The sequence below is a fragment of the Beta vulgaris genome, chromosome 4 (genome assembly GCF_026745355.1).
Source record: "Beta vulgaris subsp. vulgaris cultivar EL10 chromosome 4, EL10.2, whole genome shotgun sequence".
NCBI lineage: Eukaryota > Viridiplantae > Streptophyta > Magnoliopsida > Caryophyllales > Amaranthaceae > Beta > Beta vulgaris.
The window spans coordinates 50,454,154-50,598,332 of record NC_079205.1 but is presented as its reverse complement, the minus strand read 5'-3'; the positions used below and the strand labels follow the sequence as shown (position 1 = coordinate 50,598,332).

Below are 144,179 nucleotides of genomic sequence, written 5' to 3'. Positions count from 1 at the left end.
TGACTTTGTTTTTTTGTGCCAAAAATATTTACAGTAGTTGCTAGTTTTTTTGGGCAAATGAGAATGAGAAATTGCATTTTAATTTATAGAGGAAACTAATGAAACTATTGACAAAATGTGTTACAATTACGGCAAAATAACGATGACCAATAATGTTAAACATTGTTACAAAAAACTTTAATGCAATCCCGTCTAAAAATGTTAAGCAATTACGTGATATATATTACACTTTTTCATTCACGCATCAAGCCATGAATAACGAATTGATATTCCCATTTGATGTTGCGACGAATTCACTTTCTACAGAAAATTGGATGTTGTTGCAAACTGTGAATGATGCTTGACATGATTTTTTTTTCTCAAATGATGTATGAAAAGGTGTTTAGAGTTTATGAATTTTGATGTTGAATGCAAATGTGATTAGGGTATTTATAGTGCAAAATTAAAGGTTGTTTTTTACTCGGTTTTTTGAATTTTATTTTAATAATATATCATTAAATCACGAATTTCCATATTAAAGCTTGATTGAATCAATCCCAAAAATCACGTCATTCAAATTAGGAATGATTTTGATTTAGGTGATCAACTTGCACATGATTGAAGATTGTAATTGCTTGTTTCCATAATGATATTGACACGTAGGATTTAGGTCTAATCAATATGATTGATATCTTAATTTTATTACCACGTTAATATTTTTTTATTAATTTCGGATACTAATATAAATTAAGTGATTGATTGACAATTACCATTAACGAAGGCAATAATTAAGATTGATTGATAATTTAAATTACTTGCCATGTTTAGTTGCTGAGTAAAATTTTCGAACATACCAATATGACAACTAAAAATTTCGGCCAAAAACATATCAATTTAAGATTTTAATTACGTAATTGTAACCATAATTAACGTCAATCACATTAATATACTAATAATTGTTTCCTTAATTATATCGATTACGTATCAACTTGATTCTGAATCTTATTACTGATTTCCAAATTTAATTCAATATCAAATCAATTATATGCGTGATTAAGGGAAGGAATTATGCTTTGATTCGAGTGACACGTGGACACTCTCATTGAGCTTCGAGGAATACTGATCAAAGGAGCATGCCACGTCATGCCACGTGGGATTGAAATCGCTAACTGAACGACACGTGGCCTCAAGGATTTTACTTTAGATATATATATAGATAGAAGTTCGAGTTCTTAACAATTAAAACTGTAAGAATCCACGTCCTTATATTTATCTTTTAACTCCTTGAACCATGTTACAGGTCACTCTGCCGGAACAAACTGCTTTGAGATAAATACGTCCAAAGTTAATGGTCCCATGTATACGACTGTTTGCTTAAATGATATGTACCTTTGTGGGTTCTTTGATTTCTTCTCCTTCTACCCGACTATTATCATAGTGGAATACTCCAAAGAAGCTCCTTCCTTGCAGGAGACAAAGTCCGCAAATTGCAGTGCAGCTCACAGCCGACAGCATAAATCGCTTAGTTATTACCACCTTTGTCAGTTGGGCCATTGCAAATGAATGGCAATTGGCAACCACGTTAATACCAACAACTAGTAGAGCCTACCAGGTAGACTATTCTCACTGAGAAATTTCTCAATCCTAACTCATCTACTGATCTACACTTAGGACTCGAACCCTGTCCTTCTGGATTTAGTTTCAATTAAGTTTCATTTAATTAGCTTCCTTTTACAGTTTTCATTCAGTTCAGTTTAGTTCAGTGCACAAACATTATTTCCACACTAATGAAATACCACATGAGCTAAGGAATTAACAAAAGTAAAGACGGGCAAAAAGAAATACAAGAGTAAGTGATAGCTTAGTCGTTAGAGCATTTTTGATGGCTCCAAGAGGTTTTCGAATCAATTATCACCATTAACAAGTTGGGATCCTCTTTATTCCCCAACTTATTAAAGTTTTCACCTTACCAAAATAAAGGCAAAGAGAACTGCAACTTGGATGCCAAGTGGAATGGTTCAGTATTATACTCCCTCCGGTCTTTATTAGTTTACCCGTTTCTTTTACCTAAAGTTTTAGAAGAAACAATGTTGTGGGATATAGAAGGAAAGAGAAATTATTATTTTATGTAAAGTTGAATGTATGTGTGATGGAAAGTTAGTGGTCCTATTCCAAAAATAGAAACAAGGTTGTGACTCTAAGTCAATGTTATTTTGATGATGATAAACACTTTGTCCTATAACATGTATGTATGAAAAAGTATTCTAAGAAAGCTATCAAGATTGGATGCTCATAAAAGCTCAAGAACTTGAGGATATGGAAGCTTAGGTCTGGTTATATTCTTAGTCATGTTTATGCAATGTAATTAACTTATTGGAATTTTGTGTTAAACTAGAAATATGAAATTAGGATGATTAACTATTTTCTTGAGTTAAGAAAATAGGTAATTATTTTAATTTCATGTTTCTATATAAAATGGGAGTTTCTAATTTCGAAAATAAGTTTTGAAAGGAAAATATTTTTATGAAGATTTTTGGATAAAGAGTTTTGTAAAAACTGATTTTAAAGAAAACGTTTCTTTCAAAAAAAATCGGAAAAAAAAAGAGTTTTAAAAAATCTAATTTTTACGAAAAAAAGATTTTGATAAAGATTTTCGGAAAAAAGAAAAGAAGAGTTTTAAGAAAAAAATATTTTTAAAGAAAAAGATTTTGATAAAGATATTTGGATAAAAATTGATCTAAAATCTAATTAATAGTTGGCATAAGATATGGAGGAATCCTTCTCTTATAAGGAAAGGAAAAAACCAGTTTTTATAAAAGATAAAATTTGATTTTGGAAAAGAAAATATTTTATCCCTTAATTTTAGGAATAAAAATTATTCAAGAAGATAATCATACCTTGGAGAATATTTTTTATTCAATTGATAAGCTATATAAGGAATAAAAATCGGAAGAATAACTCACGTTTTCAGATTTACTTTCGAAAAATTTTGAGAGTTAAAAACGGATTCCCATAGGGCAGTGTACAACACAGAGTTCTAGTAAGTTAAGGTTTCTAAACAGCGATTGTAACGATCTTCTATTTGCTTGAATAAGAAGCACGATTTTGAGGAATCATTCTTTCTGTAATTCACACATTATAGAGAGTAGCAACACTTAGGGTTAAGTGTTGGGGAGCACTACTAGAATTAGTAGTGGGTGAATCATATTGTATCAAGAATTTGATATCTTAAGATTCAAATAATAAAAGAGTAGTTGGAGTAGACGTGGATCTTAAAGGTGACATTGAACCACGTTAAATTCCTGTATCGTATTACTCCCTCCGTCCCAAAATATAGCTCCCGTTTCCATTTTGGGTGTCCCAAAATATAGTTCCCATTTCCATATTTAGTTCCATATTTTTCCGAAATTTGTCTAGAAAAACCGTATCCCATCATTTATTTTCTTCTTGAAATTTGTTTTTTCCTTTGTTTATTCAACCAAAATGTTACAATTAATGCTCTTTCACCAATTATTCTTCATTCCCTCTCTTAAAATCATCTTTTCCCATACAACATTTATTTAAATAAATAATTAATTAATCTTTACTATCCCTCTTAGATTCTACTTGCATAAATTACCGTGAAAAAAGGGAAATGGGAACTATATTTTGGGACGGAGGGAGTATTTGATTTCATTGTTTTCTTGTTTTGATACAATTTAGTTTAAGAAAAAAATTAATCGGAGAGTTTACGAGTGAATAACACAGTGTAAGGCACTGTGCCATACGAGTGTTTTTGCGAAAACCGACACTAGTGGAAAAAACCTTACATGTACTTAGTATCAGATGCGGTTTTTGTAACACCGCATCTGAAAAACAACCAAAAAATAGGAGGCAAATTTGGGCAAAAAAAATCTAATGAGGTCCTAAAAAAACCGCATCAGATTAAAAAAACTGTTGCGGTTTTTGTGTTAATCTGATGCGTTACTAATCACCCCCCCCCCCAAAGAAAACCCGCGTCCCATTTTTCTTTCCCTCAATTCTCTTTACTTCAGCTACTCCTCCACACCTTCGCTGAAAATCTTCGACCACCCACCACCACACCTCACCGCCACCACCAGCGACCGGCATTGAAACGTTGTCCACCACACCACCTTTGGCCACAACGACTTCCGCAGTCCAACACACCTTCAACCAGCTGCACCACTGATTTCTTCCTATTAGGGTTCGCTAACGCACCACCACACCACACTGCCAGCCATATGAGACCGCCATCGACATTGCGCACCTGAAGCTAGGAGCCCACCACTAAATCGCTGCCCTAGCTTGCGTGCCATCTCTACACACCTCACCTCCACCTTCCTCCTCCTAAACAACTACTCCTCCACTTCAAGGTTGTTGTTGTTGTACTTATTTAGTAACTAGTTTAGTTTAGTTTAGTTTAGTTTAGTTTAGTTTAGTATAGTGTTGTTTGATTTGGTAATTTATACTAATTTTAACTTAAATTTGTTATTGATTATTGAAGCTAGCTAATGACGGAGTGTTGAGTTAGATTTCCTTATTTAGAACCTTGATATTGGTATGTTATCGCTCATATTTAACTTTCTTTAATTTCATAGTTAATTGGTTTATATGTGTAAATTGGTTTATATGTGTAAATTGGTTTGTATGTGCAAATATGTATATATGTATCGTTGAATTAATATTAGATGTAAAATGCTTTGTTGTTTAAAAACCTATGTGTGCATCATCATATCATATGTCTAGATACCCGTTCGAGACTTACTCGTTAGGAGTAAGTCCTGAATAGTCCCCGGTTTGGGACTGTTCTAAGATGTTTAATCTCACTTAGGTGGTGAATGTATGTCTTTATTTCGATTCTATAGAGGAAAATATTAGCTCGTCGTTTCCCTACTTTTGCTCTATGGGTACATATGTAGATATAAGTAACTATATATCCCGTAGAATCGAAAAGAAGACATACATTCAGTAGTGAGATTAGACATTTAAGGATGGGTTGGGTTGGAGTGATAAGGACCCTTGGAAAGCATGCCTAATTTCATTAAATATATATCGTTCATAAACTCTAATCATGTAATGAAGTTCGCTATTGACATGAGGTACTTGTTACTTGTGTATAATTAGAGGTCTGATTTAAATGAATCGTGCAATGATGTATGATAGTCGTGACACATGTGAATTCGTGGATGATGTCTTTGAATTTTGTGATGCTGCATTAAGTCATTAGGCTGCATCTGGAGCTGAGGGCATTTATTGTCCTTGTGTTGATTGTGGTAATGTTGGCATGGTTAGTAACATTGGGTCGCTGAGGGAGCATATCTTTCGTCGCGGGTTTAGGCAAGACTACCATGTATGGGTTTGGCACGGTGTGGAGGGTATATATATGATGGTGGGAATGCCGCTGTTAAGGATGTGCATGAAAGAGGTGAGTTTTATGTCATTGAGAATGACAAGAACCTCGAGGACGCATATGAGAATATTGAAAAAGAGGATGATGATGATGATGATGATGGGGACCATATCAAGGAGTTGATGGTAGGGGTGAATGATCATGCAGGGAAATGGCCTCATATTTTTGAGTTCATGGCCGAGGCATCTCGGAAACCGTTGCATCCCGATTGGACGAGGTACACCAAGATCACGGCCATGATAACACTCTTTAATATCAAGAAGAAAGCCGGTATAAGTGACTCTGCTTTCACTTCCTTGTTGCAAGCATTTGGTGATATGTTGCCGGACGACCATGAACTACCCAAGTCGAACTACTATGCTAAGAAACTGATGTGTCCCTTTGGTTTGGAGTACCATAGGATGCATGCTTGTCCAAACAATTATATGCTATATCGAAATGAATATGCGAATATGGATGTGTGTCCTCAATGTGGGAAGTCGTGTTACAGGCGCGCAGGGGTTGGTGATAAGAAAGGGCCTCCAGCAAAGGTGATGTGGTATCTGCCAATTATACCACGATTCAAGCGCATGTTTTCAATCAAAAAAGATGCTAAGAACTTTGAGGTGGCATGCAAAATGAAGGAAAAATGACGGTCTTCTTAAACATCCGGCTGATGCTCTTGAGTGAAAAGGTATCAATCGTCTACATGAGACCTTTGGTGCCGAGGATAGAAATTTGAGGCTTTGCTTGTGTACGGATGGGATGAACCCATTTGGCACTCTTAGTTCTCAACATGATACATGGCCGGTTCTTCTAGTTATATAAAACTTGCCTCCTTTGTTGTGCATGAAACGCAAGAACATCGTGTAGACCATTCTTATTTCAGGGCCGAAATAGCCTGGAAATGACATAGATGTCTACCTCCAACCACTTGTTCATGATTTGAGAAAAATGTGGGATGAAGGAGTTTCTGTGTATGATGCACATGCTAATGAGGTATTCACATTGCGTGCCATGCTTTTATACACTCTTAATGATTTTCCTACTTACGGAAACTTATTAGGGTACCAGAACAAAAGGAAGAAAGCATGCCAAATTTGCATCGACGACACAGAATCTAAATACATTTTTACTTGTCACAAAGAAGTTTCTATGGACCCGAAGGTTCCTTCAACGCAACCATCTTTATCGTAATAATAAGAAGGCATTCGATGGAACAGTTGAGGAAGGGGTTGCTCGTAGGCCATTGATTGGTACTGAGGTTTTTGATCAGGTATAGGATATTCAAACGATATTCGACAAAGGAGCGGGTGATGGTGGTAAGGGACTTTGGAAAAAGGAGTCTATTATGTGGAAATTTCCATATTGGAGGGATCCTGAGGTTAGACATTGTCTCGACGTCATACACATAGAGAAAAATATATTTGACGCCATTCTGGGGACACTTATGAATATTCCACATAGGATAAAGGATAGCAAAGGAGTGTAATTGTACATGGAAAGTGAGGGGCTTCGACCAGAGCTATAGGCTGAAAAGAGGGACACAAGAAAAGAAAGCAAAACGAGACAGTGTCTGGCAAAGGAAAAGGAAAGGGAAAGGGAAAAAAAAAAGAGGAAATTGAAGAAGGGTCGGCTGCAAGAATTGAAGGAAAAGGAAACAAAAAGCTAATTGATGATGATAGGAACTATTTGCCTCCGGCTTGCTACACGTTATCTAGACCTGAGAAACGGCTTTTTTGCAAGTCTTTGTACAGCATTAAGGCTCCATCAGGGCACTGATCGAACATGAAAAGATATGTTACTTTAGACGGTGAGTTGAAGCTATCGAGTATGAAGTCTCACGATTGTCATGTAATGATGCAAGTATCTTACCGATTGCAATTCGAGGGATATTGCCGAAACACGGGCGACATACCATAACAGAGTTGTGTTCTTTTTTCAATACTATATGTAGCAAAACGTTACAACCGTCGAAGCTTGATGCTTTCCAGGCTGGCGTGATAGAGACTTTGTGCAAGTTTGAGATATAATTCCCACCTTCTTTCTTCGACATCATGGTCCATTTCGGTTGTACATCTAGTTCAAGAGATTAAGCTATGTGGTCCGATGTTTTTTAGGTGGTGATATCCCTTTGAGAGACATATGGGCTCTTTGAAAGATAAAGTAAGGAATCCAGTGCAACGAGAAGGAAGTATAATTCAGGGGATTGTGAGTGAAGAGGTCGGTAATTTTTGTGGCCGAGTTATTAACTAATGTTGATCCTATTGGACTTCTTACATTTCGACACGAGGGAAGACTCGAGGGTAAACTACACTTGGCTCCAAAATGATTGTACCTCATGTTGAAATGCGCATACAAGCACACTTATTTGTATTGCGGCATATGGTACAGGTCCATCCCTACTTGGATGAGCATATGGAGGAGTTGCGTGATCAGAATCCAGGTAAAGGGACTAGAGCATTGATGCAGTTGCATAAAAGTTATTTATTGATTGGTTCCACAACCGATTAATGCGCAAAATAGATTCCACTTTTTCAGAAACTCTTAAGTGGGTAGCATTTAGCCACATTTTAGGACTTATTTATCTCTAATAACAACATATACAACCATTATATTCAGCTAAAATCCATTCATATACTTAAAAACCCAATTTTGGATAAGTAAAGGTCATTTTGGGCCGATTTTTGCTTTTCATATTCAATGTAGTTCGTTTTTTTATATTTAGCCACATGTTAGGACATATATAACTATAACTAAAACATATATAACCATTAGAGGCAAGAAAAGTCACTTCACATGCTCTGAAACGCATTTTTGGTAAATGAAAGCCAATCGGGCCGATTTTTGCTTTTCATGTTCCATGTACATAGTTTCATGCATTTAGCCACATGTTAGGATATATTTAGATCTAATAATAGCATATAAAACCATTAGAGTCAACTAAAATCCATATATATACTTAGAAACCTATTTTGGAAGATGAAACCCATTTTGGGTAAGTAAATGTCATTTCGGGCCGATTTTTGCTTTTCATGTTGAATGTAGTTTGTTTTTTGTATTTAACCACATGTTATGACATATATAACTATAAATACAACATATATAACCATTAGAGTCAAGAAAAGTCACTTCACATGCTTTGAAACCCATTTTGGGTAAATGAGAGCCAATTCGGGCCGATTTTTGCTTTTCATGTTCCATGCACTTAATTTCACGCATTTAGCCACATGTTAGGACATATTTAGCTCTAATAACAACATATAATTAAAGTAAACTAAAATTTATTCATATACTTAGAAACCCATTTTGGAAAGATGAAACCCAATTTGGGTAAGTAAAGCTCATTTCAGCTCGATTTTTGCTTTTCATGTTCAATGTACTTTTTTTTTGTATTTAGCCACATGTTTTCATTGATGTATATGTAAATGGAAATTAAATACTTGTTTGTTTCTTCTTTCTATAGAATTTGTTCCATATTACTCCTAATGAAGCTAAAAAGGCGTTGTTCTTATCCACTGTGGCCGAAAGATTTAGAGCTTTCAAAAGCAATCTATTTAGTGGATGGATCACAAAACGGAAAAAGAGGAATGAAAAGAGGAGGAAAATTGAAAAATCAAAGAAAAATGAGACATAAGAAACAGAAAAGGACGGGGGAGATAAAGATTCACGACAACCGGATAGCATGCCTTTTGAGATTTGGTCACATATAAAACGAGAAGATTAGGAGGCATTTGTTTCCCAAAAAACTACACCGGATATGGTGGTAAGTATTGTGCTTTAAGCTATATTAGAATTTGCATTTTTGTTTTTTAGTACAATTATATGTGTTTTCAAACTAACCATGTTATCTTATAGGCTAAGCGTGAGAAACATGTAGAGAGTGTAAGACAGAGGAACCACTACCATCATATGGGTTCCTACACTTATGCGAGGGCGAGACAGATGTGGATTGACGACAAATTTTACCCTTTTACGACGACATCTTCTACCTCCAACGCCGCATCTATCAAAGTTGACCATGTCGCTGATTGGTGGTGCTCAATGCATAGGCGTGATTCAAAAAATAAAATGATCATTTCAGATCCGGGGACCTTGAAAGTAGCCAATGCCGTTGTAAGTACCCTCGCTCCTTTTAAATTGGTCCCCCCCACCCCGCGTCGGGTTTTTTTGGCTCCCCATGTTGTTTTTCTCCCCCGCTTTTTTTTTTGCTCCCATGCTTTTTTTGCTCCACCAGTTTATTTTTAGCTCCCCCGGTTCTTTTTTGCTCTCCCGTTATTTTTGTTGCTCCCCCGTTTTTTTTCCTCCCCCAGTTTTTTTCGCTCCTCCCCTAGCTTGCTATCCCACCCCTGCTACCCCCTCCCTAGCCAGCCCCACCCCCTTCCCTAGCTTCCCCCACTCCTGCCAACCCCCTCCCCACCCTGCCCACCCCTGCCAACCCCCTCCCCAGCCTGCCACCCTCCCCTAGCTTCCCTCCCCACCTTGCAGCGCTGCTGCCCCCTTCCCCAGCCTGCTAACCCTTTCCTTACTGCCTCCACCTACCAACCCTCACACCCATCCTGCCCCCCTCACTAGCCTGCCACCCTGCAGCACCGCCACCCCTCCCTAGCCTTCCCCACCCCTGCAGACCCCCCTCCCCAGCCTGCCACCCCCCCAACCTGCCTCTCCCCTGTCACTCCCCTCCCTAGCCTTCCCCACCCATGCAGACCCCCTCCACAGCCTGCCAACCCTTTCCCAACCTACCCACCACTTCCACCCCTCCCTAGCCTTCCCCACCCTCCAGAGCCTCCTCCCTAACCTGTCATCCCCTCCCCAACCTTCCCCACCCCTATAAACCCCCTCCCCAACCTACTCCACCCCTGCCACCCCCTCCCCAACCTACCCCCCCTGCCACCCTCTTCCTTAGCCTTACCCACCCTGCCACTCCCTCCCTAGCCTTCCCCACCTTTGCAGACCCCTTCCCAAGCCTGCCACCCCTCCCTAACCTTTCCACCCCCTGCAAACCCACCTTCCCAACCTTCCCACCCCTGCCACCCCCTTTTCTAGCCTTCCCCCCCTAGAGACCCCCCCCCTCTCCCTATCCTGCCACCTCTCCCCAACCTTCCCCACCCTTGCACACCCCCCCACCTGCCTGCCACCTCCCCCTGCTGCACTCCCCCCTTGTTGCCACCTGCAGACGCCTCCCCCCTCCCCTTGCTGCCCCACCCCCACACTCACTCTCATTCAGTTGCACAATCCCCCCTTCCTTGCACAACCCACCTTAATTTATTATTTTTAAAAACTAACACTTGTTTTTATATAATCTATGTAGCTGGAGCTTAACCAAAGAGAGGTTAGCGGCGAGTTCACTCCCAAAGCGAACAAAGATGCTCTTTAAAAGACTTTGGGAAAGGACCACAGTGGACGTTTAAGGGGTTTTGATGGTATTCGTCTTGGTGTGACAAAAGCCTACTGTAAAGATTCTTCCCCCTGCACCGAGTCACGCTCTAATGTTTCTGCACCACATAATATGAAAGCTATGGCACAAGCTCTTCGGGAGAATCGTATGGAGGAAATTACAGAGAAGGTAACGGAGAAACTCACGAAAAGTTTTAATGTTGTCCTTTCTGAGTATGGTTTACCGGCATTACGTCAACCTAAACTGAATCGTCTTTTAGAGGACAAAGCTAGCCATCCTAACAAACAAAAATCAGCACCATCTATATTTGAGTTAGAGTTAACTACTATTCTCCTTATAACTTCAAAAACTAAATAATTATATAAACTAACCTCAATTCATATGCTTTTCAAGGAAGAAACGTCTTGCCCGCTTTTACTATATGTAAAAGATGAGGTTTTGATTGTGATGGCTGAAGGAAATGGCAACCACAAAGTGAACGAGCAATAGTCCATCATCAGTTTGTGGACAATGAGCAGTTGGCAGTTAGTGTAGTCTCCATCACTCCTGGTTACGAAGACTTTGTTCTCCCATTTTCTAACCCGTCGACGGATACAAATGTCTTGACCGACGCTCGTGGTGCTTATGTGTTGTGGCCATCGGCATGGGTGAGGTTTTCATACGAGGTAAAATGAAGCAACTAAAGTCTTTATTCATATTGATCTATTTAATTCATATCTACTAAGTATTAACTAAGTAAGTTTAATATTTTTCCGTTTCAATAAATTGGTTTTGGAGAGAATAAAGAAGCCCAAGGAAAGAAAGGCGGACTCATCTCCTCTAAAAAAGTGAAGGAAAAGGAGGTTCAAGCAAGCCAAAGAAGGCGATTTAGGGGAAAGTAACGCAAGTCTCCAAAGGTTCAAGTCGCCAACAAAACCCTCCTAAAGATACTTGGATTGAGTCATCAATGCTTAAATGTCTCACTAAGACATGCTCATGGCTAGATGCATGTATGTGTGATATGCCGGATGATACACCTATGGAGGTTAAGTTGGGTACCACGGAATTCAACTACCACGAGGAAGCATCAACATGGGTGTCCAAGGATGATGTGAAGGAGTTCCTTTGCGGGGAGATGTTGAATGTTTCATTAATTCAAGCATTCATGAGGTATAGCATTTGTACTTATGAAATATATGAACTTCATTGCAATATCTAATAATATATCTATGTTATGTATATGGTTGTGCTTTGAATTGAAGATTACTCCAAGAGTCTGCTTGTAGACGCGATCAGTTTGGGTGGTTATGTCCAAATTTTGTCCGAGCTAACAATTTTTGTAAAACACAGCTGAGGTTAAGGAGTATATTGGCTATGTCTCCAAACAGCTAAACATGCAAACATAAGTTCATATTTCCCCTTGTTTTGAATCGTATAGTTCTTAACCTTTGTATCATCTATTTTTACACTTAATAATTATTATAACAATACAAGTACTCACATGATTGCTTCCTAACTTTTTTTGTGTTTTAGTCCCATTGGTCGCTTCTTGTGATTTTCCTTCAAACAACAATAGTATCAGTTTGATTCTGCAGCTCAAGATCCACCACGATCCTTACTCCTCAAATCATGCATAAATAGGTATGTTTGTTATTATTAAAAGCTTATATTATTAGCAACACTTTCACTAATTTCTTCTTTGTCCACTTCTCACATGAAATTAACATAACTACACTGTTTGAAGAAGGTTGAGAACAGGAAAAGTTCCTCAGTGGAAACAATGAAGGTAATTCATATTATTTTTCTACTTCTTTCTTTTACAAAAAACAAACATGTATGTTTCTTATATGATTTTTTAATGTAATTCAATAATTAGTGTGCTCAACAACCCGGGGGAACCAAGTGTGGCTACTATGTGTTGAGGTTCATGTTCAATATAGCCTCAAGTTGCAAGGGAGTCGGGATATTGAGAAGGTATTATACATAACAACCCATTTTCGCCTTTTCGGACCTATTTTGGCCTTTCAAATTCAATTTACATAGTTTTCCACATTTAGCTACATGTTAGGACATATATAGTACTAATAGCAACTATATAACTATTAGAGTCAAGAAAAACTATTTCTCATGCTTTGAAACCCAATTTGGGTGAATTAATGTTATTTAGGGCCGATATTAGATTTTCATGTTCATTCTCCTTAATTCCCGCATTTAGTCACATGTTAGGACATAATAGATAATATAGCAACATATATAACATTAGAGTCAAGAAAACCATTTCTCATGTTTTGAAACCCAATTTGGGTAAATGAACGTCATTTTGGGCCGATATTAGATTTTCATGTTCATTTTCCTTAATTCCCGCATTTAGTCACATGTTAGAGCATGTATAGCTATAATAACAACAAATTTAACCATTAGAGTCTAGTAAAGTCTACTCATGTGGTCTCAATCCATTTTGGGTAGATAAATGTCATTTTGGGTAAATGAAGGTCTTTTCGGGCCTATTTTGGCCTTTCAAGTTCAATTTAAATAGTTCTCTACATTTAGCCACATGGTAGGGCATTAATAGTACTAATAGAAACATATATAACCCTTAGAGTCAAGAGAAAACATTTCTCATTCTTTGAAACCCAATTTAGGTAAATGAAGGTCATTTAGGGCCGATATTAGATTTTCATGTCCATTCTCCTTAATTCCCACATTTAGTCACATGTTAGGAAATATATAGTACTAATAGTAACATATATAACCATTAGAGTTAAGAAAACCCATTTTCTCATGCTTTAAAACCCAATTTGGGTAAATGAAGGTCATTTAGGGCTGATATTATATTTTCATGTTTATTTTCCTTAATTCCCGCATTTGGTCACATGTTAGAACATGTATAGCTATAATAACAACATATTTAACCATTAGATTAAGTAAAGTCCACTCATGCGCTCTCAATCCATTTTGAGTAGATAAATGTCATTTTGGGTAAATAAAGGTCTTTTCGGGCCTATTTTGGCCTTTCAAGTTCAATTTACATAGTTATCCACATTTATTCACATGTGAAGGCATATATAGTACTAACAGCATCATATATAACCAATAGAGTCAAGAAAACCCATTTCTCATGCTTTTAAACCCATTTTGGGTAAATGAAGGTCATTTAGGGCCGATATTAGATTTTCATGTTCATTCTCCTTAATTCCCGTATTTAGTCACATGTTAGAACATGTATAGCTATAATAACAACATATTTAACCATTAGAGTCAAGTTAAATCATTTTTCATGCTTTGAAACATAATTTGTGTAAGTGAAGGCCATTTTAGGCCGATTTTTGACTTCCTAGCTCAACTTTCATTAACCTCCCGCAGTTAGTCTCATTTTGACTTCTTATTTGTGTTTCCTTATGTTTGTTTTATAAGGTATTCATCAAAGGCAAGCCATGGGAGGATTCTTTCACCACCTCTGAGATAAAGGAGGTTCGGGATTTGCTAGCACGCTACCTTATCAATATTTGCATGTGAAGATGATGTCGCGGCTTTGAGCTTCTTTATTAGGATTATATATTACTAGCTACTTACCCTACATATGTTTATTTTTTATTTTAGTAATTTTTTGAAACTTCATTTGTAGTACATTCTCAAAATATTATATATATATATGTAATAAAATCATTTTGAGTACTTTATACGACACGTGCATGAGACATTTTCCAATTATGTCAGGTTTAGGTAGTATATATATATATATATATATATATATATATATATATATATATATATATATATATATATTATATATATATATATATATATATATATATATATATACTACCTCCGTATTTTTTTAGTTGCAACATTTGGTTTGTGGCACTATTCATCAACCAACTTTGATGAACTATCTCACATTATTATATAAAAAAAAAACATAGTCAAGTGGGGTCTTGTTAGATTCGTCTCAATGCGACAACTCCAAATATCAAATTTTTATAATTTTTACTTACACCCAATAAGAGATATTAATGTTCAAAGAATCGTCTCGGCAAATGTGAAAAAGCAAATGATGCAAATAAAAAAAAACAGAGGTAGTATATATTCACTAATAAACTAATGCGGATCTTAGGGAAAACCGCATCGGTTTGTTCCCAAAGGATGAAGCTATCTTGGCGCCAAGATACTATACTGATGCAGTTCCTAGAGAAAACCGCATTAGTTTATCACCTAAACTGATGTGGTTTTCCCTAGGAACCGCATCAGTAAATCGTTTTCAGATGCAGTTTTGGACCGCATCTGAAAATGTAAGTGAGCTGCATCAAGTGGGGTTTTTTTCCACTAGTGCGATTAGATTTTGTCACTTAATTCAACTCCACTTTGCTTGAGTGTCACTTAATTCTTCCATAGAGAATAGAAGTCATGAACATGCAAGATGACTCTCGAGATAGACACACAAAATGTCCAATTTTTAACAGAAAGACTACGGATGGTGGAAGGCGAGGATGAGGATCTACATCCAAGGATCGGACTATGAATGCTGGAAAACCATAACGAAAGGACCGATCCTTATTCAAACCAAAGATGTTGCAGGAGAAATGATTGACAAAGAAGAAGATGACTATAATTCACTTAACTATGCTAAGGTCGAGAAAAACTACAAAGCAATGAGTATTCTCAAATATGGAGTTGGACTTGAGGAATACTCAAGGATCTCGACTTGCACTACAGCGAAAGAAATATGGGACACGTTGGAGTTGGCCCACAAAGGTACGAATGAGGTAAAACAATCTAGAATAGATTTGCTTGTCCAACAATATGAATTATTTACTGTGAATAAGGACGAATCTATTACAGAGATGTTCACTAGATTTACACTTATCACTAATGAATTACGTTCTCTAGGCAAAACTTATACTAATGAAGATTTAGTGAGAAAGGTATTGAAAAGTTTAATAAATCGTTAGCTCCCTAAAATAAATGTTATTTAAGAAGCTAAAAATTTGTTAGAACAACTAATTGGCTCATTAATGAATAATGACTCACGAACTTATTTTAGATTCTAAAACTAATGAACCAAAAAACAAAGGTCTAGCCTTGAGAACTGAATTGAAAATTTAAAATAGTGATAGCGATGATGATATTGCTTTTCTTACAAGAAGATTTTAAAAATTCTCAAAAAAAACAAAAACAACAATCCTAGAAAAGATGAAAATTTCAAAGGTAAGAGCACTACCTCTAACTTTAACAAAAATGCTACTAATTCCGATTGTTTCAAGTGTGATGAGTATGATCACATGATAAAGTAATGTTCCTTATGGGATGATGAGAAGCCTAAAGAAAGAAGGGAGCCATCCAAGAAAGAATTAAAAAGGCTATGATAGTTGTCGTTTGGGGAAATTCATATTCTAATGAAGAATAATCAAAGGCACAGTGTCATGAACCAAAATTATGTCTGAATGTTGTACAGACATCATCGAGAAGGGCACAGTGCCAAGACGACTCTCACTTATGTCTAATGGTGAAAAGTTCGAACTCCCAAGATGAAATTGAAGATAGTGAGGTAAGTGTTTTTCTCTAAAACCTTTAATACATATCCTATCAAAAAACCAACTTGTTACTTTGCTTGAAAATGTCATTGATGATTGTGAAGATATGAATGATGATTTTTCAATCATGAAAAAAGAAGTGAAAATTTTAACTAAACAAAAGATTGGATTGGAACCTGAATATAAATATATGTTCAAAGACCATAAGATACTAACGAAAAAGAATGATGAACTTGAAAAAATTGTTGAGGAGAAAGATGTTAAGTTAAACGCACTAAGATACGAAAAGTCTCTCACTAAAGAAATTGTCAACCACACATTGCCTTACATTGTGCTTGAAGCTGAAAATTCGAGTCTTGAAAAACAAATTGAATCGCGACAAAGATCCAGAAGTGTTCCCCTCATGCTACCTCATGATGCTAAGTTAAGTGACGAACTTGAGAAAGGGAAAAGAGAATTAGAAATTTCGAGAAAAAGAAATAGTGATCTAAATACTTCTATCGAATTCTTGGAATTACAATTGACTATTGCTCGAAAAATGTATGAAAAATGGTCTAAAAGCTCTTGATTATTTGTCTAGTACAACTAACAATCAAAACAAAACTGGTTTAGGATATACAGTTTAGCAACATAGTGTACGACACAATGCCAAAAATTTGAATGAGACTTTCATAAAAGAAAATATATATGTTAATATACCAAAATATTTGATTTGCAACTTCTTTGGAAAAAATGGACACCTTATGGATAACTATAATATCAAGAAAAAGAGTGTTGCAAAAAATGTAAAGAACATAAATCAAATATGGGTTAGAAAAGACTTGTTAGAAGCTCAACGAAAGACGACAAAGGGACTCAAGCAGATCTGGGTTCCTAATACTAACAAGTGATTTTTTTGCAGGCAAACATGAGAGGAAGCAGCCTATAGTATATCGACAACGGCTGCTCAAGACATATGACTAGTGATAAATCTCAATTCCTCTCACTAGTAGCGTAACATGGAGAATGTGTTACATTTGTCGATAACAAAAAGGGATAATAATTGGTATTTGAAACGTCGGTAAATCCCTAACACACTCCATAGAGAATGTGATGTTCATAAGTTGTTTGAAAACAATTTGTTAAGCATATCGCAATTATGTAATCAAGGTAATTATGTTGAATTTCATGCATGAATGTTTTAGAATATAATTCGTTGCTTTGGGATTAATTTCTGGAAATTAGTTGAGTATTATGCTTGTTATCCTCCTTTAAATATGTTAATTAGAATGTTGATGCGTGTCTTTGTGAAGCTTTCTGAGAAAAGGTCTACTTGATATAAAGAAGGACTCATAATGGTCTAATGATGTTCTAATGTCATGATCCTAACTTGTCGAACTAATGAGCTATATGATCCTAAGTTGCCAAATTTTTGAGCTATGAAATGCAAATTCTTTCTCCTATAACAAGCTTGATCTTTAGCCCAATATTCAGATTTTCTATTTATGAGTTTGACATTAGTGCCTCATTATTTCTTTCTTTCATATGTCCCACCTTATCTTCATTTTCCTATTATAATCCTTCTTTCCTCACACGTTGATCCAAAGTTCAGCAAGTGCTTTTAATCTTGATTCATGGTATATGAAGCAAAGACATATTGATAAGATAGTGAAAGAAGAAGACGCATCAGTTAAGGGGGAACATGAAAAGGTTGGAAGAAACACTAATGCGTGAAAGAATGAAAGCACTGATTCACGCTGTACAAGGCACAGTGCCAAGAGAATCTAAAAGATAATGAGGTTCGAATTAACTTATTTCGCCTTTGATCTCTTATTGATTAACTATAGTAATATTGTATGGTTTGACTCTCTTTTCTTTTAAAAAAAATAAATAACTAAAAGAGAAAGAAAGAAAATGAAAAGAAAAGAAAGGAAGAAGAAAAGGAGAGTAAGACACTTATGTTAGATAAATCTTAGAGTTCAATTCACAAACAAAAAAAACATTATCAAAGTTTTGAAGATCATCATTTTGAATTCCAGTATGTCCGAAGATTAATTATATTTGAAAAGGAATAAATTGTTTAGTGGCACAGTAACACATACAGTACCACAGTGAAGAAAGTCTTATGGTGTTTATTTGCGGAAGTTGAAAATCTGGAAAAAAAATAGTTTAAGCACTTGTTGAGCCAATTGCCATTTCAAATCCTCAAGCTTGTATTACCTATCTTTATCTTGCATTCTTAGCTATCAACCATGATCCTTTATGATTATTTCTTGCTTCATACCTTCGAATTGTGAGTTGGATTATTTTTTTGCTTAATGACTTCGGATTGTAAGTTGGATTATGACATAGCACCCAAATCCTTAGTATTTATTGCTTGAGCTTCTTGCATTATTTTGCTGACTATATCTTACTTTGACTCGCTATACATATTGATGCTCTCCTTTTTTATAATGTCAAAATGGAAAAGAAGGATATAATACGTAGACTAATGAATGAAATTATCTTGGTTACCATGTTACTTGTGAATGTATATGAATGATGTTATGTTACTTTAGCTAATGTGATTAATCATCAAAAAAGGGAGAATTTGTTGTGATCTAAGAAAACTATCAAGATTGGACATGTTCAGAAAAAAAGATTTTGATAATGATTTTCGAAAAAAAGAAAAAGAAGAGTTTTAAGAAAAAACTGATTTTTGAAGAAAAAGATTTTGATAAAGATTTTTGTATAAAAATTAATTTAAAATCTGATTAGTAGTGGCATAAGATATGGAGGAATCCTTATCTTATAAGGAAAGGAAAAAAATCAATTTTTATAAAAGATAAAATTTGATTTTGGAAAGAAAAATATTTTATCCCTTAATTTTAAGAATAAAAATTATTCAAGAAGATAATCATATCTTGGAGAATATTTTTTTTTCAGTTGATAAGCTATATAAGGGATAGAAATTGGAAGAACAACTCACGTTTTCAGATTTAGTTTCGGAGAATTTTGAGAGGTGAAAACAGGTTCTCATAGCACAGTGTATGTCACACAGTTCTAGTAAGTTAAGGTTTCAATCCTCTATTTGCTTTAAAAAGAAGCATACTTTTGAGGAATCATTCTTTATGTAATTCTCACATTATAGAGAGTAGCAACACTTAGGGTTAAGTGTTGGGGAGCACTACTAGAGTTAGTAGTGGGGGAATCATATTGTATCAAGAGTTTGGTATTTTAAGATTCAAATAATAAAAGAGTAGTTTATGTGGACGTAGATATTAGAGGTGAGATTGAACCACGTTAATTTCCTGTGTCTTATTATGTGATTTCATTGTTTTCATGTTTTGATACAATAAAGTTCAAGCAAAAACATCAATCGGAGAGTTTACGAGTGAATAACACAGTGTAAGGCACTGTGCCATACGAGTGTTTTTGCGAAAACCGATTAGATTTTATCACTTAATTCAACTCCGCCTTTCTTGAGTGTCACCTTGTAATCCAAAAAAAAACAGGGTAAACTAATAAGGAAAATTTCAAAAAAGAATATGGGTAAACTAATAAAGACTGGATGTAGTATATGGTTGCAAAAGGAATTTGAGAGTTAAGTGCACATATGGGACCTCTCTTTTTAGCTTTTTTACTTTTTGAACCTCACCCTTTTTTCATTTACTTTTAGACTTATGTTTTGGATAAATTTCAACTAAGATGGATCAATCTATCAAGAATAGTTAGACAATCAATCTAAGTGTTCAACGATTGTTGAATAAGAGTATTCGATTATCGTATTATTGCAAGTTTAGCTATTAGAGTACATGAGTATTGAGAAGAAAAAGAAAAGATAATTGTATATCTTAAGTTGATGCCTTATAAATGGCTATATATGTCTCTATTTAGAATAAAATAACCCCATCTAAGTTACCGTTATTGGTTGTTGGTGCAATACCCCATCCTTCTAACACTAAGATACTTAACAATTTCTACTTTAAATTGACTAAAAGACGTTAGCGGAAATAACGTCAAGACGATTCTGCTACTCTAAAACATTAAATAAAGGTAAATTACTCTGAAGTTTCCATAACTTCCAAAGTAATATCTTAAAACATGATATATGATATATGTTGATTATAACATATGTATTATATTCAATATATCAAAATAGATTATCAGAGGTCAGACCCCTACATACCAGCTCCAATTAAAATACTCCCATAAAACCATATATTTAACACTATTAGGTTATGGATTCTAAAATATTAGAAATAGAAGTTCGAGTCCTTAACCGTTAAAACTGTAAGAATCCACGTCCTTATATTTATCTTTTAAGTCCTTGAACCATGTTACAGGTCACTCTGCCGAAACAAACTGCTTTGAGATAAATACGTCCAAAGTTAATGGTCCCATGTATACGACTGTTTGCCTAAATGATATGTACCTTTGTGGGTTCTTTGATTTCTTCTCCTTCTAGGCTCTAGCCGACTATTATCATACTGGAATACTCCAATGAAGCTCCTTCCTTGCAGGATATAAAGTCCGCAAATTGCAGTGGAGTTCATAGAATACAGCATAAATGGCTCAGTTATTACCAACTTTGTCAGTTGGGACATTACAAATGAATGGCAATTGGCAACCACGTTAATACCAACAACTAGTAGAGCCTACCAGGTAGACTATTCTCACTGAGAAATTTCTCAATCGTTACTCATTTACACTTGGGACTCGAGCCCTGTATTTTTAGACTTAGTTTCGGTTTAATTCAATTCAGTTCAATTTGATTAGTTTCCTCTTACAGTATTCATTCAGTTCAATTTAGTTCAGTGTACAAATAATATTTGCACACTAGTGAAAAACCACATGAGCTAAGGAATTTACAAAAGTAAAAACGGGCAAAAAGAAATACAAGAGTGAGTGAAAGCTTAATTGTTAGAGCATTTTTGGTGGTTCCAAGAGGTTTAAAAATCAATTCTCATCATTGACAAGTTGGGATCTCCTTTATTCCCAACTTAACAAAGTTTTCATCTTACTAATATAAAGGTAAAGAGAACTGCACCTTAGATGCCAAGTGGAATGGTTTTGCATTATATATGATTGCAAAAGGAATTCGAGAGTTAACAGTACATATGGCACCTCTCTTTTTGGCTTTTTTACCCTTTGAACCTCACCTTTTGTTTTCTTTTAGCTTTTAGACTCATGTTTTGGATAAATTTCACCAAGATGGATCAATCTATCAAGAATGATTAAGCAATCAATCTAAATGTTATACGATGGATGAATAAGAGTATTTGATTATCGTATTATTGTAAGTGTAGCTATTAGAGTACAATAGTATTGAGAAGAAAAAGAAAAGAATTGTATCTCGTAAGTTGATGCCTTTTAAATGGCTATATATGTCTCTATTTAGAATAAAATAACCCTATATAAGTTACTGTTAATGGTTGTTGGTGTAACACCCCATCCTTCTACTACTAAAATACTTAACAATATTTACTTTTAATTGACTAAAAGACGTTAGCGGAAATAACGTCAGGACGGTTATGCTACTTTAAAACATTGAATAAAGGTAAAATCAATTGAAGTTTTCATAGTTTCCAAAGTAAGATCTTAAAACATTATAATTCTAATCATAAAGGAACAACCCAAAACCATGGTCAAAACATAATCATCTAAAAGCTACGAGACATGCAAATCTCCCACAAAAACTCAGATTAGTCTAAGTGTCATTGAGACCTAGCATAACATAAGACTCTCTTCATTGTCTTCATACATCTACTAAAAAGACTATAAGCAGCTTCCTCTCATTCTTGACCTGTCTGCTAGCATAAGCAATCACAAGTCTAGAGGTCATTTTCATGTACAAAGATATATTAAATAATTTCACGGTCAGTGGGGAGTAACTAGTAGTTCTCCCAGAACAAAAGAAATCAAAGTGTAATTCAGACATAGACTAATAAGAAAGGAAAAAATAACGTCAAGACAACTATAACATGCATCCAAAATCATAAAGTTCACAAGTGATATAATGGAAAGTAAATATTAAGTAAATAAAATAAAAATGAATGAATTGCCTAAAGAGTACTTAAAAAATAATAAAAGCTAAGGTACAACAAGTTATTGAGTCAGAAACTGAACGCTAGTGAATCGCAATTCACTTCCTAATATTTGTAAGATCGCAATCTCCAGGTCAGTTTGTGGGCTTATGTTCCCCACTGCCTATATCAAAGAATGGCCAAACTCCCGATGCAGGGTAGAACATGCCAAACTCACTGACCTCTCGGACGACAACAATTAATCCAGGTTTACCTCTAGTTCACAAACCAGGTGGTTGACATGTTCTTGATCGAGGACTACATCTATCCCACTGGATGTACTTATCTCAAAATTAAAAGGAAAAATTGACGATAGAGGTCTGAACTTTGGGTAATAATTTTTAAAAAGTCTAAACTAATGATTAATTTGTGTAGGTCCGAACTTTAGGGGGTCTTAACTTTTACCGGGCTCGACGACTTAAAACTGAAGATTTTTTTTAAAATCTCACCTAGTTCCTACATCCCTCCCTCAATTAACCCTTCTGATGTGACCCAAGTTTTACAAGTGATGACCTATTAAGCCAGTTTTAAGTCACTAAGGCCCGCTAAAAGTTAAGATCCCCTAAAGTTGGGACCTACACAGATTAATCAATAGTTCATATCTTTTAAAAATTATCACCCAAAATTCAGACCTCTATTGTCAATTTTTCCAAATTAAAATCATTAAAAGTATCATTCATCTCAAACTATTCGTCAAAAGGGATGCCACGCGATCTTATACTCATAATTCACCAAAAGATAACTCATCAAAATTCCTCAAAGTACTAACTTACAAACTTACAACAAATATCTCCAACAAAAATACTTTGAACATCACTAAGCACAAACAATGACAATATAAAGAGTTTTTACAGCACTAACAGTATCAACCAGTAATGAATCACATCGTATAAGATCACCAACTCCATGTAAAACGTACGTACAAGAACATATCAAAAATCACAAAATACAAAATTGTGCGCTCGGTGCATGAGCTTGCGCTCAGCGCCATCATGTGCTTCGGTGCTTCCAATAATGTAAAAGGTAACCTGCAACACGTACACGATTAATCATTTTTACAAAAACTAAATATAATGAAACACAAGTATAACCATCAGTAACCTACAAATCATCAGCTTCCAATAATGTAAAAGGTCTCAATTTATTTCTGATTGTTAAGCCGATAGATAATTAAAAAGCATATCCTCAAGCTCTTAACAAATTACAATAAAAATTATTAAACTAATAAAACCAAACCATAAAATCTCACAAAAATTATCATATGACCATTGTGACTCTACTGACATAGTAAGAATTTTATTTCTACTTTCGGACTCTAAAAGTAATTTTAAACATTAATTTACAGATAACTCAAATAAGCCAATAAAATACTTAAAGTTAGAAATAGATACCCAAGAATTACCAAAAAATTACATAACATGCATAAAGCCACGATAATACATATTATGTAAAGAAACAGATTTTTCGACCTCAAATTATAATATTCATAATTTAAATACAAACAAACATGAAAATACAAAAATAGAGAATTCAATTGATTAAACTCGTAAACAGTAGACAAAAATTATTCTAAGGCATGAAAAAAAAATCTACACATAAAATGCTTCATGAAAAATAATTTCAGCTATTATAAAATTCGTTCACTGATTATTTTATAAATAAGCCATAAACACACGAATTTCCAATTAAATTAATAAAATAGGAAAAACCCAAATAGAAATTATTTTCAGCACATAACAAACTCACAACATGCATAAAGAACACTCACGTAAATTTTCATCAACAAATTCATATAGAATGTATTTAAAACAATTCCTAACGTAATAATCTGATACCAAAAAATACCCTAATCTCTATCGTTCTAAGATAACTAGTAGTTATCTGGATCGTCAGAGGCGAGCTGAAAAATACTGAACAATCCCGAAACACGAGAATTAATTGCTACACGTCTTTTCTTTCGAAAAGTAACCATCTCCCATAATTACATCTCTCCCCAACCACTCATTTTCCATAGTATTAATTAACTTGCACACACCAACTTTTCTAGACGCATCTTTTCCCCTTCCAACCTCCAAGTTCTCTAGGTAAGAATTCTCTTTGTAATTTTTTTGTTTCACCATCATTACTTTTTACAGTTCTACTTTAATTGAGTTTTCTTTTTCATACTTTTCAAATGAGGAAGAAAAGTACTGCTTTTAGAAAGAGGGCCCAGGAGGTTTACGTCTCATCCACTTCTTCTTCTGAGAAAAGCGAACACAACTTCCTTTTCTCTGACAAATTCCTTTTACAAGTACACATTCTTGAATGGCGCTTCGATTCCTTTCTCTCCTTGAATCAAAGCCATTCTTACCCACTTAGAGGTCATTCCTTGCCAATAATGCCCATGGTTTGGATAGTCTTAAGTTCTACTGATATATCAGCTGAGAGATTAGGATTTGAGTTCAATTTAGGGGATTTGGCCTATAAATATGCTGTAAAAATCTGGGGAAAAGGCAGGGTTAGACTATCAACTAAGATAAAGCGTCATCCTCTCATCTTGAAAACAAAAAAGCAGGATCAAGGGTGGATGACTGGATACTTTTTTGTGGAGATAGATTCATTGGGTGAAGAAGGTGATTGGCTTCTTTCTAACTGGAAAGTTAAGGATAAGAATTGGGAATTTTTGTTTTGAATTCTGATATTTGATTAACTTTTCCCTACTTGTTTTTCTACAGGAATTTCCCTACTTGTCATGTGAAAATCTGACGAAGAATTAACCAAAAAGAGGACCAAATTAAAGCTATGTTAAACCTTGGTGAGGAGGCAAAAGGGTATCCTATAACACCTGTCACCCCAATCGAAATAGGGGACACCCTGAACAACGATCCATCCACTACCAACATATACTTTTCACTAGTCCTAAAAACAAAAGATTAACATGACATACACAAAGCCTGACTTCTTGCTTTTTTTGAACAGACACCTCCAAAAGTGCTAAAGGCCTCAAAGAACCGTCCACACGGGACATAATCAAGCTCCGAGCTACTTAGAAAGCCAAGACGATGCACGAAGCTCCTGCTGCCAAGGACGCCAAGCCTGATCACTCTGGATTAACTCCAAAGAGCATGCCTCTGAGTCGAGTTCTACGACTCCTTCTCCTCAGACTTCCACTACTGCTACTAGTTAGAGGTAACTAATGCTCAACATGGGATTCCCTAAGGAATTAGGTAGCGAGTTCAATCATGTCACTACCTTGTGGCCTTACATTGACCAACAAGTGGGGAACGCCACAACAAAGCTAAACCAGAGAACACTGCTCGGGGAGCTGTCCAATGCGCCTTCCAAGTACTACTTCCCTATACAGTCATGTCATACACTTAGTCAAGTAGCATTGTTCTTAATTTTTCTTACCTGTTGTTTACCCCTTTGACAGACTCTCCGTTCCACCTTGGGCAATGTCAAGAACATCCTTACATACCACAAGGAACTAGAGAGGATGACTGGGGAGTTACCCAATGCCAAGAACAAACTGAAGGACTAGGAGAAGTACTAGAAGGACGACAAGGGGTGCTTGGAGGCTGACATTGCTGCACTAAAGAAAGAGAAGCAGGACAAGGCAGAGGAACTAGAGAAGGTCAACAACACCTTGGCTGCCAAAGAGGAGGACCCGCAGAAGGAGGAGGAGTTGGTTGATAGCGCCATCTACTACGCCATGAAGACCACTGCTGAGCTAATGAAGGATGTAACACCCTGACAATTCTCTCTTTTCTAAAATACTTTTAATATAAAACTTAGAGAATTATCAATGTATTATCGCCCGTGTGATAACGTATCGGTTTATTTAGAATTTTGCAACGGAAAACATAATAAATAATCTTTTAGAAATAAGACTTAGTCAACCAAAAAGTCAATTCAAAAAGCCAAACTAACAAAAGTCAAAGCTAACCTCAAAGAGTCAAATTTAACTACAATAATCAAAGTTAAGTACAAAAAGTGTAAAGTCAAAATATGATAAATAATCTATACAAGCTCTCCAATCTCGAACCCATGATGCACTATCTTCGAACCTGTAAATGAAGATGCACTATTGATCCCTATAGACTACTCACCAAAAGGGTCATCACAGGATCAATAAGGCATAGTGTTGAGTCATGTAGTATTTTGATGATTGTAAACAAATGATGATTATCTAACTAACATGTGTGTTTGAGATGTGCATATTACATTAACATGAAACAAGTCATCAAAGGTTGAATATATCACATCATGAATGTCTTCCCACAAGTGAAGTTCCTAAAAGAGTTCCTATAAGAAACACAAATAGAGCGGTTCCTAGGTGCATCCTATGAGGAACATTGAATATGAAGTTCTGGAGCAGTTCCTGAGTGGGAGCAGCAATATAGCGTTTCAGAGTTGAAACAAGAAGTTCCTGGGCAGGAACTATGAGTGCGAAGTTTCTTAAAGGAACTAGCACACTAAAGTTCCAAAGGTGGAGCTATCAACATGCGGTTCTTGAGTTGGAGCAGCATGGAGCATGAAGGCAGAAAATATGAGTTTATTTTCTAGGATTCATGTAAGTATATGGAAACATGAAAGGTAATGGAACAAAGGTCTAAAGGAACTCATTATTATCTTAATCGATAAGAATTTATTTAGAGTTTATTTCTTAATAAATCTCTACGTGGTTAAATATTTATAAATAATGTGCATTAGTTGTTTTAAGATAAGTTTTAGTTTTAAAATAAAAGATAAGTTTTAGTTTTAAAATAAAAGATAAGTTTTAAATAAATAGGTTTAATAAAATCGAATTCTTTAGGAATCTGATTTTAATTAATTTAATTTTATCTTTTTAGTTTTTAGAAAATAAAAAGGCTAGATTTATAATACGTATAATGAGTATTGTTAAAGAAATTGTCTGTCTGTTCCTCTCTAAAGGAACAGACGTGGTAGTCTACTAATCTAAGTCAAAGGAACTAACTATTAAAAGGAACTAGACTAAGGATGAAGCGTTACAACGGTACATTGATGGCAGTTGAGAAAATTCTGCCTAGAATATAGGTAATCGTTTTATTTAAGGAAATATATGATTTTATGGAAAATCTTTTTAAGGAAAAGATTTTATTTTTCAAAAGATAATAAAAATATTATTCGGTTTTTACGAAAGAAATTTAAAGATATTATTTTTATTAAAATGATTTAATTTTGGATTTAATAATTAATATATTTTTAATTAAATCAGATTTTCAAATTAATGGTTAAAGCGGTTGCTAAAATTAAGGAGCAGTAATTTATTCTTTCCCACGTTTAACAGTGATCATGGAGATCATGGGATGATTGAGGAACGTGTTCCTCCGTGTAAGGAACATCATGGGATAATGGTTTAACCACTAACACATGATTAATCCCACGTTCATTCTAAAAGACTTCTATTAATATACAAGTTCAATTGAGTTTCAAAGTGTCTGACTAGTGTCTTTCCATAGTGTTAGACTTATGTCATTCCATAAGTTTGGCTTAAGGAATAACGTTACAAAAAAATTATATTTTCTATTCCTTGTTTGAGTTAGTTCCTTTGAGTTTCAAGTTCCTACGAGCGCCATGTTCCTTTACAGTTCTTCAGTTTCTATATACTAGAGTTCAACCAAATTATCAAGCGTCTGTATTTGAGTTTGGGGTTAAAGGGTTTGAGTGAACTCTTGTAATGGGAACTTGGTAAAGGGTTTGAGTGAATTCTTGTATCGAGTTTGTGTTAGGAACTTGAGTAATCGAGTTAGGAACTTGAATAAGTTTTTGTTGTGTATGCGTAGAGTTAGGGTGAAGTCTATTTAGGGGTGAAGGGTTTGAGTAAACCTTTTGTAAAGAGTTGTGGAAACTCTTGAAAGACTTAGAGTTAAGTCTAGAGTATAAAGTGGAGATTGTGAGAGAGTTGGAGTTCCGAGTGGAACTTGAGTATGTAATAGGTTGAATCATAGGAGATTTCTTATTATAGTGAAGAGTTTAAATCCTGAGTAGGTCGTGGTTTTTCTTCTTGTATTGAGACAAGAAGTTTCCACGTAAAAATCTCTCTTGCAATGTCAGTTCCTTATTGCTTAAGTTTTAAATTCTGCATTATTGATTGGGCAATAAGTTCCACACTACAATTCACCCCCCTCTTGTAGTGTTCCGAGTGAAATAACAATTGGTATCAGAGGCGGAACTCATTGATAAGCAGGAAACCCTGCTGAGTTAAGTTCCTGCAAGAAGAAAGAACACGTACGAGAAAGGAACTCCACCCGATGTCATTCAAAGGAACAAGTAAGAAAAAGCAATCGATATCACTTGCTAAATCATCAACAAAGGATGATTATAAGTTGATCAACAAGACATCCTATGACATCTTCAAAGGAGAAAACATTGTAAACAGGTTAAAGATGATTATTATTTATTATGTTGAACTCACAAGTTCCTGTGGAGCTAGAGTTCTTAATATGAAATAATAATCATCTTTAACTTGTTTACAATGTTTTCTCCTTTGAAGATGTCATAGGATGTCTTGTTGATCAACTTATAATCATCCTTTGTTGATGATTTAGCAAGTGATATCGATTGCTTTTTCTTACTTATTCCTTTGAATGACATCGGGTGGAGTTCCTTTCTCGTACGTGTTCTTTTTTCTTGCAGGAACTTGACTCAGGAGGGTTTCCTGCTTATCAATGAGTTCCGCCTCTGATACCAATTGTCATTTCACTTGGAACACTACAAGAGGGGGGTGAATTGTAGTGTGGAACTTATTGCCCAAATAACACATAGCCATGATCAACATACACACACAAAGCATGTAATCAGCAAAGCTGAGTATTACATAACAAAAAGTAAACAATTCTAACATGATACTAATAATTAATTGGATTTTTTAACAAGAATAATACAAATTTTTGCCGGTTCTCTCGCAATAATACAAACTTTTGATTATCTTTTAATAATATAAACTTTTGATCAAAATTACTACAATAGGACACTAACGGTTCTTAACTTGTTGTAGGAGGTAACAAGGTGAGGTGGTTCAGGTGGGTGGGGGGGTGGGGGGTTGGGGGAGGAGGGAGAAAGAAGATTGATCATTTTGTAATTTTTTTTACCTGTTTTATTGGTACAAGTCAACTTGACCTACTGGAGGAATTTTGATGTAAAATTTGTATTATTAGAAAATAATCAAAAGTTTGTATTATTGCGAGAGAACGGGAAAAAATTTGTATTATTGTAGTTAAAAAATCCTAATTAATAAATCAGAATAAATAATAATATAATAACACTGTAGACTACTTTGACTAAGTACTTAACTAACTTCTTTTTTCTTTTCTTTTTTTTTTTTTTCTAAGCAAGTAATTATATTAATTGGAGCAAACATTACAACCTACAACCAACAAGGAGGAAGCGAACCAACTAGGTTGGACCCCTTCAACTCCAAGTTAGTTCACAAACTAACCATTAGTTCATACAACTCTAACACTTTACAGCAACTCAATGCAAGTTATTAAACCAGGATTGATCTCTTTTAGACACATTTTTTTGGCATCACAGCTAGAAACCTAGCTCTAACAATTCCTTTAATATTTGTACATGTTCTCTGAATGCTACGCACACAGGCTTCCCAGTATACTTTATTCCGAGCTTGCCATATAAAGTAAACTAGAGCAGTAAGGCTGGCATGAATAAGAACTTTATGAAACTTTGATCTGCCACTATTCTTCACCAATCTCAATAGTTGCTTTAAGTCCAGTGTTGTTGCTTGAATGTTCAACTGACTGAACTAACTTCACAGCTAAATAAATTAACTAATTTTGATGAAATAGTCAATGGAATGAATTGTCTAACAAAAACCGGTCTTCAATTTATAAAACGAAATATGGGCGCAACTCTGTATTCCCATGACCTACGATATCGAGGAACCTTTTAAATAAAAATAGGACACGGTGATCAATCTGGTCTCAAGAAAAGCCATGGGATAACACCATGTACTCCAACTCATATTAGTCCAACACTTCAGACGTGCACAAGTCTAAAGCTATTGCTATCCATGTTTCACTTTACACGATTAATAATTTATTCACTTGTTAAGACTCACAAGCAATACAAATAACATAATTAGCAAACAATCACACACTTCCATTTTTATCTTGGATTAGATAAATGATCAATAACTTAACCATCCAAGAACAATTTCAATATTAAACCCATAACTTTTAATTAAGTGTTGAACCAAGTCAACAACCAACGAACCTTTCATAGATATAAAAACTTTCACATGCCTTTCATCGAGGCCTTTCCATAAGTGAGGAACCCAAATATGCCCAAGTACCCAAGCATTAAATATTATTGAAAGCCCAAACCTCTAGAACTTTTATATGACCATATTTTATTAAACTAACCCATCACGTCCAATTTTCTTTTGAACCTTAGTGAGAACCTATAAATACTCCTTCATTAAACAATTTTGCCACATTGAAAACATAATCTATTTTCTCTTCCTCTCTCTCTATCCCCTCATGGCACTTTTTTTTCTTTCTCTCCCGCACCCGACGTTTTCCTCTCTTCCCCAACCGCCGCCGCCACAACACCGTGCCGCCGACGTCTCCTTCTCCTTCTCAGCAGTCGTGTCCTCCTTCCTCTGCTCTTTGGTTATTTTCTCCTTTGTCTAGTTTTATTTAATGTTAAAGTTTATTTTTTTAAGGATTTTTTTAATGTGTTTATGATTAAAGTTATAGTTTGATGATTTAAATATAACTTTCAGATTATATAATTTATATAATAAAGGAGTTCACTCATGGTACACTCGGGTGTACCATGAGCATGGTACACCCAGGTATTTTTGTGATAAATTAGAATTTCAGGTGCTCATTTGACATCAAATTTGCTCATATGGACATTTTGCTCATTTTCTTAAATAAGTAGAAATGTTTTCTCATTTGCTCATTTGTTCATTTTGCTCATTTGCTCATTTACTCATTTTGCTCATTTGGAGAAAATAACCTTGGGTGTACCATGAACATGGTACACACCAGGTATGTAAATAAATTTCAGATGTATTTATTATTTTTAAAATAAAGGTAATATATTAAGGTTTTATGAGTTGAAAAATCATACTTGTATATTATAGTTTATAAAATTGAGTACTTTTATAATTATGGTTATGTTTAAGTATGTTTTAAAGGGATTTTAGTACATCAGAAGTTGTTGGAATTTTTATTACTATGATTATAATGGAGTTTTAATTATCATAATATGATTTTTTTTTAAGGTTTTTAATGACTAGTATAGAAGTACTAGACTAGAAAGTATTAATAATTGAAGTTTTAATGATGGGAAAGGCTTTTAAATACTTTCAAAAAGGGTTTAAAATATTTTAAAGTTGTTGGAAATTATTTTAAACATGCTAAATAAATCTGAAATTTAATTAATTTATTATATAAATTACATAATCTAAAATTTATATTTAAAATCACCAAACTATTACTTTAATCATGATAAACACATTAAAACAACCAATAAAAATATAAACTTTAACATTAAATAAAACTAGAGGAGGAAGAAGCGACTGCCACAAAGGAGAGGGTGACGCCGATGGCACGTTGTTGTGGCGACGGCAACACGGTTGGGGAAGAGAGGAAAATGCCGGGTGAGGCAGAGAAAGAAAAAGAAGTGTCGTGAGGGGAGAGAGAGAGAGGAAGAGAAAATAGATTGTGTTTTCAATGTGGCAAAATTGTTTAATGAAGGAGTATTTATAGGTTCCACTAGGGTTAAAAAGAAAATTGGGCTTGATAGATTAGTTTAGTAAAAGATGGTTACATAAAAGTTATAAAGGTTTGGGCTTTCAATAATATTTAATGCTTGGGTACTTGGGCATATTTGGGTTCCTCTAACCCATTTTAAAATCCTTTTTACTAAACTCAAAGATGTTTAAGCTATTTAAATAATTTTCAAAGTATGACTAAATAAAATATCTGATTACTTAAAATCATTAAATAATTTCTTTGACTTTTAAATAGTCAACCTTTTCAATAGTAAATCATTTAAATACTAGAATATATTAAAATATATATAAATATACATTAAAATATATTTATAAAATTCATAAATTACGGGGAATTAAAAAAGAGTAGAAGGATGGCATGGCCGCGACTTGAGAGGACCAAGCCGTAGAGGACTTCGCGCAGTTCTACCCTTAAGATGGAGAATTCACCTCCAAGAAGCCTGATGAGGAGCAGGTCAACCAGGGTGGTCAGCCTACTGGTGAAGGTGACCAAGGGGACCCAATGGTGGACCAGGTGATGGTTAGCTGAGGAGAAAACATAGAAGGTAATTATTATTTAGATAACTGCAAAAACAATATTTACCTTTTATGTTTTTGTGATGTGTTGAACAATGGAAACATACAATTTTGAATGAAGCTGTGAATATTTCTTCCCATGCCCTATTGCTTTGAGGGGGCTTTAAAATCAACGTGCGTTGTGTGTTAGATCAACTTTGTAATAATTGCTGAATTTGTGATTTGTCTTGTAGACTTGCAATTTCTCATTTGCGTAGCTTTGTTGATTTGTCAAGGTACAAAGGTGTGGCGTTGTCAAATTGTAGATTTGTAAAGTTGTAGAATTGTAGAGCTGTAGAATTGTCAAGTTGCAGATTTGTCAAGTTGCAGATTTGTCAAGTTGTAGGATTGTATAGTTATCACTCAGGCCTTGTCCTATGCGAGTATTGGTCATAGATGGTCATGTACTCATGTTCTGAGTACCTGATATAGCGATGTTGTTTTTATCTTGTGATGATTTGATCATTGCTCTATTACTTCACTTGTTGTCCATATAATAATCCTGGAAAACAAAGGGTTAGAAACGTTGGCCATTGGCGCAACCAACGACCCTCCGATGCCTAAATCAGTAATGGTTTTTAGAAGAAATAATTGAAATGGACAAAGTTTAGGGTTGAGAAAACATACCTACCTGACGCGTCATCTTTGGTGGTCAAGTGATAAATAGAGTACAGAGTTAGAAGTAATACCTTTTTCGATGCGTGGCATTTTTTTGGGGATAGGTGTCCGATTCTGCTTGACAATGGAGTATGCCTCTTGTTCGACGACCTTGCTTATCTAGTAAGGTCCTTCCAGGTAAGGTCTAACTTACCGTCATTGGGGTCCTTCGTGTTTTGGAAGACTTTCCTAAGGACCCAGTCACCTACCTGAAATACCTTGATGCTTACATTTTAGTTGTAGCTAGCTGCATGCCACGCCTTGTTGATAAGTTGTCATTCTAATCCTGACGCTTTCCCTTACTTCATCAACGATATCTATATGGTACCCAATTTCTTTACTATTTTAATTAATGGTCTGAATCCCACAAAATCTCTCATTGGACTATGAGTTTTAAAAAACTTTGAAGTCGCCACCCTATTAACATCTAAATAAGGACAGATTTATTTAATAAATCGTTTTAAATCAATTTCAAGAAATATCATTTAAAACGATGATGACTTCATATGGATAAGGCTTTTTTTAAATTGGTCTTTGATACCATGAGGTAGGGTTTGGGGTTTAGTTTAAGAAGTGCGAAAATCTGGAATTAGTCTCCTCTTCCATTCTACAAAACAGGCCCTTATAAATGCGTTATTTTCCATTTTAAAGTAATCATGACTATTAAAAAGAAAGAAAATCACATAATTTGCACATACATATACACATCAAAAATTTTTATTTAGGACCAATATATCATTTGTACATGTAGGTTTGAGCACTGAAGTTGCATTATGTACCAATCATTGGGGGATTGCAATCCACTCATGGATCAAAACCATCGTAGTTCGATCTTATGTCTCACCCTAAATGGTCAATTTCATTGGGACAGAAAAGGAAAGGAAGATAGATTATGAATAACTCACCTCTAAAATTAAACAAATCTATCTGAAATGAGGTAATCACCCCAATTAGTGATTGAAAAGAGGTTAGATAATCACTTTAATTAGTGATTAAATATGAAGGAGGATCAAGATAATCACCTTGATTTGTGATTAAAAATGTAGATTAAGATAATCACTCTAATTAGTGACTAAACTTAAAAGGATAGATAATTACTTTGATTAGTGATTAAATGAAAAAAATAATCGTCCTAATTAACGACCATTAAGGTTTAAGATAATCACTCTAATTAGTGATTAAACGAAAAAAATAATCATCCTAATTAAGGTTCAAGATAATCACTCTAATTAGTGATTAAGTGAAAAAGGTTAAGTTGATCATCTTAATAAGTGATTAACCAAGATGTAAGATAATCACTCTAATTAGTGATTAAATGAAGAGGGTTAAGTTAATCACCTTAATTAGTTATTAACCAAGGTTTAAGATAATTACTCTAATTAGTGACTAAATAGAGAAGGTTAAGTTAACCACCTTAATTAATGATTAACCAAGGTTGAAAATAATTACTCTAATTAGTGATTAAATAGAGAGGGTTAAGTTAATCACCTTAATAATGATTAATAAAGGTTGAAGATAATCACTCTAATTAGTGATTAAATGAAGAGAATTAAGTTAATCACCTTAATTAATGATTAACCAAGGTTTAAGATAATTATCCTAATTAGTGATTAAATATGATGAAAGGTTAAGCTAATCATCCTAATTGGTGATTAACCAAGGTTAAAAATAATCACCTTAATTAATGATTAAATGAAGAGTTTGAGTTAATCATTCTAATTAGCGATTAATCAAGGATTGAAATAACCACCTTAATTAGTGATCACATTTACGATTTTCAAGAGGTCTTAGAAATTTTCTTCCTAATTAAAAGCTTTTGATAAATAATCTTAATTGAAGATAATTAAGTCATTTGGAGAGTAATGATTAATTTGAGATAGAATTTGAAGATTTGTGTTTGGCTAATTGGAATTTGATTATTTAAAGCGAGACACATGAAACGGCCTAAAATCGATTCATAGATCATAATTAACAATCTAATTATGTCAAAGTATATGTTTAGTCCATTTGAAGATTAATTTTTTTTTTAAATGTAGGATGGATCATCATACAATTTAACTTAGTTAGATTTGTAATTTTTCCTCTTAATTGAGATTGGCTCATTTGATTCATATACTATGATATATTGGACCAACATGCAATATTTGTAACATTGGTTGCTCATTTTATTCAAAAGGGATTGTGGAATTATTTATAAAAATTATGCATAAATATATCCATATTTTTTCATTAATTGGGTGATGTAATAGCTATTTACAAAAAACATTATTATTACAACAAAATTTACAAAATATATAATGTATAAAAAAATCTTCAATCTTGATCTTCACCATGAGGCTCCTTGAATGTGCTTTGCAATTCATGTTTATTTGTAAGCTTGTGAAAATTAGAGATTAATTAAACTCTTTGATTTTGATTTTTTATGACAATTTTTATTGATTTTTATTTACATAATAAAATGAGTCATTTTAAGAGAAATTTAAAATTTCATGATTTTTAATTAACATTTTCGTGTCAAATATTTATTTTTTTTAATGAAAGTTGAGTTAATCACTTTATTTCATTTTCCATATTGCATTTTTCTTCTTGTATTGACTTACAAAAATCATAACTTTCTGTACAAAACGTGAAACTGAGCATGTGATATATCTATGTATATGGGCATGATTTTTATGTTTTTAGAAATCTATTGATGTTTTCTTTGAACTTGATGTTTTTAGTTTTTTCTAAATGGTTTTATTTTTAAACTTTATTAACAGAACAATCTTAGGGGTACTAGACAAAGTAAGTTTTGCACAATAAAGTTGTATGAGTTTTAGTTATACAAAATTCGTTTTTTAGAAATTCCAAAGCCCAGTTTCTGGAAACATCTTGCATTTCATAGTAAAGATATTAAATCCTACAAAATATTTAGTTAATGCAGACGAAAAAATGAAATAAAGTACAAAATTAAAACTGACCATATTATAACATTACATTTTTTTTTGGAGATGTTTATACACAACTTTTCTTGAATTTTTTTATGAAAAATTTTTTTTTGATGATGAACAACAACTTGATTAAGGAAAATCACATAATCACATTGTTTCCTAAGAGTCACCCCATTAGAAGCGACTATTCTAGGTGGGGTGATTTAAGGTTGGGAACTGTTTTGGGTAAAAACTTTGTAAGATGGGGGATGAATCAAGATTAGAGGTCGATGGTTGATGGCGGTGACCGATCACTCGGGGAATGAAGTGAGCCCTGCAAAAACGAGAGTTAGACTATCTCGGGGGTGTATCTCGGATCGCCCCTCCGACAATCAAGTTAATTAATTGCTCAATAATAAATGTGAAGTGGTTTGTCTAAACTTCATTACCTCAATAAATAGGGATCTGGTCCCTATTTATAGGCGTTGGAATGTGCAAAAAAATGATTTGTCAGGTGGGCATAAGGCTTGAGGATAAGTGGGGCCTACTAAAAAAGCCTTGCCAAGCTGGCACAAGACTTGAGGATAGGTGGGGCCCACTAAGAACTTATTGGACCCAAACATTAGCGCCACTCAATATACTCAATATCCCCATTAACAAACTTTCAATCAGACCTAGTTTTTGAGACAACAAAACGAACATCCAAGGGGACACCCAACATTTTACAAAGTAAGCAGTATTTAGTTAACTAATCAGTGTCCTTTCAAACTTGATAAAGTTCATCTAGGACTAAAGACTCAGTAAAAAATTGACAGACAGAGGGGGATCATCACCAGAAATAAGCAAGTGAGTAGGAACATTACCAGAGGGGATATGAATATGTAAAGAACATCAGCACCAGAGGTCACAAGCCCCACATATACTTCCCCCCCCCTCTCAGGAGGAGAAGCCAAGATAGCATTTTTAAATGAGAGATTATCTGCCATAAAAGAACAAACACAAATAGAGGAACTCAACAACTCACACACTAAACAAGGAAATAACAGCAAAGGAACTGAGATGGATGAGAAAACAATACACACCCATAACAAGTAATTATAGCAGTTAGGGTTTGCATGCCCCAACTATCCACAATCAGCAACAACAATTCGAGTAATGATACTTGCCATCGCATTAAATGCGAGAGAAGTCTGCAAAACCAAAGGGCTTGAAAAAATTAAGAAAGCACGCTAAAACCATCACAGAAAAGTAGCCTTGTCTCACTAAGAGCATTCTTAATGATGAACCCAAAAAAATGGTTCATCCTTCTCTCTGTTCTTTTCTCTGTCCTCCACATCATTCTCACAAACCATTTACAATTTTACTCTTAACCATGAACTCAAAAATAATGGTTTATAATCTTATGAAGCATGTCCACATCCCAAGCAAGGGATGGCATCCGAATAATAGCAAATCGAGCTTGTAGCACTCCAAATGCTCGTTCCACATCTTTCCTTGCTCTTCTTGATGTCTTGCAAAGAGTCTATCTTTATGAGATTGTGGACACGTTATGGACTTCACAAAAGTAGCCCATTTGGGGTAGATACCATCAGTAAGGTAATACCCTTTGTTATATTGATGGTCATTTACAACAAAATTAACAGCCGGAACTCGACCTTCTAAAACATCTTGAAACACAGGAGATCTATGAAGCACGTTCAGATCGTTGCAACTTCCCGGCATTCCGAAAAAAGAATGCCAAATCCACAAGTCCCTATCAGCTACAGCTTCAAGCACAAGTGTAGCTACCCCTGCCCTTCCTTGATATTGCCCTCTCCATGCTGTTGGACAATTCTTCCACTCCCAATGCATACAATCGATGCTACCAATCATGCCAGGAAATCCACGTTCTTCTCCAATTCGTAACAGCCTCCTCAGATCGGCTTCATTCGGTCGTCTTAAGTACACATTACTAAATTGGTTAATGACGCCGCCAATGAATCTCTGAAGTGCCAATCTTGTCGTACTATCACTAATACGTATGTACTCATCGCAAGCGTCGGAAGCACACCCATAAGCTAATTGTCGTATTGCTGCGGTACACTTTTGTAGTGGCGACAAACCAAAACGACCAGTGCAATCCCTCTTTTGTTTGAACCATTTGTCTTCCTCACAACTTCATTCATATACGCTCAAAAACATGCTTTTGCATACGAAATCTACGTCGAAACAACCTACTTGAGTAAACTGGATTTTCTGCAAAATAGTCATCATATAATCTTAAATGACCTTCTTCTCGACCCCTATCAGCCCGAGGTCGAGTACGTCCACCTGGTCTCATTCTAGGAGTGACCGCCGACACAAGGAATGGGAGATAAGTATGAGTGACATTGTCGATCATGTCATCTACTTCTTTGTTCTCCATATCCCTCATTTCCTCTTCTGAATCATCGGAAGAAGAAGAGGAAGTTGAACTGATATTAAATTTGTAGAAATTCATTTTAGATTTGTAAGATATCTGATTTTGGTAGGGGAGATTGTTATAGAGAATTGTAGAACTCTGATCCATTTTATATATACTAATGGAGGAGCATAAGATTTATTTTGAAGTAGGAAGTGTATCATGACATGCCTTCTCTGAAAAGGAGTAGGTAATGATGTCTTTTAGAGACAGTATCACAAGGGTTTTCTGAAAAGTAGTATGGGATCATAGAGATACTTTTTCAGAGAGAGTATCACATGGGTTTTCTGAAAAGTAATATGGGATCATAGAGGTGTCTCTTCAGATAAAGCATCACATGGATTCTTTGAAAAGTAGTATGGGATCATAGAGATGTCTCTTCAGATAAAGCATCACATGGGTTATCTGAAAAGGAGTAATGGATAAAATACTTAAACTTTTATTACATGAGTGACATTACAACAAAAACTTAAAACATTAATACTCAAACACACAAATTAAACTAAAACATAAAACATTAACATTCAAACATACAACATGATATAATTAATAACACTCACACCTAAGACATATCATATAGACACTTAATAGCTTAAACATATTACACCGAACGTAATTTCTACAATGCCCCAAAGTTGTTAAAGTATATTTGCAGATTTTTTATCATTTCATCTTCCCATGGTAGGCGATTTTCCTTAGAGATTAATGATTGGAGCATTTGCCAATTCACCTGATATTGTTGCATTTTTATGTTTTTCTCCTCTAATTCCATTTGCCTCTGCCTGCTTATCTCTTCCAGCTCGAGTTGCCTTTGCTTCCTTGCTTCCTTTTGCTTAAGAAACTGTAGTTTCTCATGTTACAAATCAAATACTAATCCCTTCCGCTCACCATATAGTTGAAGTCTGTCACCAAACTATGAAAAGCTTCAATAGCTTCACTAGTTTGGCTCTTGCCCTTGATTCTAGCCTTAACTTTCTTGTTGCCTTCTGGACGAGGCGAGTGACCATCCCGAACATCTCCGCTTGTCGGGGTGGTTGGTGGATCCTCCATCTTCAGACCTTGTTCTCTTTCCACTACTTCCAGAACCAACAGAATTAGACATTTGAGGCGTATTCGATGGACGTCCACGTGTTATCTTGTAACAAGGGTCGTCACTCAAAATGGAACGGTACTTATCGAACTTCCTCATCAAAATCCATTCATCATAGAAGTGAAATTTACCTCGTGTGCTTTCAAATATCTTATGAGTTTCAGAGATCACATCATCATCATTTTGGCCACTCCTCTTTCTTGCCTTGCTTGTCGTAGCATCCACACCACTTTTGCACCGCTTCAGACATTCTGAACCATTGGCCCTTCATACTGCCCATAGTGCGAATTGAATTTCATGAGGGTTGGCTTCTCTAGCTGCCTCAAATTTTTCCATCACTCTCCCCCAAAATGCACCCTTTTTCTGTTGCGTTCCAACAATGTTGTCTACACTTGTATTCATGAATGCTGAAACTAGTGCATCTTTTTCAGCTTTCCACCAAAAAAATTTCTCAATGGGTTCTTGAGTTGGTTGAGGAGTTGGTTGAGTAGTTGGTTGCGGAGTTGGTTGAAATTGTGTTGGTTCAGACAAAAGTTGAGTGAAGGTTTGTTGCGTGCATGGAACATCAAATTCACCATCATCTTCTTCATCATCACTATCATCATCGTAATCTTAACTTTGTAAGTAATTTTGTGGGTTATGGGAACTCTCAGTGGTGGAATTATATTGGGAATTTCGTTGATGCTGGCGATAATTTTGGGGATCATTTTGAGAATAGTTTTGAGTTGAATTTTGTGGGTAATTTGGGGGATTTTACTGATAATTATGCGGATTTTGTGGGTAATTAGGGGGATTTTGCTGATAATTATGAGGATTTTGCTGATAATTATGCGAATTTTGTGGGTAATTAGTGGGATTTTGGGGGTAATTATTAAGATTTGTTGGTAATTGATGGGGTTTTGGTTTGTATTTTGTTCTGGATTTGTTAGACGAATTTTGCGTCTTCTACCAGGATTAGGTACATAATTAGGATAATTAGAATCCATAATTATGAAATTTTTTTCTGAAAGATTGTAAGTTAAAGCGAAATATGTGATGAAAGAAATGATAATAGGAAAAGAAGATAAAACTGAAATTGTGAATAAAGTATAGCAAAATTGGTGTCTATTTATAGAGAAAAAAAATTATGAATTTTGATATATATATTTTTTTTTTTCAAATTGTATTTTTTGAATTATTAACGTTACAAAAATTGTAACTTTAATAATAAGAGGACCAATAGAAACACAACACTTGGCGAGATGTGAGAGGACCAAAAAATTGTGTGGAACAAACTGACGTGCGTCAGTTTTTTTTTCAGACTTTTGTCTTTTTGTGAGCTGTTCTCACCATTGAGGAGATGAGATGTGGCGCTTTATTTTTTTTTTCAAGCATTTTCTTCCCTTTCCCCTTCCAGCGTGGCTTTCATTTACAATTCGTGAACCAATTCGGATTTTCGAATGGATGAACCTTGATTCACGTGCCAACCATTCCCCAATTCATCATTAAGAAAAAAATAATGGTTCATCCTCATGAAATATTTTTTTTTCATTATTAAGAATGCTCTTAAGTGAGATTCTAGTGTGTGCTGGCGTTCTTAGAGCATTCTTAATGATGAAAAAAAAAATGGTTCATGAGGATGAACCATTATTTTTTCGGTTTTTTAACCAAGTACCCTCGAGTTTTCGAAAAATTCACCTGGTACCCTCCAAGTTTTTAAAATTCACAGGGTACCCCTAAGTTTCAAACTAATACACGGGGTACCCTTAAATGCCCTTAATGACTAATGGCGTTAACCGCCGTTAGTCATTAACCTTAATTTTCTGCTTTAACCCCAATTAATTCCCTAATCTTAACCCTAATCCTAATTCCTACCCCTAACCCTAACACTAAACCCTAACATTAACACTAACCCTAAACCACCACCCCACCACCCATCCCCCACCCTCCCACCACCCCTGCCCCCTCCCCCACCCTCGTGCCGCCCTCCTCCCCCACCCTTGCGCCCTCACGTCGCCCTCCTCCCCTACCCCCCGCAGCCCCTCCCCCACCTCACGCCGCCCTCCTCCCCCTCTCAGTTCATTTTAGCAGTCCCCCACCCCTCCCTCCCCATCGCGCGCCCCCGACCTTCCCCCACCCCGCGCCAACCACAGCACCACCCCATTCAATTTTCGCACTCCACCGCCTGCGCCGCCCGCAACCCCTTCTTCTTCCTTCTGTTTTTTTCGTTGTGGGGGGACCTTTTGTTTCGCAGAAATTGGAGGAGGGTGGTGCAACGAGGGTGGGGGAGGGGTGCGATTTCAGGGGCTGCGAAAATGAGGGTGGTGGCGCGGGGGTGGGGGTGTGCTGTGGGGGTGCGGGTGTGGGGGAGGGGGTGAGATTTCAGGGGCTGCGAAAATTGCATGGAGTGGGGGAGGGAGGGTGGGGGCTGCGGTGGGGGTTGCGAGGGTCGGGGGGGGGACTGCTGGTAGGGATGGCAATCCAGTCCGAATCCGACCCTAGTCCGCTCCGATCCGAAGGAAAAAATCCAAGTCGACTCCGACAAAAAAGTAATCCGACTCCGTTTAAAAAATCCGACTCCGAGTCGGAGGAGGGTCGGAGTCGAATCTCATAAAATAATTCGACATCCGAATCCGACTCCGACTTTGAGTCAATCAATCCTTTTTTCTTATTTATTTATGTAATGTATTATTTATATATGTATAATCTAACTTCGACTTTCAGCCAATTGTATTATATAGGATTTTTCCATAGAAAAAATGATTGTTAAAAATAATAGTAATAATTAGATTATATGTACTATATAAGATTTCCATATGATGATTAGAATAAATTGTAATGATTAATTTATTATATTATAGAAGACTATTCTATTATAAAAAAATTGGAAGAAAAATAAGTCGGATCAGGTTCGGAGTTGGATGTTCGGATTTTAAGTCGGATGTCCGGATTTTAAGTCGGGTCGGATCTCGGAGTCGGATGTTCGGATTTTAAGTCGGGTCGGATTCAGATTTTCAAAGTCGGATGTCAGAGTCGGAGTCGGACTCAGATTTAAAATCCGACTTTCTGTAGGTCGGAGTCGGATTATGCATAATCCGGTCCAAGTCCGACCCGTTGCCATTCCTAATTGCTGGGGTGAGGGAGGGGGGCTGGGGCGGTGGGGTGGGGGTGGGACAGGGGGTAGGGGTGGTGGGAGGGTGGGGGAAGGGTGGTTAGGTTTAGGTTTAGGATTTAGGGTTAGAGTTAGGGTTAGAGTTAGGGTTAGGATTAGGGTTAGGGTTAGGTTTAGAGGTTAATTAGAGTTCAAAACAGAAAATTAGGGTTAATGACTAACGGCGGTTAACGTCGTTAGTCATTAAGGTCATTTAAGGGTACCTCGTGTATTAGTTTGAAACTTAGGGGTACCCTGTGAATTTTGAAAACTTTGAGGGTACCAGGTGAATTTTTTGAAAACTCGGGGGTACTTGGCTAAAAAACCGTTATTTTTTTCATAATGATGAATTGGGGAATGGTTGGCACGTGAATGAAGGTTCATCAATTCAGAAATCTGAATTGGTTCATGAATTGTAAATGAAAGCCACGCTGGAAGGGGAAAGGGAAGAAAATGCTTAAAAAAAAATAAAGCGCCCCATGTTATCTCCTCAATGGTGAGAACAGCTCACAAAAAGACAAAAGTCTGAAAAAAAAACTGACGCACGTCAGTTTGTTCCACACAATTTTTCGGTCCTCTCACATCTCGCCAAGTGGTGTGTTTCTATTGGTCCTCTTATTATTAATGTTACAATTTTTGTAACGTTAATAATTCAAAAAATACAATTTGAAAAAAAAAATACCAAAATTCATAAAAAAAATTTCTCGATAAATAGACACCAATTTTGCTATACTTTATTCACAATTTCAGTTTTATCTTCTTTTCCTATTATCATTTCTTTCATCACATTATTTTGCTTTAACTTACAATCTTTCAGAAAAAAAATTTCATAATTATGAATTCTAATTATCCTAATTATCTACCTAATCCTGGTAGAAGACGCCAAAATCGTCTAACAAATCCACTACAAACTACAAACCGAAACCCCATCAATAACCAACAAAATCTTAATAATTACCCCCCAAAATCCCACTAATTACCCACGAAATTCGCATAATTATAAGCAAAATCCGCATAATTATCAGCAAAATCCCACTAATTACCCACAAAATCCGCATAATTATCAGCAAAATTCCCCAAATTACCCACAAAATTCAACTCAAAACTATTCTCAAAATGATCCCCAAAATTATCGCCAGCATCAACGAAATTCCCAATATAATTCCACCACTGAGAGTTCCCATAACCCACAAAATTACTTACAAAGTCAAGATTACGATGATGATAGTGATGATGAAGAAGATGATGGTGAATTTGAAGTTCCATGCACGCAACAAACCTTCACTCAACTTTTGTCTGAACCAACACAATTTCAACCAACTCCGCAACCAACTACTCAACCAACTCCTCAACCAACTCAAGAACCCATTGAGAAAAAAATTTGGTGGAAAGCTGGAAAAGAAGCACTAGTTTCAGCATTCATGAATACAAGTGTAGATAGCATTGTTGGAACGCAACAGAAAAAGGGTGCATTTTGGGGGAGAGTGATGGAAAAATTTGAGGCAGCTAGAGAAGCCAACCCTCATGAAATTCAATTCCACACTATGGGCAGTATGAAGGGCCAATGGTTCAGAATGTCTGAAGCGCTGCAAAAGTGGTGTGGATGCTACGACAAGGCATAGGCAAGAAAGAGGAGTGGCCAAAATGATGATGATGTGATCTCTGAAACTCATAAGATATTTGAAAGCACGCGAGGTAAATTTCACTTCTATGATGAATGGATTTTGATGAGGAAGTTCGATAAGTACCGTTCCATATTGAGTGACGACCCTTGTTACAAGATAACACGTGGACGTCCATCGAATACGCCTCAAATGTCTAATTCTGTTGGTTCTGGAAGTAGTGGAAAGAGAACAAGGTCTGAAGATGGAGGCTCCACACCAACCACCCCACAAGCGGAGATGTTCGGATGTCACTCGCCTCGTCCAGAAGGCAACAAGAAAGTTAAGGCTAGACTCAAGGGCAAGAGCCAAACTAGTGAAGCTATTGAAGCTTTTCATCGTTTGGTGACAGACTTCAACTCTATGGTGAGCGGAAGGGATTAGATTTCGATTTGCAACATGAGAAACTACAGTTTCTTAAGCAAAAGGAAGCAAGGAAGCAAAGGCAACTCGAGCTGGAAGAGATAAGCAGGCAGAGGCAGATGGAATTAGAGGAGAAAAACATAAAAATGCAACAATATGGTGAATTGGCAAATGCTCCAATCATTAATCTCTAAGGAAAATCGCCTACCATGGGAAGATGAAATGATCAAAATCTGCAAATATACTTTAACAACTTTGGGGCATTGTAGAAATTACGTTCGGTGTAATATGTTTAAGCTATTAGTGTCTATAATATGTTTTAGGTGTGAGTGTTATTAACTATATCATGTTGTATGTTTGAGTGTTAATGTTTTATGTTTTAGTTTAATTTGAGTGTTTAAGTATTAATGTTTTAAGTTTTTGTTGTAATGTCACTCATGTAATAAAAGTAAGTATTTTATCCATTACTCCTTTTCAGATAACTCATCTGATGCTTTATCTGAAGAGACATCTCTATGATATCCATACTACTTTTCAGAGAACCCATGTGATGCTTTATCTGAAGAGACACCTCTATGATCCCATATACTTTTCAGAAAACCCATGTGATACTCTCTCTGAAAAAGTATCTCTATGATCCCATACTACTTTTCAGAAAACCCATATGATACTGTCTCTAAAAGACATTATTACCTACTCCTTTTCAGAGAAGGCATGTCATGATACACTTCCTACTTCAAAATAAATCTTATGCTCCTCCATTAGTATATATAAAAAGGATCAGAGTTCTACAATTCTCTATAACAATCTCCCCTACCAAAATCAGATATCTTACAAATCTAAAATGAATTTCTACAAATTTAATATCAGTTCAACTTCCTCTTCTTCTTCCGATGATTCAGAAGAGGAAATGAGGGATATGGAGAACAAAGAAGTAGATGACATGATCGACAATGTCACTCATACTTATCTCCCATTCCTTGTGTCGGCGGTCACTCCTAGAATGAGACCAGGTGGACGTACTCGACCTCGGGCTGATAGGGGTCGAGAAGAAGGTCATTTAAGATTATATGATGACTATTTTGCAGAAAATCCAGTTTACTCAAGTAGGTTGTTTCGACGTAGATTTCATATGCAAAAGCATGTTTTTGAGCGTATGATGAATGAAGTTGTGAGGAAAGACAAATGGTTCAAACAAAAGAGGGATTGCACAGGTCGTTTTGGTTTGTCGCCACTACAAAAGTGTACCGCAGCAATACGACAATTAGCTTATGGGTGTGCTTCCGACGCTTGCGATGAGTACATACGTATTAGTGATAGTACGACAAGATTGGCACTTCAGAGATTCATTGACGGCGTCATTAACCAATTTAGTAATGTGTACTTAAGACGACCGAATGAAGCCGATCTGAGGAGGCTGTTACGAATTGGAGAAGAACATGGATTTCCTGGCATGATTGGTAGCATCGATTGTATGCATTGGGAGTGGAAGAATTGTCCAACACATGGAGAGGGCAATATCAAGGAAGGGCAGGGTAGCTACACTTGTGCTTGAAGCTGTAGCTGATAGGGACTTGTGGATTTGGCATTCTTCTTTCGAAATGCCGGGAAGTTGCAACGATCTGAACGTGCTTCATAGATCTCCTGTGTTTCAAGATGTTTTAGAAGGTCGATCTCCGACTGTTAATTTCGTTGTAAATGACCATCAATATAACAAAGGATATTACCTTACTGATGGTATCTACCCCAAATGGGCTACTTTTGTGAAGTCCATAACGTGTCCACAATCTCATAAAGATAGACTCTTTGCAAGACATCAAGAAGCAGCAAGGAAAGATGTGGAACGAGCATTTGGAGTGCTACAAGCTCGATTTGCTATTATTCGGATGCCATCCCTTGCTTGGGATGTGGACATGCTTCATAAGATTATAAACCATTATTTTTGAGTTCATGGTTAAGATTAAAATTGTAAATGGTTTGTGAGAATGATGTGGAGGAGAGAGAAGGATGAACCATTTTTTTGGATTCATCATTAAGAATGCTCTAAACTCTCACTCCTCTTGTACACACTCTGAATAGCATTGAATGCGAGAAATAAACCACAACCAACAAGGAAGCCCCAATTTGCTGAGAACCCCTAGGAAACTGGCAGAATTGACAACGACTCTTGGTGAAGTAAAAGAAATTTGCTAAACTACAACAAACCTATTATAGGAACTAGGCCTGCAACACCAAATTAGTAGCTTTAATTGAGAACTAACCCTACTCAATAGCAGAGTAGGAGCATCATTTAAAAAGCTAGGGTTATTGAATTGACGGGACCGCTTGAACCCAATAATCATAATTAGAGAGCTAGAAACAAGAAAAGATTTTGTAGAATCATAATTAACACTAGGAAGGAACCAGAAAGGAGCTTAATAATGGGATGGGATGAATACTTAGAGACGCGAACTATTATCGGGGGGCTAGGGTTCTTGGACAAAGAAATTGGGGCTTCTCTCTTTTTTTCTTTCTCTTTCTCTTTCTCTTTCTCTCTCTAACTTTTTCTTTCATTTTTTTTCTTAATTACAGTGTTGTTGATAAGCCGATTTGAAAGTATCTTACTGTGCATTTGACATTTCGACTTAGTACGTCAATAATAAAAATAATATTTCGACTTCCAAATAATTTACAAAACACCAATTGAAAGAAAATAATAGTTTTAGGGAAACCTTTTGCGAAAAGAGCAAAATTATGAGGTGTTACAGTTGGAGATGATAGATATTTCTGCTGGAGATCCCTTGAATTGTGGCGAGCTCTAACCTTTATTATCTCAACTGCACAACAGATGCAGACTTTATTCAACGCGGAATATAATCACGTGCTTGACGGTCATGTAGACGAAATCTGGACATGTCTCCCTCTGGACACGTCGCCAAAACTCGGATTTTACCACACAACAATTGCCCCTAATTTTGCTTAGGAATTGTGCCAAAAGTTCAAAATTCAAAATCGATTATCATATATTATATGTAGAAAGCTAATTTATTTTTTAGTTCTACATTCCTTGTACTTATTATATACTATACTCCTTCTATAGAATTAGAATTCTAATTAATTAATTAATATAATAACATAATAACAACAAAAAATATAACAAACAAGTACAATTACATAAATCGAGGTACCCATTCTATGACAACTATGAACTTTCCATCTATTTTGGTGCCTTTAGTAGGCCTAGTATTTCCGGCAATTGCAATAGCTTCTTTATTTCTTTATGTTCAAAAAAATAAGATTGTTTAGATCTTCTTCTTTTTCAAGACTTAGACTTGAATCATAACACAGATATCTATTTAGCGAGATGGTATGCCACACGATTTCTTCCAAACATAAATGAAAGAGCCCTTATGTATGTGGAAAGAGGACTGCATAGGGGTCGATGTTATTATTTTGATCTAACTAAAAATGAAAATAGAAATAAATATTTAGATATTTAAATAAAAGTAAAAGTGAAACACATCCGACATCAGAATAGGACTAGTTGATGAGAGTTACATCGGAAACAAGACAGAGTAAGGAAAGTACAATTCATTTTGGGTATTCTTTCAATTCAATTAAATGCAATCAGATCTAGTATGAATTGGCGATCAGAACGTATATGGGTAGAACTTATAACGGGATCTCGAAAAATAAGTAATTTCTGCTGGGCCTTTATCCTTTTTTTAGGTTCATTAGGATTCTTATTGGTTGGAATTTCCAGCTATCTTGGTAGAAATTTGATATCTTTATTTCCCTCCCAGCAAATTCTTTTTTTTCCACAAGGAATCGTGATGTCTTTCTATGGGATCGCGGGCCTCTTTATTAGCTCCTATTTATGGTGTGCAATTTCGTGGAATGTAGGTAGTGGTTATGATCGATTCGATAGAAAAGAAGGAATAGTCTGTATTTTTCGTTGGGGATTCCCTGGAAAAAACCGTCGCATCTTCTTCCGATTTCTTATAAACGATATTCAGTCTATTAGAATAGAACTTAAAGAGGGTATTTATACTCGTCGTGTCCTTTATTTGGAAACCAGAGGCCAGGGAGCCATTCCTTTGACTCGTACTGATGAGAATTTGACTCCACGAGAAATTGAACAAAAAGCTGCTGAATTGGCCTATTTCTTGCGTGTACCAATTGAAGTATTTTGAAAAATAAAGTGACTCTGCCGTGTATTCATCGAAAGGAAGGAATTTATTTGCTTCGACTTGGATCAATTGCAATATCCGGAAACACTCTTTTTTTTATCATTTCTTCATTAAATTCAAAGTGGACTTTTTGTCTATTTCTGTATTCTTTCAAGATTCAAGGACTAATTATTAAATCACAAAAAAACAAACAATAGATTCATGGATTCTATACATTGGAATAGAATTCATGTTTGATAGAAATATTAGATCGCATAAAGTTGACGAACGCGACGGGTTCATTAACAATTTATAGATGAAAAAAAAAAAATGGAAAAAAAGAAAGCATTTATTTCTTTTCTATATCTTGTATCTATAGTATTCTTACCCTGGTGGATCTCTCTATCATTTCAAAAAAGTCTGGAATCTTGGGTTACTAATTGGTGGAATACTAAACAATCTGAAACTTTTTTGAATGCTATTCAAGAAAAAAATCTTATAGAAAAATTCATCGAATTAGAGGAGCTCCGCTTGTTGGACGAAATGATAAAGGAATATCCGGAAACACATCTACAAAAGCTTCGTATAGGAATCCACAATGAAACGATTCAATTGATCAAGATGCATAATGAGGATTGTATCCATATTATTTTGCACTTCTCGACAAATTTAATCTGTTTCCTTATTCTAAGCGGTTATTCTATTCTGGCAAATAAAGAACTTATTCTTCTTAACTCTTGGGTTCAGGAATTCCTATATAACTTAAGTGACACAATAAAAGCTTTTTCTATTCTTTTATTAACTGATTTATGTATCGGATTTCACTCGCCCCATGGTTGGGAACTAATGATTGGCTCTATCTACAAAGATTTTGGATTTGCCCATAACGATCAAATTATATCTGGTCTTGTTTCCACTTTTCCAGTCATTCTAGATACAATCTTGAAATATTGGATTTTCCGTTATTTAAATCGTGTATCCCCATCACTTGTAGTGATTTATCATTCAATGAATGACTGAAAAGAATAAAAAAGGGTATACGAATCTAAATCCAATTCGAATTAAGAATTCGAATGTTTGTTACTTTGTACATAACCAAAGCATTCAAAATTGTACTTCCTCTTTATATTTCTACCCATCTAAGGCGGGGAGTTCCTCCCATATTCCAGTAATATTATTTCATAAAATTCAGTTTCGGTTAAAGTAAATAGCAGAATCGGGGATAGGGAACTATACTAGCAACCTACCCAATTTATTGTAGAAATTTTCGGAATCAATGATTGGACCATGCAAACTATAAATACCTTTTCTTGGATAAAAGAACAGATTACTCGATCCATTTCCATATCCCTCGTGATATATATAATAACTCGGTCATCTATTTCGAATGCATATCCCAACCAACAGAACTGCTGCTACCGTTTTGGGTGATGCTGAAATGTATAGCTACAACCTCTCTCCTTTGCTCTCCTCTTGACTTATATAATAGAGATATTGACAATTTGAGAATAGTTGTAATTTTCGGGGTTAACTTATCTCCCCCCTTCACTTAATAGAGATATTGACAATTTGAGAATAGTTGTAATTTTTGGGGTTAACTTATCAAAAAATAAAAGACAAACAACACGAGGGATAATTTTTTGAAAAATTTTCCTAAATACTTTTAGTTATTTTTGATTAATGGTCAGCTCCATTTGTATTTTTTAGGCAGTTGGATTGCACTAACGGCCGGTTTAGTTGCTAGCCGATTTGATGGTCTATCCCAAAACAATATCACATGGATCCACAATCCACAAAAGTTTGTATATTCAGCCCATAGCTTACTCTCTTTCCAAGGGCTGGACTCTGGATCGAAAAGAGTAACCCCAATGGACTCAAGTACTTGAGAGAATGAGAGTACCACAATCCACCATACATCAAACACCACCCTAGGAAAGTTATGTTTCCTATTTTTAATCAATGCAAATGGATTATCACAATTTCCCACAATTATACAAAGAGTTAAGACTAATCAATCACACTAAGAGATGATCCAAAGCTTAACTCAGAAAGAGGCCATAAACTCTTGATATTGCAGCATATATTCAGTCAAGATAGACTTTAACATCAATACCATTATCAATAAGAGACTGCACTACTGCTCTAATCTTGCCTTCAAATTTGTCCCTAACTCTTGGGGTATACGATGCTGTGTAAACATCTGCTTCTCTAGCCCTGTCTGACAGAATCCTACCCACAGCCAAACAAGCTGGTATGTCACATCGAGACCTGAGAGCAGCTTTTATATCCTTGGAATTCGTACCTGCAACTGCAACCTGCTTACAGGTCACTCTGTGAGTGAGAGAGGCCTGAACAAACCGCTTTGAGATGAAGACGTCCAAAGTAAATGGTTCCATATAGGCGACTGTTCGTTGCTTAAACGATATGTGCTTTTGTGGGTTCTTTGATTTCTTCTCCTTCTGGTATGTATATGGCCGGCTGTTATCATCATCCAGGTAATCCTCTACTCCAAAGAAGCTCCTTGGAGGAGAACAGTGGGACTGCAATGAAGCCCATATCAGATAGGTATAAAGGGCTCAATTACTGCAACCTTTGGCCAGTGCGAAAAAAAAAGGCAACGACATTAAGCTACCAACAACCAATAGAGCCTACCAGGGGTAGGTAAATTATTCTGAATCTTAACTCATCAGCTACACTTGGGTTTCTCAGTGCAGAAGCAGTCGCTATTTATACACAAATGAAATACCTTGTACGCTGAGGAAACAGAAGTAAAGCGACTTGACAACATTAAGAAAAATAGAACCTATGTGCAAGAAAATTGTTCAAACATTGTGGTTGCAAGTGGGATTGGCTATTTGTAGAGAGCAGGAGCAAGGAGGTTTACTTCAAACTTCAAAGGGCTTCTCTTGTCCAAGACGACTAACTTGCCAACATAAGACAAAGCTGATCAATTATCCCCAATCAACATCTAAATTTGAGTTCAAAATCCTAAATCAAACCTACATAGCTAGCAAAGCAACCTCAAATAAACAATATATGAACTTAGATTCCACTAAATCTGCACATTCAAACCCATTCTAGCCAATAGCCAAGCATTTTATTCAACTTAGGCATATTCTCTATTATTTTGACTTGGATCACTTCATTGAGCTCCAAAGTAATGCAATTGAGTTGCAAGATCGTGAATAAAAAGCCACCAGAGCTTAAATACTTCTTCCGTTTATTTGGTTTTTCCTCACTTTCCTTTTTGGGGTGAATATATTGAATCTTTTAGCTTTTACCTTTCCTCACAGAAAATTACCCATGTGAACCCATATTCCTTTGCATTTCCCTAAAGGCGAGCAATAAGAACAAAAAAAGAGAGATGTTATTACTCATAAAGCTAAATCAAGCTTCAGATTTGCTAATAAGTACTAGCTCGATAAAATGAGCTAATCCCAAAGTTAACCAAAAATTTCAGCATCCTTAATTCTTGATTCAAACCGCTCCTCGCAGGTCAAAGCAAGTTCAATGAACAAAATGCTTTTGAGTCCCCACTTCCCAATACATGGTGTCCAAAAATGATCTTTCCATTACTTTTTTAGATTAACGCCACATTATCTCTCCATCAAATCAACCTTTTTTCTCTCTCGTGCCAATACTTCTATTACTACTTTTTCTTTCTTTCTCTCTATCCACTTTCAGTCTTTTTCAGTTTTTCTCCATAATGTCACTAACAAAATGGGAGTACATCACTTTTCAGATAGACTCAACTATGTTAAACTAAATTCCTATCTATTCTAGAATGCTCAAGATAAGCAAGCAACTACATTTTCTAGCAGCCATAAGTCCATAAAAGTGCTGATTTGTTTGCAAAAACATTGCAATTGATCAGTTCTAGAAGAAAAAAATAGACGGCTTGAATTCTTGATTCATGTTCTTAGCCAGTTAGCCTCACCTTTGCCAACACTTTCCTTGTAGGAGTCACTTTGGAAACTTGGATAACAGCTTCAATAAACTTCAAGAACAGATAGGTACTAGAAATATCCTTTTCCTAAACCAGCCTAGTTTATCCCAGAAAACCAAGAACTGGCAGTCAAATCTACTTACAGCGCTAGAGTACTGCATTTTTATTTCTTCTTTTAATTTCTTTGAGTTCTAAATACATACAGTAATTTCAGGGCAATATGACATTCTGGTATATAAAATATAAAAAGACGAGAAAATTTTCCCAGATGGGTCACTAACTATTATTGATGTCAAAACTACTATTGATAAGGATATGTTTACGGTCTACAGCAAGATTTAGGGTAAAAAGTTCATATTCTTATACTAAAATCACAGATCATCCTAGGTTTAATATTTAACATAGACATCAGTGTTTTTGATACTTACAAACACATGTAAGGAGGCAGACATCATTACTCTTCCAGCCAAACACCAAGGAAAACTAAGTCATGAAAAATCAAAGAATGTCGTCCCTGTCAATTCTAACATCTCATATATCAGTTCAATGTAAGTCTACAATTCCTTACAGATACAATCAGCCCGGTCACTCTCTCTCTCTCTCTCTCAAAGGAAGGGGGTGAACGATGAATGCTATGATACAGAGCACGTCTCGCAGAACAGCATATGTTCGCAAACATCATCGTACATATACACAATACACAGTAACTAAAAAATTGTACATATGCAACCAAGTGGCCAAAAATGCAACTCTTGCTCACTCCAACAAATAGCAAGGATTAGAAATGGCAGCAAACCTGTCCGGAGTGAATGTTATTCGTCAGCATATACAAACAATGCATAGTTTTACCCTCTCCACTACATTGCAACCCTTTTCTAAGCAGTTCACCAAACCCATTCTTCAACATCCCAGGAGCAAACAACAATCCAACTCTTGCAGCCGTACAAAAGCAATTCACTGACATACAGGAAAAAAAAAAAACAATCAGGGAACAAAAGCATATAGATGAGCCAATCAAAACTGTAATTACAGCACAAAAATTCCTCAAACTATTAATTTTACGATAAAATTCTGCAAATTGAAGAAGAACCATTTTCTAACATGTTCTACTAATTATCCTCCTTCAGTTTTTAGCTCAAAACTCTTTTGAGCATTTCGTCGAACATGTGGTGTGCACTATGCATTGCTCAACAAATGATACGAATAACAATGAAATTTATAACATTCAGAATGTAGAAAGAAGTTCACTTTAATGGGTTGCAAGGAAATGCAAAATGGTTACCTATTAAAATGAAATTCGATAGTTTAAGATTGTTTTTGGCAAGAATTTGTTGAGTATAATCAACTCGTTAATGTAGCAGCAAATTAATCAGCAAGTAATAGATAAATTAAAAAATCATTGTTTTCCAGAAATTTAAGAAAATAATGGAAGACTAATTTAGAGAATTTGTTTCAATAATTCTACAACTCTCACCTGCAACGAAACACCCAGAAATGTCGAAGGACTTCTTTCGGGCAGCGTAGTGAACGGAAATTAGGAGTTAAAAAGCACGAGTTAATTAAAGTACAAAAGTACATGTTGTCATGTTTGTTTACTGCAGTTGTAAAATCATCCGAAGGGCATTTGGTCTAGTGGTATGATTCTCGCTTAGGGTGCGAGAGGTCCCGAGTTCAATTCTCGGAATGCCCCTATGTTTTAAAGTTTTTTCTTAATTGCAAACATAATAATCCTTTATAATTTGGTCGAAGCCTTTATAAGGCGAAAATGAAAATTATTTAGTGATTATTTTTTATTATTTTTTTGGCTGCAAGTACAAGCACAAACCAAAAAACATATTACACTATGATGCCTTGTCTGGCCTTAACAGCCAGATCATGGCTTCCTTGGACAATAATTCTATCAACTTTAACTATTTCGCAACTAACTAAATACTCGCAGCATTTGCGAATATCCTGACATATATTAAAAAGTTGTAAGGGAGAAGAATTCTTATTTAGAGAGTTGATCAGGGACTTAGAGTCCGTCAGTATTTTGACGTTCTCTTTTCTCCTCTTGTGCGCTTCCATTAGTGATTTCATGACCGCAAGCCCCTCACATTGTAGTGCTGAATTTGCCTTGACAATATCATTTCCGCTGAAGACAACCTCCTCACCTTCCTTTGTTATCCAACCTATCCCAGCTGCATTGGAGGTTTTCTTCTTCACCCGTTTCCAAGCACCATCAACCGAAATAACACATTGTCGTCCCTGTGGATTGCCATGAGAAAAAAAAAATTCTTCCTTGATTGTGCTCCCTATGTGCACATAGTTGGAAGCAGTTCTCTTTAAGTCCTTACATCTCTGCATTTCTTCACCTGCGAACTCTTCTGCCATACGCAGAACGTGGTATGGATTTGGTTTGGTGCCTCTGAAGGCAACATGATTACGATGCATCCAAATTGACCAAAGAATGGCACACAACCATAGGCCTCGTTCACTATCCTTACCATCTTCTTTCCAGAATTTCAACAAAAAGTAAATTGGTCCAATATATAAGATTGTTTAAGTTAGACTATAATCATTAGATTAAATACTTTAAACATCTTAAATTTTGTATAGTCAATTAGGTTTTGGAGTCGAGAATACCCTAGGTTTATTGGAAAAATAAAATGTATATATCTATGACCTTATGAATTATGATCTCATAAGAAAATGACGAACTTAAATTGTGGAAATTAATCATAGGATCTTTTTCTTGTTATATTAAATATCTATTATATTTTTATTTGAGAGACATATTAAGTTATTGATTTTGTTTATACTTGAGATTATAGGTTCAAATTTTTTAACGTAGAAAAAGTAGAATGAAATTCATTAAATTTGAAACACGAACACACTAGAAATTCTTTTTTGTCATACCTTATATGAAATTAGACCAAAAAGAAGAGGAGATGGCAAGGAAAAATAAGTATTTTTATGAGAAATAAGGATGTAAAAAAACAATACAAGAATTCTTACAATTACCCTATAAAATCTATTGGATTGAAAGGGACTTTGTGCAACCTGGTAGCGAATTTGTTTTAGGTACAAAATGTGGAGTGAAATCATGTATCCCTACCTAATTACTTTTACTATGAGAATTAAGAAGAAATTAATGAAAATTTCGATCAAAGTGAGACATACGTGGATAGACTCATTTTAACGTCTTTTAGTAATCTTACAAAAATTAATATCATCATAAAATAGGACAAACGAGTTATTAGAAACTCGTTTTATAAATAGTGCGTTGGTGTTTAGATTTCAATTCATTTGATCAACATGTAGTTTAGGTTAATGGATTTTTAACCCTTTTATGATTGTTCACCCCACACGACTTGTTTCAAACTTCTATCTTCAAAAATAAATAGAAAAAAGGTTGCATTTTCAGTTCGTCGCTATCGATTATTTTCATTGACTTCCTAATCCCTATACAATAGTGAGACAATGAGAAGTTTAAGTATAATGAAAAGAAAATTTGTAAATAATATGGTGGTGGAAGACTAGTTAATATGCTTTTATTACGAGAAAGTTAGACGACTAGTCAAAAAAACATAAGTGTTATTAGTTCCAAAATACATTCACATGATAGAAGAGTCTTTAAAACGAGGAAAATGTATTCGAAAGTATCTATAAATGACATTTTTTGTTCAGAGAGTACCTTTTAAATTTGTTTTAGTTCAAATATAGCTTATACATAGAGGTGGCACAATGATCATTGGGATCGGGTAATATTTGCGTCAACTTTATATTCGTATCTAAGTTCTTGTGCACCTCGCGTCCATGAAAATTTGGGGGATGAACATGGTGTTTTGATGACTCGAGTCCATATCAGGTCGGTTTAATTTCGTTCGACCAACTTAAGACGGGTTGAATCGGACGTGTTGATTCATGTGATTCGTGTAGGGTCGCCCTTAAAAGTATCACATTACTTTGTATACGCATCTTCTTCACATCTAGATGTGAATCTAGTTGTGTTAACTCGTGTTGTTGGTGCTTTTAGAGAGCGGACGAAGATAAGTGAATTAAAGGAATATATTACTCTTGGGTTTTGATTCATTGTTAAGAATATCATCTAACACGTCTCGTTTGTTTATTTTAGTTTACTACTCGAAAACCAATTATTTATCTCTCGTTCAACTCAAAGATTTACGTTAATTTATATGCAAACAATTCTCGGATTTATTGATGAAATATAGGCATTACAAATCCTAACTTTACTAGAAAACAAAAAGTATATAGAAAAGATAAAGATAATGCTAGAAGAAAACCATGCGAAAAGATAAGCTCAATCAACCTGTTTTTCCTAATGGTAATTTTACTTGTTTTTTATCTAGATCTACTAAAATAAGACTCTTAGGGGGCGTTTGGTTATGGGTCTTGTGGAAAGGGTAAGAGAATCAAGTAACCTAATTATCTTACTTGTTTGTTTGCACACTTTAATTATATCCTTTACCTTCTCCTTACCCCCAAAGTCCTCTACTTTCATTTCCCCAACCCCTTAGGATTTCACTTGCCCTTTCTTTGACCCAATCTTGACCATCTCCTTGACCACCCAACCACCATTTAATTCAACCACCACCTAACCATCCAACCACAACCTCCTATCCGACACTGCAACCCAACCCGGCCAGACGATCACCAGTACCCAACTGCGACAAGCAGACCCGATACATCCACCCGCACCCTCAATTAAGCCACCAGCCATCGCCTAAACCACCACTCACGGCACAAACCCTAGAAAAGAAAAAGAAAGTAGAGCGATAGAAGGGTGAGAAGTTGACGCACATGGAAGGGGAGGGAGAGATGCGACGCGCGGAGAGGGGTGGGGGAGATTGAGGTGCAGTGAAGGGGAATGGGAGATGTGACGCACAGGGAAGGAAGAGATGCGACGTGCAAGGAGGAGGGAGGGGGAGATCGACGCGCATGGAAGGGGAGGGGGAGATGCGACTTGCATGGAGGGGGAGTAGATCAATGCGGCGCGGCGGCTTTTGAGGGGTATGGAGAGGCGGCCGTGTTTCAGGGGTCAAATGTGGTGGTGGTGGTGGTGGTGCTATAGTGGAAGATGGTAAGAGGAGGAAGAAAGAGGAATGACATTTACCAACCAAACATCACTTTTAATCTAAGGGTTTTGCTTTCCTTTCCCCCTCTACCCCTCTGATTCTATTTCCTTTACCGCATAACAACCAAACTGCCCCATTAATGTGCTTAAAACAAGAAAAATTCATTATAAACAAGAAAAACATATCCAAGTAGAATAATAAAACTTTGTATTCAAAAGTCCTCATACTACTAGAATTATAAAACAAAAAGAGATCCTAAAAATTTTATTAATATGTAACTAAAAATATGGATGATTAAAGATACATATTGGAGACCGTGCAAAAGATAACATGAATTATATTTGGAACGGAGAAAATAAGACATTGTGGTGAAAAAATATTGAGTACCTTAATTTGGTCTGATTTTTCATGTTCTCTTCTTAAAATGGTATTTCACCATGATTAACCATCTAAATTAGTTAATCATTACACATAAAGCTCTTCTATAACTTAAGGAGATGAAAGAGTTTAATCTGTTATACTAATCGATTTAGCAAATTAATTTTAGTAAAGAAGCATAGTTTGTAAGAGACTATTAAAAGTGGTGCCTCTTTAAGCTAATTGGTCATAAATGAGACTTGTAGTTTAATCTTTTCAATACATGATATTATAAATACAGAGTATTTAAATATGAATTTGGCAAGGGATTTGTTTGGTATCTTCATTAAAAACTACAATATTATATAAACTGAAACTGACTACAAAATTAAATGGAGGGACAACATTCAACGGATATTTTAAGATTAGGATTAATTGGAGATAGTGGAGAGCGCAAAAAGCAACGGCTAGTTGAATGTTGCCACGAGAGAATGAGAGATGAGATAGTCTCGGCTAAATTACTGAATACTAATACGCGTCATCGCGCATCCGCAATTTAAGTTCACGTGGCGTTAAATAGTTCTACTTGGTACTACTACTTGAGTACTTGGTAGAGAAAGTGTAGTTCACAGAAACATTCTGCTCCTGCCGCTCCTGCCATTTCTTCCCCATTTTGCATCATTGCCTCTCAGATCCTACTATTGCTGGAATACAAACAATATCCAAAGATACTTTTATCAAATGCTTTTAACTACATACCATTTTTTTATATTGTTTTGAGTTGGTGCTATCTGAGAGATAATAAATTCATATGTTTCTTTTTTATTCACTCATTTTGCTTCAGAAAATAATAGAAGAGGAAGTACAAAAGTATGAGAGACACACTGAGACGGTGAAGTGAAATTGAAAAGTAATAGAGAAATTGAACAATGAGTTAAAATTTCAAAAAATAAATGATACAGGTAAAAGTGGATGGATCATTTTATCAGAAATAGAAAAAGTGCAGTTTAAAAGGAACTAGACCAAAAAGGAAAGTTTGTAAATTAAAAAAGAAAATATTGACTATTTGCCTTATAATACATAACACATATGGTGTCTAATTGTCTATGTTACACCATATATTGTCTTTATAAAATAATAAAAACAATGAAAACACCACACAAACTATACAAATAGTGCCTTGAATGTGTTCGACAAAATGTGTCAAAAGGAGCTTTTGCAGTGCCACCCGATCGGAGTCGAGAAGTTTTTTTGTCAACAGTTGTTTTGGGAAGTCGCCCGATCGGGCGTACTCACCGAACTACGACAGGGCGAGGTCGCCCGATCGGGCCCGTAACGAATCCAGGACTAGGAAAATGTTTCGGCCGATCGGGCGCATGTCCCCCGACCCGATAGGACGGATGCCCGGTTTATGCGAAAACACTTTTTTCGACGTGGAGTATAAATAGGTTATTTACCTAGTTGTTTTAGACTACAAAAATTATCTAATCCTCTCTGTAATATGGTTTTCCTCACATAATAAAATATTCTCTCTCTCTCTCTGCCCATGGACGTAGCCAAATTGGTGAACCACGTAAATCTGGTGTCTGTTTTTCATTGTTTTGCATTTCATTATTTGTTTTTTTCTCACGCCCGTTATAACACAAATGTTATATGAATATAAGTATAAAGTATGTAGTACTATAGGATAAAATTCCCAATAACTATTGTGGATTCTTCGTGCTATCTTAAGCATGGGCGAAGCTTCAATGGGCCTGCGGGGCTGGCAGGAGCCTAACCCCTGCAGCCCACCCTTACGACTCATATATTTCTAGTTAGGGTCCTGCAGCTCACCTCACGCTCCATATGTTTTTAGTTAGGCCCCTGCATATATTTTGTTTATATATTAAATGAGGCCTTTATAAACTTGAAGGAGATTGATGGTTTGATAGGCTTTTTTTTGAATAATTTGTTAATGATTTCATTAATGAACTTGGTAGCCATACAAGGGATTACAATAGAGTTGCCCCAAGAAGGTAACAACCTACCGAACAATTAAAGTAAAACAATGACATACCAAGGCATAGATACAACAATCAAGAAATCATAACCCTACTACAAAAGCGTCCATCCTTCAGAGGCCTTACTTAGCCAAAATATTCGCCACCATGTTAGACTCCCTTTTCTTGTGTTTAATGATGAAACAAGGATCCGATTGTGTGGCATTTCTAATGAAGTTTAGGATTGATGGTTTGATAATTAATGACTTGGTGAAAATAGTGGTTAGGAGGTCGAAACCTCTTGACAATAAAAAATTCATTGACTCTTTTTTTATTTTCCATCTCCTTCTATATATTTTATGTAAAAAGTAATGGCATCCGACCCCGCAACTATAAATTCCCGACTTCACCCCTAATCTTAAATACGTGGTTTGATAATAATTTTCAGAGTAACATTATTTTATTAAAATGTAGTGCTAAGCAAAGCAAGTAAATAATGATGATGCTTATATTTTAGTTTTTTATTAACAAAGAAGTCATGGTAAATTTGAGACACTTTTAAAATCACAAGTTTATTCGAGAATTTTCTGTTTTAAACGCGAGAGTATAATATGAATGAATAGAATGGTAATGTATAGAAAAATCAAATAATTTTGTTATCCAAAAAATAAGACGTTTTTCTCTTTATTTTCTTTTGGTTTTTCATCCTGGATATCTTAGATTCCTATATTTTTTTGTGAACACTCCTAGGGTTGAAAGACTTGTGATCCATATTAACCATTGGAATAACCCTCCCTATATCGTCTCTTTGAAATTTGAACTCCATTTTTGTTCTCTATATTACAATTGAAACCAAGATGATTAAGCAATTGACATTGATTTTTCTTTGTTGGCCTTCAAAAATTAGAGCTTGGCACAACATTGCTCATAATTGAATTAGGCGACAAAACTGAACTCTCACTAACAACCCCAACTGAATCTGATTTTGAGCCAATTCTTTCAGCACAAGTAGAATCCTCATCTCCATCAACACAAATTGAACTTCCTTTGATACACATCTCATTTGAAAATGAAAGGGAACTTGCATTATTACTCAAACCAAAACTTTCCAATAACATCTCTGGATTTGCCAACATCTTCTCCTTGTTGACACCAGAGATTTTGAAATCGCCATCATAGGAGATAATAGGATTGGTAGCATGATGAGCAACTTGACTAGATCCAATCTTCAAATTCTCCAAGATAAGGAAAGCATCCACTTCCAACTCGAGCTCACTATTGTGAGAGAGAGATGAATAATCTCTTCGAAGTGTACCAAAAGAATCTAAACAAATATCCTGGCGGTCCTCATCAATAGCAACAACCGATGTTTTTTATCCCCCTTGAGCAACTTGTAAGAAAACACAGACAAAATTCCTCCAAGGATTATCACAACTTAACGCAGAGACAAAAACTGAATACCAACAACCCTTAATCCTCACACTTAACTTCAAACCCCCCCTCTATTGATTACAACTAGATTGAATTTTTCACCACAAGCAACCAAATCTTCTAAAGTATTCAAATTCAATCAACTTTGAACAACTGCTAAGCACATCGGAAACCCATTTAATCAAATTATCTGGAATATTGATCAACCGTTTTCTATTCTTATAAAACTCACAAATTTTTAAGAAACCATTACTCAACTCAAATTGAAAAGATTTACCTTTGATTTGAATTTTCATATTCAATCTTCAACCGTATTCAAGAAGCAAGTGAAAAATATGATCTGGCAGTAGCAAGACCGGAGCAACCAATTCTAAAGAAGGGGAGAAATTTTAAGACAAAACACCTAGAGAATTACTGATTGGGGAAAACTGATTGAAATATGTTCTTTGGGAATTAAAGAAAGAGGGAATGAAAGAGACAACAACTAAAGGGGATGAAAGAGGTGAAGGAAAGCATCGAGATGGGGGGTTCGCCCTGCGGCGGCGTATGTCGGGAGAGGGAAACGCAAACGGCGCTGCTGTAGGATGTGTTATGAGAGGCTAGGGTTTTCGACAGGAATTTTTTAGGAACCGTTAGGAGTAATTAGGTAGTAGGATTTTTTTTTTGACGGGAAAGAGCAGGAAGTTGAGTCCTAAAGACCATAGTGTTTAAACATAAGATATATTTGAACCAACAAGAGGCTCATATATCCTTTTTTTCAAGCCTTTGGTCTAGATGATCAATATTAACATGAGATGTGGGTGACATTGTAGGAGGTTGAGTCTAAAAGGACTCATTTCATAGTTTCATGTTCAGGTTTCATAATTTAGTTGTGAAAATTTTTCATATTAAATCTTAGGAATATATTCAAAAAATTTAGTTAGTAAAATCTTAAAAAAACATAATAAAATTATATAACTACCCTTTTCCTTTTATAGAAGTATTGACCATTACTGATTAGACAATGAAAGAAAGTTAAGCAAAAAGTTAATTCGCTATCATATCCCCGCTAAGAATTGTTATTATGATATTATCTAGTGAAGTGCTTCTCAAATCTCACTAGTCACTACTCACTACGACACTACCCATAAAAATAAAGGAAACGTATTAAAGCCGCATCTATCGACCAACGTGTGGGCGATTGAAGCGAAGATGTGGCGTTACCAGTGATCCTAATGAATTACTATATCCTCGTTTAATCAAAACTTTATTTTGCTTACCTTTTTCTGGCTCCAAGACTATGCCCTACTCCTTTCCTTTAGATGCAAGTTTGGCACTTTACTTTGCTCTCTAATTTTGTCAATACATGTTCAATGATTCTAGAAAATTTTATAATAGGTGTAAAAGACCAAATATTTTTATGTATTAATGGATATATATATATATATATATATATATATATATATATATATATATATATATATATATATATATATATATATTTAAGTTAAGGAGAAGACGCACCCTAATCGGACCGGAACCTCGTATAAATCAACCCGGCTCGTAGGCAAGGTCCCTTAAGAGTAGGAGGAAATGATAAGGGGAAAATTTTATATTAAGTACTACTTGGTATATTAGTGGGTATATGATAAACTGTGGAGTTTGAACAATCATAATGACTACACTTATTTTATTTTTTTTCACAGAAAAGGCCAAAAGTGGTAGGAAAAAAACAAGGGCATACTTGACTACAGTAAAAATAAAAAGGTAAAATCTTTCTAATCTTTGAAATGCAATTTTACTTTGTCCACTAATAAAATGACCGAACTTGAAATTAGATATATGTTATATTCATTCGAATACCTCTTTGTGAGAATTGAGATGCATTTTAGGTTAGAATTCTCACCTAGTTGTGGCAGATCATATTAGGGTGATAGTTAATTGTCTTATAAAGCTAATCAATATTAGTTGTTTAAGTATAGAATCGTAGTGGACTATCTAATCTCGGGTGCATGTTGCTAAATTAAGTACTGGTTAACTTTGCTAAAATATAGAATTGTTCATGGACGAGACAACCTGCTAAGCTCTCTCAGCCCGTCTCGTTAAAATTGCGGGCTTGGACAACGAACTTTGAAAAAAAAATCTACGGTTTTTTCACCAAATACCCCTGACAAATAAATTTATTCACCAAACACCCCAACTTTTTTCAAAATTCACCACATACCCCTAACTTTTTAAAAAATTCACCAAATACCCCAAATTTTTTTAAAAAAAATGACAAATAATGCCCTTAATGACTAACGGCGGTTAACTCCATTAGTCATTAGTGTTAATTAACCCTAAATAACCCTAAAAAAACTCTAAAAAACCATAAAAAACCTAACTAACCTAACCCCCTCTCTCTCCCCTAACCCACCACCCCCAAACAACCCCAACCCCACCACCCAGCCCCTCCTCCCCCTCGCCGGCAACCTATCTCTCTCGCCGGCAACCCCCTCCCCCTCGCGCCGCCTTTCCGGCCGCCCCCTCCCCCTCCTCACTCTCGTCGCGCCTCCCCTCCCCCTCCTTCCTTCCTTCGCGCTCCTCTTTCCGGCAGCCCCCTCCCCCTCCCTCACTCTCGTCGCGCCTCCCCTCCCCTCCTTCCTTCCTTCGCGCTCCTCTTTCCGGCAGCCCCCTCCCCTCCCTCACTCTCGTCGCGCACGCCTCCCCTCCCCCTCCCTCACTCTCGTCGGCGCCTCCCCTCCCCCTCCCTCACTCTCGCCGGCCCCGCCGCTACTACTGTTGTTTTCGCTGCTGTTGTTTCTGCTGCGATGAAAGTGAGGGAGGGGGAGGGGGCTGCCGGAAAGAGGAGCGCGAAGGAAGAAAGGAGAGGGAGGGGAGGCGCGACGAGAGTGAGGGGGCTACCAGAAAGGCGGCGCGAGGGGGACGAGGTTGCCGGCGAGGGCGATGGGTTGCCGGCAAGGGGGAGGGGAGGGGGAGGGGTGGGGCTGGGTTGGGTGGTGGGTCTAGGGTTTGGGGGTTGGGGTTGGGTTAGGGAGAGTTAATTAGGGCTAATTAGGTTGACTTAGGGCTAATTAAGTTGACTTATAGCAAACTTGTAAATATAGGCTAACGGAGCACTAACGTCCGTTAATAGTAAGGGTATCTGGTGAATTATTTTAATAGTTAGGAGTATCTGGTGAATTTTGAAAAAAGGTGGGGTATTTGGTGAATAAATTTATTTGTCAGGGGTATTTGGTGAAAAAACCGAAAAATCTAAATGGGCGGGCCAAGTCCGACCCGTTAATAATAAAGGGCGGATATAAACAACCTCAAATATACCACGGGCAAGCCCGGTCGGCCCGTTTATCATAATACCTATTTTCTATGAAAAGTAAGTTTTAGTCTTACTAATTTAGTGTTGATTTATCTTTTGGAATAATATAAGTTTATTTGCACTAATATAGCTTTGGGTAACATACAATTATCTTTATTTTTACTTTACAACTTAATTTGTTAATAATTTGTCGTCCTTCAATATTTTTGGTACGAATTTTTTTAATTTTCTCTTTATCTTATATTGTCATTATAAGCATTTTTCTATTTTAACCAAAATTATGTTTTAATCTATAAATATTAAAGGAAATTAACTAGAATTATTTGAAAAAAATAGAAGTATTAATAGGCCCGTTAGGCCCACGGGCAAGCCCGTCCATTTATTAGGACAGGTCACAGACAAGTAGTAATACCGCATAAAAGGGGTTGTACTAGGCATGTTAGGTCTGTTGGACAAAAATGTAAGGTTAAACCCGACCAGCAACCCGGTCGCCCAAACCCGCAAATAATCACCTCTACTAAAATAATTGAACTTGGAGTTCTAGAACTTGTAAGCTTTGTATGGTTCAATGACCAAACAATTGAATTACAATTGAATTATAATATTCTTTTCGTTCTAAATTAGTTGCAATATTTTTTGTTATTTTTTGTCTTCATTAATTTATGAGAAAATAAGTATATCTATGTTTTAAAAGCCAACTCTTGAGTAGTTTGGTATTCTCATAAAAGACTAAAAATATCATGACTCATATAATGATTAAATCTGTATTATCTATAAGTCAACTATTTGGAGTTTGGTGTCCATATAAAAAGAGTAAAAATACCCTCAGTCACATAATAACTAAATTAAAGTAATTTTAAATGACGCAAATAATATTTAGTCAATTGATTTTGCTACACATGCACGTGATTGTTCAATATAGAAATAATGTCAAATTTTTATTTAGAAGAAGTTTATGAACAATCTTCATCTAAAATGAGATCGGAAAGCGTAGCAATTTGAATCATGCCGCATCGCAAAAAAGTCTTATCTCTCAGGTAGCAGTTGTTGTAGTCTCGGGTTTCTTGTAGCTTCGAATCTCTCACTTATTATTTGAGATTATTCAATATAATAATACAATTTTACTTTTCATATACTTTTGCAAGGATCTCGTATCTATAAAACTAGTTATCATCATTCGTGAGTAATTACCTTAAATTTGTTTTGCTATGGACTTTCATAACATTAAATTTTCTATATACTTTTTATTATTATGTGAAAATAAAGATATCCATTGCCAAATATCAAATCTTCAAAATTACTAATGCAAATATTGGTAGCCACTCCTAAGTCCTAGGTGTTTGGATCCTCTAGAGTTCTACAACAACTCTATAAGATAGAGTTTGACTAATATCAACCATTGAATAAAAAAAATCAATGGCTCATATACTCCCTCCGTCCCATAATATAGTGCTCACTTCTCATTTTTCACAAGAATTAAGGAAAATGAAAAGAGTTTTAGGATTTCACAAAAATATATATTTAAGTAAATGTTTATTGGGCATTTTTGTCTTGGAACTAGTTTTTTTTCTTCTTTTTCCTTTAAAATAAAATGAAAGAGCAATAAATATACCTTGGAATGGTGTAAAACAATAAATAGGGGCACATATTTTAAAAGAAAGTAGGGGTATTTTGGAAAGTTTTATGTAGAATTGAAGGATAATTTAGTCCAAATAAATTGATAAAAAAAAGAAATAGGCACAACATTTTGGGACACCCAAAGAGGAATGCAAGCACTATATTATGGGACGGAGGGAGTATTATCTTTTCAAAATTCCCTCTATTTTTTTACATGAATATTCACCCCTAATTTTTTCCTCCCACTACTATGAACCCCTGATTTTAAAATGTATAGTTCAGATATAACACTACCTTGTAGAGTTTAATTAAAATCCTAGAGGATCCGAATTTAAGCTAGGTATATAGGTGGTAGGAATTAGTGAGCAAGAAATAGATGGAAGTGGATTGTGAGTTCCTAGTTCCTACTCGTCAACATATGAAGTTGGAGAATTTGAGTTCACCGGCGGCATATATGTTTGTCTTGGGCAATACAAATTTGTTGTGAGAGTGTCGAGTTCAAGTCCCAACATACATTAATTTATTTTAATGCACTATAAGTAAAATCTACTCCTCCTAGGGCCGAGGCTACAACTTTAGTTTTTTAATCTACTTGCTTCCTTGCCATTCGCTCTTCGTTTTTCTCATCACTTCCTCATTCATCTGACAATCCCTTTTCTAGCGTAGATCTTCATATCATCTGCAACCTCAAGATTTTGGAGACAACAATTATAGATCGGACGCACTTTACATTATTATATTTTACTACTTTTCACCAAATCGTTTCCTTGTGTTTATTTTCCCTTAACATTGGCCTTTAGGTTTAAAACTAAGGTAACATGCATAAATGCATAAATCTGGTATAAACAAGCCTTTAAATAATACAAAAATGTCATAATTCGAAGAAATCTATGCATAAGCTGATCTATATATATATGCTATAAATGAATACAAACAAGCCTTAAAAGTGATAAAGATATAAATAAAATCTTATTTTAGTCATTAAAATGAATTAGGGCGCGTTTTATCCAAGACTTCTTCATAATTATAGATCTGTGCATTCATCTAGTGACATTTTCCTCCATTCAAGAATCTTTACTCTTTGTTATCCTCCTACAATGATACAATCACACAATAGAGAAAAAAAATGCTATTATTGCTAGCTTTGAACTCACGACCTTAAATATGAATGAAAGACACTCATCCTACAATCAATTGCGATTTTTATGTTGTTTTTTAACTCAATATCTAATAAGGGCTATGTAACATTTTCTTGTCCCTGTTTATTCATAACACTCTTTCTGTCTCTAATAATGTACACAGATTTAAGCGATGAAGAAACTAGAATATGAATTATATAAAATTATTTAATAAAAGTTGATTTGATAGAACATATTGATATTTATAATATATGTAAAATTATGTGAGCCATTTGATTGGAAGTGAATGGCTACGGTGAATTTTTAATATTTTTTGCTTCGTCATTCTTTTAATAAAGTTGTGAGGTATACTTGTAGAGTGAATAGTAATAAAAAAATAGTGATACCACATAAGTCATACCATGTCTTAAATGAAAATATTGCAATTAAATTAAAGTATCAATGCTATATCAACAATAATAATATCAGCATTAAATAATAATAAATATTGTAATTATGCATATAGCTTATTTTACCTGGAACTTGTTGAACATATCTGGACTTTATTGAATATAGATGTCTATAAAAGTTTTTTTTTTAAAAGTACTTATCTAAACCAATTAGAATTTAACCTAAATTTTCTAAATTTATTCAATCTAAATCATAATTTAATAAAAGATGAAGATAACGCACCCTAAACTGCAACGAAGGGTGAATGATATATACTAAGGCTGACAATTCGTGTCAGTTGGTCGTGTTAGTGTTTGATTTCATGTCAATTTTGGGTTGACCCCCAAATATATCAAAAATTATATAAAAAGTGGAATAGTTGCATAATATGATAAATGTAATTAACCGGGTTGATTTCATGTCATTCGTGTTCTTGTTCGTGTCGAATTTGTGCTTCTCTCATCAGTAACTTCAGGTCGGGTTCGTGTCATGTTATCAAGTCGTGTCAGGAATTGCCAACCCTATATGATACAAACCTCCAGCTCAAACAAATCACTAGCTCCCTAGGCGGGTGTGATGAAGGTGAATGCAAATGCATCTATTAGTGAATATGGGTGGGTGAGACTCGGGTTGTTGGCACGAGATTGCACCGGCAACAACCCGGTTAGCAAAGACCCATGGTTTACAGAATGTCGTTTGGAGTCGGATTCACAAGTGATTACTTCTCGGCTTTATATAAAGCAACTTTGTTATTATTTTCTGATCTTGATGCTATTTTAAGAGATACTATTACTTTGTGTTCTAGCCTTGTTTATGTTATTTTTAATCTTAGACGAGATGGGAATACTGTTGTCCATAATATAATTAGAGTTATGCTGTTCGGTATAGAATAATGTTGGAAGAACCATTATTTTTTATAGAAGTGACTTTTTATGTATATATAGATTTTTTTATCTATTGATTAATGTATTTTTCTTTTTCCTCTACATAAGAAAGGTAGGAAAAAAAAATATTACGGTTTTTTCACCAAGTACCCCCGAGTTTTCAAAAAATTCACCTGGTACCCTCCAAGTTTTCAAAATTTACAGGGTACCCCTAAGTTTCAAACTAATACACAGGGTACCCTTAAATGCCCTTAATGACTAACGGCGTTAATCGCCGTTAGTCATTAACCCCATTAAACCCTAATTAGGCCTAATTAACCTAACTAAACCTTAAATAGGCCTAATTAACCTAACCCTAACCCCTAATTTCAAACCCTAACCCTAACCCCACTACCACCCAACCACCACCCTCCCTCCACCACCCACCCCTGCAGCCAAACCCCCCCCACCCCCCCACCAGCCCCACCTCCTCCCCCACTCCGCAACCGAATCCCCACCCCAGCAGGCCCCTTCCAAGAATTCCGCAGCCCTCCTTCCCTTTCCGTCGCCACCCCTCCCAACCCCGAAGAATTCCACACCCTCCCCCCACCGCGACGCCCCTTCCCTACCTCGCTTCATTCATATTTGCGCCGCCCAGCAGTTCCCCCCCCCTCGATTTTAGGGATGAAACACAAGTGACGCTGACGCGAGCAGTTTGAGGGGCGCTGAGAGGTGGTGGGCGACTCGTTGGTGGGGGCTTGTGACGAGAAGAGAGCGAAGGAAAGGGAGTGCATAATTCAATGGTGTTGGGGGAGGGGGTGGCGACGGGGCAGGGGGATGGGTGGGTAATTCGACGGGGGTGGCGACGGTGTAGGGGGAGGGGGCTGCCACGGGGTGGTGGGGAGCTGTCCGGGTGGGGGCTGCAGGGTGGTGGGAGGTGGGGTGGTGGTAGTGGGTTAGGGTTTGAAATTAGGGGCTAGGGTTAGGTTAATTAGGCCTAATTAGGGTTTAGTTAGGTTAATTAGGCCTAATTAGGGTTTAATGGGGTTAATGACTAACGGCGGTTAACGTCGTTAGTCATTAAGGGCATTTAAGGGTACCCTGTGTATTAGTTTGAAACTTAGGGGTATCCTGTGAATTTTGAAAACTTGGTGGGTACCAGGTGAATTTTTTAAAAACTCGGGGATATTTGGTGAAAAAACCGAAAAAAATTAAGGAAAGGAAGAACTAGTTAATATGGATGGACCCATTTGACATATTTTTCTTCCTTTAGGGTGCGTTCTATTCAACTTATTGGACCTGAACTTATTGGAACTTATCTGAACTGAACTTATTGAACCTGAACTGAACTTATTGGAACTTATTAAACCTGATTGGACCTGATTGGACCTGATTCAACTTATTGGACCTGATTGAACCTGATTGAAACTTATTAGACCTGATTGAACCTGATTGACCTTATTAGACCTTATTGAAACTTATTGACCCTTATTGAAACTTATTAGACCTTATTTGACCTGATTGAAACTTATTAGACCTTATTGGACCTGATTGAAATTTATTTGACCTTATTAGACAAAAACATTGACCATGAATAACATAAATATTACCACTAATGTAAATACTACCCCTCAAAATTTTTTATGGAATAATTATTATTATAATTCGTCCTTTAAAAAATAATGATTATTAATTATCTCTTATGATAATTAATTTAACAAAAAAATTACTATTTATATATTTGCCTATACATGACTTTCATCACTAATATATCTAATAGTGTTGTTTTAATTTTATAAAACACTAGTAGAAAATCAAAAAATTAATTATTATTATTATTATTATTATTATTATTATTATTATTATTATTATTATTATTATTATTATTATTGTTGCTGTTGTTAACCTTAATTATTTGACCATGATTATAATATTATTCAATAGCAATATGAATAATCAAATAATAGACAATAATACAAGTATAATACTATACATTGTGGTACTTTAATAAAAAATTCTAATAATAACATAATCAGCTAATAGTAATATGAATAATAAAATAATAGACATAATACAAATAAATTATAAAATAATAGACATAATACAAATAAATTATAAAATAATAGACATAATACAAATAAATAATAAAATAATAGACACTAATACAAGTATAATACTATATGATCCTTGTGGTACTTTAATTGAAATTCTGATAATAACATAATCCGCTAATAGTGATATGAAATTATGAATAACAAAATAGTGGACAATAATACAAATGTTTATTAAACATTGACTATTTGGACCTTATTGGACCTTATTAGACCTGATTGGAACTTATTGGACCTTATTAGACCTGATTGGAACTTATTGCACCTGATTGGAACTTATTGCACCTGATTGGAACTTATTGGAACTTATTAGACCTTATTGCACTTATTAGACCTTATTGCAACTTATCTGAACTTATCTGAACTTATCTGAACTTATTGGACCTGAAACTTAATTTTTTAAGTTGAACAGAACGCACCCTTAGTCTACAGTCGATCTGACAAATCGGTGCGTTCCGGTTTTCAACACACACTTTTCTACCGTTTTAAATTGCTTAAAAGGGCTTTCCATATTTTCCATAAAAAAATTGTAACTCATAAAATATAGAAATAATAAACAAAAATCACTACCACCATCCTCCACCAATAAAACCAATCCTCCTCACTGTGTCTCTTTCTTCACTTAGCCTTTTTTGCTCTTCTTTCTCTCTCCTCCATTCTTCTCCAACATTCTTTCACTTTTCTTCAGGAACTGCCTAGTAGAGGGTCAAGTTCAACCCACAAAAAAGTTCTTATTTTTCTGAAAAAAGGGATTAGTAAAATAAATTTACATTGCAAAAAAAAAAAAACTGAAATGGGATTTCTTAGAAATAAGTTTATTGTATCATTACTGCTAATTTTCTCTGTTTATAAAGAGATTATTATTGCTAATTCTGAGAGTTATAATAATCTGCCCATAATCTCATTTGATGAAGGATATTCCCATCTGTTTGGAGATGATAATCTGATGGTTCTTAGAGATGGAAAATCTGTTCTTCTTTCACTTAATGAAAGAACAGGCATGTCATTTTAGCTCTTATCTTTTCTGGGTTTTTTGTTTTTTGTTTCTGTTTTCATGTTAATATTTTTTTTGCTGATTTTTGTTTAATTTTTTGTGCACAGGTTCTGGATTTATGTCACATGAACTCTACTTACATGGGTTTTTCAGTGCTTCAATTAAATTGCCTGCTGATTATACTGCTGGGGTTGTGGTTGCCTTCTATGTAAGCTCTATTTTTTGTTGTTTTTATTCTTGAAATTTCTCCCCTGATTTTTTCTTTTTAGTTCTTTTTATAGCTGTTATATGTTTTAAGTGTTCAGTTGTATGAAATTAGATTATGCAGGAAGATAATTTTATTGATTAATGATTATCAAGTTATGTTTTTGCTTAATCTGCATATTTTGGGGTGGAAGTTTCTACTAGTTTACTGCTATATGGGTTTTTGTTGATTGATGATTACGAGTTCTAATTATGTTAATCAGTGATAATTATAATATTTTCAATGCATTTAGTAATCTGATTAAATGTAGTGAAAAAGCTTTAATCTTGGTGAAATCTGTAGCATTATTTTTCTGGTTTATTATGAAGTTTAAGAAGTCATCTTAATCAGGACTCAGGAGTACTATATGTTCATTAGAGAACACTTTGCTTCTCATGTAGTAATATTATTCATGTTCCAATTTTTACAATTACTCAATTTTCTTATTTCATATGGGATTATGTCAATGATATCAAAATTCTAGGTCATGTTGACTAGACACAGTAAAGATGTTTTGAACACCAATGAATTTGTGGGTTATTTCCACTTGCAGATGTCTAATGGTGATATGTATGAGAATAATCACGATGAGCTCGATTTCGAGTTCTTAGGGAATATCCGAGGTAAGGAATGGAGGATTCAAACGAATGTGTATGGGAACGGTAGCACAAATGTAGGGAGAGAAGAGAGGTACACCTTGTGGTTCGACCCTTCAGAGGAATTTCATCGCTATAGCATTCTCTGGGCAGAAGATCAAATCATGTAATTGCTTTTGTACCTTCAATCTTGAGTTTTTACTCTTTTCTCCTTGTCCTTTATTTCTCTTTAATTCTGTTCTTGTTTATTGGACTTAATGGTGTTGATTTCGTTTGCAATTTATGCTCTTAAAGTCCACATTGCCAGCTTTACTTTATTTGTTGATAATTTTTTTGGCCCAGTATTTAATACAATTGCTGAAATATGAAAACAACAAATGCAGGATTAGTTTTGGTATGGAGTATGTGGTTAAAATACATTGCTTTGATTGATTATGTCTTATTTAGGACTGTCAATTATTAACAGCCTACTGTTAGAATTTTTAGCTTTATGACTTTGGCAGTAAAGTTTGATTGATCAGTAGAGTAAAGTTTCCTTTTTACAATATGAAGAATTGATTTATGAGAGAGTCAGTGTTACCTAACTCGCAAAACCCTTCATGAATATTGATTTGTAAAGGCGAAATGATATACTTCCGGGTTAAATTAACAGAATTAGGTAGTGGATTGCGTTCCAGTACCGCCATTGTGTAATTTTTATCTTTTTTTTTTTTTTCGGAAAATGCACTCTTCGTGGTGTGAAAATCTATGGCATAGGAGGCTCGGGATTGGCTGATATTGTCATTGTATTCTTCAATGTCATGATCGAATAAGTGGAATTTCCAAGTCATTTTTGGTGGTTTCTTTTTGGATTTTCTCATAAATCTAGATATTATTGATGTTAAATCTTGATGGCTACTTGATTTTTATTTGGTGTTTGATTTACCTTTTGTTTGGGAGGGCTCTTCTCATATGGTTTTTCTGTGGTCTATGTTGAGCTCTTTTAAGATACCACTCTGGCAATTGTTTCGTTCTGCCTAAATGTGGACCTAGAGAATATTGGACCCTCATCCTATACATGACTTTTTATGCTTTTATGTCCATATCATTTATATTATTCACTAAATTCCAATATATTGTACAGCTTTAAAAGCAACAAAATGGTTTAATTTCAGCTTTGTTTGTAATTTTCATTATCTTGATGTTGCCTTGTGTTTCTTCCAACTTGTTGCAGATTTTATGTGGATGATGTCCCCATTAGGGAGATAAGGAGGGTGAAAGCAATGAAGCATGACTTTCCTTCCAAACCCATGTCACTCTATTCTACAATATGGGATGCCTCAACTTGGGCCACTAATGGTGGCAAGTACAAAGTGGATTATAGGTATGCTCCTTACGTAGCCGAATTCTCTGACCTTGTTCTCCATGGTTGTGCTGTCGATCCAATTGAAAGGTCTCGAAAATGTGACGATATCAAATCGATCTCTGGATCAGTTCCACATGGCATCACCCCATTGCAAAGGATCAAGATGGCAGATTTTAGGAAGAAATTTTTGACCTACTCATATTGTTACGACAAGTCTCGATACAAGCTTCCTCCTAGTGAGTGTGTTCTCGATTCCCAGGAGGCTGACCGCCTTAAAAGGTTCGATCCAGTCACATTTGGAGGAAGCCGACGTCGCCATGGACGACATCACCACCGCCACGGTACAACTAGAGATGAGAAAGCTTCAATATAAGTGCATTACCACTCACCATTGCTAGCTCACAATCTCGCCTACTAGTAGTACTACATATTATTTTTGACCCATTAATGTTGGTATGATTATGTTTAGTCTGGGGTAATTTGTCTTTGGGGGTCTTCTATTTTGGTTCACATGAGTATAGAGAAAAGGGACAAAAAAAAGAGCGCATAAATATGTCGATGGGGTAGGTATCCAGTTTTTATATAACAAGTGGTTTCATCATATGGGTATGTAAATAATTGTTACATCTTTGTTGGATATTGTTTGACCATATGCTCATTGATGGCCTTTTTTTCATTTTTAACGTTAAATATTGTAAGGTCGGTCTTGTTTTGTGTTGTATTGTCTTGTGATTTCAATAAATATTTTGCTCCTATTATATGGATTCCGTTGGTCAATACATACGACAATATTCTTAGATTACATAATATTTGATAACAATAGTATGTTTTTTTTTACTAGATTCATTGAGTTTGCTCATTTAATTTTATTCCAACGTGGGTGATATTATATAACATAAATATATATATGCTATAGTATTATCAATGTATATAGAAATATAAGAGGGAGAGGTGGTAGCTCAGTGGAGTACCACCTCGAATTTCAGGGCATTGTTCAGGATCCTCATCTCAACAATATGTTGTGTGCATTTAATTTTGGGCTGTTCAACCTTGTACCCAGCCTCTGAGGCCTGAGCTGGTGTGTCCTGCATGCTAATAGTCTAGCAGGAGTTAGTCTTCAGACCAATTATTTTTTCTAATTAAAAAAAAATATATATATATAGAAATATTTGGAGGGGTCAGTGGTGGACCGTTGTTTTGTAACTTTTTGTCGTGAGTTTGTCATATCATGCTAAATTATATGTTTTCGGTGCAAAGTTTATGTAGTGGGATCCGAGGTTGGTTTGCCAAAATTTTGAATGCTGAAAAGCTTAATGGTAGATGGGGTCAATGTTAGGACTATTTAGTAGGTTGTGGGTCCAAGTTATGGGATTTATAATGTAGGAATATGGCATTTATGTATGATGATGTTGGTTTGCATGTATAAGCTGATGATTAAATATAGTGGAATGGTATTGTTCTTGGCTTTCCTTTTTAGGTATGAGGTCCACCTTTGAAGAATTGATTTTGACATTTTGAGGATGAAACTACACAAAATTGTAGAATTAGTTATAGAGTTATGATGAATGTCACTATAACTTATGTGGGTGTTTTTCTAGAATATGAATATGCTCATAGAGAAATAACTTTGAAATCTTTTACTTCTTCATTATTGCCTCTTATGACTAAAGAAAAATAGGTAAAAAAGTGAACCTACATGTTTGTGTTGCTAGAAATGAAATGTCCCTTGTCGATGAGAGTATCTAGGGATTATATGTATCATTACAATTGTCAGTTATAATAGAATTGTAAATTTAAACATCATGTACAATACAACTTTTGAAGATATTACTAGAGGTAGGTAATTGTTTGGAGCAACTCAATTTTAATATCGTAATAATATATATTCATCTATCTACAAGTTAGCATTTTGATTTGGGTTAAAAATTAATCTTTAATATTAATATTCTTATGGGCTATTGGTAAGTTCGAGTTTGACAACTACTGTCTCAAATGGAAAAAGAAAAGCATTCTATTTTTATTTTTTTAACATAGAGAAAATTTGCATTAATTAAAATGGAAGTACAACCTAATGCTAATACAACCAAACAAAACAAAGTAAAACTAATGTGAGCTATATTTGCTCGTACATACTTTAGGAAGAAAAAAACGAACTATTATCTGTCCGGTCCAAGTGAAACTTGTCTTGAGCGATGGTGGGTGAAGTTAGGTTATAACTCTTGACGAAAAAGACCTGATATGAGAGAGAACATGTTGAGATATGAAAGTTTGACGATCTTCCAAGATAGATTGCCGTATTACATCTAATTAATAGACCCTAGTATCCACTAGATGTTAAATTTCAAGGTCCTTGAAGAGAAACATTGTCATGGGATTCTACTGATTCAACTAACAATGAAGTCACCTCCTTTGGTGACTTTTGACCTTGGTGCCAGGGTATCCAGAGTTTAGTGTCATTAGACTGAAACTCAAAATGTGTGGAGGCCGAAACTTGCTCCAAATCAAATTGAAGGGCCTCTACAAGATGCATTTTTTTAAGGGTGATGACTTTTGAAGCCATCACGAGAACTTGGGCCGAATCATATTGATAGAATTCGGCCAACTACCGATTTGAAGATCCAACCTTGCACCTAAAGTTGATTATTAACGCATAACAAATCTAAATCGAGAACTTCCTCTCATCTTACCCAACAATGGAATTCCTAAAGCAGCAGAAACCAAACCGTGATCATTGACTCTACTGACCAGGTTTCCTACATCTTCCTTTCTCATAGGAAACCAAGAACCTTGTACTGCTCACCCATCACCATCAACTAACACCCTAACACAACCATACACAAAAAAATAAGGATATATAATTGGATATGGAAGAAATTGAACTAAGGCTAAAACATAAAACAAACGTTAGACAAACCAGAAAACGATCACTAGATTCATATTCGAAGTTGAAGCCATCGGGAAAAGGGAAGGGAGCTACGCTACACCAGGGAATGGAATATGCTATACCGGGGAAGGGGACACCAACGCACTAAGGAGGGGGAACAGGAGACACATGACCGTGGGGGGGGGGGCGACAAACAAGGGAGGGGGAAGGGGAGACACAAGGGAGGGAACAACGAAGGACGTCGAGGGGGAGGGGGATGACGAAGGACGCGAGGGGGAAAGCATTTTTATGAGAGTATGTGCCAGTACATAATCTTGCCAGAAATACGACACACAAAAATGACCTTGTCGAATTCATCAAGAATAAAGCAGAAGTCAAAATTTAAACGTTTCATGTGAGAATGGTAGAATGAATTGACATTAGAATTTAGAGCTTATATGGTTCAAGTAATGGAATAGAAAGAGAATGGAGTCAAATAGAAGAGTGAAAAAAAATTGTCACTATGTTAAATAATAATAGATTAGTTAACTTAAGAATTTAAAAATTACCATGTAAAAAGGGTCACTATGTCATATGAGTGGGCATGTGAATGACTTTGATCCATACAAGCCCGTCTCGAACTATATAGAGGCCCTGTGCGATCTCGTATTTGAAGAATTCAATAATGTAATAGCTCATCCATACTTCACATAATCATATTATGAAAAAAAAGTAGTCCAAATAAGTACATAAACTTTTTCTTTTTACTACTTGAACTTTCTCTATTTGGGGGCCCTCACAATTAAGGGGCCCTGTTCCATGGAACATGTTGAACATGCTAAAAGCCGCCCCTGGATCCATAATAATATTAGTATGGATGAGGTCTATGCAAGACTAGCTCATCTATCACACTCCTCACATTGCTTGCTAAATATTTTAGTTATAACTAATAAATAATGGATGAAGTATATGTTGACTTGGACCTCAACAGTCAACACCAAGGAAATAAGAGTGTCAAGGTCTATGGTGAGAATCTGGCACCAAGTTTGGTTATAAGAAGAGACAATCAGACAATAGGGGGGTCGTTTTTCTTTATTAATAATAATATCGTTCACACGGACAAAGAGATAATGATATATGGTGGAGGTCACAGTTTCAACAATAAAGAGGATAGTATATGCACTTGAAATTAAAAAGTTGAAACAAAAGGAAAGAATGAATGTTTCGAGCTTATTGTACACACTACACAGGCCCTAAATAGTAAGCTTTCCTAAGCTTGAAAATATGACAGGGATGATTGTTGTCGATAAACCAAGAAGGTTGGGCCATGTCGACTTTCCCAGTTAAGGTGATTTGCGAGAAGGCGTTGTTAACATCAAGTTGTTGTAAGGTCCAGTCATGACTTATGTGTATAAAGAGAACTAAACTAAACCAATCGTGATAAGCTTTAATTTTTATACTTTGTACCTTTTATATTAGTTGAAACATTTTCTTTTAGCAAGTTTCAGTTTAGTTATAACATTTTAACATTTTATTTGATAATATGTTTTCTCTATCTTTCTTTTGATCAAATCCATTTTTCTTTTATATTTGTATATCTTTCTCTGCATGACATGGACTCCTTAAAACTTGTGCATGTCCATATGTTGCAGAAATTAATGAGATTCTAAATTTATTTTTCTTAATAACCACATCATAACCCATTTAATGAAGGGTGTTTTTATTTACCATATGTAAATTTTTTTATACTTATTCTATATCAGAATAAAAAAATTTTAAAAACATTTTTGCAAAGGACCACTCGTTTGGTGAAACCCCCCCTCCCCAAAAGGTGATTCCATTGCAAAATTATTTGGACGATTATTTAAAATTAGTGCATCTCTTGCTAGAGATTAACTACGACATTTTGTAGAAGGGGTGGTCGCCCACTTCGGGGAACTAATACTTAAGAAATCCCAATGAAGCAGATCTAATAAGATTGTTGTACGCAACCGAAGAACAAAGATTCTCAGGAATGACGGGTTCCATCGACTGCATCCACTGGAGATGGAAAAATTGTCCACTTGAATTTAAAGGACTCTAATCGGGAAGACCAGGTAAGCCAACATTGGTTTCAGAAGCCGTTGCTGCTTATGATCTATGGATCTGGCATGCTTTCTTTGAAACGCCAAGTAGGTGTAGTGATATTAATGTTCTTGATATATCTCCATTATTTAATGATGTTTCTGAGAGTCATGCACCTATAGTTAACTATGTTGTTAACGAACACCAATACAATATGTGATATTAGTAATTAACCTAGCAGATGGTATATATCCTCAATTGGCTGCATTCATTCCAACAATAAGTCTTCCGCAAAATGAAAAAGAAAGTCTACTTGCCCAAATCTAAGAGAGAAAACAAAAAGTTGTGGAACGTGCATTCGGAGTATTGCAAACTCGTTTTGCTATAATTTGACAACCAACTCTAGCGCGTGATATAGAAATGTTAGGGAAAATAATAATCACCTACATTATTATCCACAATATGGTAGTTGAAGATAAACGAGATTCATATTCCCTTCATTCTTATCCTAATTTCTTATGACCAACCTCCACCCCTTACTACTTCTTCAACGCAAAGGAATGCAAGGACATTCAATGAGCCTTTCACATACAACACTAGTGAGAATCACATAATAACTCTGGAAATATATATGAACAACTAGCTTTTAATCCGTGCAAAAATGCACGGGAAGTTTATTTTTTGAGATAATTGCGTACATCAAATGTAATATCTGTAAATATTGTTGCAACATATTTTGAAGCACTTAAAGTTCGCATGCAATATAAATCATGAAAATCTGAGGTAAAATAAATCATGTCAACAAAGTGGATGAAAATAAAAATTAATTATTGAGTAACACTAATAATAAGAGTATTTAACCATCTGAAATACTTCTTTTACACTACGTTCGTGGTAAATTTGATGTTCCACGTTCTTTATCAACTATTAAAATTTTCAAACCCTTCTTGCTAGTAACTCTTGATACGGCCACATAAAATTGTCTGTAGCTGAAAACAGACCGAGGAAGATATAGGCCAACATGCGAAAGTGATTGTCCTTGACTTTTATTAATTGTCATTAAGCACACAACCAAAGGGAATTGTCTCCGTTGGAACTTGATGGGAAATTTTGTTGAGTCTGACGAAGTCAGCGTCATTCGTGGAATGAAGACGTTATTGCCCAAATTACTACCAGATACCACAATAGCCTCTATAATGCGATCGCCTAAGTGCTTAACGACCAATCTTGTGCCATTACATAGCCCAGAACTTTGATCAATATTCCTTAGGAGCATCACTGGTGCTCCAACCTTCAGTCATATACTATGGTTTGGTAATCCTCCGCATTTAATTGTATTTAGGAACTCTGTTGAATACATCTCATGAATTCCAAAATTTCCTTCCTCCACTGAAATTGCATCTGAACTCAAGTAAGTTCTTTCTTCACCTGGCAATTGAGATAACACGTGATCGTTAACCGTCTCAGCAATTTCATTGGTTGGAGCAAGAATAGCTCTTTCTTGAAAATAACTTGGTTCCCAAATGTGATCCGCTATGTCAGGATATGTGCTTTCTACTATTGTCGCAATAGGGTCATGTCCCCCATCTACCAACATTTCATGGGGTATTTCAATATCGGCCTCACCATCATTTGGCCCTCCAACTTAGCCATCTCCAACATTGAGTATCCATTATGAAAATTCTTAAATTTCATCAACATTTTAATTACTTGAACCTGTTGTGAGGCGCATGTTCTTTGTCAGCCTAAGTACTCGGCAAAAGTCCCATAAGTAAGAACTATTTATTGCTGAGAAGACAATGTCTTGTCTGCTTCCTTTAGGCACCACGGGTAATATTATTCTTAAATCACCAGCAAAAACTACAACCTTGCCACCAACTGTGATATCTTGATTTGCAGGATTCACAAACTGCATAACATCCTTTAAACTCCTATCTAGAGCTTCAAAGCAGTATTTATGCATCATGGGAGCTTCATCCCATATGATTAACTTTGTCTTCATAAGGAGTCCGGTTAAGTCCGAGCCTGACTTAATGCCAACACATGTTGAGTTCTCAGCAACATTTATTAACGGGAGTCCAAACCTAGAATGAGTAGTTCTTCCTCGCGCGCAGAAGCAATAAAGAAGCTATTCCGCTTGATGCGACTGGCAAAACAGTATCTCCTTTACGCCTTAATGAGGCACACAACAATCTCCAAAGATACGTCTTACCTGTTCCTCCGTATCCATATACAAAGAACACCCCTCCTTTTCCTCGTGATACAACTGACATAATTTCATTGTAAATTCCACGTTGCTCAGTTGTTAATCCTTGAAACAGTCGCTAGAACTCCTCTTTTAACTTCCCTCAGTCATAGGAAAGCTCGTCCATTATCATTTTGTTTTGCCCGTCTTCTATGATCAGATCATTAGGATATGGCATTTCGCTGAATTTACGTAATGTGCTGCCATTACTTTGTAGCTTAGCTTCAATGTCTGCTAGCGCAAAGTTTGCAGTTTTTTTTCCACATCATCAAACTTTACAACCTATATTTACTAAGATATTATATCTATTTTTTTATATAGTGACTTTTTTTTGATAAATAACATGAATTAGCATAGATCCATACGATTTTAGTGTGGGCCAAGTCCATATAATTTTTTTACACATTTGAATATATGAAGTGGTAAGTTCTTTCCTTTAGTGAAAAAGAGTGAAATGAAGCTAGTAAAATAGTGTTTATTTAAAGATTAACTTTGATTGTAAAAGTTATATTTTCTTATATTTGGACACAATCAAAATGGCTCAAATTTTGTATTCTCCATAAATGAGCATACCACTTTACTATAATGATGCTTCAAACAATTTAGCCCTTGGTTATAAAATAATGCTTCAAGTCCACTATGTGTTCTAACTTAATAAAAAAATATCATACAATCTCTCTTATTACAACTACATACATCATCTTCTCCATAAATTGATTCTAAATCTCTCTCTACATACAATCTCTATCTTATTAAAACCCACGCCTAGATGATTCTAAAACTTATTACAACCAAACCTATCTTATTACCGATTATTGCATACAGCTTATCTACGTATTTTTAGCAAATCTCTCTTAGCTACATTTTTTTTATACTTTAAAGCTACAAATTATCCATCAAAATTATACTCCAAGTCATCGATTTTTGCATCAACAACAAATATAAAACTCATGCATGTGGGTTTTATGAAGAAATTAAGCCTTTGATCTCCATGTTCTTTGCATTTGAAGCATGGTTACTATAATTCCTTGATACAACCAAGGTGTAGAATCATTCGATCTACAAAGTGAAGAAGATTTAAAGACCGCATGCAAAACCACAAAAATATGGAGTTGAATTTTTTTTTTTTTGAGGGGAATATATGGAGTTGGATTGATATGGAGTTTGAAGAAATTTTCTAAATGGGTCAATATAGGTTGAAATTATTTGGTAAGTTCATTTAAAATTTTTTTGATTTTGACTAATTATGATGAAATTGAACTGATTTTATGTTTTCATGTAGTTTTTAGCATATATATATATATATATATATATATATATATATATATATATATATATATATATATATATATATATATATATATATATAATTATAATACTAAAATGAGTCATATAATTCTTAAAATTGATAATAGTGAGTGAGAAAAATCAATAATATAAGCTAAGGTTGGAATGAAATAGTCAATATGCCAATGTATTGAAAATTTTGTAATTTATTACAGTTAGTGAGTGAGAAATTTATTGAAAAAATTAAGATTCGAAGTTTTAAAAGTTAGTGAAAATTAATTCAATATATTAGTAGTATAACTGTCAATTAGGAATTTAAAAATTACCCATCAAATAAAAAAATTTAGAATTAAGATTATTGAAATAATTAAGGATGATTTCTACCGGTGAGTGACACAATAATTTTAAAGTTAGTAAAAAATAAATAGACAATATAAGTTTGTTCCATTGTTAAATATTTAGGGTTTTATGAATTTAATTTTTTTGTAGTAAACTTCATCTTTTTTGTTTTTGTTTACGGTAACGCCATTTTGTTTTTGTGCTAACATGGTAGTTTTATTTTTTTTATTTGAGATTCATTTGAATTTTTTTTTTTATTTTTCGTGTAAAGAAAGAAGTGGAAGAAAATCAGTTTATATTAGGGTGTGATTACATGAACATCTTATATAATAACATTTATTTTTTTGATAAGTTACACAAATGGTAATGTAAAATGGTAAGTTTTATCAATATTAATATTGTTTACTACTCCCTCCGTTTCATATTAATCTACACACTTTGACATTTTACACTATTCACAAATTACACTTTGACCTTCGTTTGTGATTTATACATGAATAAAAACATAGTCACGTGGGATCTTGTTAGATTCGTATTAGTATGTATTTTATTAATATCTACTTTTTATAATTTTTACAAATACAAAACTAAAGATATATGTCCTCAAAGTTTTACATTGGCATGCGTGAAAAGTGTAAGTGTGTAGATTAAAATGAAACGGAGGGAGTATTAGTTAGCAACTGTGCCGTAAATAATATGATTGTAAAGCAATTCCATTTGTTGAGTTAAACTTACCAAATTTATAAGATTGTAATTGATCCATTGTACACGTGGCACTAAAAGAATAAGAATAAGTATAGTGATGACATGTGGCAAAATGAGCATTAGCTTGACACATAAGCCAATTGAACCTTGTTTTATATATATATATAGATAGGGGTCGAGTTTGTGACCAAGCTGTGCATAAACGTCTCAAAGCAGACCTAGTAGAAAATATTTGGCTTAAATTCGGGTAACATAGGGGTTGATTAGGATGTTACGTTTTTTCATTGTTAATGTGTAATGTAATTCTATATGCATGTGTGATTTCTATTGTTCAATGCAATTTTTTATTATTAATATATTTTCGGATTACATATTTGAATCGATAGTATTAAGTTAATTACAATATCACTTAATTAAGTGCAATATTAACGAATTATTTTTTACTAGTATTTGTTAATCACAAACATCTAAAATTATTTACTCTCAATATAATTGATTATTAAATAATAAATAAAAAGATGAAATACAGAGGAGATTGAGGAGAAAGAATATATCATGGGGTCATGGTAAAAAGTAGGAAAGAGAATATGAAGATTTAAGATCATCCATTTGAGGTGAAGAGATCATAAAAATTAAGGGGCCGTTTGGTTCATTATTTTTGGATTTCAAGAAACGGAATCAATTACCAATTCCCTTTCTTCTTGTTTGGTTCCAGCCCACATCAATCCCTTACCATTACTTCATGGTAATGGATTCTCCCAATTTGTTACCTTACCCTCCCCCTCAAGTAACAATATCCATTACTTGAAGGTAATGTTTACCCTTCATTTTCATTACTTGGTTTGAACCAAACACTCAAGAAAGGTAACCATTTTTGTTACCATTCCCCGCTATATGTATCCGTTCCCTTTCCATTTCATATATTGAATCAAACAACCCCTAATAGTAGATCATGAATGAGGTGGAAAAGAGAGAGGAAGTATTAAAATATTTGATGATCCAAGATTTTGAATCAACCATTGCTTATGTTCTTAGTAGGATGAAGTTTGCTTTACAATTCTGATATTACATATACGTTTCAACCAATGCCATTTAATGCAAATTTGGTAGTCAAAGTCAAAATAAATATCCAAATCTCTTTGGATTGGTTGATTTAAGATACAATGAATACAAATTTTCTTTGGCACAAGTTCAGATCTATAAAGCTTTAATAAAAGGAAAATTCTATAAAATAAAGTTGTATTTAAAACCATACATTTTAAAATCAAGGGCACATATTAGTGAGAAGGGAAAAATAAAACGGTGAACTTTGATATAATATATGAGCCTTTTTTATTCAATGATTAATATTGCTCAAACTCTACCATGTAGAGTTTTTTAGAACTCCAAAGAATCTAAACACTCCACGACATTTTTAGCACTTATTTATGTATATACTTTGCTGGGTAATGTAATGTGTTTGGGCTCTACCGTCAACAAAGCTCAAGCCCTTGCTCTTCACCCCCCAAACAATTGAGTAAAGCAAATTCTATTTATCATTTTATTTACTTCATCCGTTCCAAATTAGATGTTACACTTTCTATTTTAAGAAGTTTCAAATTAGATGTTACACTTTCATTTTGAATAATAATTTCTCTCTATCTCTCTCCTATCACATGGGACCCTTTTGTTTCTTTCTCTATCTCTCTTCTCTCCAAAAATTGTCTAGGAGTCCGTGATTTTAAAAGTATAACATCTAAAAAGAAACGGAGGAAGTATATCAAAGCGTCTTGACAGACGCAAAATAACTGAATGACATTTTTGTATCAGTTTAAAGCACTTTTATGTCAGTCTTATGGACATCTTTTACAAGTTTATTATAGTTATCAGTTTATGAGCATAATTTATTAGCTTATGAGACATATCTGCAAGCTTAGCAAATGGTAGCTAGAGAATACCTTCTCATCTTTTCAAGGAGAAACTTTCAGATCAAAGTCTTCCCTTTTACTTATTTTCGAGGGATAAAACTGTTGTTGAACCTCCATTTTGGATTTAGATACATAGGCCTCTACAGTTGTTGTGCTCTATAAAGGGGTTCAACGTTGCAGCCTAGAATAAAGAAGGGATACAAAAAGTTCGGAATCGTAACATGAAAAAAATGAAAAAAAGAAAAGAAGCACCTTGGTACACAAAAATCACCAGAGACAACAAAAGAATAACATTATAAATACTTCATTATGTGCTCTTTGCCAGGGCTTCCCTCATGAGTTCTTTCGGAGCTGGAATAATCAAGCAATACAAAAGTCAGTGAAGGAAGAAGAAATAGCTAATTAGCACAAATAGCTATTTGCATTTATTTTGGGTCATATTTAAGGGTCCGGAGTTATTAAGCATACCTGGCAAACCGGTGAACTGTTGATACTGTCCGAAGGCTTGATTAACAAGCATTTCTGTTCCATAAATAATAATACAGCCTGATTCTTGAGCTTCTTTCAAGAGTCTGGTTAATTTTGGTACATAAACCGCATCAAAAACAAGAGCATAGTTCTTCAAAGCTCTCTGCAGAAAAACAGATAGGAAATGAATATGGATCAACTTGATGTATCACTCGATTGGACAATGTGTATGGGGCAAGCAAATCAAGTACTAGGAAAAGAATTCCTAAATTCGCCCTCACTTAATAAGATTATTTTATTAAATGCACACATCAGAATTGCATGTTCGTATAGTGATTATGCTTTAGTGCTATTCTAAAAAGGTGACTATATTTCTGAGAATCCTCAGAAAGTTAAAAGAGTCATTCTGGATGATGTGGTTTGTGGCGTCCATCTTTCTTTCAATGTCCTCCCTTGATTTCAAATAAGTGCAAGTGTGGCATCAACAATCATATAAGATTACCAACTTAAGCCATCAAGCATTGCATCATGATTGTGCTAATACTAGGGGGGTCAAACTTCTGAACATTACTCCGACAATTTCAAAGAAATCAAGGCATATCATAGTTCATATGGAAATCATCATATAAGAAGCAACCGGGTTTTAGTTCACCTAGTATTCCAACAGCCTATTCTATTAATTTTGCAGTGGAATTTACTCTTGCAGAGTGATACTTTAAATGAAGCAATTGACAAATACTAGATAAAAATAGCATAAGTATGAAATTACAAAAATACATGAAGAAGAGGAGCTGAACCACTGAACCTTAGAAATAGGTGTTTCATTTGTGTTCGGTTTCATTCCAACAGATGTAGTGTTGGCAAGAATCATCCCTTCTTCTGGTGCAAAGTCGTCTAATTCTGTAAGACTGATGGCTTTGCCACCAACTTTACTGGATAAATTTGCAGCATTTTCTGATATCAAACAAAGAGCAAGCAAAAATGTTAAAATTCAGCACAAATTCAGATGTGTCAGTATAATCTAAAAAGTCGGTCAGACGATTGAGATAATCACATGGCTCTAAGCTAAATACTTCTAAATGTTCTATCAATGCAAAACATACATCTAGCGCTAGCAGAGACATTTTCAACACTACAAATTCAAACTTAAGTCATCAGCACTTCAGATTCTAAAGTTTCCTCATTCATTTCTTATTTCCCTAGGATTAGAAAGTAGCATGAATGCTAAAAAGTTAATATTTAAGAACTCTTATATGTTAATCATGCAATACTAATAGTTGATATTTCCTTCATTTTCTGCAAGAAAGACGACATCTACTGCTATCAAAGTGTGTCGTAAATTCTGTACTGTTTCAGTGTTTCCTCAAGATGTTGAAGCCTTAATAGATAAAATTACAATATAGTATATAGTAGGAGTGGACAATTAAATTGTGTTTGCTGCAGAAAGTGTAATCATCATAAGACTAGTAGCTTAATTGGTCAATCAATAAATTATATGTAAAGCTATGATGCAATTACCTAGTGTGCGATTAGCTATGACCACTTTAGCCCCTTTTGCTTTTGCACCATAGGCAAGTGCCTTTCCTGCACCACCAGCTCCAACAACAACAAAGACTTTACCAGCCAAGGGTGATACTGGTGCACTACTTCCACCATCTAAACTCGCAGAAGGAATAGAATTCTGTTAAACAAATATTGTGTGATACAATAAATTAAGAGGATTTTAACAGATGTTATCGATCAACAAACCTTGTAATCCTTCTTCGATAGCTTCAATAGCTCCAACGTAATCAAAATTGTAACCCGCCAATTTCCCGTCGCTTGGTTTTCTAACCAAGCAGTTTACGGCTTCAATTGCCTACAGATTCAAGATGACACCAATTCCATGCAGTGAACGATAAATTCAAGCTTCGAAGTGACTGTAACATTCATGAAGTAGAAGGACAATAATTATCATTAACAAAGGGTGGTGCATTGCGATGGTCACAGTAAAATAATCTCTGTAGTCCCTCGCCTTCTGTCCCCCTCTAATAGAATACAGAAATATAATTAAGTATATCATACTGTTGGCGAGACAACTGGACATTGACAACAGAGATACACTAAAGATGGAGGATCCTAAAAGGGAAAAGGATGGAGTTCATCCACTTGGATGCTCTTACTTATACCAAAGCAACAAAGGAAGAAATTACACAGCAGGAAGGAGCTGATTGAGTAAAGCAGCTTTTTCTACATATGATGCTGTTTCAAAGGAAAAGAGGGTTGAGATACCTTCGCAATTGGATCCACCTCTTCAGAGCACTCAAGTGCAGCCATCTTGTGAGGAATTGTGACACTGCATAGAATGAATTATGGGATAAATACGTGCCGTACTATGTAACAACAACACACACCTAGCACTAAAAGTTTGCTCATCTGTTGACTAGGAAAAGTAAAATTTCATGGCAAATACCATGCCTAATGCAAAAGGAGGACATCATATAATAAGTTGGTCAGAAGAAAGTATACTTTTACATTTGTCAAAAACATATGTCAAGATATCAAGGTAAGTGTAGAGTTTCATAAGAATTTTTAAAGATAGAGAAGTCTGCAAAATCAGTTTAGGTATTAGAATTTTCATAAACCATGGAAACTAGTCGTCGGCCAAGTATTCAATAAAGTAACTTGAAAGGAAGTAATACCTGTATCCAACAAAATCAGGAGACGAATATGTCTTCAAAAAGTTAGGTACACTGTCAACCAACAAAGGCACATATATTCCATTAAAGCCAACAGCCTTAAATGCTGGATTGTACATATGAGGACTCTTGCTGTGGCCAACAGGATTACCAATGATTCCAAAAACTTTAGTATCAGGCCCTATGAGCCTGAAATTATACAAATCCAAGAGATCTCTTATAGTCGGCTGGCCAGGAGCTGAAACTGCCCCTTTCTCAAGTGTACCAAATGTAAGATATCCTCCAAATTTGGCACAAAGTATCCTTGATATCAATCCTCTCTCACCCATAACAAGTCCAATAATTGGAACCTGAAAATGTAGAGGTAAACTTAATAAAATATTGCAACAAGAGGAATGAACACACTCACGCACACATGACACAATGCTAAAGCTAAATTCCAAGTTGTATAATTTGGAAAATTATGCTTCTTCGCTTCTTATATGGTAAGATAAACCAAATCCTCCCCTTCATTTCAAACTCAAGGCCATCTTTACAAGTCTGAAACCCTGAAGTAAGGTATGCCTATAATTCTACCCCCTATCAGTGACGTTTTGAACCTAGGGCATCAGGCTAAAGGATGAAAGTAGAGACATTGCCCTCTCCGCCATAGTCCAATTTGACAAAAGATTGTGTTATTGACGAACTATCCTCCCTACGCACCTGAGAATGTGTAAGTACTTGAAGAATACGTGCACAATCTGTGATGTCTCTGGCAGTTGTTGCAATTTTTACAATATCAGCTCCAGTTGCTTGTATTCTTGATACAAGATCTCCAATCTCTTCAACTGATGGGGTGCTTTGATAGTTATGAGAAGAGACAATAATTGCAGTCTTTGTAGGCTTCTTTCCACCAATAGAGTCAAAAAACTCCTCTGCTACCTACAAGAGAAGAATGATGGGACTTTATATATATAAAGAAAACTGTAAGGTACAAGCTTGATACCAGAATACAAGTGTCATTATCTAATGACAATACACAAACAACATAGGGAAAAAGGTGCACCAATAAACTGATATAAGCCCTAGTGGTTTGTTTAAATCAAGAGCTGAAAGTACAACAAGGCAGTTCCTTGTTAAGCAACAAAGCATTGTATTAAAATACCCCTCCCACTGCGTGCTCCAAGACAATGATCAATCTTGTCAATGAAGCTGCAATGCTATACTGCATGTAAAGACATAAAGTCCCTAAAGGTTAAATGCTTCTATTCATGTAATATAGGTTTACGGGGAAGAAACAATTACGAAGGTTTATGAATTATTTCAATGTGTCCACGTCCTTATAAATTGAACCTGTGTATCTAGGCTCTCCAAAGAAGAGGACAAAAAAAACCTCCCCTCTATCTAGTAAGTTTGGACAGTTGGTCTATGTGACAGGTTATGTGACTGACTATTTTGAACATCATTCATGATCATTTGAAGATGCAACTTCATTGTTGTTACTTAACACCCGTTAGATTTCGGGTCTACATTCACTTGCGTAATTCACATAAATAGATCATTCGCTCATTGCACAATAGATAATTTGAATGACATTTTACCAGTTCTCACCATTTAGTGGGGTGCAATACTAGATTTAGGCACCTGAAGAATCTGGAGGTTGGCACACATAATAATGGAAATTCTATTTGTCAATGAGAGATTCTCACACTTCCAATGAAACAAAAGTTCATAAATCACTTTCATGCACATAATCAGCATCATAGTCTACTTGGGCATGGAAATGACAACTTACAAATCAAAAAGAGATATATGCTGTCAACAAAGACAAAGAAATAGTATCAGAAAGAAACCTTAAGCTCAACATCTACATAGTCAGCTCCGAGTTCCATGGCTTTGCGCAATGCGCTCCTTCGTTTGCTTTCATCACCATCATACTGACCACCTTCCCATGTTGGTCTATGAACAACATGAACAATAGTAAGTGATCCCAAAAAGTAGTATAAATCATGCACTTGGATGTTTGGAGAACATCTTCCTTATAATGCTACTCTCTCCGTCTACTTCTAGTTGTTTCACTTCTTTTTCAAGGTCAAACTTTGAAGTTTCACCACAGTTTGTACTTCTGTAAGTAAATTAATAATTATTATTATCAAGTCGGATTTTGCCAGATTTCTTTCAATTTTAGTTATAAAACATGACTTTTTTTACAATTTCTACAATATACTCTCTTCGTTTACAAAGTATTGTTACACTCCACTTTGAGTAAGAAGCAAGGTAAGTAAAACAGGAGAGAAGTACAACAAACGCATATCTAATTTTTGGGAAATGTAAAAGAACTATTAAAATATTGAAAGAAAGATAAATTGGGTAGGTGCCTAGGTGGGAGTATTTTGAGTGGATTGATAAAATGGGTGGTTGGACATATGAGGTAGAAAAGTGTATAAAGTTGATGTGACATGTTACCAGACAAGGATAAAGTGAAAGTGTAACAATTAATTAAAACGCTCTAACAAGAAAAGTGTAACAATTAAAAACAAATGGAGGTAGTAGTACTTAACAAAAGATATTAGCATCAAATGTGTGCATTGGAAAATTTGGATGGAGGGTGAAACAACAAACATAATCCTCCTATAGTCCTATGAAAAACTACTGACTACCCAAATCAACACCAACTCATGAAACATAATCAACACCAACTGAAAGTAGAATTGCATAGCTCAAACTCCAAATTTCATAAATTAAACCAAAACCCAAAATTTTCAGAAACTTTACTCAACATTCAAACTAACCCATGAATTTACCAAACACCAAAAATTCTCTTTAATCACACATTTGAAGACAATTAATAAAAAGAATTATATTGGTAAAAAAAAAAAAAAGTAAAATTACCTGAAAGTGACCAAAGTGGGCAAACAACTGTTCTTGATTAAAATCTCAAGGTCATAATTTGGGTTAAAATTCTTCAAGAAATCTAATCGAAGCTCAACCAAGTCAGCACCTTGTTCCTTAGCTTTTTTTGCTTGAATTAGCATTTGATCAACCGTATCATCCATAATTGGTACACATATTAATGTGGAATTTCTTCTGATATTTTCTCCCATTGTAACTTACAATTCCGAAATCGAAGGGACAGGCCGTGATAAGAACCTATAATGAAATAAAGCCTAAATTAATAAAACAATACATCGTTAATATCATAGAACAATCCAAAAAGCACCACATGAGCTATCCTCTTTAGTTTAATTGAATTAAACTTAATTCCGGAAACATATTACATAAACAAGTTTTTGCATTCATCAACAACAACACATAATTACAACCCAGTTGTAAGATCTAAGAATCATATAAGAACAAACAAAATTGACAAAAGAAATTGTTCCCCTAACATGATTTCTATCCCCGAATCAAAAGAATGAACACAATACAATGTCATTCAATTATTACAAAATAAATAGAAAGAACAAATGAATTGAATTTATAAACATTTTTTTGTTTGTGCAATCGAAAAGAATGGAGAAAAATCATACTGTGAGGAGAACAATGATATCAGCAACCTAGGAAGACTAGGATACTCACGAAATCAGCTGAAACCCAATACAAAAGATTGTTTTTTCCGAATATGTTAAATAATGTAATATACAAACTGGCAGATCCAGGAAGACTGGTTTTCTACAATTGTTCAAGCGACTTCTCAAATTTCGGAACTGATTTACAAATACTACTTGGCGGGGAAATTTTTGTTGTTAGCTTGGTTGAGTTGGAGGAGGATTTGGGTTTCAATCTTCATCTAATCTCCCTTTTTATCTCTCTCTCCAATTTCTGTGTAATTCAGCAAAATGGGTATCTTGTCATAGTAGCATTATCCTAAACTATCCATATCTATTAATTTTCCTCATCAAAAGATTTCATATCATAATTTGAGCAAACTTGGAGGAAAAGAATGAGGTAATTTTTTTTTTTTGGCAATGTAACACTAATTATGTCTATTTCTTGGCAGCAACAAGGTTAATTTTGAAAGCTTCTCACTCACTCATGCCATCTCCTTTTTGAAGTGCTTATTTAGTTATTTCTGTGCTCTTCTTCTCTTAGTAGAAATACTTATTTCACGAATTGAAAACAAAACAAATTGATCATAGATAAAAAATGATGAAGACTATGATTTAAAGATCAGTCAATGTAAAAAAAAAAAACACCAAATGTCATATTAAACCAAAATACAATACAATAGATGAACAATTAAGCATTAAAATTAGAAGCTATAAACCCAAATATAATGAAATTATAAAGAAAGAAGCAATAAAGTTTGAAGCTTTAAAGATCCAGTTTGATAATAGAATTGAGAGAGAAGAGAGAAAGCTAACTTGTGAACTCCACAAGCAAGAGCTACCACCACAAAGTTAGCAGCAGCGCAGATCTACAAGTGAGAAGTGGCAATCGAAGTCGAAGAAGTTACAGAAAGAGTCGTTGTTTGCTGTTGTTCAAATTGTCGATAGAAAAATGAAGAAAAGAGGAGAGATTGATACAGGATTGTTAGTGAGAGTGATATATTTGCAGAGAGGTCTCAAAAATTCTGCTGGAATTGAGGTTAGGTGACGCCGGAATCTTTTCAGTATTCAGAGCGTGGTTGGTGGGGAGGACATTATCGTCAATGCAATACTAACGTTTTTTTTTTCCTTCTCTTTGCGACAAGATTGCAAGTAGTTGTGATCAAAATGCAAGTCTAATGTTCATAAAATTAAGAGAAATTTGTGAAAAACAACCTTTTAAAAGGAAGATTTTGTTAGAAACAACCTTTAAATTTTTTTTTTGCCAAGAACAACCTTAAACAAATTTTTTTTTGTCAAAAGCAACCACATAATGTCATTCCGGTGTTGTCTTATATTTTCCGGCATTGACTTCTTAATTAACCCAATTAACTCCCATTTCCCTCTAATTTCAGAAAAATTGAAAACCCTAACCCTAACCACCAACCACCACCCCTTCCCACAACCACCCCGAACACCCCCGCCTTACCATCCCCGAAGCCCCCTTCCCCGCATCCCCGCAGCCGCCTCCCCCCATGCATCCCCGCATCCTCCTCCCCCTCCCTCGCATCTCCGCGGCCCCCCTCCCTTTTAGCCCTCCCGCGCATCCATGCATCTCATGCATCTTCAAATTTGGGTTCGAAAATTATGGGTTCTTCAGATATGGGTTCGAAATATTCTAGGTTTAGATATGTGGGGCTTTGGATGCGTGCGAGGGGCTTGCGGGGATATGGGAGAGGGGGGGAGGCGGTTGCGGGGTTGTGCGATGATAGGGGAAGGGGAGGGGGTTATATGATTCAGCAGGGGAAGGGGAGGGGGACGAGGGCTGCGAGGTAAGGGGAAGGATGAGGGGGGTTGCGGGGTTGTGGGGTGGGGAAGGGGGGTTGCGGGGTTGGTGGAGAAGGAAAATGGGAGTTAATTGGGTTAATTAAGAAGTCGATGCCGGAAAACATGAGTCAACACTGGAATGACATCATGTAGTTGCTTTTGACAAAAAAAATTTTGTTTAAGGTTGTTCTTGGCAAAAAAAATTTTAAAAGGTTGTTTCTGACAAAATCTTCCTTTTAAAAGGTTGTTTCTGACAAATTTCTCTAGAATTAACTAGAGATTATTGAAATGTCTTTTTTTTTTTTTATCCATATGAGCTACGAAGGCAATACATCGAAGGGGAGGGGGATTCGAACCTGTGATCACCTCAATCTTAACCACTAAGCCAAGACCTCCTTGGTAGAGATTATTGAAATGTTGTTGAATGATATTAATACTTTCCCGTTGTGAAACAAGCGGAACATTTCTCTGTTTTATGTGAGAGTTACTTGAAAAAAGTCTTTCACTTATGTTATAATGGAGGAAGTTTGATTCTACAGTTATTTCACCAAATACCCCTGACAAAACAAATTTATTCATCAAATACCCCCATTTTTTTTCAAAATTCACCAGAAACCTCTAACCTTTTAAAAAAATTCACCAGAAACCCCAATGTTGACGGACGTTAGTCTCTGTTAGTGTTTATTTACAAGTTTGCCGTAAGTCAACCTAATTAGCCCTAAATAAAACTAATTAACCCTAAGTCAACCTAATTAACCCTAACTAACCTTAACCCTAACTCTCTCTCTCCCCTAACCCACCACCACCACCCCCACCCCCACCCCCACCCCCCTAACAACCCCGACCCCATCAACCCCCAACCCACCACCCCACCAACCCCGACCCCACCATCCCCTCTCCCGCAACCACTAACACCAGACCACCCCTACCCCTCCCCCACAACCACCAACATCAGACTCATCCTCTCGTAACTCCCCCGCAGCCACCAACACCAGACCCATCCTCTCGCGACTCCCCCACAGCCACCAACACCAAAGCCACCTTCCCGCGACTCCCCCGCAACCACCAACACCAGACCCACCCCTACCCCTCCCCCGCAGCCACCAACACCAGACCCACCCCTACCCTTTCCCTCGCAGCCACAAACACCAGTCCCACCCTCCCGCGACTCCATCTCTCGCAACCCCCCTACACGCAGCTTCCATTTCACAGATGGAAGTTGTTTTTCTCTCTCTTCGCTTGTGGTGGTGGTGGACAATCGAGAAGATGATGTTGACGATGCGCCGGAGACTGAGGGAGAACGAGTAAGAGTGGGAGGCGTGGCTGCGGGCTGGAGGGGAAGGGAGCTGCGTGGGAGATGGAGGGGGAGGGGGCTGGTGGGGATAAGGTTGTTGGGGAGTGGTGGGTTAGGAGTGCGAGAGGGAGTTAGGGTTAGTTCGGTTTTTAGGATTTTTAGGGTTAATTAGCACTAATGACTAACGAAGTTAGCCGTCGTTAGTCAGTAAGGGAATTATTTATCACTTTTTAAAAAAATTTAGGCTATCTAGTGAATATTTTCAAAGGTCGGGGATATTTGGTGAATTTTGAAAAAAGGGGATGTATTTGGTGAATAAAGGGTATTTGGGGAAAAAACTTTTGATTCTATTATTTTATTTTTTATTGTGAAGTAATTCTTCACCCTAATTATTGAAGGAGTTTTAAATGTTGATTACCATACATTTTTGTTCTCTTGTTTGTTTGTGTGGTTTTGTCATGTAAATTTAAGTAGTTTTTGGCCACTTTGATTCACAACAATATGATATTTCTCTCCATCTTTGACCCTAGTTTGGGATTATGTCTTTAACAATTGTCAATTCAATTCAAGTAGGAATAGAGAGGAGGTTAGACTTGAAGGTATATATATAACAAATTAATTTGGAATGTAGCTTATCAAGACCATAGTACATGCTTGCTTCTTCTCACTAGACAAATTATTGGTACAACAAAATAAGTGAGACCAAATGGAACCAATTGAGCTTTGTATCAATAGTGCTTTGCTTATCTTCTCTACAAAGACAAGAGATTGATTTTTTGTAGAGGTAAGCTTATGTGGTTATAGGACAAGTTTGATGCTTGAGATGGGGTAAAAAGAAATATTCCACAATAAGTATGTTGATCACGAGCAATTTGGTAAATCCACTCTATGTAGGTCGATCTGTAACGACTGGTCTCTCTAGCTTATTTACATGTTAGCTGACCTTCATAATTTTCTATGTGTTCCTAGCCAAGACTTCTCTCATAAGTTCCTTTGGAGCTGTAAATAAGTGAGACAAAAGTCAGCCAAAAAAAAAAAAACAAGGATAGAAAACAAAAGATAAATAAATGTTACATAGCACCTCCAACAAAAATCTGTTAATTTCTTGATATTCACCTGGTAAGCCTGTGAACTTCTCAAATTGTATGAAAGCTTGATTTATAAACATTTCTGTTCCATAAACAATAGTTGCTCCTGATTTTTGAGCTTCTCTCAAGAGTTTAGTGATCTTTGGAGTATAAATGGCATCAAATACAAGAGAGTAATGCTTCAGAGCTTTCTGCAAAAGGATTCAATTTCCACATTGATACTGGAGCGCATGAAGATCAATAATCAAAATCCTAGATTGGAATTTCAAAAATTAGCTTTAGATAGTATAGAAATAATGAACTTAAACATATTTCTTTTCTATTGTCTCTCGCTCTTTCCTCTACTCCTTCCACTAAATACTTACTACCTCCGTTTTTTAAAGATCTTCCTTGTTACTGTTACTACTAATACCATTGAGGATCAAGTTGTGTGGGGTATGGGGGTGGGTAAAGTAGGAGAGAGAAATGGGTTAAGATAAATAAACAAATAAAAAGGGGTTAAAGTAGGAGAGAACAAGAGAGTAAATTTGAATTAATAATGTAATGGTGGACCATATGATAGGGACATGAGAGGGTAAAAGGGGAAAAAAATTCTAAATAAGGAATAAAGTAAAAGAGAGAAGATTTTTTGGAAACGCACTTAAAAGGAAAGAGGGAAGATCTTTAGAAAATGGAGAGAGTATTTTGTAATTCGACACAAATTCATGGAATTAAGCTTATTAAATGGACAATGATAATATCACATACATACTTTTCTTATACCCTATCGTATTTTTATTATTATGTTTAAATATCAATATACCACCCATTTCACAAAAAGCTTTCACAATAAGCTTTACCATTTGTACTTTTGAAACAAAATACTTTAAAAACTATAGAGATAGAATGAAAAAAGTAAGAAAATCAAGCTCAAACAGAAATTGAAGCAAATGTTATGGTTAGGTTATATATGTTGTTAATGTTAACATCTTTGCAAAATAGATTAGAGAGAGGGAAAAGCATGATCCCCCACAAGGCCACAACCCACAACCCACAACCCACCATTGCCATAGGTGTTGGCCGGCCTGGTTTGGTTTGTCATTTGTAATGATTGTTTGATTATTAATTGTGTAAGAATGTATTGACAATATCAATTGTCCACCTTTTACTATTCTATACTTCCTTCGTTTTTTTTAGATGTAACATTGGACTTTTCACATTTGTCGAGGCACAACTTTGATCGATAATATCTCTAGTTGTTTAAAAGTAAAAATTATAAAAAAATATATGTTTGGAAAGTGTATACCGTGACGAATCAAACAAGATCCCACATGACTATATTTTTTCTTATGTATAAATAACAATTAATGGTCAAAGTGTATTGGATGAATAGTATCCAAAGTCAATATGATACATCTAACAAAAACGGAGGGAGTATATGTTACCTTAAGAATATAATTTTTCAGTTGCTTGACCACATAAATAAGCCAAGAGTAAATAAAAATAAGCCACTCATAAGTCATTTTACAAACAATTTCAGGTGGATAACGTATTTTTCTGAATTTGTAGTATACATCTTTATGATAGAATGATGAGAATGAAAAAGTTTGAAAAGAAAATAAGGAAAAGAGAAGTTGACCTTAGAAATAGGCATATTATCAATATCTGGTTGCATTCCAATAGGTGTAGCATTTGCCAAAATCATTCCCTCTTCCGGAGCAAAATCATCAAGTTCAGCAATGTTGATAACTTTTCCACCAACTTTACTTGCTAAATCCACAGCCTTTTCTGATATTTATCACCCACGAAACCAACATTATTATATCATTAGGCATAACTCAGAGATTTCCACATTTTCTGAAAAATTGATTGGCCACATTATTTTGATGAAGCTAAAAGGAAAAAAGATTAGAGTTGTATGTATTGGAGTATTATATTTATTAGGAGTCTTGTATATATATATTTAATATATATACAACCTAATATCAGAAACCTTACTGAACTGGATATCCTAACAACTTTATAGATAGGAATATAATACAAGACTCCAAATAAATATAATATTCCAATAGTATGAAGCAATTGTATCGAACATACGCTGATATGCACAAATTAGAATCAATTAACATAGTCAGTCAGCCACTTTGCCTAGACAACTAGGATACGAGTGGACAGCATAACAGACCTGATGGTTGTTGCTGAAATATATCTACTTTGGTATTTTTAGAACTCTTTGACATTTTCAAAATCAATATGATGGTTGTTGCTGAAATATATCTAGCGTCTCTTTTGATTAAAATCTTAATATCATCATATGTCTAATGAAGAATATCATTGAGTGATTAAGACTTTGTCCTTTTGAACCGAATTAATAGAATTTTTGTTCAATTCAGTTCAGACAAATTTCTCTCGCAGTTTTAGTTCAATCCAAAAGAACAGGGTCTAAAGATTCAAGCTTTTTAGGGATTGAGAGAGTAAGTACCTATTATGCTATCAGTTATGACTATCCTGGCGCCTTTAGATTTCCCACCATAGGCAAGCGCCTTTCCTGCACCACCAGCTCCAATCACAACCATGAGTTTACCATCAAACGGTGATCCTTTTGTAGAGCTTCCGTTACTTGTACCTGTAGAGATTAGCATTGCAGTTTCATTGATTGCTAGAGCAAATTTGCAAAAACACTCAAGTAATGATATGATTGATTAACTAAAAGACCTTGTAATAATCCTTCTTCAATTGCTGCAATTGCTCCCATGTAGTCAATGTTGTAACCTATTAGTTTCCCATCGAATGGTCTTTTAATCATGCAACTTATGGCTCCAATTGCCTACAAGATTATGTTCATAATACTAGAGTAAAAGATCTAACTCGAGTCAATAAAAAGGATCAAGATCAAAAGTGGGTGGGAACATATTTATACACCTTCGCGATTGGATCCACCTCGTCACAACATTCAAGTCCAGCCATCTTGTGAGGAATTGTGTAACTGCACAAGAATGCCATATATACTTTTATGAATATAAGAGCTTAAGCCTAACTAGTCATGCAACTAAAAGAAATGAACAAAGGGAAATATATCTGCTAGTTGATTCGGTAATGAACTGGCCCAAGCAGGCTCAACACTCATGAGTTAGGGGGTAAGAAGGGGATCCCAAATTCCCAACCCATAAGAAAACTTCCAGAGACTGGAAAGTGGAGATTTATATCCAAAAACAAATATCCACACAAACACCCCAAATAGGGGTTGATGAGAATCGAATTCCCGACCATGCATGAGGTTGAGAGCTCCAACCTTTGGGCTCTCACATGATTCTCACATCACGATAGTAATTGAAAAACAGTACAATTGTGTTACGATATGTGTAGATATTCTTGTATAGCATATATTTAGCATATATTGTTTCCTGATTTGTAGGGTTTATTTGACCTAGTTTCCTTATACTTTGTATCATATATATTCTGAGAAAGGCAATGAGGATGGCAAGCTTTTTCCCTACTCTCACTTTCTACATGGTATCGGAGCCTTGACGGCAAATTTTTTTTCTCTCTCTCTCGTCTCCAATGGCCGGCGACGAGATTCCCACCACGACACCGCCTGTCGTGAATTTTTCATCTCCTTTTTATCTTGGTTCCGGTGACCGTCCGGGAGACTACATCACTCCTACGCGGCTCCGGCATGACAACTATGATACGTGGTCTATGGATATTCAAATGGCTCTCGAAGCTCGCCGCAAATTCGGGTTTCTCGATGGTACTATCACGGGTCCTGAGCCGCCCTACACTCTTTCTGATTGGACCACGATCAATGCCATGTTGATTTCTTGGATTACTAACACCATCGATCCAGAGGTAAAATCTACACTCTCTAAATTTCGCGATGCTGCTCGTCTTTGGGAGCATCTAAAAACTCGGTTTGCGCTTGTCAATGGCCCCCGTATTCATCAATTACGCACGGCCATTGCCAAGTGTGAACAATCGAAAACCATGACTGTTTCTCAATACTATGGTAAATTAAATGGCTTGTGGGAAGAGTTGTTTAATCATGAACCTTTGATTAATTGCCACTGTTGTTCTAAATGCACTGCGGGATCTCTTCATGCTACTCGACGTGAAACTGGACAATTGCATGATTTCTTGATGGGGTTAGATCCAGATTATTATTCTCACTTGCGCACTAATATTTTATCCACTGATCCATTGCCCTCACTTGATCGTGCCTATCAATTGGTGGTGCAAGATGAGAGAGTGCGTCTAGCCAGTACTCGGGTTACGGACAAACCCACTGATGTCCTTGGGTTTGCGGTGCAAGTGTCTCGTGGCCGTGACAAACCTTCATGTAGTCACTGCGGTAAAGTCGGCCATGATGCTGCTCATTGTTGGACTCTTTCCCCATGCTCTCATTGTCATAAACCGGGTCATGACGTCTCCACTTGTTATAAACTTCATGGCTTCCCAGAAGGCTGGAAATCGGGTTCTAAATCCACTTCTTCTTCCAGCAAACCTGCTGCCTCTTCCCGTGGTCCTTCTCGGGTTTCTGTCAAAACCAACGCTGCTGTTGGTGCTTCGGTCTCTCAGCCCGACTCGTCTCTTTTTTCTCAGGATCAATGGAAGGTGCTCACTGGTTTACTTGGTAACACACAACTTTCTGATGACCGTTTAAATGGTAAGCTTTGTCATGATTTATGGATTATTGATACCGGTGCCACGCACCATGTCACGGGTCACTATTCTTGGTTATTTGACTTGGTTCCCATTACTGACTGTCCGGTTGGTCTCCCTAATGGCGCCCGTGTTGTTGCTACTCATTCGGGTTCTGTCAAATTGTCCGACTCCATCACTCTTACGGATGTGCTTTATGTCCCTTCTTTTAGTTGCAATTTACTTTCGGTTTCTCAATTGACTAGAGCTTTATCTTGTTTTGTGCATTTTAATGATTCTGTGTGTGTGATACAGGACCCAGCGAGGGAGCTGATTGGGATGGGACGTAAGCGGGATGGACTATATTTTTTTGGTAGCAGTACTTTGGTGACTCATGTGACGGTGACTCATGGTGTTTCTTCGGATTTGGAATTATGGCACAAGCGTATTGGACATCCATCAGAAAGAGTTGTAAAGTTGCTCCCTCCTCTTTGTAACCATAAGGGTCGTTTAAATAAAGCATGTGAGATTTGTTTTCGTGCTAAACATCATAGAGACATTTTTCCCATTAGTGATACACGTGCTAGTCGTATTTTTGAGAAAATACATTGTGATTTGTGGGGCCCTTATAGACATGTTTCCTCCTGTGGTGCTCGTTATTTTTTGACCATTGTGGATGATTTTTCCCGTGCCGTTTGGGTTTATTTGTTGATTGATAAAAAGGAGGTGTTTCATATGTTTATGTCTTTTGTGGCTATGGTTGCCTGTCAATTTTCTCAATATATCAGGGTGGTTCAAAGTGATAATGGTACCGAATTCAATTGCTTGCATGATTACTTCAATGCCACTGGCATCGTTTTTCAAACCTCTTGTGTGAAAACCCCGGAACAGAATGGGAGAGTTGAGCGTAAACATCAACATATTTTAAATGTGGGACGTGCTCTTCGTTTTCAAGCTCATTTGCCAATTTATTTTTGGGGCGAAAGTATATTAGCCGCTGCTCATCTTATTAATAGAACCCCCTCTCCTTTACTTGGCAATAAGTCTCCTTTTGAACTTCTTCATGGCTATACCCCCCTCCTATAATGCTATTCGCATTTTTGGTTGTTTGTGCTTTGCTCATAATCACAAAACTGATGGTGATAAATTTGCAAGTAGAAGTCGCAAATGTGTGTTTATTGGTTATCCTTTCGGGAAGAAAGGTTGGCGCCTATATGATTTAGACAGCAAGGAGTTTATTATTTCCCGTGATGTCAAATTTTTTGAGGAGGTTTACCCTTTCTTGTCTCCGGATGATGTTAATCTTGATCTTACTTCTTTTCTTCCTTCCACCCACGAACCTATTCATGATGATTTTGCTGAATTCTTACCCCTCTCTTCTAGCCCAGCTCCACAAATTATCCTTGAGCCCCCTCTTGTCGAGCCTCCGTCTCCCACAACTGAGCCCATCTCTCCTGAGCCCATTACTACTCCACCCGCTTCTCCTGACCCATCAGCCCTCTCTTTCCCTAGCTCTCTCTCTACACCCGCGGACTCTCCTCTCCTCTCTGGGCCGTCTGTTGTTCCATCTGGGCGGCCCGTTACTGGGCCTTCTGTTGCCCCACCTAATGTTGACACGGCAGATTTGGGCAAAGGCAAACGCACCAAAGTTCCTTCGGTTCGCTTGAGAGATTATGTCACTAGTACTATTGCTGCTCCTAGTCCATCTCCGCCTACTACCTCCTCATCATCTCTTTCAAGTACCCCGTATCCCATTGCACATTTTGTTAATTGCGCTAATTTCTCTGTCAATTATCGAAAGTTTCTTGCTGCTATTGTTTCTCATGCTGAACCCAGGTCTTTTAAAGAAGCTATGAAAGATGCAGGTTGGCGAGCCTCTATGCATGATGAGATTCGGGCCTTGGAAGAAAACGGTACTTGGTCTTTAGTTCCTTTACCTCCCGGTAAGCGTGCTTTGGGTAGTCAGTGGGTATATCGCACCAAATACAAGTCCAACGGGGATGTGGAACGTCTTAAGTCCCGACTCGTAGTCTTGGGGAACCATCAGGAGGCTGGCATCGACTATAATGAAACTTTTGCTCCTGTCGCCAAAATGACTACCGTTCGGGCTTTCCTAGCTATTGCTGCTTCTAAAAACTGGGAACTTCAGCAGATGGACGTTCACAATGCCTTTCTTCATGGTGATCTTGATGAGGAAGTTTATATGAAGCTTCCTCCTGGGTTTGACTCTTCTGATCCCTCTCTTGTATGTCGTCTCCGCAAGTCTCTATATGGTCTTAAACAAGCTCCTCGCTGTTGGTTCGCTAAACTTGTCTCTGCTTTGAAGGGTTATGGTTTCGTCCAGTCCTACTCTGATTACTCTTTATTCACCTATACTCGAGGGTCTATTCAGCTCAATGTCTTGGTTTATGTTGATGATCTTATCCTCTCTGGCAATGATTCCGCTGCTCTTACTACCTTCAAAGCCTATTTGAGTGATTGTTTCAAAATGAAAGATTTGGGTGCTCTTAAATACTTTCTTGGCATTGAGGTTGCTCGTAGTGCTTCTGGCTTGTTTCTGTGTCAACGAAAGTACACTTTGGACATCATCTCCGAGACTGGCTTGTTAGGCGCCAAGCCTAGTGTGTTCCCTATCGAGACCAACCACCGCCTTGGTCATGTTACTGGTCCTATCATGGAGGATGCTGCTTCTTATCGACGACTGGTTGGCCGGCTCATTTACTTATCTGTTACTCGGCCTGATCTTGCCTATGCGGTCCATGTCCTATCTCAGTTTATGCAGGCTCCTCGTTCTGCGCACTGGGACGCTGCTTTGCGCGTTGTGCGCTATTTGAAGGGTACTCCAGGGCAGGGTATCTTATTACGTGCTGATAGTGAGCTTTCTCTACAGGGGTGGTGTGATTCTGACTGGGCCGCTTGTCCCCTTACTCGTCGCTCTCTGACTGGTTGGATTGTGTTTCTTGGTCATTCTCCCATCTCTTGGAAGACCAAGAAACAACATACTGTCGCTCGTTCTTCTGCTGAAGCAGAATACCGCTCTATGGCTGCTATTACTTGTGAGTTAAAATGGCTTAAGGGCCTCTTGTTGAGCTTGGGTGTTCATCATCCAAAGTCTATTCCATTATTCTGTGATAGTCAGTCTGCTCTTCATCTCGCTAAGAACCCCGTGTTTCATGAGCGCTCTAAACATATTGAGGTGGATTGTCATTTCTTGCGTGATGCTATTCTCGATGGTCTTATCACTCCCGCCTACGTTCCTACTCGGACGCAGTTGGCTGACATCTTCACTAAAGCCCTTGGCAAGTCTCAGTTTGATCTCCTGCTGTCCAAGCTGGGCATTCTCGATCCCTCCCCTGCTCCATCTTGAGGGGGGGTGTTACGATATGTGTAGATATTCTTGTATAGCATATATTTAGCATATATTGTTTCCTGATTTGTAGGGTTTATTTGACCTAGTTTCCTTATACTTTGTATCATATATATTCTGAGAAAGGCAATGAGGATGGCAAGCTTTTTCCCTACTCTCACTTTCTACAAATTGTCTATATATTTACCTGTACCCAACAAAATCAGGAGATGAATATGTCCTAAGAAAATCAGATACACTATCCACCAACAAAGGCAGATAGATGCCGTTAAATCCAACAGACTTGAATGCGACGTTGTATAAATGAGGACTCTTGCTATGAGAAATAGGATTTCCTAAAACTCCATGAACTTTAGTATCAGCTCCAACTTGTCTGAAATTATACAACTCTAGGAGGTCTTTTGTTGTTGGTTGTCCAGGGGCTGAAATTGATCCCCTGTCTTCCAGTGTGGCAAATGTAAGAAATCCTCCGTATTTCGCGCTAAGTATCCTTGACATTAGTCCTTTTTCACCCATAACAATTCCAATCATGGGAATCTGAAAATGTGACATTAGTTGTAAGCAAATTAATCCACTAGTGCTGCAAAACTATACTTCATATAGGAATTTAGTTGGAATTTTACAATTGGTAGATGGTGTTGTGTCTACCGTTATACCATTCTAATTGTAGACACGGGCCAAAATGCAGTCCAAAAAAACATAAAATGCGTGAAATTAATGTACATCAATTGTTTTCTAATGAGCATGTAAAACTAATGTACATCAACTGTTTTCCAATGAACATGTGAAACTAATGTACATCAACTGTTCTCCAATGAACATCGATCTCGATGATTCTCCTTTATTAACATTTATCTCTATGTTTCTTAGTTTGTTTATTGCAGACATTTCTTTGTTCATTGTGTTTTCTTTGTCGATTCATCAGGTTGAGGGGTTGTTCATCAGATATTTCCTCTTATGTTCATCTTTTTTTTCCTTGTTGTTTATTGCTGATTTAGATGTTTATTGAGTCTCATACTCTCATGTGTTGTTCTTTTGTTTAGTTTGTTCATTGAGTATGTAGTTTTGTTTATTGTGTTGAATGGTGCACACTATTTAGATGGTACACTAGTGTCTACCATCTAATTTGCGGGAATTTTAGGTCTTTGTCTTCCCCTTTACCGGCCTTAAAATTTGCATCAAGTATAATTTTGGTAATGGTTTCTCTATGTCTCTGTTATGACATAGGCGTTGATTGTGTTTAATTTGGGTAGAACTATAGTCAACAATAAAATTTTTTAGAGAGAAAACAATAAAGAAGATCAAAATAACACAAGGATTTACGTGATTTGACCAATAAGACCTAGCTAGTTCACAGATTGGAAATTCGAGAGCTTTTCTTAACTTCAATTGAGTATCAAAGAGCATTATTACAGAGAGTCTTGCAAAAAGCAGTACGTTCGTTTCACAATAACATGCAACATTTGTTTTTTCACGTACCCCTCTTTTGACATTAACATGTCTAATTGTGTATAAGTAAAAATGATAAAAAATTGATATTTGAAATCCTTGCATAAATGAATTTAACAATATCCCACCTGAGTATGTTTTTTCTTATATAGTAGTGAGAGAAAAATTGTCAAAGTTGGTTGATGAATAAGAATGTAAAATGTTGCATGTATTGTGAAACAGAGGTAGTATAACGTTAAATAAACCAAAGTTACAACCTAATATTATACTCCTATGTGACTATATGAATGCTAAAGGGAAGGAGTATTAGGTAAGTATATGGATACTCCATTTAGTACGCACCTGAGAATAAGTGAGTAATTGGAGAATGCGTGAATTATCTACAATGTCTATCGCGGTTGTTGCAATTTTTACTATGTCAGCTCCAGTAGCTTGTATTCTTGCCACAAGATCTCCTATTTCTTCAACAGATGGGGTGTTTATGTAGTTATGAGAAGAAACAATAATGGCCGTCTTTGTATTCTCCCTTCCATCAATGGACTCGAAAAATTCATCTGCTACCTTCATGAAACAAATAACAAGAAATCTTTATTAGTTACATAGCAGAATACTCTGCTACGGCCTCGTGAAACCTTGGTCACATAAGACTTGCAACATCATCCTTGGATATATAGAAGTATATACAGTGCATGAATATTACTTCTGCACCAATAATTAATAGTCAATGTTTTTATTTTATTTCCGCTACGCACCGTTACTTGCTAAACCGCCGCAAACTGCTATTCAAAAAGACGATATTTACATGCAAACAATGGCGGATCTTGAAAGATTTGGTATAGCGGTCAGATTTTTCCACAATAACATATTAACAGATGTGAAAGTATAAAACTATCAAAACATATGAATATACTTCTAAATCCAATGTAAAAATATAGATTAACTAAAATATCATAAACTAGATATAAAAATATTAAAACCACACTGTCATGATCCACTATCTGAATAATATACTAATCACCTACATTTATCAATTTTTCGTATGAGTAATTAAATTGATATTAGTAAATCAACTAGTTATATATATATACTTATATTTTATTTATCGTTTTAAATGTAACAAAGGGGTATTTTTTGTGAGATACAAAATATTTCATTATTGCATTCAAAACAAAACGGAAGAAGTAATATAATTTAATAATTACATAATACAAAACTCAATAATTTGCTTATTGCATCTACAATAATTTCAAATAAAGCACACACATAAATAAATTTGAAAAACAAAAAAAAAAATGAAATTGAAATACTATGAATCTATGATGATTGATGAGTGGCGTGTGATAACAATTCATCAATCATCATAGATTCATAGTATTACTTTAATATGATTGATGAGTCATGACTGGCGTGTGATAACTTATAATATTAACAATTCAAAAGTGCTGCAAGTTACTACGGTAGTCAATCAGTAGGCAGTAGCAGTTCAGAAATTACCAAGACTCAGAGTCTGCAGAACGGCAGAATTGCAGTTGCTTTAACAGATTAGAGCAGATTTTTCTTTTTGGTTTTCTTTTTAGGTTTTCTATTCTCAATGTATAAGGGTAAAGTAAAGGGTTGGTTTTAACTTTTAACTAGCAGTTTAGCCGTGTGATTTTTTTTAAGCTGGGTTTTTAGGCTCAAGAAGCTTCACTTTTTTAAAAAAACTTAAGGGGTCAGGCCCAGGCCTGCCCCCATTAAGATCTGCCACTGCATGCAAACTAATTTAACAATATGAGATAGCAAATTACATTCTTGAACCTATTATTATACATTTATATCACGAATTACATAATACAATTGCCACCCACATAGTATACTAGAAGCGAATGTTACTCACTCTCTTCATTGCATCCTAAGTACTGAGTCGAATCCTCGACACTCAAATATGAATAGGACACTTGGATTTCGTTTTGAGTCCAAAAATTCAGAAAATAGGCGAGTCAAACACTTTAACACATACTGGTGTCGGAAGAGTAACATATAAGGTCATAGCTAATTCTTAACAAAGGGAAAATTACCTTGAGCTCAACATCTATATAATCAGCTCCCAATTCCATTGCTTTACGCAATGCGCTCTGGCGAACACCTTCATCGCCTTTGTAGTCCCCGCCTTCCCATGTTGGTCTACGAAGTACAAAAGTCGACAATTATAAGTGTCCATATCTAGAAATTATTTCAAGCTAAGCTACAACATGATTTCCTCTCAAAAAAGAAAAAAAATAATACAACTTAATCTTTTTCTAAAATCTTTATGTTGACACTTGACTGGATACCAGATTACCAGTTCTAGCTCAAATTGATCCCAAGCAAGTTCTTTCTATTGTCGCCCCGTTTGGTTGGGCATGAATTAAAATATCTATTATTGGAATAAAAAATACATCGTGAAAGACATCTTTGAAGGAAAATTGCAATTGTAATTAAATTATTTTAACGTTTGCTTTATTGGAAGACAAGTTAGAGATAGTAGGAAGATCGGAAATAGAAAGGAGATGGTGATTGGTGAATCATGAAGGTAAGGAGATCCAGTCTAAGAAATAAAATATGGTGAATTTCTTTTCTTTTGGTTTTTTTTTAAAGAGAAATTTCATTAATTGATGGCCAAACGACATCTATAATAAGTATTAAAGAAAAACAAGACATAATCAGACAAGATCAAATCAAATTCGTCTTCGAATAAACTACAATGAACCAGATCGAGCACTACAGCGCCGCCCCTTTGTATTTGCTGGATCACGCGGCTATTGATGAGGAAGTCTATCATTCTGACATAGTTTGGGGAAGAAAATTCTTGATTTAACCATGTTGATCTCATCCAAATTTCCAATACTTCGCTGTTGATGGTGTTGAACTTCAACCAATAGGAACAATTTCTCATACCAATTTTTAAACTTTCACGTGGGAAGAGAATAAAACCAAACTCCAACCTCCCATAAAAAAAGAGAAAGAACCCAAAAATTAGGTAGAAAACTCTCAAACAGAGAGAGAATGGAAGATTATTAATAACTTTTCTTTTGGTTGATGCACGCCAAAAAACTACATTAATTTAGCTTAAGGACTATTACTTTTTAATTTCTTTTCTTTTGGTTCGATTAAATAATGCTTCTCCTATTGTCATGATTGAGTCTGATGATATGCAATGCAAGAGGAGGTTGAGTACTTGAAACTGCTGTAATTTGCTATGTATTGGGTGAAGATCCACCATTGAATAATGGAGGCTTATTTTAGGAGAAATTATTGTGATTGTGAGGGGAATTTTTCTTGTTACATTTGATACTGTGGAAGCTAGTTTGAAGGTGACTACTGAGGGCTTCCAATATTATGATGAATGATGAATGATGAATGTAGAATATGTGCCTATATGGATTAAAATGCCTGGTTTAGCAATTAAATATTGAGAAGAGAGAAGCCTATATACTTAAGATTACTGGATTAGTTGGGAAACTTGTGAAAATGGATCAAGCTACGAAATCCAAAGACAGATTAAATCATGCTAGAATAATGGTTGAAGTTCAAATGAAACAACAATTGCCCGATGTCTTTCATAATGAGCATGGGATTTCAACAAATGCTATAGTCACATGGTGTACACTATACTTATAGCTTAATTATTATTATATTTATCAAAAAAGAAAGACTAAAAAATGTCTTATCATTCATCTAATTAAATATATTTTCATGAGTTGTAAAACTAGATTGTAGATGGTTCTCATTTTGAAGCATATTTCAAGCACTCTCCAATTGTAAAAAATGATAAAGTTTTTAATTAGGTAGCAAAAGTTATATTCCAATTTACATAATATAATAATTTAGGTTATTTATTCAAAACTACATGTAAATTTCTCCCTATTTAATACTCCTTTTATATATTTAAATATATGTAGAACTCTACTTTTTGTTATATTTAAAATAAAATTAATGACATGACGATCCTACATGGTACTCTCTATTCATAAGTTGTAGAACTATATTGTATATAGATCTTATTGCGAAGCATATTTCAAGCACTATCCAATGGTACAAAACTTATAATATTTCGAATTATGTAGCAAAAGTTATACACAAATTGTAGAATATAATAATTTAAGTTGTTAATTCAACACAAAACTCTATTTCGTTTATCCAAAACTCCTTATATGTATTTAAATCTATGTAGAACTCTATTTTTGTACAAAAAAAATAAAAAAAAATTATGACATGACAATCCTACGTGACATGCTCTATTCATAAGTTGTAGAACTATATTGTATATGAATTTTATTTCGAAACATATTCTGAGCACTATCCAATGGTACAAAAATTATAATAATATTCTGAATTACGTAGCAAACGTTATACACAAATTACATAATATAATAACTTAAGCTGTTCATTCAACACAAAACTCTAATTATCGATTATTCATAGCTCGTTATATGTATTTAAATCTATGTAGAACTCTATTTTTGTAAAAAATAAAAATAAATTTGATGACATGACAATCCTACATGGCACGCTCTATGCTCCCGAAAAGTTCCTCCTTTATATATATAATATATATAATTATATATATTAATATATAATATAATATATATATATATAATATAATATATATATATATATATATATATATATTTAATTTTTGTCACCAATATCTTAGAAAAGGTAGGATCCCACGGCTACTATTAAGAAAGCACTTATAGACAAATAAACTAAATGTTTCATAATTTGTTACTCATATATATATTTATTTAATCATTGAGGACTACTCATTTTTTATTTACTTCTTAAAATAATTCAGAAAATTTATAAAACTCAAATATAATACTCCCTCCGTCCTTAAATATAGTTCTCATGTTTTTTGGACACAAGTATTAAGGAGAAATCATAAGTTAGAACCTTAGTTGTACTAAATCAGAATTCAAAATTGAAGTTGGTACACTATTCATGAATTGTTTAATTACGAGAGATAATGTTGGTCACTATACAAAGTCATATTGTTTATGTACAAGCGGGAAATATAATCAAAATTCAAGCAAAATAATATTCTAATTGGTGGACAAATACCAAATAAGGAAATGTGAAATCTATTTGAAACAGACATAAATGAAAAGATAGGAAATCTATTTAGAAACGGGGGAGTAAGAAAAGTTCATAAAATTTTGAAAAAATTTATAATATATACTTCCTTCGTTTCTTTTTACTCGCTACACTTCTCATTTCACAGACTCCTAGGCAATTTTTGGAGAAGAGAGAGGTAGAGAGTAAAAAGAAAAGGGACCCATGTGGGAGGAGAGAGATAGAGAGAGTTTATTGCCCAAAAAAGAAGTGTAGCAAGTAATGTGAAACTTCCCATAATGAAAAGTGTATCGAGTAAAAAGAAATGGAGGAAGTAGATATAGTTAAAAAAAAGTAGAGAGTAGTTTTAAAAAAATCAGAATAAGTAAGAAAGTTTAAAAAGAAGAAAAGAATTTAGAAAAGTTTAAGAAAATTTCAAAATAGAAGAAGTTCAAGACGATAGACTATTCAAAAGGGCTTGTTCTATATTTGACGTTGATGTTTAAGTTATCAAGGAGTGGCTTGTTTTATTAATAAAAGTTCCAAAATGGTTATACTAAATATGTTATAAACCTTCCAAATTAATTTTAAAAAAATGAAAATCATGGACCCCAAATAATTTTAAATTACTAGAGATCTTCCCAAATCCCAATGATACTTAATATCGTCATCAACCAATAATCAACGGAAAGGGACAACTTATTGCATAGATGTCGGTGTGTGTGTGTGTGTGTGTCAGTGTGTGTGTGTCACTAGCCACTCATAAGGGCATGAAAAGCATGGAACTCTGCATGATTATTTGTAGTTAGCTTGTGGTAATTATAGAGATAATCAGATAAATGAATACATAGCTGCTCCAACCCTCCAATTAATTGCGTACTTGGACTGGCGGAGCCACGTTGTGTAATGGGATATTATTACGGCCGACAATCTTATTGGGTTGAATCGAGTTTGTGTTTGGATCGATAATAAATAAGTGAATAATATCTAGTGGGAAATCTATCTATATATAAAATTCAAGACAAACAAATGTCTGTATCAAGACTCAAACCTATGACCTTTCATTTGATATGCTAATACACTAACCAGCAACTACACTACAATGCTCATATTGGTCTTTGTGGAGGAAGTTTTTTTAAAGACAAATATTTTTATTATTAAAAACTTCAAATGCACATCAGTAAATAATGTGAGGTGTATGGCCCGTGACAAGAACTAGTTTACCTACTAAAACTTTTAGGAGGTGTTCGGCAATTGTAGTTGTGATTATAGCAATTAGTTATACTTGTAGCTATTAGTGGTTGGTGTATAATTGTTAACTGTCAAAGTAGCAATATAAAATATGATGTTTAGTAAAAGAAGTTGTCATTATAACTGTTTACAAATAATTAGTCAATAACTCAAACAAAACTTTAATGCAAAAATGTACACCACTCACCACTACCACAAAAGGTGCAAAATTTAGCTCTTGATAACCACTATTGGAAGTTTGGAACACTACTTTTATTCCTACCATCTAGCCAAGCATTCCTATTTTTTTTTATTTAGTGTTTTAAAAGCGTCAATACAGTAAAAGCTACCTTAAAAGTTTCGTGGAACATGTCCTTAGTATGTACTGGAATCCAATTCATCGTTAGTAGATGCTAGGAAAAACTTAGTCTATCCGTAGTAGTTTACCCACTACTAATAGAATTTAACGTATGGTGGAATCCAACTTATCATCAACCATTATATTTTTAATACTCTATTAGAAACGGGTAGATTATATGTTACCTCCGTTTTTTGTTATGTGCAACAATTTGACTTAAAATAGAGAGGGAAAAATGTCTAATCATTGCAAATAATAGAAAACGGAGGTAGTAGATGTTATAAGCTTTCTTCAATTGTTGTTTTTCATCAACTTAAAAATCATTGCACCCACACTTGGCTTTTAGGGCCTGTTCTCCCCAACTTATTTTCAGTTCAATTCAATTCAGTTCAGTTCGGCTTTGGACAATACTTTTACTCTCACATATCACTATTCATTTTAGTTCAGTTCAATTCAGTTCAGTTCAATTCATTTCAGCTGTTTTATGCCGAAAAGAACAGGATTGTAAGATGGTCCGCCATATTGAGTTGTTAGACACGTTAAGTCTTAAATCATACTACCTCTGTATTTTTTTAGTTGCACCATTTGCTTTTTCACATTTGCCGAGACGATTCTTTGAACATTAATATCTCTTATTCGGTGTAAGTAAAAATTATAAAAATTTGATATTTGGAACCCTCGCATTGAGATGAATCTAACAAGACCCCACTTGACTATATTTTTTCTTATATAATAATGTGAGATAGCTTAACAAAGTTGGGTGATGAATAGTGTCACAAAACCAAATGGTGCAACTAAAAAAGTACGGAGGTAGTAATATTCAAGTTGAATAGTTTTACCAAAAAATGATCAAGCTGATTAGGGACACAAGTTACAGTAAAAGTGTGAGTACCTACCTGATCGTGACCAAAGTTGAAAGGCAACTATGTTCAAGTAGAACTTGAAGATCACAAGGATTAATGCTGTTGAGATAATCTAACCGAAGCTCAACCATGTCCGCACCTTCCTGCTTAGCTTTCCTTACTTCAACCAGCATTTTATCAACTGTTTTAGCCATAATAGGCACACATATTAACGTCGAATTTCTACGCACGTTTTCTCCATCTCCAACATCCGAGGGAGTCCCCTAAAAAAAAAACCAGCAAATCAAAAGCAAAAAAGAAAGTTTGCGAACGTAACAAGTTGACTAAGTTGGTAAATAAGAACTCCAAGAAAAAAAGTGTATGTACGTGCGCGCGAGAGAGGGGATACCCAGTTGTAGAAGCTGGTGGTGAGAGTCATTGTGCAAAAATGAAGTAGAAGGCAAAGAAGGGAGCTTTGAAGCTTAACTGCTTGATTGCTTAATTTGGTCAATCAGCAATACTAGAGTTGGAGGAATTCCAAAATTCAGGAACGGGGGTGGTTGAGTTTTGTTAAGAGGGATTGTGTTTTGATGTTGGAGGACAAATGCTCTAATTATTGCACGTACAATGCTGTCTGACTACAATAAATATTAGAAATTATTTGTATTATGAGGTGTCTACGTCTACAGATCAGTACTCTCATCAATCACACATCTAATTATTTGTTTGTTTATGGCTTTCTTCATCTGAAATGTCCTACACCTATTTTATGTGCTATATACAGCAAAATAAAAGGCTAAATACAACATCTAAAATTATATCTAACCTAACCATGGTTAATTATGATTTTCTTTTAATAATAAAAAAAACTGTTAATATGGCCCATTTCAAAACGCAAAAAAATCTGGGAAACAACAAACAAGCACTCAAATTCAACCGGGCCCGTAGCACTCAGATTGTGGGGAAAAATTGTGGGAAATACACAAAGTTGTTTCAAAAAGTTTAACTATTCTACAGGGTATAATATTTTGAGCTACTGTAGCAATTCAATCCAACGCATAGTTTTTTACTTATCCTACTGTAGCAATTCAGCAAGTCATGGAGTAGTTAGAAAAAAAAAATTATTCATCTATCCTACCACAAACACTTTTCCCTCTACCACGTTGTTACTCTCTAGTCGCTACAATTATGGAGGTCCCATTAATAAATAATAATACCAACAGTTCGGTGAGTACTTACTTGTTTAAATTTTAAATTTATTGTCATATTATTCAAAATAATAGGTTATATTTTATATTTTTCAGACTGCAATTATATGTACTATAATGGGAATCCCATATAAAATCCATATATGAGAAGTTTACGAGTATTTGAGTAGGTGAAGAGAATTGTCATAGATGACCCTCCTTTGGGGAGGTCATTTGTCATAGATGACCCTCCTTTGGGGGGGTCATTTGTCATAGATGACCCCCCAAAGAGGAGTCATTTATCATAGATTTCGGCATTGGATTTTTATTTGCTTCTTTACTTATAAGATAAGCATAGAATTTTTATTTTGCATATTAGATATTGACCAACAATGATTTACATGTTCACTCAGGATAGCAGGGGAGACGAGAGTCCAAACACTAGTCATTATTTTAAAACCGATCAAAGTTTTAAGAATCGTCAAGAGTTGGAGGAATGGGTGAGAGAAATCGGGAAGGAGTGTAAGATTTGGTTTTATGTGCAGAATTCTTTTAGCAACCGTGTGTATTTGAGTTGTGAAAGGGGTGGTCCTTATAGAAAATTTATATCTTTGAAAGAGAATCGTAATAGGAGGAAAGGAGGAGCAAACACAACCACAAAGTAGGTAAGTATAATAAGTGGCATACTTCGGTTGCAAAATTAATGAGAGAAGAATTGGCAAAAATTTGCACGTATCGTCAATCGAATATGAAAAGCAAGCAAATACTCAATTTGTTGAAGAAAGAGAACCCACAAAATAACAGCTCAATCAAACACATTAACAATGCTTTGCAGAAGTTGAAGAGGAGTATGATGGGTTCTTTTTCACCGATGCAATTCTTTTTCAAGATGCTAAAAGATCATAATTATTTTCAGTGGCACAGAAGGGAGGAAGGCACGAATGTTCTAAGTGATGTACTCTTCGCACACCCGAAAACTACCGATCTACTGCGTTTATTTCCTTATGTATTAATATTAGATGCAACTTACAAGACAAATCGGTTTGAGCAAGGACACGAGATGAGTATTATTCACATGTGGAGCAATTATACATGAAGTGGTTTCGTTTACCTGCAATGTTATCTTATATGAATATGACATGGTTAGAGCCATACCGAAAGAAGTTTGTCACCCGATGGACAAAACATGCTTTACACTTTGGTGCGGAGACAACAAATAGGTATGTATAAGTATTAATAAAAAAAAGCACTAATTTGTTGCCCTTCGATAGTTGAACTTTATATTTTTTGCACTTGCGAAAACGTTATTTGATTTAATTCAATATAATTTACTTATTTTCATGTTTCATAACAGAGTTGAGGGTGCACATTATCAATTGAAGCGTTGGTCGGGAACAGCAACAGGGAGTTTTTATTTGTTGTTACCCCAAATTCATGATCTTGTAGAACTACAATTCAATGAGATTCAACGAGAGTTTGAGAGGTCCCGAACGGTTCACCTTCACATTACTCATTCTCATTATCCGTCAATTAGCTGGTCGTGTTTCCCACAAAGCCATTCAGTTGCTGGATGAAGAATTTAAGACTCGAGGGTCTACTATAGGTGTGGATGCTGTGAAATGTGGATGTGTGTTGAGATCTAGCTTTGGTTTGCCGTGTGCTCATGAGATGGATATAATGGCCATTGAACATAGACCCATTGATCCTCTTGATGTTCATGTCTTTTGGAGAACTCTTCATATGGAAGGTGTAACATGCAATCTAATCACACAAGAGAAGCAACTGGATCACAATTATTGAGTGAAATGATGGATGAACTGCGCAAAGAATCAGTAGGCAACAAATGTATTATGCAGAATGCATCCATAATATGATCATCCCCAATCGACTGATATTGAAGAGCCCAAACAAAGAGTACACAAGGTCGACCAAAGCACAACTACTAAGAGAAACTTATCTAGTTGGGAGTGGGCAAATAAGAAAACTAAATCAGGTACGAAGAACAATTCATCCTATTCTCAACGAGATTCTGAACATAATAATTGCGATTATAATGAGGCAAAATCATCAGACTCTCAAACTTATGACAAAAGACTACCTCAGTTTATTGTTCCTTACATTGACGGATATGTGGATGTCATCGGCGACGGAAATTGCGGGTTTAGATGTATTGCTTATCATGAGTATGGAAATCCAGATGAGTGGATGCGTGTTAGGAATGAGCTCTTGGAGGAAATGAATTCCCAACGGCATTTATACTTTGAAATGTTGGGTGGTCAATTTGGTTTTGATAGATCCTTTCGTGGGCTTGACTGGTTCCAACCTAATTCCTTTGCTCGAGAGGATAAGTGGTTGAGTATGTTAGACCATGGGTATGTGGTTGCAACTAGGTATCAGAAAATTGTCACATGTTACTCTTTTTGGCGTGATGGTGCTCCGTTGGCGACACTGTATCCTGGATGGGATAATTACTGTAACCCTGAGATTCGTTTTTGGAAAAGCAATTTGCAGGGAAGGTTTGATCAATGGAACATTTTAGATAGAACATAATTTTTTAATAGGTTTCATTTCTCATGGCATGGTTTGAGCAGTAGGATTTCATTTTATTTCATAGTTACACCATTAATGCGTTTAAAGTTTGTGTTCTCCCTCAATTTTAGTTTATTTCACTTTGATATATAATGATGTCTCATGTTTTGGCATATACCATATTTATAATTGCTATAATTGCAAGTAATGATTTACTTCTAAAATTCAATATATAGGTGGCGACATCAACCAAATAATTGATCAAGATGGTAACATATGGAACAAAAAATATAAGATTAAACACACATGTTTAAGAATAAATCCCAAACACTAATATTTAAAATTAAGACAATAAAAATACAATTATCAATTACCATGTACACTATCACCATGACCATATGCATGACTGACTCCTCTTCGACGACGATCGTCTTCGAGTTCAGGCATTAAATCTTCCAAAGCAATAGTCAACTCGTTGAGGCATCGATAATATGTCTCTTTAGCAGTCCTATCGCGTATCTCTGGATGAAGTGGATATGCACATGCACCCAAGTATTGCAAGCGCTGTCATCATTTCAAAACGGGGACGTAAATACACATATTATATTGCCTCTATTTAGTTCATGTCATCATAAATAAATACACAAATTTAACATAAACTCTTATACCGCTCTATCAGGCATCTCATTGAATGGGATAGGTTGAGGCATTGGACTTGGCACTGTGATATGTTGTACTTTAGGATGTGTGCGATCCTTAAACCAACTTATATAATTATCAGCAACTTATGTGGTAAAACGAGCACGAAAATACCCAAGAATACCAGGTTGCATCAAATGTTGTTGCCATGTTCTCCAATTTGTAATCATCGGATCATGTACACAATTATATTTATGTATATTGGATCCCCTATACACTTTATTAGGAACAAAAGGACATGGAGGTATCACTTGAACATATCCAAATTGTCTTAAAACTCGAATAGGCATGTATGGCTCAGTAATGGACCGACAGTGAATGATTCCACAATATCGCGAAATTGGAACATCTTTGCTCGGATCTCTTGTAAAGGGGGTCCAAGTAACCTATTTACAGAAAATAAAATATGTTGATACACAAGTAATTTCTAAACTTATGACAAAAACAATTAATAAAATGAAAGAGTAAGTATTTGATTAACCTCATCCACCGTCATGCAATCTAACGCAGCTCTGTAAATTAGTAAATCATCATTCGTCTTTTTCATCTTTCCAGGTACCCATCTTGCAGCATATGGGGGTTGTTTCGCCCAATTCCCATTTTCCGTTGGCCTAAATCTTGGAAAATATTCATATATCCATGCCTATTAACTCAAATAACAAATACACACTAGAGGTGTCAATCTGGGTCACTGGCTGGGTTTGGGTTGACCCAAGCTGGGTCGGAATGATTTGGGTCGGAATAATCTGGGTGACACCGTGTCATGGGTCGGAACTGGGTGGGTCGGGTGAACTTGGGTCGGGTGAAACTGGGTGAGAGGAGCTCGGAACTGGGTCGGAAATGGGTCGGGTGAGAATGGGTCGGCCGGTATCTGGGTTGGGTGAATTTGGGTCGGAATGGAATAAGGTGAAGTCGGTCCAAATCGGCTTTCGGAATGACTTGGGTCGGAAGAAATCGGCTTTCGGAATAACTTGGGTCGGAAGAAATCGGCTTTCGGAATGACTTGGGTCGGAAGAAATCGGGTTTCGGAATTACTTGGGTCGGAAGAAACCGGCTTTCGGGTTACTTGGGTCGGAAGAAATCGATATCGGAATAACTTGGGTCGGAATAATTCGGCTTTCGGAATTACTTGGGTCGGAAGAAATCGGTTTTCGGGTTACGTGGGTCGGAAGAAATCGAAATCGGAATAACTTGGGTCGAAAGAAATCGGGTTTCGGAATTACTTGGGTCGGAAGAAATCGGCTTTCGGGTTACTTGAGTCGGAAAAAATCGATATCGGAATAACTTGGGTTGGAATAATACGGCTTTCGGAATTACTTGGGTCGGAATAAATCGGCTTTCGGGCTACTTGGGTCGAAAGAAATCGATATCGGAATAACTTGGGTCGGAATTACTTGGAACGACTAAATATCGAACCGGCGGCTCCGTGGCGTATTGATTTGGGTCGAGATTGTTATAAACTTATAACATGTGGATGTGGTATTGAGGTATTGTGATATTGTGGTATAGATAGTGGTGTCAAAACAGGTTAGTAAACAGGTTCTGGGTATACCCACGGCGAACCAGGTCATACCCGGACAGGTCAGGATTCTGATTGTCAGTGCCCCAGGTCATGACTGGTCAGGTTTTGTTCAACTGGGTCGAACACATTTGAATCATTGGATTCCCGGGTGCCGGACAGGTCTGAACGTTCCGTTTACAAGTCGATCCATTCTCGGGTATAATTGCCCTTTGACATTTTTTTTGCCGGGTTTGCGAATATCGTATTTAGGTTCCATGTGCGGTTGAGTTAAGTGAAATGTACTCGGGTTGAATTAGTAATGATCTTACTCATCTTAGTTCGATTATTGTGAAACATCGGGTCCATTCGCTGTTGAACGCCAATTCAACTTCGGGTAACTCCTGATCGAGTCATCTTGATTTTGTGATATATTTTGTAAATGAATCATATTAATAAAAGTATTAAGATTGATATATATATATATATATATATATACACATGTGTGTGTGTGCGATAAATATAAGGATGACAACGAAAAATCAATAAAAACACTATATTGATTATCGTGATGCTTAATGTAGTCTTTTAGTCAACTCTTATTTATCAACTGCGTAAAACGACTCTAATGAGTAAAGGAGTAGAACGACTATTCGTATGTTTTAATATTATATATTATAACCAACGACAATAATAACGAGTATACGATCAATTCCAAACTTTATATAAATGATTTATTATTATAAGCATTATGATTGATATATAAGTTTGTAAATAGCTATGATGGTAATGAGAACAATACTACAAATAAACATCAAATGAAAATGATAATAGTTAATCATAAGAACATATAACAAGTAACAACCATAAGTTAAGTAAAATAGTTAAATATAACTTATTAAACAAGTAAAATATAGTTTAATACTAGTATAAGATTAACAACAATAACACTCCCTTGTCTTTATAAGCTATAATATTATTTAAGGTAATTGTTTTTATGTTATACTATAGTTTAATACTAGTATAATATTTGTGGTCTTCTCTTATATAAGTTTGTAAATAGCTATGATTTATTATTATAAGCATTATGATTGATAATACTAATAATAACTTCAATAAAGATAATTAAAATTTCAAATTATAATGAAATAATAATAATTAACTAATTACTAAAGATTGTAAGTTACTAAACCAAGATAATAACTATTAAGATGATAAGGATATAAGATTATCAATCCATGTGCTAGGTCATCAATCCATGTGCTATGTTATTCTATTTTTCTATTGGCTAAAAAATGATACCATGGATCATAAATTAGAACCATTGATATGAGAAGGATTAAAATCTAACCATTAATTGTGTATTGAAATATGAAAGAGGAAAAAGAAGGGGCCTTATCTCATCCGTTGATGATTTTGATTAAACGGATGGGATTGAATTTTAAAACCCTAATATTCTTAGGTATAAACGGACGGTCACAACTGGGTCGGTGATAGCTGGGTTGGGTCACAACTGGGTCGGTGATAGCTGGGTTGGGTCACAACGGGGTCGGTGATAGCTGGGTTGGGTCACAACTGGGTTGGGTGGTAACTGGGTTGGGTGATAACTGGGTTGGGCGATAACTGGGTGGGTTTAACTGGGTCATTGGCGGGTGAAGTTGGGTGCGGGTCATTTTGGGTCGGAAACGGGTTGGGTCTGGATCGTTATTCACGGGTGCAACTGGGTACGGGTACAACTGGGTCGGCCCAACTCAGGTTGGGTTACTAATTCCACGGGTTAAACTGGGCACGGGTGAACACTGGGTCGGAATGGGTCGGCTTTCCAACCGACCACTCTCGGCTCGGAACAGGTTGGGTCTGGGTCGCATGCGGGTTCACCCGTGGGTCGGCCCAGTTTTTGACACCTCTAATACACACATCATTAAAATTGAAATACTTTAAGATAATATATAGTTCAAATGTATTAAAATTAAATCAATAACCATATATTTCTTACCTGAAGTAATGTCAAACAACCACATATTTGCTTAGTTTGAAACCGTGAAGCCTTTCCGAGCTGACGATACATATAAGCTAAAGTTGCAGCACCCCAGGCATAACTACTAACCCCTTCTAAATTCATTAGAAAAGGTAAAAAATGTCCATTCACTGCATTATGAGTCTTGTCTACAAACAATGTAGCACCAACCAACCATAACAAAAATCCTATTGCAGTATGTTTTGGATTTACATTTTGATTAGATACATTAGATTTACAACATTGAATTTTATGGTACCTTTCTTCCAATTTTTATTTATTTCATCCATAGACATATATAGGAGGGATGCCATGTGGATTTTCATCAATGATACCGCAGGTCCTGTATTCTCAGTAATTAGAGGGTTACCCACTACAGGTACATTGAGTATATAAGATACATCATGAAGAGTGATGGTCATTTCTCCAAATGGCATGTGAAATGAATTTGTTTCAGGATGCCATCTCTCAACGAAAGCTGAAATCAGAGGCAGGTTTACGTGCTCAAACATACAAGTTGATAAATGTTTTAATTGTGTTTTTGCAAGCAGAAGTTTAACATCATCTTGTTCTATAGTCCACGAAGATAACTGGTCACTTCGATTGTGGCATGTCAGCAAACCTCGATCCTATTGAACGAAAAAACTATTATTAATCTACACGAATTAATGAATACATGGATTAAATTAGAAGAAAGAAAAGCATTAGAAGATGTCAACAAACCTCGCAGACATTGTAACACCTTTTCGAGTTCTATCATTTTTTTTCCAAGTAGACCGCTATAATTTTTCTCCGATGGTGCTTCAGTGTCAAGTAATTGCCTCTTTTCTTTTCCTTTATTTCCATCTTTCTGGCTAATACAACCTCTTTCTCTAGTACTTGACATCTGATATATCATCATAATTATAATTAAAAAGAATTAAATGTTTCTCAAGTCTTATTGCACATAATAATAACAACTATGTAGTACATTCCAAAAATCTCCTATAGGTATATGTGTGGAGTACTGGAGTACTAATATATGGCCTACTTATTACCAACTCAAGTCACCAACATGAGACACTCCAAAAATCTGTCTCTAAAGCTCTGATATATTGGCTCATCATTAATTAATTACCACTACTATACCTTGCAAAAAGGTGGTTGTGCATTTACGGTTGCTTTCATTAGCTTGGAGTAGCAAACCACAAATATCCTCATATACAGACAAACTTACTACATTTCTTTAATAAGTGGATGCACCAAATTCATTACAACCAGTGATCTCATGACTATCAAATTCATTAATCAATTAGTGATCTCATGACTATCAAATTTCGTAGTACATAGCAGCTTATGGTATATGATACTTCAGTTCTGTAAATATGAGTTAGCATATCAATTATGTGGAAGTTTTAGTTTTTTTTCAATATGAGTTCTTATGGTATCATGATACTTCAGTTCTCTAAATTTCAATATGAGTTCGCATATCAAATCTGTGGAAGTTTTAACCATCTGCAATTCCAATAAAAATGTATTTTTTTCAAAAAAAAATATCTCAACACAATCAAAACAAACAGAAGAACAATATCTCAATCAAAGAAACAAATTCAAGAATCAAAGAAAACAGACCGTGGACTACGATCCCGGCGACGAGCAGATGCCGACGACGATGCAGACAAGATGGCTCGTCGAACGAGAAGTAAGAGGAGGATTTAGGGTCGGCGAGTCGGACGAAGCGGAGGAGGATCGTCGGCGTCACCACCGTCGGCTCGCGAAACTGATGCAGACGACGATGACGATGCAGAAGACGATGATGATGCAGAATTCTCGTGTGTGGTGAGGGTGAGGGTGAGGGTGAGGGTGGGGTTAAATTTTAATAAGGGTAGGTCAGTCTTTTCAAATATTTTGCTGTATTTAGTCTTTTTCTTTGCTGTATATATCACAGCCCTTTATTTATTTATTTTTTTAAAAATGGTTAAATATCGTCGTAAAATTTATTGAAATCTCCCCAAATTTCCTTTTATTTACTATCTTATTTCTTCTATTTTTTCCACCACCATCTACCTCCCCCTGCCACCCGCCACCACTTGCCAACCACCACCCTCGTAAAAAAATTGATTTTAATTGGGTCAATTGGGCGAACGTCCAGCCAGGACGTTTCACTCATAACTCGAACGTCCAAAAAAATTTCTAGGACATTCGGCACATCGCATAAAAAAATTTCGAAAGTTGGGTGGTGGAGGAGGGGGTGGTGGTGGGTCTAGAGGTGGCGGTGAGGCTGGAGGTGGTGGTGGGACTAGAGGTGGTGGTGGGACTAGAGGTGGCAGTGGTGAGGCTGGAGGTGGTGGTGGAACTAGAGGTGGCGGTGAGGCTGGAGGTGGTGGTAGGAGGTGGTGGTATGGGAAAAGAAAAGAAAAAACAAAAAGGTAAAGGTGGAAATGTTTGATGGGCACGGAATAATTTTAAAAAATTTTGGGGTGATGTTTAAAATTATTTGGTTGAAAAAGGGATTTAAAAAAGGAAACTAAGGTAGAAAAGAGTTTTCCATCCATTTGTAAACATTTTCCTCCAAAATCTGAAAGAAAACCATTTTCCTCCACTCTTTGATTCCCAACATCTCTATTTTTCCCTTCTTAGGTTAACAATTTTCATCAAACTAAAAAAAATGAAAACTAATTAATATTCATTTGCGTTACCAACAAAAAATATTTTTCATGGAAAATGTTTTCCATCAAACCAAACGGACCCTAAGTCTCCAAAGAAGTTTTAAGGAACTCGTCAACTTGTTATAACTATAAAGGAAAGATGAGTATTACAAACAAAATCTCCATTAGAAGGACTACGGGGGTGGGGATTTCCCCTACTTCTAAGGAGCCTTAGCTTGTTTGCAAAGCTGGACCGTGTTGACCTGAACAAGGGTCCGGTCTCTTTAGGCGACTTTTTCTTACTGTAAAAAGAATATACTAGATAAGGGCTCTTGTGAGAACACCTCCCTTGTGTGAGAAAATCTTCATGTATGAGAATATATTTGGATCAATAATATTTTAGATCCAATGGTTGAAAATTTTTTGGGGGAAAAAAAATCTCACTCATACACTCTCATTCATGACATTTCTCCTTATGTATTTTCTCTCTCTTCACCTCCTTCCTCTCCCTCCTCTCACCATCAAAGCTGGAATCACAACCACTAACATTCGGCGAACGCCACCGCATCACCATCTTTCTTCGCAATTTTCTCTCCTCATCCTTCCTTGTTCAGTGCAACTATTCGAATCCTCCCTTTCCCTCTTCTCTAAATTTCAATTTTACTACAAACACAACAGAAATGTTTCTGCCTTTGATTTTTGCCAGAAACGTTGCTAGAAAATCAGTAATATACGTTCTCATAAATTGATTGATGATTGACGGCGACGCATTTGATTGATGGTGGTCGATGATGATGCTGATGTTTGACTGTGAATCCGTGATGATGTTAATTGTGTTGAGGCTGTTGGTCTAACAATGTTGGCATAACTTTAGGATTTTTTTTAATTTAAATATTACATGTACTCAAATTACATGTTTTTTTTGTAATTTTGTTAATTTTCTCACGAATAAAGATTTGTGTATTATGATTTGATTTTTACGTGTGATGTATATAAGTACGAACGAGTTTGGTATCCATAAAAATGAAATAATTTATAACATGTTTGAAATAATTTGTTTTGGAATAAATTTTAAAATGTAATCTCTATACACCCCTACAAACATAGGAAGGAAAATAAAATAAACTAAAAGCGAAAAGATAACATAGTCTTAGCGGCTGGTCATCGCCTCAAGAAAAGCACATAATCATTAGAATTTCAGAGCCAACCAAGCCAAACAAATAAAATCATACTAACATCAATTCATACAATTTGACTAGAATAAAGTTTTCTCTCTATGTCCCCATATTAGTCGAACCACTTTCCATTTTGTTTGTTCTTTTTTTTTTTTTTTATTGGGAAATTAAGTCAGCCCAAGGACTAATCCCTATAAGGCTACTAGCCTTGTAGGAACTACCAGCACATTGGCTGGTAATGCATGCAAAGTATGCTAAGGAAATATCCTAGCATAATGCTGGGGTAAGGATCGAACCCCTGACCTCAGAGGTCAGAAGGGAGTGCTCTACCACATGAGCTAGCTCTTCATTTATGCTTTTTTTGTTTGTCCCATAATATCAATAATTGTTATAACAAATGCAATAAAGCAACGAATAATAATCAAAGAACAATCTACACAAGAATAAACATGATTTACTAACAATGTGTCCGCTGTCAAAAAAAAAAAGTGTCAACTACGTCCACATGAAGAGGAGAAACGTTTTATTATCTACTAGGAGAGAGTATAAATTACATAAAATGGAAGCATAAGTTAATTATCAGGTTTATATAACACCCTTCTAATTCAATGTTAATCCTAGCACCAGATAATTCAAAGCATATTTCGACAATAATAAGGATATATTTTTCGATCTCTTATCTCTATCAGACTATCAAGGGGGGGGGGGGGGGGGAGCTATATACTTTTTAGGAGAAATATGTAATGATTATTATAAACATAAGTTATCTCTATTATATAAGCCAAAACAAATGTATCCGATTTTTATATATTTAAAATTACAGTAATATAACCTCCCTGTATACATTCATTATTAATAAACGATAAGGTCAATTATGTCAATTCAATGTCATTGCATCCTATCATGTGTAATTTTTTTAATCCTTCACATAGTAATATGCAATCAAAATAAAAGTTAAGGAAATTTTTTCACAAATTAAGCAATGACAAAACAACTTGACATAAAAACCTTTCAAAAAAAATTTGACATAAAGAACAACATAATCAATCAAACAAAAGAAAAAAAATTGACAAATTTGATTTGGCAATAGAACTTTACATCTAAATACGCATCACAATTTCTAACCACTAAATACAATCTTCTTTCTTTGCTTTCCTATTGAAACAACTTCTTCATCAAGTAATTGATATATTTTGTGTTTATATATCATAATTAATTAATTACTACTAATGATGATTATAAATAACATCCTTCAAAACATAGATAAATTTTAAGAATAATTGCCAAAGTAATCCATGCACGCATGACATGCATAGAAAGCTAGTCTTTCTCGAACTACTACTGCTGCATAGCAGCCTTCATCTAAATCTTAATCAAATTTTTGCGAACCTTCAATACCAACCGGCATGTCAATGAAACCCTCTTAGTTGTTCGATGTAGAATCTTGGCATCTCTCGGTCTACTTGCGTCTGAACCAATGAGGCATGACAACAGTTCATCACATCCAGAATCCTTAACAACTTCAGCAAGATTCACAGCCTGCAAAACAAAACCAGCATCTACATCAAGCAGCAAAAAAGGCTAACCAAAAGTACACACCAACAATTGATTTGCTGCTAAGTCTAGAAATTTGATGAATTACTTCAAACCTTGACAATCTTACCCCATCAAAAGGTTGAATTGAATTATCTTCTATGCCATGCAAGTAATCTACAAGACGCATTTTACTGTGCTCAATAGTCATTCCATGAAGATCGTTTTCGAAAAAGAATAGCTCTGTCGATAGCAAAAGGCTCCCCTGGAAGTTTAGTAAAGTACCTGAGTACGCAAGGTCCTTAAATATCAGTAGACTCCCAGGCATCAGCAGAAGGGAAAATCTACTAGGGTCATCCAATGTTTCTGTTCCCGATCTTTCAGAATTTTGAGCACCAGCTTCAAATTCTGTTGTACCATTGCAATCAGACAATTTCATGTGAGGAGTGAAGTTCATTACCACAGGTGACCCGAGAGACAAGATTGCTGCAGCAGGAAAATAAGCTGGTCCATCTTGGTGAGGCTGCATTATAGAGGAAAATTATGCCAATCTGAGCTATTATAAATTTATAATACATACATAATGCATTTTCCAGGCTGCGTAAACTGAATATTTAGCAGCTACAACTACAAGCATTCTCAAATTCGAACCATTATGCCTTGATCAGGAAGGTATTCATTGATGAGAACATGATTAGGTGCAGCAGAAAAGATACCAAGTTCTTCATGTATTCTTTCTGTTATCTTGGTCAGCCAAGGAGGCACTGCATTTAGATATGAGGAACAGTCAAGTTAAGAATAAGAATATCAAATAAATAATTAAATAAACTGCTTGAGCAAGAGAAAACAAGTTGAGTCCCATATTGAGGAAGGGAAAAAAATTATCTGTCTTGGAGAGGAATGAGTCCATGGACCATTATATGGATAACAATCGGGTTGGGAAATTGGGTGAAGGATAGATAGGGAAAAAAAGAAGAATACGTTACCTTTCTTCATCAATAAACATATCCTCTCCAAGATTAGAGTATGGTGTTGAAAAAAGGGGAATACAAGTGTTGTCACATTATGCAAGCCAATTCAGTGATTGATATACCAATGATAGGATTATGTTTGGAGCATCTACTCGTAGCAACCTTTTTTCTCCTCTTTTTTTTTTTTTTTTTTTTTTTTCTCTTTGATTTATATGTGCACTCAAATAGGACGACCATAGCTGCATTCTTTGAGACTTTATGGTAATCGGCAGACAGCAATGTCATTGCATTTGTATCCATGACAATTACTGATTGTATGTGGCTTACAAAAACATAAAGATTCCTCCTAGTCTCCCTCCTTAACCAAACTCACTTCTTATCCAAACGATGGAAATTAGATACCTTCCTCTCCCTCCCCTCCCCTCCAAAGCCTTCTAGAGACACACACTATAAATAATATCAAAGCATTTCATATTAAGATTTGACCATGTAAGTCATACAAATCTAGTTCAGAAACTGCTAAGCAGCAGATGCCACGACTTAAGCTACTTGCTTATAATTTAAATATATAATTATTGCAAGAATAATGCAGTATAGATTAATAGTCTGAAAACACACATCAATAATCTTAGAAAAATAACTTGGCAACAAGCGCAAAAGCTGATTGGTTGTTTTGCAACTATAAGAGGTCCAAGAAACGATTACAGGCCATGAGTTTGACATTGATTAAAATGAAAAACAACTAAAAGAGTTCCAAACCAAAAAATGAGATATATGAGGACTTACAGTCTTGACTAATCAGACCCTTCTCATGGACTACACCCCCTGTGGAAGAATGAAGATCAACAAAACAGATTCAGCACTCATACAGTCATACTATTCTGTACTGCTGTAATGGTGCAAAAGTGTGTGCCATATGTACAACATTCCATGTTTCAGTACCCCAATTCTGTAACCTCCGGTTCTTGAGTGTTTTCCACTTTGAAACAGGAGCATGATAGATCTACAAACACAGAAAGAAATGGCAAAAGTCAGGCATGTACCCGATGTGAGCCACGCATTATATAAGAAATCACAAAGAAGGATAAACTACATGATTGAATAGCTGGGTCTGCTCAGCATCATTGATAAAATCAGGAATGTATATAACTGTAGGCACAGAGCCGACTGTAAAGCCACACAACTTTTCATCTGTTTCCATTGCTTTGTCTATGAAAAAAGAATACACCACCAGACAATAAGCAGTAAAGCACCACCATTAATCTCACTAGTCTACAGTCTACACAACAACGAATTCAAGGAACAACACAAAAATGCCAGCATGAAAGCCCATGTCTAATAGACCAGCCAAAGTAACTCCACTTCAATCCGGATTATCACATTTAGCGGTCACCTATCTGTATCACTGTACGCCCTCCTGTCGCTGCTGGCTGCTAAGACAAAGATCACAAGATATCCACTAAAACCGATGTAACTTCAGTATGGTACAACCAAACCCTCCTCATCCTTAGATCCCCAAACTTCCCCTATTTTACCAAGGATGTGACTTGTGAGAGTGTTGTACTGCCACCATGCCACGAGTGTATCGGTTGTACGAAAATCTTTCAGAAATGGACGGTGGCGTTTGACACGAGCGCAAGGGGAAACCTTGCTGCCGGCTGGTGGTCATAATGTGGCAGAATACAAACTCAGGCAAAGAGATACCTTTCAGAACAAGAGATGTTCATAATATTGGCATAATCTATGCCATCATCACAAACAAAAAGTTAAAAGTCTCAACAATACCATGATCATGTGTAACAATCTTGATAATTTCTCTCAAATTAAGACAAATATCAGCAAGTGGAACAACAAATTAAAACAGAAACATCAATACATCATAAAACCTCACCACATAACTTGAACTATTTGCCAATAAAACTAATTACAGATTACAATCATTCCTATAAGTCATTAAATTCTAACATCTAATACACTATACCAAAATTAAACAACAAATTTACCACTTTCTCAAGAAAGATCATCAAATACACCACACTAATTTAGTTTAACAATTGAATTGCAAAAACTTTACTTCAAAAACAGAACTTACTAACTTACATTATAAGCCCAAAATTCCTGCTGGTGGTTCCCCGAAGTATGTAAGAATTTGGGAGGAAATGGAATATAGATGAAAAATAAATTCTATTTCGGTGTAGCTGATTTTGTAACTTCTGAAAAAATAAAAATACAAAATATGATAATATTTACGGGTTGCGGCCCGGGAGAAAAGCTGCTGGGCTGTAGCGAACCAAAAGCCAGCCCGATTCGGCTATCCCTACAAAGGTTGAAAAACACATCTAACGCGTGTGCAATGAACTAAACTCCATCGTCAAAAAAAATAAAAAATAAAAAATAGTGACAACCGGTTTTAAATAGAGTCCGTTTTTGGATAGACGGTCTCACGTTAGTGTTGACGTGAGACCGCTGATGTCATGCTGACATCATGCACGTGCACCAAACCAGTCGTAAAATTAGTTAAGCGCTTGCACTTATTAGTTATGCTAGCCTTAAATTGCTTCTGGATGCATTAGTTAAGCACTGAAGTATATTAGTTAAACGCCGGAGTATATTAGTTAAGCGCTGAAATATATTAGTTATATCATATATTCCAAATTATAATTTATTTTATTGACCCTAACTTCTGTATCACACATAAACATTCTCTCTTTCTTCTCTAATCCATCGAGACGTCCTAAAATCTATATTATTTTCCTCCTCGATTCTCCGCATACAACCTACATTGGATGTTTAATTTGGATGTAGGTAAAATATTTGAGCACGAGTTTGTAATGACAATGTCCACAAACACTTACTTTATTTTTTTTCCACCCGATAAGATGTTTATCATGTTTGAAGTGAAAGAAGAGTTTGGAATAACCAGTTATGTTGATTTGTATGTTATGCAAATCTTTTCTAGTTTTTCCTAAGTTCCTAAATACATAGAGTAGCATAATATTAACAGTAGCTCTAGTATCTACTAATACTTTGCCTAAACGAACTCCATCAAAAGGAATAAAGCATCAGTGTGATTATTATCAACATCAACTGACCTAAAGATTTTATCCATAATTAACTTCTCTAGATTAGCTTTTAAGGATGTTTTACTAGGCACTTTTTTTGAGGTACATTCAAATAAGATGACAAACTTCGAGAAAAAGTAATTTTGAATTTACCTGCTCTTTCTTCTTTGTCAACCTCGTCCGCCCAAGATGTAGTATTGGTCTGGAGTCCTGGTTGGTCTTCTGACTTCTTAAACTCTGCTGGTAGCATGACCACATTACACTACATGTTCTGGCTCTCCCCAATTTCTGTCTGAGGCTCATTCATCAGCGGGTCTCCATCCAGCAACAGGTCACTGTCTGATACAAGTAAATCCAAATCTTCATACCCTAACTCTGAATTATAGTCCTCATTAGCACCATTCCTCGGAGTCTCTTTCATAAGAGAATCATCTCCTTAAGGCTGCTAGTCATCCATCTTTGTAGATTATGAATCAGACTGTCTTTCTTCTGGAGGCAACAATCATGTAATGCCAGCTTGTAGAGCTTCATCATCAATCTGATGTTTGCTATAAGGGACTCCTGCACGTTTTGAGTGCTATTTTGAGCTCTAGTTGCAGCAGCCTTGACACTTAGCTCTTTCATTCTTGATGACCTACTTTTGTGTAGGTTTTGAACATCTTGTAGTGGCGCTACCCTCACTACTGACTTAAGCCGTGCATCTCCTTGGTTCCCATGGGACTTTTTCCTTCCTTTGATAATCTTGGGTACATGAGTTTGACTTGGCTCCCTCTCTTTGCTTTTTGAGGAAGGGTATGACCCAGAGCTATAGATTTTCCTTGATCCTTGACTTATGGATCTTTTCTGGAAGGGACACTGGTAAGCAGGATCATTTTGGATGATCTGGGTTCTAACCATTTCAAAAGTTAGTTTATCTGCAGATACGGAGCACACCCCACCTCTTAAAGCCTTTAACCCCTCTATTTCCCTGGTTTGTAATGGGAATTTTTGAGCGGCCTCTTTGTAGGTTTTAGTTCTTTCCTCAAGCATCCCCAGGCTTGGAGTTGATTTGGAAGTGACAGGAACCTTAGCTTTGGCTAAGTTGGCCTTGTATGCTTCTAGCTCCATGGCATGATGTTCCATTTCTGAGACGTCTTTTGAGACTTAGTTGTCTAGTTAGGAACCCTCGGAATACTTGATATTGGTCTGTTGTATATGACCCATTCATATGCCATCTGCACATATCTTCCGAACCTTATTCATTGGCTGTTTTTGGCATAACCAAGATACCTTCATCAAGTAATCTGTTGAAAAGTTAGTTACCTATTTCAGTAGCTTGAGATGCATGTAAAATAATAGTAAAAACATTATTAATTTCTACCGTACCAAATAATAATTTGAATAGTTCTTCCATTCCAACTACATTAACATCTTCATCATCAGGAAGCATGATATATTTCTTATCAATTTCATCTTGGACTTTATTTCTAAAAATAATGCATTCAGAAGTATCATGAGTTACTGCATCATGCAATTTACAATATTTTTTACCCTTAACTTCATCAGCAGTTCTTACTCTATACCTTCCTGCTAGTTTTATCTTTTTGTTAGATAATAACCAATCGAAAATATCATTAGATTTCTTAACATGAAAGGTATATGTTCTCTTTTGCCCAGATTTGAAATCCTTTGGGGCCAGAAATTCTTTCTTCTAAAAAGTAGATTACTTATAACGTACTCCATGAATGATTTCCGCCACATCCACTTCTTGTGCAGTTTCAAAATGGAATGACTCTTCATTATGAGCGAAGAAACTTTGGTGTCTTGCTGCACTTTCAGCTTTTAGGTTTTTCTCATATCTTACAGTCAATTCTGCTAATTCAACAAAATCGCCAAAGACATGACCATCAAACCTTTTTTGAAACTGAATTAACATTCCCTCCTGAGCCATTTGTACAAACTCTTTTTCGGGGATGCTAACAAGACTCCTAAGCTTAGCCATTTTAAATCTAGATAGGTAGTCTTCTACAGACTCTCCTAACTTTTGTTGGATTCTGGCCAAGTCACTTAGAGTCACTCCAGGGTTCAGTGCATGCAAAATGATTTTTAAATTGCACTTGCATGTCTTGTCAAGAGTGTATATAATTTGGTGGTAAATTTGTGTACCACCAAAAAGCTGTCTCAGTTAGAGACATGGAAAACATTCTCAATTTTAAGAAATCATTGTCATCTGTTTTCCTACACTGACAATTGAACCTAACGAAATGTTCTTCAAACTCTATCATTTCCTAAGAATAAGGTAAAGTCAGGTATCTTAAACGTTCTAGGAAATGGATTGGCTCTATCAATCCTTTCAAGGTAAGGCTTCTGACCTATTTGCCTCTGACCTTTCCTAGAGTTATCTTCTACTAGTCTTTGGACCAATGCCTCAACTTGTGCTGCCAAAAGGTCCTGATTTTGTCCCCGTGTATCCCATATCCCCATTCCCCATGCCTCCTGTTTGATCATACATAGGAGTAGGGTTAGCATGAAAGGTTGATTTTGATAACCTCCCATAGGGACATCGCGATGCATATAGTTAGGATTAGTTGCTCCTTGTGCCATTTATGGCGGGAATGTATGTTGATTTGTGGGCATTCCCTACTAGTAAGCGCCAATTGCTTGGGCAAATGGAGCTTGGTTTTGACCATACCCTGGAGTAGGCGTACTAGTAATAGTGGGTTGGTTAGGCATATAAGCATAAGGTATAGAAGGGTTCCCAACCATATTTGGTTGGTTAAGAGGCAAATATGCATGAGGTGAACTGTTGTTATTTGCAACAAAAGTACCTTGCCTCTGTCCTCCTTGTGATAGTCCAGATTGGTGTGTGTTGTCACCAAAATACCACCCATGGAAAACGAAGGTTGGTGATATCCTGACGCCTGGCGCCAACCTGGTTCCACGCCCGCTGTCATTCCATGACTTCTTCTAAGGTTTCCATGATTACCCTCCAAGCTTAACTTTATTACCCTTGTTTGGCGCTCATGGGAGGAAGTTTGTGGATCACTTGAGACCAATGGATCTCTAGTTTCAAGATGGGGGAAAATGCACCCTTAGTGGGTAACCTACTAGAAGATCTGGCGCTATGCCACGATCTCCTTGTGTTCTATTTAGTGGGATTTCTTCTAAACCCTTAACCAACTTCTCGTTGAACTAATAGTGCTTTTTGACTAGTGGTTCTAATCGAGTAACTACTTTAGTGGCGAGAGATGTCGACATTGCCGTGAAAGTTGCACTCATGGTATCGTTGATATCTACAAGTATTCGATCAATTTGCCTAGAGTTGATTTCCATATATATTCTCCTCACTTATCCTTTGGAGGATATATGTGAAGACCCTAGCTGACTCATGGGCCAGAGTTCTGTATTTAGAATCAAATTGTTGTCTTTGACTTTCGCTGGCCTCCAAGAATAAATATTTTTTTATTTCTGTGAATTTTTCGTATAATTGACGTACAAATCCACGACCACTTGGAGATGGAACCTTCCTTTGGGGAGTGTCTCCATTTGACTCTTTCAGGACATGATGAATTGGTTCACCACTATTTTCTGGAACCCTAGTCTCGATGGGATTGACTCACTATTTTCCATGTTTTGGAAACTTGATTCCCCTCGAGCAACTTTCCTATTCCTTCGAGAACGTTTCCTTCAAGAACGTGTATCTGACATTTTAATGAAAATAACAATAACTGTTGTAGACTGTTAATTTATAATTTTTTTGAAGAAGTTCCACAATTTGATTATGAATCTTTTTTCTCCCATTGTGGTCGCCTAAAAACTTGTTGGTACAAATTAAAATCAGTTGGTTGACTTTGCAAACAAGTCAATGCACATCGAATATTTGATACTGAATACCACAGGAGTCTTAGCCCCTAGGGGTTACCGGTTTTAATTTGATAAAACCTTGCTAACATACTTTGTTGTAATCTAATTGGTTAAACTACAATGCCTAATAAATTCAAGCAAAATGCAATAAAATAGAACAAGATGCAATAATTAATCTATTAATTTGAGCCAGATATTCCCATTCACATCACAAACTTTTAGAATAAGTTTTCATATGGGGATAATCCAGGCTGGACAACTAAAGTGAAAACACGAAGATTATTACCTCCACGAGTTCTTGCTTTAACTGGATAAGCAACAAACTTGTCGCTGGTACATGTTCTTGATCTAAAGAACTAAACTATAACCCAGAAGGGGGTTGGCTAGGCTAAAGCTATGCTACGCTAGGAAAGTAATTTGCAAATTGTCGCGTTTTGTGTTTGTTGTATTTGGCTTGTTGATCTTCCTTGTATTTATACACCCCTATGCTACGTAACTTCCATGCATCTTTGGAGGAAAATAATTTGAATAATCTTTGATTCAAATCATAACTACTTTCTAGCGTTGAACTGCACACGTTCTTGCATATGTAGCTCGTTTCATGATCATTCCTTTAACTATTAATGCCCTTATCATTGCTTGACTTCCATCTCCTGAACTTGATTGACCTTGACTTCCATTGAGTTTCTTTTATGGGCTTTATATTATGATTGAGCCTTTATATTAAAATAAGTATTAAACCTTTTGAGGCCTAACAGCACAATAAATGTTATTAAGCATCTAAAAATGGTAGTAACAAGGTTATACAACTATACATTCTGACATGATATAAGTTGCATCATGTTCAAATGAATCGAGGACGCTTTTGTTGTTGTTTTCGACTTGCTACAGATGCAGACGAGCTTGCACTGGCACTGCGTTTCTTCAATGATGTTAAAGCAGGAGACTTTCTTCTCTTACTTTTCTTCTTTTCCAACTCCTTGATGCGTGATAAAAGGTCATCGGGTGGGAATTTTGACTGAAGCTTAAACGTTTTGATGCATTTAGTTACATCTTGAAGAATGTTCAATTCCATCGAATCAGCTTGGATCTACAAAAAATAGCCCAAAAGTATCTGATAATTTGACATGTGTCCATGCATGGAACTGATCAAACAGTTCTTTAATGAAAAGTGATTTTCTTTCGAAACTAATTCCAAAATTGAAAATTACTTTTCCTCTATTCTATATATCTATTCCTCGAAGAAAAAGTTTGAGAGAAATGGAAAAAGGAGAATTGAAGGATAAGGAATACCTTTGATTTAAGATTTCCATCATTGCATTTCTCATTCACCCTTTTCATTGACAGTTCCAAATGAGATTCTAGCAGAGGCACTGGCAGAAAATTACATTCGAGCTTAAAAACACAAATGTACTTAACTGCCGAAAGCAACTTCTTTCTTCCAATAAGAGATTTGATAACACCTGCTCAATGCCAAGAGAAAAGAACAGGTACAATCAGGAAAAGTAACAATACTATGTCTAAAGAACAACTAGCACCATGGCTGAACCAGGCATATAAGCGAAATCGGAAACAACACAATATATATCATTGAATTTTAGAACCAAATAATGAAAGTAACATTCTCAATAACTCTTAGAAGTAGAGATTGTGAAGACTGAAGATCAAACTGTGTAAACTAATCCCAGCTAAAAAGAGTATATCAACAAGCTAAGTTTGTAGAGGAGATGGATGAGCATACCAGGAATCTTTTCTGAAAGTCCCAATGCACGGCATAATGATGCTTGCTTCTCATGCCGGTAAACCTCAGACCCACCAAACAAACGACCAAGAACGCGGAGTAGCTCATCTGCATCGTAACAACCTGCTAACTTGAACGCAGCTAAAAACTGCAAAAATCCAAAATTATCTGCAGGAGTACAATTATTCTTCAACCAATTCTTCAACACACCAGCAAAATATATCGCGTCATCTTCCACATCGCGTGTGATTGGAGCTGATAACTTGCTAAACTGCTCCAAGAGAAAGATACAACTATTATTTGCAACATGTTCGCCTTTATCTGGGTAATTTTGGTGGAAACTTTGGCACACATCAAGAACAAGCTTTCCCGGATTAGGTGCAAATCTGATAGCATCCAATACCCTCTCCTGCAATATATAGTGTTCCTTGACATGGTTAATTAGATATGATCGCACACCATCAGTATTCATGTTTTTGCACAATGAATGAATATCATGACCAATTTTTGATGAGGATGAATCCACTGCATATGTTACTCTGGAAATGTCTGAATGAACTAGCTCCCTGTTCACTAGTGTCAAACTGCAACTTCCTAACCAAGTGAAACATGAAACACCAAAAGAAGAAAAAAGAAAGTCAATGAGGATAACTGGAGGTGCTTCAAGTCGAAATCGACACTCAATAACAAGCTCTCATGATTAGATACCATGTAAAAGTGTAAGGAATTGCAAATAACAAAACTCGTAAACTAAAGATAATACGAGACACTCCAAATATGACATAATATTAGAATTAAATTGCTCAAACATTTTTATAGTAAATTAATTGGAAAAAACCAGCAAACTTCAGGTATTAGTTAGACATCTATGATTCCAAAATCAACAGAAGCATATTTCTCTTGTATGCTCAAAATGTAGTTAACAAACCTATCAAAGAAAAAAAAAAAATGAACTGCACCTTATAAAACACGAAGTTTGTGAGAAATCACTTCATACAATTCTTTTTGCGAAAATAAACCTCAAACAAAATATTTTTTTGCGAAAAAAAACCCTATGTCTTATTTCGATCATTGATCCAAGGTTTCTGCATTCACCATGTCATGTGCAAAGCAAGTGACTTTTTAAACCCAACAAAATCAATGAAATGGTCGATGCTAGAACCTTGGATCAGATCGAAATAAGGCATAAGGTCTGTTCTTGTAAAAAAAAAATTTGTTTAAGGTTTTTTTTTCGCATCATCAATCCTCAGTTTTTCCAAAAAAAATAAAAAATAAAAAATCAATCCTCAGTCATTATTCAACCAAGTAAGCTTTGTGTAGTTAGTTGGGGGATTCACCTTCTAACCTTAATATCACCAAGTTTAATCCTTGAACTATGATACTTGGGGGTACGGATTTTCCTTACCTTTCCCCTTACTTTCAGGTGTCTATACAACAAATATTAGACCAAGAACAACATATGGGTTGAGGTCTAAACAAGGTCGTTCTTTTTACCATAATTAAAAGAAGAAAATTCGCAATAGGCATTATTATCATATTCACTTAGCCAATGTGATATGAACCCGATGCATACATTTCCTCTCGGTATGAGATCTTTTCATTCTTAGCACGCTTGAGCAAAAAGGACAATAGTACGAAAAAAAAGTATCAATCAAGCATATTTTGTCACTAACAAGACTACACAAGGAGAAGAAGATCTCACCACTTTGTTTCTCTCGAGAGTCATCACTTCTCTTCTCCATTAAATTTTCAAGTTGATAAGATTCATTCAATTTACTTTCACAATGTTCATTAACTTCAATCTCTTTCAACTTCTTCTCCTTGCTCACTTCATTCATCGTTTCGCGATACTTACTAATTTCCTTCTCTTTAATCTCCATTGTTTCCTTCATTTCATTCTCCTTCAATTCAACCACATTGTACAACTCATCCAATTCTTTCTTCTTCAATTCCAAAACTTCCTTTTCCTCCTTCAACACCAAAAAAAGTTTACTCAATTCATCATCCTTCAACTTCAATCCTTTCTCCCTCAATTCCATCTCCTCCGCCACCGCCTTCGCTTCCTTTTCTCTCTTCTCCACCATCCTCTGCATTTCCTCGACCGCCCTCATCCGCTCCTCAACCTTCTTCTCTTCAATATCCACCGCTTTTATTCGCTCAAAACCCGCCATAAACCACTTCTCCTTCATCTCAACTGCTCCGCAACGCTCAATAACCGCTGTTTTTTCCAACTCCAAAGCTTCACACCACTCCTTCACTTGCTTCTCTCTTATCTCCACTTGTTCAATTCTCTCACTCAATGATTTCTCTTCAAACTCCAACTTTTTCTGCTTCAACTCAACCTCCTTCTGGATATTCTCGATTTGATTGTTATTTATATTGAATTCTCTCTCCTTTGACTCAAACTCTTTGACTCGATTCTCCAATGAATTGTGAGCAGTTACGAAAATATTCTGCAAATTTCGCCATTGTTCATTGAGTGCGAAAATCGAGTAGGAGTGAGATTGGAAATCTTTCATAGTTGCGCCAAGTTTGTGCATTATAATACTGGCGACTTTAAGATCGTTTGATGTTTGCTCCGTAAGAGACATGGTTGTTAGAGATTAACCCTAGAAATCGCAAAAAAAAAAAAAAATCACAAGAAATAAACCCTAAAAGTTTGCAGATAACAGAGGTTAAAGGAAGAGAAGTTGGAGACGAAGGAAGTTACTTAAATCAAATAATGCGGTTATCATTATACGAATCGGACCTTTGTTTGACGTTGGAGAGTGCAAAAACTGGGACCCCCAAAGTGGCCGTTGGTGACTTGGCGTTCTACTTGGCTGGGAATTGGGATAGCCTACCTTCTTTAACCGTTTCTTGTTTCTATTTTAACACTAGTCTTTTTGGCCCGCCTTATGTCTCACTAGTTTTTGGATTTTTTGGTTAAAACACCCTTATGTTTGATCATTTTTAAAACAATCCCCCTTTTGTTTTTTCTTTTGAAATGAACCCCCAAACGTTTTACAAAAATTTTGGTTGCACCCCCATAACCTAACTTCCGTCAAATCCAGACGTTTGTGGACCACCTATGCTATTATATAACAACCACTTCATCCCCAAATCAGGATATTCCCTCTCTCACAACGGTCATTTTCCGACACCCCCAAGTGAAGCTGCTAATCCAAAATTTCGAACGGAAAATTGCAATTCCACTCTCAATTGACAGTTCCTGACATCCTTCAAATCAAATAAGTGTTACATTCATTTCTAGGCATTAAATTTTGGGTAATTTTGCGATTTTAGGGTTTATTTGCTTATTTTAATTTAGGTTAATTGTTCAATTAGGGTTATGGCAACCAAATGCAATTGTCGAATTCCTGCTAAGATTTTGAGGTCAAGGATGCATGACAATCCTGGAAGGAGTCTCTATGCCTGCAAATTCTCAAATGTTCATACCAAGAGAAGGGTGTGGATTCTTTGGATGGGTTGACAAGAATTAGGAGGAGTAGCAGAAGTTGGTCATTAATGAATTGGTGCTGGAGAAGTGGTTGTTGACACATGAAGTAACGTTTTTAAAGAGTGAAATCGCAAATATTCAAGACATTAAGCCAAAGGTGGAAAATTTGGTGGTGTTGAACAAAAAATCAAGAGCATCAGAAAGGCAAAATGCACCAGTTTCCATGATGACGAGAGAGAGTGTTGGATGAGAGAGACTGAAAGAAAAGATGAAAAGGTGTAGATGATGACAAGAGAGAGATGCTGAATTTCTGATTGAAGCAAGTGAGAGAGATGAAATCAGAAATGAAGGAATTGAATGAAAGAGATGAAGAGGTTAGTTGAAGGGTTTTATTACCAAGGATACAAATGGCATTTCATGCAACATTTAGGATGGAAAATGGAAAAAAGGGCCCCACAAACGTCTGGATTTGACGGAAGTTAGGTTTTGGGGGTGCAACCAAAGTTTTTATAAAACGTTTGGGGGTTCATTTCAAAAAAAAAAACAAAAGGGGGATCGTTTTAAAAATCACCAAACGTAAGGGTGTTTTAACCAAAAAATCCCTAGTTTTTATATGCACGCGATGCGTGCGAAGATATATAGAAAATTAATTTTTTTTCAAGGAGATGAAAAAAATCAAATTAATTATTAATTATTTTTAATAAATTAGGAATATTTGAATTGTTGATGGTTTTCATTTTGTAATATTTTTTTTTTATTTTTTAAATTAATTAAGTAGTTTCTTTTTTTTTCATTAAAGTAAGTAGTTAGAATAGAGATGTTATAAGGGTAAAATGGGGTTTCTAATATTTTGGTATCCTACCCCTCTTCCCATATAGAATAGAGATGTAGTTACAATTTTCAAATATATTATTACTCAAAAGTTTTATAATTGATTTTATTAGTTTTTTGTAATTTTTTTAGTCCGAAATTGGAAAAATTGATGTTATGTAATGATAAATTATTTTTTTAAAAAAAAATTCAAGAAATCGGGGATAAAAATAATCATGTCAATGAAATTGGGGTAAGATAATATTATTACCTTAATAAAAGTATTAGAGATCAAGAGGCTTTGTCTATGTTTTCATAATTACATATAATTTTAAAACTTTATTATGTTTTCCTTAAAAAAAACATTATTATGTTTTACTTTGAAATATTAAACATTGAAATCGTAGTAGATTGATTGTTAAACTCTCACATTTTATTTCAAATGTCATGTATTCGATTCCTAATAACTACACATTGTTAATATTTTGAAATTGTAACAATTATGTCCGAGCGATTAGTTATTAGTTACTACTCCCTCTCCCAAAATCATGTTCATATTTATCATTTTTAAGTTTATTAATTCATGTTTTGTACCACTAGCATTATATCACTAGTAGAAAAAGGACGATTTGCGTCACCCCATTTGCGTCTCATGAAAGGCAAAACAACGCAAAACATAATTTGCGTCGCATGCTATTAAGAGTGCGACGCAAAACATCCTTGCATAAGCACCAGATATGAGCTATATGTATCGTACCTTATCGATGTGCAACGCATATAGCTCATGTGTGTCGAACACTAAATCCCATCCGACACACATAGTTACATCTAGGTGACAAAATTTGAAGCCCTATCTGCGTCGCACTTTACTAAAGTGTGTTGCAAAAGGCTAATCTGCGTCGGACCCCTTGGCCCATCCGACGCAGATCAGCCCGAAAGCCCAACCCATTTTTTTAACCATAGCGCCTCTTAATTCTCCTGGGTCACTCTCACCCTCAAATCCTAAAAAACTCGAGCCTCAAACCCTTTCGCATCTCTCTATCTTACCCTCAAACTCTCTCTCTTTCTCTCTCTCTCCCTCAAACTCTCTCTATCTCTCCGGCGAATGACGAACAAACAACAATCGCGAGCTGATTTTATCGGCGACTTTGTCTCCGGCGTACAATCGCGAACTGATATGGACGAACACTCTCTCTCCGGATATTTCGTCTCATATGTTCTACCGCCATGGGTGAAACTCTTTCTCTCTCCTCGAAAACTAGTAGATCCAAATTCTTCGAGTTTGATATGAACGAACACTCTTTCTCTCTCACTTTGACAGGTTCGTTTTTTATTTTTTTTTTCAATCTGATTTTATAATTTCTTAGTCTACAATTTTCTGTTTTCAGATCTACAATTTCGTTTTTTCGTTTTTTTCATTTTTTCATTGTTTAGATCTGATTTACTGTTTTAATTTTGCCGTTTTAATTTTCTGTCTTCGAGATTTATGCATCTGAAAATTATGTCCTTCTGTTTTTTAACTTTTATATCTGATTTCTTATTGACTTTTTTCCTTATTTTCATTTGTAGATCTGTTTTTGGTTTTTCTGGAAGTCTTCTTCGTCGGAAATTGACGGAAATTAAAGTTAAGTGCTTTTTGTTTCGACTTCGCACATGTCTCTCACCTCTAGATCTTCCTGGTTTCGCTTCTTCCATAATCAGTTTCGTTGTTGTTTTCAATTTTAGGAATTTTGTTGGTATATTGTTTTGTGTTCGAGTTGTAAATTATGGAATTATAGAATTTTGGTGGTTTATTGTTTTGTGTTCGAGTTGTAAATTATGAAATTATGGAATTGTGTTGATTTTTCTTTTGTGTTCGCTTCTTCTACTGATTTGAGAATCGTTTTTTTGTTTGAGGGTGTTTTTTGTTTTTCCTCGAATGTAGTATAGCTAGTTCATAAAATTAATTTTTTTTAATAAAAATAGCAATTTGCGTCGCACGTAGCCCATGGTGCGACGCAAATCATTCATCTGCGTCGCACCCTAGGCAATGTGCGACGCACATTACCCTCTAAAGCTCTGTGTTGGCTCTGTGTTGGGATGGGAGAGCATATGCATCGCATCGTATACAATGTGCGACGCAAGAAGATGAAGATTTGCGTCGTTTCTGCATTCGAAGTAAATCATTGATAGGTCATATGCGTCGAGACCTGTGCCGTCGGACCCAAGTCCAACACAAATAGGAGTCCCGGGTCCGACGCAATTCAACCTTTTTCCACTAGTGTATGTACGTAATGCGCGTGCAAAAACGTGTACAAAATTAAATTAATTACTAATTACGTCTAATAAATTAGGAGTTTTTAAATTTTAATCAGTTTATCCCACTAAAGCTCTGTTCTTTTGGGCTGAATTAATAAAAATTCAACTCAGTTCAATTGGTTTCCTCTCACGATTTTAACTCGGTTCACTTCAGTTCAGTTTACTTCACACAAATTAAGTTCACTTCGGACAATTTAAGTTTTGTTCAGTCCAAAAGAACAAAACCTAAATTCTCACCCTTATTGCCTTTTTATTTTTAATTAGCTTATCTTTTTTTTTTTTTAATTAATCAAGTAGCCAAATTATTTTTTTAGTTTTAGTTTTTTTTCCTTTTTCTATTTTTCGTATCCCACTCTTGTTGCCATATATAATAGTGCGGTTTTTCTAACCTATGTACCTAGTGCATAGGTGAAACTATTTGTTTTTACTTTTATTCAACAAAATTGATATATATATATATATATATATATATATATATATATATATTATATTATATATATATATATATATATATATATATATATATATATATATGGCATAGTTAATTAATGATATAAATATCATAATTGATATCTACTCCCTCCGTTTTCTAAAATTCTTCCTTGTTATTGTTACTACAGATACTAATGAGAATCAATTTGTGTGGGGTATGGGGTGGGTAAAGTAGGAGAGAGAAAGTGAGTAAAATTGAATTAATAATGTAATGGTGGACCATATGATAGGGACATGAGAGGGTAAAAAGGGAAAAAAATTTCAAATAAAGAATAAAGTAAAAGAGGGAAGATCTTTTGGAAACGCACTTAAACGGAAAGAGGTAAGATCTTTAGGAAACAGAGGGAGTAATTTCTATTATAAGAATAATATCTTTAATTAACTATGTCATGTTTTGTTGAACAAAGCTAAAAACAAATCGCTAAACTTATGCATTAGCCATTAGGTGCGTAGGTTAGAAATAATAGTGTATCAATAATATCTTTAACTTATATTAGTACAAATATTAAAAGTTTAATTTTCTTATTGAACTCATTGAAAAACCAGGCAAATCATCACATGGCTATATTTTTTTCTTATGTATAGGAA

At 35.6% G+C, this 144,179-nt stretch overlaps 8 protein-coding genes, 1 long non-coding RNA gene, 1 other non-coding gene and 1 pseudogene across 15 annotated transcripts; 3 read left to right on the top strand and 8 right to left on the bottom strand.

Moving 5' to 3' along the window:
• Window positions 1-37,585: 37,585 nt before the first annotated feature.
• On the bottom strand, window positions 37,586-38,686 carry LOC125496746 (uncharacterized; annotated as a pseudogene).
• A 9,345-nt stretch (window positions 38,687-48,031) lies between these two features.
• LOC130591280 (chloroplast envelope membrane protein) lies at window positions 48,032-50,139 on the top strand. The gene has a single exon (XM_057394344.1). The coding sequence runs from the start codon at window positions 49,370-49,372 to the stop codon at window positions 50,057-50,059; it is 690 nt and encodes a 229-aa protein (XP_057250327.1). The 5' UTR covers window positions 48,032-49,369; the 3' UTR covers window positions 50,060-50,139.
• A 760-nt stretch (window positions 50,140-50,899) lies between these two features.
• Window positions 50,900-54,611, bottom strand: LOC104891025 (uncharacterized). The gene is made up of 3 exons (XM_048643266.2): window positions 54,460-54,611; window positions 53,782-53,942; window positions 50,900-51,579 (listed from the first exon to the last, which is right to left on the bottom strand). Exons 2-3 carry the CDS (start codon window positions 53,890-53,892, stop codon window positions 51,124-51,126), a joined length of 567 nt encoding a protein of 188 aa, XP_048499223.1. The 5' UTR covers window positions 53,893-53,942; window positions 54,460-54,611; the 3' UTR covers window positions 50,900-51,123.
• Window positions 54,604-54,675, top strand: TRNAP-AGG (transfer RNA proline (anticodon AGG)). Its single transcript has one exon. It is a non-coding gene; the product is annotated as a tRNA-Pro (tRNA).
• Window positions 54,676-71,845: 17,170 nt separating this feature from the next.
• LOC104891027 (probable xyloglucan endotransglucosylase/hydrolase protein 28) lies at window positions 71,846-75,227 on the top strand. Its single transcript, XM_010676663.4, has 4 exons — window positions 71,846-72,282; window positions 72,386-72,486; window positions 73,076-73,284; window positions 74,332-75,227. Exons 1-4 carry the CDS (start codon window positions 72,078-72,080, stop codon window positions 74,834-74,836), a joined length of 1,020 nt encoding a protein of 339 aa, XP_010674965.2. The 5' UTR covers window positions 71,846-72,077; the 3' UTR covers window positions 74,837-75,227.
• Window positions 75,228-85,927: 10,700 nt separating this feature from the next.
• Window positions 85,928-93,709, bottom strand: LOC104891028 (bifunctional 3-dehydroquinate dehydratase/shikimate dehydrogenase, chloroplastic). Its single transcript, XM_010676664.4, has 11 exons — window positions 93,363-93,709; window positions 91,891-92,148; window positions 90,852-90,957; window positions 89,722-89,940; window positions 89,023-89,369; window positions 88,613-88,676; window positions 88,091-88,199; window positions 87,860-87,997; window positions 87,147-87,295; window positions 86,342-86,504; window positions 85,928-86,224 (listed from the first exon to the last, which is right to left on the bottom strand). Exons 2-11 carry the CDS (start codon window positions 92,100-92,102, stop codon window positions 86,181-86,183), a joined length of 1,551 nt encoding a protein of 516 aa, XP_010674966.2. The 5' UTR covers window positions 92,103-92,148; window positions 93,363-93,709; the 3' UTR covers window positions 85,928-86,180.
• Window positions 93,710-96,233: 2,524 nt separating this feature from the next.
• LOC104891029 (bifunctional 3-dehydroquinate dehydratase/shikimate dehydrogenase, chloroplastic) lies at window positions 96,234-114,297 on the bottom strand. Of its 3 annotated transcripts, none has more exons than XM_048643265.2 (11): window positions 114,058-114,297; window positions 113,725-113,954; window positions 108,225-108,330; window positions 106,510-106,728; window positions 104,906-105,255; window positions 99,636-99,699; window positions 99,429-99,540; window positions 99,196-99,339; window positions 98,353-98,501; window positions 96,728-96,925; window positions 96,234-96,645 (listed from the first exon to the last, which is right to left on the bottom strand). In XM_048643265.2, exons 2-11 carry the CDS (start codon window positions 113,883-113,885, stop codon window positions 96,628-96,630), a joined length of 1,521 nt encoding a protein of 506 aa, XP_048499222.1. In that variant the 5' UTR covers window positions 113,886-113,954; window positions 114,058-114,297; the 3' UTR covers window positions 96,234-96,627. The 3 variants fall into 3 exon arrangements, with proteins under 3 accessions (XP_048499222.1, XP_010674969.2, XP_010674967.2); XM_010676667.4 differs by having other exon boundaries at window positions 114,080-114,297; XM_010676665.3 differs by having other exon boundaries at window positions 96,763-96,925; window positions 114,080-114,295.
• A 3,916-nt stretch (window positions 114,298-118,213) lies between these two features.
• On the bottom strand, window positions 118,214-118,758 carry LOC125496419 (uncharacterized). Its single transcript, XR_008969090.1, has 2 exons — window positions 118,567-118,758; window positions 118,214-118,471 (listed from the first exon to the last, which is right to left on the bottom strand). It is a non-coding gene; the product is annotated as an uncharacterized LOC125496419 (long non-coding RNA).
• A 7,701-nt stretch (window positions 118,759-126,459) lies between these two features.
• On the bottom strand, window positions 126,460-130,246 carry LOC104891030 (uncharacterized). 4 transcript variants are annotated; one of them, XM_019249040.3, is made up of 8 exons: window positions 129,999-130,246; window positions 129,000-129,115; window positions 128,849-128,909; window positions 128,693-128,731; window positions 127,587-127,699; window positions 127,221-127,458; window positions 127,066-127,112; window positions 126,460-126,941 (listed from the first exon to the last, which is right to left on the bottom strand). In XM_019249040.3, the coding sequence occupies exons 2-8, from the start codon at window positions 129,105-129,107 to the stop codon at window positions 126,765-126,767; spliced, it is 783 nt and encodes a 260-aa protein (XP_019104585.2). In that variant the 5' UTR covers window positions 129,108-129,115; window positions 129,999-130,246; the 3' UTR covers window positions 126,460-126,764. The 4 variants fall into 4 exon arrangements, with proteins under 4 accessions (XP_019104585.2, XP_010674972.2, XP_010674974.2 ...); XM_010676670.4 differs by having other exon boundaries at window positions 129,000-129,647; window positions 130,007-130,245; XM_010676672.4 differs by having other exon boundaries at window positions 129,000-129,564; window positions 130,007-130,245.
• A 5,302-nt stretch (window positions 130,247-135,548) lies between these two features.
• On the bottom strand, window positions 135,549-136,340 carry LOC130590997 (FRIGIDA-like protein 4a). Its single transcript, XM_057393783.1, has 2 exons — window positions 136,105-136,340; window positions 135,549-135,901 (listed from the first exon to the last, which is right to left on the bottom strand). The coding sequence occupies exons 1-2, from the start codon at window positions 136,150-136,152 to the stop codon at window positions 135,656-135,658; spliced, it is 294 nt and encodes a 97-aa protein (XP_057249766.1). The 5' UTR covers window positions 136,153-136,340; the 3' UTR covers window positions 135,549-135,655.
• A 159-nt stretch (window positions 136,341-136,499) lies between these two features.
• LOC104891093 (FRIGIDA-like protein 3) lies at window positions 136,500-139,431 on the bottom strand. Its single transcript, XM_010676744.3, has 2 exons — window positions 138,255-139,431; window positions 136,500-137,146 (listed from the first exon to the last, which is right to left on the bottom strand). Exons 1-2 carry the CDS (start codon window positions 139,141-139,143, stop codon window positions 136,500-136,502), a joined length of 1,536 nt encoding a protein of 511 aa, XP_010675046.3. The 5' UTR covers window positions 139,144-139,431.
• Between the last annotated feature and the right edge of the window lie 4,748 nt (window positions 139,432-144,179).

Bases quoted from the DNA above. Each gene is read 5' to 3' on its own strand.
- LOC104891030 (XM_019249040.3), bottom strand. From the start codon at position 129,107: ATGGAAACAGATGAAAAGTTGTGTGGCTTTACAGTCGGCTCTGTGCCT. The intron at 128,732-128,848 runs GTACTGAAACAT...ATTCTTCCACAG, and splicing joins CCGGAGGTTACAGAATTGGG to GGGGTGTAGTCCATGAGAAG. The intron at 127,113-127,220 runs GTACTTTACTAA...TGCGTCTTGTAG, and splicing joins TAAGGACCTTGCGTACTCAG to ATTACTTGCATGGCATAGAA.
- LOC104891025 (XM_048643266.2), bottom strand. From the start codon at position 53,892: ATGTTGAAGAATGGGTTTGGTGAACTGCTTAGAAAAGGGTTGCAATGT. The intron at 51,580-53,781 runs GTTTGCTGCCAT...GCTTCATTGCAG, and splicing joins ATAACATTCACTCCGGACAG to TCCCACTGTTCTCCTCCAAG.
- LOC104891029 (XM_010676667.4), bottom strand. From the start codon at position 114,109: ATGACTCTCACCACCAGCTTCTACAACTGG. The intron at 99,541-99,635 runs GTGTATAAATAT...ATAATCTTGTAG, and splicing joins AGGTGGATCCAATCGCGAAG to GCAATTGGAGCCATAAGTTG. The intron at 96,926-98,352 runs GTCAACTTCTCT...ATCCTTTTGCAG, and splicing joins ATAATATGCCTATTTCTAAG to AAAGCTCTGAAGCATTACTC.
- LOC130590997 (XM_057393783.1), bottom strand. From the start codon at position 136,152: ATGAAAAGGGTGAATGAGAAATGCAATGATGGAAATCTTAAATCAAAG. The intron at 135,902-136,104 runs GTATTCCTTATC...TATTTTTTGTAG, and splicing joins ATGGAAATCTTAAATCAAAG to ATCCAAGCTGATTCGATGGA.
- LOC104891028 (XM_010676664.4), bottom strand. From the start codon at position 92,102: ATGGGAGAAAATATCAGAAGAAATTCCACATTAATATGTGTACCAATT. The intron at 87,296-87,859 runs GTAATTGCATCA...GTTTGATATCAG, and splicing joins CATAGCTAATCGCACACTAG to AAAATGCTGCAAATTTATCC. The intron at 86,505-87,146 runs GTTCAGTGGTTC...GTTTTTCTGCAG, and splicing joins ATGAAACACCTATTTCTAAG to AGAGCTTTGAAGAACTATGC.
- LOC104891027 (XM_010676663.4), top strand. From the start codon at position 72,078: ATGGGATTTCTTAGAAATAAGTTTATTGTATCATTACTGCTAATTTTC. The intron at 72,283-72,385 runs GCATGTCATTTT...TTTTGTGCACAG, and splicing joins TTCACTTAATGAAAGAACAG to GTTCTGGATTTATGTCACAT. The intron at 72,487-73,075 runs GTAAGCTCTATT...TTCCACTTGCAG, and splicing joins GGGTTGTGGTTGCCTTCTAT to ATGTCTAATGGTGATATGTA.
- LOC130591280 (XM_057394344.1), top strand. From the start codon at position 49,370: ATGGAAAAAAAGAAAGCATTTATTTCTTTTCTATATCTTGTATCTATA.
- LOC104891093 (XM_010676744.3), bottom strand. From the start codon at position 139,143: ATGTCTCTTACGGAGCAAACATCAAACGATCTTAAAGTCGCCAGTATT. The intron at 137,147-138,254 runs GTGAGATCTTCT...TCACTTGGTTAG, and splicing joins CTCTCGAGAGAAACAAAGTG to GAAGTTGCAGTTTGACACTA.